A 144179-nucleotide genomic window follows, 5' to 3' on the forward strand; every position below is an offset into this window, starting at 1 on the left:
TGTTTGGCTATCCAGCCAAGAAAGAAAATGCATGCCTAAAAGCAGACAGCACAGCTTGTTAAGATTCCCAGAGACTGATTTGTGCAGCCCACCCCTAACGCCCTACCTGCTTTGCACAAGCACCAACTATCAAAAGACCATCTCCTGCCATTAGCTCCCACTGACAATCAACCATTCATCCTGGACTATTAGCCAACCATCAGCCTATCAAAGGAATGGACAGCCAGCAGGCTACCACACTAAGCTCTCTCAAGCATGCTGCTTACAGCTTAGATCCATCTCTGTAGTCCCAGTAACCTGTCCCTTTGGACCTGCATTGGGAGCCAACCCCATCTCTTCTGCATTAAAAGAACAGTTATTTATTTAGAACAGTTTAATCCCATCTTTCCCCCAAGGAGCTGAGAACAGAATAAATTATTCTTTCTCCTCCATTTTTTCTTACAACATCCCTGTGAGGCAGGTTAAGAGAAGGCGACTGGTCCAAGGGCACACTCTGAGTTTCATGGCAGAATGAAGATTTGAAAGTGGCTCTCCCAGAGTTTAGTCTGACACTCTTAACCACTACACAACACTGGCTCTTCAATTACTAATAGAGATTTTACTGCTAGCTTAACTAGCTAAGAATAGTAGCAATATGCTATCTCCCTGCTTTTAGCAGAATTGAGCTAACCACCTGTGCCCACCTGATAACATGGTAGCTAGCACTACAACACCTAGAGAGAATCAAACCACTAAAGTTACACCTGTATTCTAATTAAATAAATAATGGTTTTAAGGGAATATAGTTGTGCTTCCCCAGCTACCTAATATTATACAGATGTACTTTAAAATTTTTACTATCTCTTAGTTTCATTTACAAACCTATGCTGTAACATCAAGGGGAAAAAATCATGCTGACCACAGAAGGCACAAATTGCTAGAATGAACTAGTTTCACATTTTGCATATATATGTTATATGGGGCTTATTACCAAGTATTTAGAAGACAATAGCAGGTTAGAATGCTGGGCTAGAATACTGGAGACTTAGGTTCAAATCTCCACTTTGCCCTGGAAGCTTGCTGGAAGTCCTTGGGTGATTCTCTTTCAGCCACACCTCTCTCACAGGGTAGTTGTTACAATAAACAAAGAAGAACTGTTTTGTGTCTTCAGTGTGGAAAAAAATGGGCATACATAAATAAAATAAAATGCACAGAACACAATTCTATAATCTTGTGTTTGGAGTGGAGAGTGGCCTCAAGTTATAGCGGACGTATGGCAACCCCTGGTGGGGTTTTCATGGCAAGGGACTAACAGAAATGGTTTGCCCTTGCCTGCTTCTGCAACCCTGGTCTTCATTGGAGATCTCCCATCCGATTACTGACCAAGGCTAACCCTGCTTAGTTTCTGAGATCTGAGGCTCACCTGGGCTATCCAGGGCAGGGCAATATAGTATTTAGACAATTGCATAATAAAATACATAAATGCAATGTATGTGTTTTGTGTTCTATCAAGTTGCTTCCTGACTTATAGTGCCCCTATGAATTAAAGGCCTCAAAACATCTTATCATTAACAGCCTTGCTCACATCTTGCAAACTAAAGGCAATCATGGCTTCCAATATTGAATTAATCCCGCTCATGTTGGGTCTTCCTCTTTTTCTACAACTTTTGCTAGCAGTATTGTCTTTTCCAGTGAATTTTGTCATGATGAGACCAAAGTACAATAGCCTCAATTCTGTCATTTTAGCTTCTACAGGCTTGATTTGATGTAGAACCCACTTGTTTGTCTTCTTGGCATTCACAGTATCTGTAAAACTCTCATCCAACAGCACATTTCAAATGACTCAATTTTCTTCCTCTCATGCATTTGACTAATAATAATGTAAACATGATTTGCATACAGAAGATTGCCAGCTTAATCAAAACCATTTCTAGTTTTTAAACAAGGAAGAGCAGAGGCTGGAAAACCTGAGATCTTGCAGAACCATTGCCAACTGGAATACACAGTAACAGGTTGGATGGATTAATGCCAGGTTCTAAAGCAGCTTCATGCGATTTCCCCCACTAACCGGTTAAGCAAAACAAAGGAGATTGCGTTATCCCTAATTTCTGCTATTGCAAAAGCAGTTTTGGTGACTACATTCAGTGTTACACAATTATATCTCAATGTGCATTTCATGTTTTTTTTAAATCTTTTTTTCCTTGGTAACCTCATTATTTTTAAGGTACCACAATACTTCCGCGTATCTTTGCTGCAGTATATTTCTCTGTTGTTTTTTGTTGTTTTAAAAGTATTGCCAAATCCACAGCAATCTTTCCAATGGTACACTAGCTACTGAGCCATTTGGAAACCACTGCTCAAGCGCAGTACTCATGGATGCAACCACAAACTATCTCTTAGTACCTGAAGAATGTTTTCACTGTCAATTCCTGAATAACTTTCCTTCCCCCTTAGATTCTCTCACCTGGAGAGCCCCAGCAAGTCAGATCTCACCAGATCTCGGAAACTAAGCAGGTCGGTTAGTTAATTGCATGGGACCCCTCCAAGGAAGGCCAGGGTTGCAGAGGTAGGCAAACCTCCTTTATCAGTCTCTTGCCATGAAAACCCCACCAGGGGTTGCCAGAAGTCAGCTATGACTTGAGGGCACTCTCCTTCATCCCACCCCCATCCCAGATTAAAAGGGTTTCAGGGTCTCCAAGCTCGACCTCTTTTCTCAGAACTGTATTTCTGGCTCCCGCTCCCGGAGAGGTAGCAAAGCGCGCCGGACTACAATCACCCTTCTCTCGGGCCCTCACAAACTCCCTCGCTCTGCCTCTTGAGGGAGAATGGAGGGATAATTACGCGGGGTGGGAAAAAAGGAAGGACGGAGTTAGGATTCGCTAGAAAAACTAATTGACGGGAAGGATTGGATGAACGCCGAGTTTCTATTGGTCGTAGATTAGCCAGCTGCGAAGAGCGGCCGTAGCCCTGGGAGACAGAGGAGGGAGAAGCCGGAAGCGATCGCAAAATGCTGCGGGCGGGGCCGGGCGAGCTTCAGTCGGGCGGCCTGAGGCGCTGAAGGAAGCGGGCCAGTGTTGTGCAGCGGCGATCGGCGAAGGGCCATGGGCTGCTTCTTCTCCAAGAAGAGGAAACAGGCCAAGGAGCCGCAGCCGGGCGCCGAGAGCGGAGACCGGAATGCTGCTGGCGACGCGGGGCCCGAGAAGCAGCCCCAGTACAGCTGGGACCAACGAGCCAAGGTACAACCGCCATTCTGCGCTCCTCCTCTTCTGTGCTGACCTTTGCCGGGAGGGAGGTGGGACCTCCCGGCGCGATCCGCCTGGAGCTCCTGGGTGGGGGGGATGCGGGGCCTCCGTGGTCCTCTTTCAGTACTCAGGGGAGCGCGTGGGTTTAGCTTTGGGGGTAGCTGCCCCTCAGCACCCTGCAGTCTCCCTGCTGTGTTCCTTCACAAGGCGAGGTGGGGGAATCAGCGGCTGAGCCGCCCTTTATTCCCTACGAGTATCTGTCAGTGAAGGGTCCCCCCTCAGCCAGTTTTCTCTAGTGATTAGGATTGTGAAACGGAGATTTAGGACACGTTGAGTACGTCATGTGGTATAAACGGCAGTGTGGTATGAGGCATTGAGTCTTACTAAACCGTTGATGGATTTACTTTCCAGTTCTTCGAAGGGCCCCTCTGAGTCTAGTGAGATTGATCTATTTGTTTTGTGCACGACTTTCACCTCCCCTATTCCTCGTGTTCAGCGTATCTTCAGCGCTTTCCCGTACTTATTTAAAAGCGGTGAAATTTCGGTTCCCACCTCCACCTGGTATCCATGCCCCAGTTCTTTCAATGTGTAGAGGAGTGGAGCTCTTAATCCGTTAGAATAGCCTTCTGGCACTTTAGATACTAAGAGAATGTTAGTCTTATAAGACTCTTCCAATAGACTAGAGCAGCTGTCCTTTTCTGAAGATACTGGTGTTTCTGAGCTCCTAGGGTGGTGGTTGTGAGGATAAAAGGTGGGAGAATGATATAAGCCACTTTGGGAGAAAGGGGGGGGGAGAGCTTAAATAATATGCATGTATTTGTATATTGCTTTTATCACAATGGTTCTAAGAGTATAAAATAGTGTTTTCCTGTGTTTTCGGTGTAGGTCACAACAGTATGTTATTTCCCTTTTCTTTTTCCCTAGTCATCTCTTTCCCCTAGTCTAGGGGGATAAGGCTGCTATGTCTGCTGTGGTAAAGGTTGCTGTCATTCCCATAGGAGTTGTTGTTTATTGGTAACTAACTGTACTTTTTCCACAACTCTGTGCAAGCCTGTATTAAAGATTGTATATACTTCTCTGTTCTTGATTTTTGTTTTAGCTGTCACTTGGGCTGAACACTTGAGGAAATGTGTCAGAATGGTAAACTTGAATCATGTCAAGGTCTTGCTTTGCTGACTGCAACTTTTAAAACTTCCATACAGTCTTGAACTAATTTCCTTTTGTGATGATGAAAACTTCTTTCATTTTATAAGCATTTTGTATATTAGCTGTTTATGTCTCTAAAGTTAAAGTCAGTAGTACTGTGTAGTTTGAGAAATTGCATGTGATAGGCTATAAGATCTTGTTGGTAAGACACAAATGAACACATTCCAGTACCAGAAACTATAGGGTGATAGTACCTAGGGAGAAATAGAACTAGGACTGCAGTTGTAGGGTTGAGTGGCAGAGAAATATCCTAAATAAATAATGAGTGAGTCCGCACACATTGGATAATGCAGTTCCAATCCTCTTTATAGATCATTTGGAATGGATTTTTTTGTGTGTGGAACAAAAAATCCACCTCAAACGATTGATAAAGTGCATTGAAAGTGCATTATCCAACGTGTGCGGAATCAGCCAATATTAGGCAATTAAAGAATTGATAGATTAAAGCTGAGGCTAAGATCAGATGCTAATAGATGCTTGCTCTCTCACAGTGTTGGATAGTATTGTTTGTTCTGGGGTGTCATGGATTCTTTAAATTAATGAGTACTTAAACAATGGAAATGAAGGGAAATGATGGTTTACCTATAAGCAAGAGCAATTGGACTTGGAAGAGTGGCTAACATCATTTAATTTTTTTATGCAAAAGAATTCTTAAGAAACTTTTCAAGAACATAAAACTTCTAGCCCATTCATGAATGACTTAATTTTTTAAATAAATATATACAGAAAGCAATTCTTTTATTGAATAACACATGTCTAATGTACATAATACAAATTCAATGTAAATTCAGCAAGTAAAAGGACTATAAATAAAAATATTTTAATTTATAATTCAGTGAAATAAGCAGAATACGAATAAATCACTGCTTAATTATTACAGTATCGGTTGACCATTTTCAATTACATACAAAATGGAAAAACACATATTAGCATACATTGTGCAACAGAGATATCACCTTCCTACTGCTGTTTAATGGGTAAACAATTATTTATAACAGTACAGAATCTACGGTCAGTTATAATATAGATACAACTTAATTAAAATAAATATTTTTCCCTCTACAAGATTGAGGCTCTGTATGTGGGGCTTCCCATTTTATTTGTGTAACTGTCCTCAGAGGTTGGGTTAAAAGATAATGGCTCACCTGAGACTGCTAAGTGGAAGTTAGAATCTATTTCTGTCTTGTCCATGATTGAATCCACTGTATAGACTTTCAGCCAAAGCTTTAAGGACTGAGAACCTTTTAAAAAGCTATTAATAGCCTACTTTTCTATCTCAGTGCAGACCCAAGCAGCTTACAGTATCATCCTCACAACAACAATCTTGGGAGGTAGATTAGGTTGAGAGAGATTGACCCAACAATGTCACTCAGCAAGCTTTCATGGCACATGTGGGTAACCTGTATCTCCCATATGCTAATCTATGTTACTCACCACAATGGCTTCCTTGAGGTACTGGAGCCACTAGCTGATTGTTATAAACTATCTCTCTAGTGTGTAAAGAAATTGCCTGAAATACTTTGCTGGCAGCCACACTCTTTTACCACTTATTGTACTGGAAAAATGTTCAGCTATGTTAAGGTTTAGACTCACCTGAACACCTCCAGAATTTTAAGTCAAAGTATAAAGTTAATTTTGAATTAAAGTTCTGCTGGTTGTTAGAAGCATGTTTTGAATGCCAACGCTCAGCGCTAGGAAAAAATAGATGCAGTATGATTGTTTGGTTTTAGAACTGATTTTTTGAATGAAAGAAGCAGTGAAAAATGAAAAGGAAAAACTAGTCTAATTCAGTTCTGTAAATTAGGTGGCTGCAAATCACGTTCTTTCACTTTCTACAGTTAATCATGTCCAGCATCTAAAGTGGATGCATCAAGTGGATTACATCGAACCATTCTAAATTGATAGCTCAGGGTACGGGAGTATTGGCATTAAAATTAAGAAAGCTGCTTGTCAAGAGATGGGCGCACCCGAGACTCCCACATGAGTTCTGTAGCATTTTAAATACTAAAATGTATTGTGACATAAGCTTTTGTTGTAGATGCCCTCTCTTCCATCATAGATTCCTCCATGGAACATGTGTTTCAAGATTTGTTTTGAATGAGAAAAAATAACCAAGTTAGCTATACCCATACATTAAAGCCACCAATGCAAAATTTAATATGGTTTCTAAGCGCTTGATGTGAAAGAAACAGGCATACGTCAAGAGAAATGTTGCTAGTGTGGTGTTCTGCAATATGTTATACTTAAAACAGTTATTTTGCATACAACAGATGTTGCAGTCTTCTGTTCTTGAAATCAGAATCGATTATTATATTGATCTTTATGTTTTCCATATGCCTTTAGCCTGTTTTTCCACTGTACCTCAATAATATTCTGAATGGCCCTTTTAGGCAGCAATTTTTGCTTTTTCTGTAGATTAGATGTACATGCATGACAATAACTATCATATGTATAGTTTCTTTCTTTGTAGTTCTTAGTCCCACTTGAATTTAGCTCCATATGGAGAAATTCATAAATGTTTCATGTTATTTTTGTTTTGAATGTTTTACAGCATATGTACTTTCTTCAAGGAGCAAGTAAAGAAATTTGCAAAGTTATCTGGTTCTGTTCATTCACAGTCTGAGTAGTATTTTAAACTGTGCATTTAGATTTCAGCATACAAAAGTTGTATATTCAACATAGATTAATAGGAATGGTCCTTTTGAAACCAGCAAGCTATGAACTCATAGTTGTATTACTTCAGTGGGATTTAGGAACAGAAATTTTATCTGGATTATACCCATATAAAAATAGATGAGAAATTTAAAAGACTCAGCCTTAAACAGGCACACTGCATATTATCTCTTTCCAGGTGTTACTGCATCCAGTTAACATGGGGATGGGAAAGAATACGTCAGCTCACACACAGGAGACTTCCAGTCACAAGCCATAGGCTAGCAATGGGCTGTCTTGGCAGTCAAAACAAGCTATTACAGAGAATTCCATGGAGAATGCACAGCTAGTTGTACAGAACTTAAAGAAACCTCCACCTGTAGGAAAATACAATGAAATTGTGCTAGGATGGATAAGCAAGAACCGGGTTCGTTGCTCAAGTTGTGTAATTTTTTTCTGTGCACAAAACAGGTGTTGAAAACAAATTTTACAATAATTTTTGGTACAGGTTTGGAAGAAGGTTCTTTGTTTCTGGAGGAAATTGGTAGTTTATTGTATTACAGGAAGTTAAGCAAGATTTCGGTTGAGTTTCAACTGCAATGTTGAAATTGCCAGATCTAAAAGGAAAGGGGCAAAGGGATACCAAGAAGCTAGCTGTTTGACATAAACCCACAGGAAACTGCCTTATACTGGATCAGATCATCATTCCATCAAGGCCAGTATTTTCTTCTCAGACTGGCAGCAGCTCCCAGGGTCTCAGGCAGAGGTCTTTCACATCACCTACTGTGTGGTCCCTTTAACTGGCGATGCCAGGGATTGGACCTCTCTGTTATCTTAGTTTGTAACAGCCTGAACCTCTTACAAAGCACCATTGCTGCCTCCAATATCTAACATAAAATTTCCTGAATAGAATTTCACTCCATAACAACAGAACACTCCATAACAACAGAATTTCACCCTAATCCTTCTACCCATCCCATTTTACAGTTAATTCAGTTGCTTGATGTTTATAAACTATAAACCTTAAGTACAAAAGTACTATTTTGTTATAGTCTGATAATGTTCTTGTTCATAATTGAATAGGGACTACTGAAAGTCTCCACGTCTTTTTGTTTTTACTTAAAAAAAACCTAATATAACTGAATGTTTTGTTCAAACACTTGTGTAAGCTGCCAACAGGAATTGGTCTTGTTATAAGCTGCTGGTACATTTTGTATTTCTTATCCTTGGAGATGAGTAGAACAACCACTTATATCTTGACAATATTTGCATAATCCAGAAATAGGGATGATAGTAGAGGACTTGACCGGTCAAGAAAAATGGATTTGTAGTGTTCATTTATTCAGACACATGGGGGATGTGGGGGAGGGGGGAGAAGGATGTTTCAGTCATTAGCAGGTTTGATACCTTAAGTTTATTTCACAAAATAGTTAATAGCGTATAGTCTGAATTCCTATTGGGTGCGGTTAAAAATATTTCTTACAATTTTACAGGGTAAACTATTCACTCCAGCATGATCATGCTGAATAGTAGTGTGACTATTCTAATTTTGTCTGTTGGGTATAAAATATAGTCTTGGTACATGATATTGTCTCTCTTTTCCAGATTGATCCAAAAGACTATATGTTTTCTGGACTCAAGAATGAAACTGTAGGACGTTTACCTGGGAAAGTTGCAGGTCAACAGTTTGTTATTCAGGACTGTGAGAACTGCAATATCTACATTTTTGATCACTCAGCTACAATCACTATTGATGATTGCACAGGTTGCCGAATCTTTTTAGGACCTGTGAAAGGCAGTGTATTTTTCCGTGACTGCAAGGACTGTAAATGTATAGTGGCCTGCCAACAGTTTCGTACGAGGGACTGCAGGAAGATGGCAGTGTTTTTGTGCTGTGCCACCCAACCCATTATTGAATCCTCTACAGGTATGAAGTTTGGATGTTTCCAGTACTACTACCCAGAGTTGGCTTTGCAGTTGAAAGATGCTGGCCTGAGCATCTTCAACAATACATGGAGCAATATCCATGACTTCACGCCAGTCTCAGGAGAGAACAACTGGAGTCTTCTATCAGAGGATGCTGTAGCTCAGGATGCAGTACCACTTCCAACAACTGAAGAACTGAACACTGTCAGAATTTCAACTGATGCCAACAGGAGCATAATCCCAATAACAAGGGGCCGACGTCCAAAGCACAGTGAGGAGTCTTGTCTGGCAGTGTTCTTTGCTGGGGATTATACAACTGCAAATGCTAGGAAATTGATTGATGAGGTAAGAAGCACATTGCTGTGTCAAGATCTGACTTTTCAGTTGTATGACTGGAAATTTTAGAAACTTCCTAGAGACAATTAAAATAGTGAAGTTTATTATCTTACAGATCACTGCCGAATAATCACACTTCAAATGACCAAGCTATTCAATGCCACCATATGCTATTTTGGTCCTATAACCTATTTTCCATATAGTATATTTCCATTCTACAGGGTAGAGGTTTATAAAGTGATGTAAGAAGCTCCCTTTGTAGGCATTTGAGAGTATATTATGGCCTCTTTATTTAGTTCTTTGTTGTAGTTGGGGAAAAGATAGCTTGCTATAAGGAGAACAGAGAGGGAGTTGTAGAACACGATGGGAAAGTAGTTGCTGCAACCTTTGACCGCCAATGCTTAACTCAGTCATCTTCATCAAAATTGATAATCAGTTTTACTTTAAGGACTTGCAATCTGTTTAATGCAACCTAAATTTCTCTAGATTGCAAATGCTTTAGTACAGCTATGCCGTTCTGGATAATCTGACAATTTCAAATGACCAGGAATAGGTTCCTCATTACCTTTATTTACTACAGTATTGGATAACTGGGCTGCCAGCTTTTAATAGTAAGAATAGTTTAAATATGTTTAGTATGCATTACATTAAGTGTTGCTTGCATTGAGAGTGCTTTATAAAAATCCAGGTAGACCAGATTGTTTCTGCAACTAGGTGAAGATTGATGTTTAAATCAATAACTAAAATTGCCTTGTGTAAACCTATCAGGTATTATTATTGAGGAAAAAATTAAGGGGGTTACATTACTGAGTATAACACAGACCACTCTGTTAACAGCCAGTCTTTTCCACTGACTGAAACACTTTTCTGTCTCCCCTATATAGGGATTGGGTGTCTCAATCACATCAAGGCATGAAGTCCTTGTTCTTGCTTCATGCATGCCCATTTTCAACTGTGGTTTATCTCTTGGAGTATGTTATGTGAATAAGAGGTCACACGACTGAGGTGCTAATTCTAGTGGGAAGAAGCTATACCGCAGGGGTGGCCAAACTTGCTTAATGTAAGAGCCACACAGAATAAATATCAGATGTTTGAGAGCTGCAAGACATGATGCATTGAAGTGACTTCAGATGAAGAGGTGGGTTTGGGGGAGCATCCTGAAAGTGACATTACATGGAAGGAAGGAAGGAAGGAAGGAAGGAAAAGGGAAAGACATGGAAGGAGGGAGGGAAAGGAGGAAAGGGAAGGAAGAGAAGGAAATAAACTGAACTAAAATAAAATGTATGGCCATGGCAACACTCAAACCTCTGGGAGCCGCACAATATGTCTAGCCACATGTGGCTCCCGAGCCACAGTTTGGTCACCCCTGCTATAGCATAAAAAGTCAAATAAGCTGACTTCAGTATTAGAAACAGGATTATTTGCCTGTCATCTTGGGCTGTTACATATAAGAGTGTAAAAAGTATAAGTTAAATAATATTTAGTGATTTATAAGCAATACTAATTCTGGTTGAAATTCAACAGATGACTGGAAAAGGCTTCTGGTTGGTACAGACTAAAGAAGTTCCAATGAAAGCTGATGATGCACAAAGAGTATTCCAGCAAAAAGCATCTGACTTAATTCCTTTACTTGACAAAGGTATGACTGTTCTAGGTATTCATACAGAAACTCCTCTTTACCTAAAATCTACTTAGAGGCATGTGTAACGTGAAGAGTAATGTAAAATTAGCGGAATATCATACTGCACTTGAGCTCCTATAAAACCCAGATTTGGGCCATTGTACGTAAAAAATCTCAACAAGTTTTGGAGCAGCTTGGATTCTAAGGTAATGTTTTGTCACCTCGGTAGTAGTTCTCCCATGGCTCCTCTGCCTATAGAGGAGGAAATGACTTTTTATCATTTTCTCCTGCTGCAGGCGCCGTTTGCTCCCCTGCTGTAACTTTGGGTCCCTTGACCTATAGGCGGACAGTTGGGAGGGTACAGTGAGAGGGAGGAGGGGACATGTCTCTCTGTAGCAACTGAGTTGATGCTGCTTAGGATCTAAGCCATAGGCTTGGTTCCAAAGAACCAAACATAAAGGCTTGCATTTTTAAAGTGTTTGCTAATTAGTCCTTCTTACTGCAACCCCTTGTGTTTGTTTCCCTTCTCCTTGTCCTTCCTCCTGACAGTATCTCAGAAATAAAACAAGGTCCTTTGAGAGACGAAGAGCTGTACTGTCAATAGGGAACTGGTGGCAGTCACTTCTATCCTCTTTTGAGCTCTTGGGTGAAAAACGGAAATCCAAGGAGGAAATGCCAAAGAACCATTTTGTAGATTCTTTTCTGACAGTTCTGATTCAAGCACAAATGTATTATGGGCAGGTTTCTCAAACATGCCAGAAACTGTTGGTACATGTTTAAGAGTCACTAGAGCTCTAGCTCTAGCTTATGAAAATATACTGAAATATCCCACAGGAATCTAGAAAATAGCATTCTACAGATTGTGACGTTCAAACAAAGTCTAAACGTTCATCTTGAGATGTTCCCAACTGAATGGTAGATTGAGGCTATTACTAGAAAACAGAGTACAAATGGGTGGAAACGGGTTATTTGTTATATTTGAGACAAAAATTGCATAGTGGTAGTAAACAGAACATTATGGATGCTCAGAATTTGATCCTTGCAGAAATCACTGCACAAGAATATGAAAAAATCCAATTGACCTCCGCCCTGGTTTGTGTTTGTTTTTGTGTTTATATGTACATTTAAAATGTTTTAATATTTGCCACCTTGGGAACCCTATTTTTGGTGGAAAGGTGTCATATAAATGTTTTAAATAAATTTGTCATGGGATACCATCTAGAGCAGCAGTGGGGTGTAATGGTTAGAGTATCACACTGTGATGTGGGATACCTATGTTCAAATCATTCTACCATGAAACTTGCTAGGTGACCTTGGACCAGTCTCTCTCTTTCTCACACTCTCATAACAAAATGAATATATAAAAAAGTAAAGACAAATAGTTGAACAGATCTCCTATTAACCATACTGAAATTCATCCTTAGGTTCTGTTATTGCTCTGGAGTTCAATGGAGATGGTTCCATAGCAGCCTGTCAAGACATCGCTGCTAAGGTTTTCAGTAGTACTAAGGTGAGTGATAGAGTAGATTCATTGTATTCCTATTGAACAGAGATTGCCGTAGGAATTTCACAGTTCCCCACTGAATTATGGTAGCTCCCAAAAATTTTGAGTTCTGAAATGGTCTGAATTTTGCAATAGTATACAAAATAGGTGCTTCAATTAAATAGGGTTAAGTTTTTGTGCCCTGTTCTCCAACATGGATTCTCGTGATTAAAAATAAGAAGACCCAAGGTTATCAGATGAATGAAAATAGTGATTTTTTCCCCAATATGTGTATTTATAATGTAACACTAAGCACTTTAAAATCACACTCAGTACTTTGACAGTAGTAATTGAATTCATTTGAAAAATTAATTTGCACTATCATTTTGAGGTAACAGTAGATATTCCAGAAGTAAGCTCAGAAGTACAGTGCTTCAGTTGCACTAGTGGGGGAATAAGCTCCTTCAGTTTAGTTACACTTCTTCATATACCAGGCTGAAGTACGTACTGCCACAAAATTATTGGATGAGTGAACTATTGCTGTTCAAAATATACCCAGAGTACTTGTGCTTCTTTGATACTAATAAGGTACAGGGAATTATGCTGTCTTTCTGTAGATAGCTTATATCGCTTTTCTTTTTATTCTAAACCATAGGTTTTTGTATCAGAAGACAAGGCATCTGCTTCCAGAGAGGTAGACAGCTTCTATAACTTTGCTGATATGCAGATGGGAATGTGAAAAGTCGCCTAGAAATGTTACACATGATTACATTGATTGACGTATAAATTAGGTTTGTATAGCTGTCTGCATTGATAGTCAAATGTCTCCATAATAAACTAGTTGCCTTTACAAAAACAGTAAAATCAAATGCATTCCACAAACACCACCTAATATTTTAAATACCTTTTTAATAAGGTGATATCAAGTATAACTTCAGCACTCATCTCTGTAATATATATGTGATGGCAACCAACATTTTCCTGCTAATTTTTCAGACATTGGAAAGGTGGTACATATGAACATTTGTCCTGGTGAACGTTCAGATGGATTTAACTGACTTGCAACTTTTGGAATGGCAAAAACAAACCATTGTTGGTAACACATTTTCATCCAATATGAGTACAGTCTTGCCAAAGTTAAATGCTTCCTGATTGCAGTGGGAAAGATTTAAGCAAGCCTCCCAACCCACTGATTTCAGTGCGACTTGGCTTGATCATGTTTTTGAGCAGTGGAGCTGATGAAAGCTAGTTGCTTGAATGTTTTTCTCTGAAGTAATAGTTTGTAGCACTACTCAGCATCTAGCAACTTTGGGGGTTCATATACCCTGGCAATATAGGCAGCTCATATGTGGGGTGCAGAAACATGGTACAAGCAAAAAGTGGAGACTTGTGACTCTCTGCTGCAACTATTAAGTTCCGCTCTAAATGTTACTCTTCATTGAGGATAGATTGGGATATCTAGAAGCAGGACTTGCAGAAGAAAATTTCACTTCTAATTCCTCATGATATAAAATCTGTAGTGGAAGACCACAAATATTGACCTGAACATCTGTATCTTCCTGAGAATTCTGGGGTTTGTGTGTGTACTGATTTTTTTCCTTTTTTGCCCCCTATAGCAGTAAAAGTTCAAAGAGAAGGAACATTTGCAGGAATTTAAGGGATGTCAACACTGAGATTACTGTAAATATCTTAATTAAGTTGCTAACAGTTGTCTTTCATATTTTGGGCGCAATATTAATGTTTAACACAATCATAAGAAATACAAGCCAATGTGGAGTTAGATCCTGAAGTTCTGTGAAGAGAGCAAGTTCATGAAAGAATTTTATCACTGTTCACCACCACCCCATACAGGTCACAGAAAAAGCTCATGTAACAGGTGAAAAGGATTTGATCAACTTCCTATTCTAGTTGCTGTCCCTTACATCTTGTCCTCTAAAAACTCAGGAGTTGCATTCTGAGGGCATAGGGGGCTGCAGTGTGAAGGGTTATGTGGAAAAACCCTTCTGAAAGCAAATTCTTTTAACATCTGCCCCATGCTGAACCTGTGCCTTGGAAAGAAAGCTATCTTTGTGTAAATTAAGTGATGTTTAGCAAAGCTAGTCTGATTATACTAAGGTGTAAGTTGTTTTCTTTTTGTTTTTTACACAAATTGATGTCATTGTGTCACTTTTATTCTATAACCACTGTCAGGATGTGCTATATGTAAATACAGTTGTTTTTCTTATATTAGCACTTCATGCTGGCTAAGGACTAACAGAGGATTTTTTTATCTGAGTCTTTAGCATGAATATAACTTCAAACACTCTAAAATCTCCTACCCCATGCAGGGAGAGATCATTGTAAATCAAAATATACTGTCAAATTGGTCTAGATTTTTTCACATTTTCTTTCTACTGTCAAAATTGAAGGATTCTATATAGTTTTTAAATATTTTTTGAATTCAACATTGCAGTTCAAAAATATTGTTATTCTTTACAATGTAAAATGCATCAGTTAATTCATTAATATCCATTATATTGTGCTTTATCAAAGTTTTGTATGTTATGGCTTTTATACACAGTTGTCTAGCTCCTGTGAAATGTGATTTGTAATAAATAAGTGAAAATGCCTTTTAGTTTTTTTTAATGTGGAAGAATGGTCAAAACCAACCTGTTCAGTGTCATATGCAAGGAAATTAATTTTTCAGTTCAGTTTAGAGTTCAATACAGCTTGTAACAGATGGGCAACAATGCAGGCTGCAAAAAAGAAGGGAACACTTACCTTTTTAAAATTTCTCCTTTTACTGGTACTCTGTAACACTTCTCCTGTGAATGATTTTCTTACGATGTTTCTGAAAATCCTTAGTTCTGAGAATCTGTAACACATACACTTTAACACCTAATTTGAACAGTGCAATTTTAAAGTGGAGGATGTGATCTATTAGACTTTTTTCTCACATACTTTGTAATACAGTTCCAGTGTGTGTAAAAAATAGAAGTCAGGATTGTGGCAGAATTGCTCAGATGAGTACAGCCAGTCTGTTCTACAATGCACTACATAATGTAGTTTGGCCAGGCTTCTATGTATTGTCCTTCTGTAGACAGAGTACAACTATAAAATTTGTGGGATCTTTTGAGGGTTTTCATAAGGGATACCATTATTTTGTCTAAAAACATTTTGGCCTTGTGAGTGAACTTCTGAACAAAAGTCAGTTAGGGAACTGCTGTTGTGATCTTCGGGGAGAACTTGAACTGCTGAGTCAAGTAAGTTTCCAAAATGCTAACTAGAAACTTTCATCAACAGTTTCTCTCCTAAGTGTGGTAGCAGATGCCCTTAGGGCAGTTCTTCAGAAACTGTGGACCCACTCCAAAGCAAATTAATTTGGATATTTCAAGCAATGTAAGGATTTAAGTATGCTTTGTTCTGTAAGTGTATAGTGAATTACACTTGTAATGTAGTCTGCGTTTTCATTGTGCCCTGCCTCCAGCAAGTACCAGCATTCTCATGAGCTCAAGCATTGCTGAACCCAGTGCTCAAAGAAGCACGTAATCGTATGACTGTAACTTAGTTCTATATTTGAACAAGCCTTACTTTGCCTTCTTTCGTCTCCTTGCACCATGAGGCTTTCCTGCTGTGGTTTCCCTTTTCACTACTTGAGTAAGGGTGGGAGGGAGCAATGATTTCTATTCTCCCCCCCCCCACTCCCCATCGTAACAGAACATCCTCTTTTCCATGATTGCACGAGCCACCTTTTAAACATTTCTACTGCTTTAGAATCGTTTTTACCGGCAAGGGGGATGGGGGTGGGGAGAGAATGCTGCTTTCCACGGGGACAAAGACACAGCTCAAGCGCGAAGCCTGTACCGTACATGAACCTGTGCCAAGAATGGGGATGAACGAACAGTGGGTCTTTTTCAGGGTCCTCTGCTACGGGAGGGGGAGGAGAAGAGACTAAAAAAGAGTCGCAATGAGCCGAATGCCCTGGACGTTAGGCTCTTAAAGCTGCAGCGCTTAAGAGCGACGCCTGGCCCAGATATTGGGGGCGGCTGAATTGCTTCCAAGTCTGGACGCAGCGGGCAGGCTAAGAAGAGCAAGGCCGCAGCGCTCTGCCCGGGAAGGAAGCCCCTCTCCAGCGCACAGGTGGCGGGGACCGGCAGCCCTCTCCGGGCAGGGGAGAGGCCCTAGCAGAGCTGCTACTGGCGGGGTGGGCGAGGGAAGGGAAGGGGAAGAGGCGGAGCCTGGGAGGCGGCGGCAGCAGCGGCAGTGTCAATAATACAATAGGGCTCTTGTGCCGCCGCCTGGCTTGCCAGGAGGGAGACGGCAAGGGCAACGGCCTACTCGCCCTGCGAGCGCGGAAAGGGGGGGCGAAGAGGGGCGCCGAGATGAGGAAGGGGTCGGTGGGAAGAGGAGGCGCCCAAGAGGAAATGAGCGGCACCAAGTAGCAGCAGCAGCTTCGGGCCCCGGCGCAAGCCCACGCCGCTGCCGCCCGCTCCAGAGCCACAAGGTGAGCCGTGGAGCCGCCTGATGCGCGAGAAAGAGCGCAGGAGCGCCGCCTTGGGCGGAGGGGGCTTTGTGAGGCGGAGAGGGAGAGCGGCGCCTTGGCCTTCCATCGGGCGAAGGCCGGGGGTCCCCCTGGCAAGTTGCTGGCGTGTGGGGTGGGACGCAGCCCGCCCGGCCTGTGGAAGAGCAAGGAGTCCGGCCAGCCCTAGGCCCTGCTTCGGAACCGCGTTTCGCCCGTCTCGGAGCTGCCACCCGTCGCTCGGCCCCCTCCGGCGCGCAGGCGGTGTTTGGCGCCAAGGCCCGGGGCGGGAGTCACGCCGGCAGGGCGGGAAGGGGCAGGGCGGCCATGAGGTGAGCGGGGAGGAGCGGCCGCGCTGGCGCCGCCTCAGGTGCGCGTGTGTGTGTTTGCGTCGGTGGGACACGTGGTTGTGTGTGCCGAGTCCGCAAGTGCCTTCCCCAGCCCCTCGACTCAGGAATGTATTGAGCGAGTTAGGGTTGGTCTGTCTACACGTGACGGAGCGGGCGGAGTTCGTCTTCAGGTAGAGCGAGCTCAGTGATCCCGTCATCTGAACGGAAACCTCCCATTCCACTGCGTGTTTGGTTCTGATAGGAGCACACTTCTCTCTTTATTTTCTCCTCATGTTAACGGTATGGCTAGTTGAATAGCTCTGCGAGGGGATGCTCGTTTTTATTTCGGCCCGAAATTACGCTGGATAAGCAGGAAAGCAGCTTAGATTCGTTGGCCCACACTGGCAGCGGTGCCACTATTTGCAGTGCTGAGTGTTGCGGACTGTGTGTTTCCCCTGGGAGAGTATTTCGCTGGCTCTGAGGGGATGTTCTGCAGGTCCGCGTCAGAGTAGCCTTGTAGCCTATGATGGCAATCATGTGGGTGTTTCTCTGAGAGTAAGCCCCCTGAAAGTCGGTGGGCTGATTTCTGAATAAACAGAACCTCGGTGGTATAATGTTTGCAGATCTAGGTCCTACTCCTGACTGGGTTCTGATTGCAGTAATGGAATTGGCTTACTGTGGTTTTGTTTGATACTGTACAACTGTTTTAGTCAAGTTCTTCCAGTAGAATGTTAATTTTTTTTAAAAAGGAAGCGGAGGAAACTATTAAACTTTGGCTGTGTGTGGTGCTTTTCCCCAAGTGAATGGTGCTTTTCCCCAAGTGAAAAATTATTAGTTGATCTATCTTCTAACTAGTTTTAATTTTTTAATGTTATGCCAGTAATTGTTCAAGCAAATAATACACAATTCACTTAGTATTACAGTTCCAAAACAGTCTTTAAAAGGTGAATGTATGCCTGTGTTATCAGAGTTTACTGATTAAAATTGGTTCTATTGAGTGACTAAAACTTCAGTTCAACAATCAGTTTAAACCAATTTCAGCTGGGGTACATATAACATGTTAAGAAGCTATTCTCAGAGGAGGTTTAAGGACTGATTTCTATTCTTGTTAGGAGTAATCATGAGTCTCATGCTTAATGTATGTTGAATTAGTTGGTTGTCCTGTTTTAATGTTGAGTATTTTAAAATGTGTTTTCAGGTCCTGATAAAACTTGTGGGGGCGGAGGAGTGAATGGTTCTGGGAACAACAGATATTGCAGTATTACTTGAAAATGTAGATGTCAGGGAGTGTAGTTATAACAACATACTTACATTCGATTTATATACCACCCTTCAGGACAACTTAATGCCCACTCATAGTGGTTTACGAAGTATGTTGTTATTATCCCCACAACAATCATCCTGTGAGGTGGGTGGGGCTGAGAGAGCTAGAAGCTGTGACTGACCAAAGGTCACCCAACGGCTTCAGGTGGAGGAGAATCAAACCCAGTTCTCCAGATTAGAGTCTCACACTCTTAACTACTATACCATCTGTAATTTGGATGGGAGAGAAGACTTATGGAAGACTACAATATATATGTGTGTGTGTGTGGGGAGATGTTGTTATTTTTAAATGCCATTTGACTTCATGTTTTGAACTGTGAACTGCTATGAGAGAGATACTAGTACTAGCTGCTGGGGCAGGGCAAGAGAACTGGCCCTGAACTACTTCACTTGTAGTCCACCATTCTTATTGATACTGAGAGTAACTTAATGTTTGTACTGAATGTTGCCAAATACCCAGAAGTGGCTTCTATTGTAAACAGTGTTGAACTGCGCTGTACCAAACACCAGTGCAACAAAATGGAAGCCTAATCAGTTTTGTTGTCATTTCCTGGCTTGTGATCAAATAGCTTTTACTTGCTGTGCCCTCAATGTGAGTGTAAGCAGTATAAAAACACGTGCACATAATTGCTGATGTCTACAGGCTGGAATAGAGTGCTTTGGTAATTAGGAGTACTTGAAAGGTATGCATGGTATTGTAGAACCAGTGGGTCAGTTCCCTCATTGACAAGCAGCCTCAGCTTCTCAGCCATATGGGTCCTTGTGATCCTCTGAGGAAATGTTTGTCGTTAATTGTATTGTAGACAAGTATTAGTATTAATGCAGGTTTTTTTCACAGTTTGCAGTAGCTGGCAAAAGTGCAGTTGTTGTTGGCTGTTTCTACATAATGCCTAGTTTGTGTTAATCTTTCTACATACATTTGAGAGGCCATAGCTGTTCATATAGGGAATTTGAATGTGTGGACTGGGTCATAGATTTTGTGCAGGTATGAAAATTACTATGCTTCAATGAAGAGTTAGGACATTTTAAATACATGGAAATGAAGTTTTATCTGGTAATGTTGCAAAACTTTTTTGTAACTGAGTGCTTGTTTTTGCATTGCTGCTTCCCTAGGATAAGCTCTTTGCCAGTTTCAACTACATTGACTTCTTTTTGCTAAATGTATTTAAAAATCTAGTTGGTAAACAAAGAGAGAAAAATCTGCAGCACCACTTAAATTAGTTCCTCTAGGTTTTGCACTTGTATATGTGGAAAGTAAACTAATTTTACTTTATTTTCTGTTGCAGCTGTTAACGCTTCTTTATACTGCTGTGATACTTTAAGCAGGTTCTCATGCATGTGTATGGGAAAGAAAGTTTAATTGAGGCTGAATAGGACTAACTCCCAAATAAATATTTAACTAGAATTGCAGCTTTAATTATTTTCCGGTTTTATAGTTCTTTGTCTAATTTGCCTTTGGTGTTATTGACTGGTGCATACAATCCTATAGATCATTGAGGATTAATCTGAATAGAAAACACTTTGCTGATAAAATTTCTCGCATCCACTCCAACTTGACCTCTATTTTAGCAGTAACAGGATCAGATGGTCCTAGGGTTCTGATTTGTTGAGTTGTGTGGAGTGTCTTTCAGGTTGTTCTGTCTGAGGATGTGAACAAGATTCTTGAAAGTTTGAGACCTACTACCTGCCTGTATGGCCCTTTCCCCTCCTGGCTGCTTAAATCTGCGGGGGCAGGGGGAGGCTGGGGGCTGACAGACTGGGTCTGGGATACAGAAAATGTGAGAGGGGTGGTTGCCGTGCCTTGAAGTAGACAGTGGTATGTACACTCCTAAAGAAACCGTCTCTGGACCCAGTAGAGTTGAATAACTACTATCCAGTCTTAAATATACCATTCTTGAGCAAGGTGATAAAGAAATGGTGGCTGGCCAACTTTGGGGATTCCTGAATAAAGCAGATTGTTTGGATACGTTACTGTCTGGTTTCAGGCCTGGTCAGAGGACTGATACAGCCTTTGTCACCCTTGTGGATGACCTGTGCTGGGAGATGAATGAGAGGAGTTAATTCTCCTAGACCTTTCAGCAGGTTTTGATACCACTGATCATGGTAGCCTTCTGGACTACCTTTTGGGTTTGTGACTAGGAGGCACTATTTTGTGGTTTGGTCCGACCTACATGTCTGCACCTCACCCCCTAAATCCAAGTGATCCAGTGCCAGGAATACCAAAAACAAAACACCATTATCCCTGAAATCGGATTCTCTGATCCAGGTTAGAGAACCTTGGATTTATCTAGCCATTATTCTCTAGGGGGGGGGAATATACGGGGTGCTGGAGGAGCATTTTTTAAGAAAATACCACCAAATTCCTGACTGTGCATTAAAGACCCTCAGATTTCAGAAGGATTGGACCTTGGAGTCCAATTCTATAGACCTCTGAACAAGCTGTCACCAGCTCCTCTCATTGTTTCACTATTCCAACGACTTTGATTCCGAGAGGGTCAGTTCCACAACACTGGTTTCATCACATTTCACGGGAATTCTCCGGTTCAGAGGATGAAGATGTAGCTTCGCAGTCTAATATCACTTCAGATATAGCCTCAGACCCTTCTCCAGAAGAGATGTTGGGGGAAACTGGCTCAACATCACCTAATGATTACCGTCTTTTCACAGAACAGATGATCCGGATGGCCACAGCCTTGGAGCTTGCTATATCCACTTCTACATCTAAGCCCAAACAAGGTCTTGCAGGCAATATACTCAGGCTCTCCTGCAACAGTGGCTTTTCCACCTGTTGAAGATTTACTTGACATGGCCCAAGTAATATTGCAGACTCCTTCTGCACGAGCAACCTCTCGTAAAATCAAGAAGTATTATAAACTAAAGCAGCAAGATTTCCCATCTCTTTCCAACCATCCTCACCCATCCTCTCTGGTAGCCAAAGAGGTTCAGGCACAATTCCATCACAGTTCTCTCAGCTCCTGCTGATCATGAGGGCAGAAGTTCGGAAAGCATACTCTTCAGCTTCCTTGAACTTTAGGATTTCATATTTCTAAACCATTATGGGGTCTTACAACCTTTTTCTTGGTTGTCAACTTACATACAGGATCTTCCAGAGGAGAGACGTGCCCTCCTTAAGGCCCTGCAAGGTGAAGCCACTAAGTTGACGAAGCAGCAAATGACAGCTGGAAAGAATGCCACTGATTGTTCTGCTCATTCCATGGCATCTGCTGTTGTTATGAGGTGTCATGTGTGGCTTCGATCCACTGTGCTGCCACTGTATCAGAAAAGTAAGATCGAGGACTTTTCATTCGAGGTGTCTTTGCTCTTTTTGGAGAAGATGGACGAATCGTTAACATAGATGAAAAAGAACCTCTAGACTGCGAAGTCTCTTGGTGTCATCGCTCCTCAACAAGCGTTCAACCCCAGGCATCGGTTTCAGAGGTCACAGCCTTACCAACAAACTTTTCAGCAATATTATCAGCTGCAGCAAGATAGATATCCGTATCACCAGCCATATAGTCAACACCCATACTCCACCTCTCAGCGCCACTGCTCTAAGAGGTCCTCAAAGTTGAGAGGGAAGCAGGGTCAGCTGCAGTCACCCAAGTCATCCACTCAAGGACAGAAATCCTTGTTCTGACTAGGATGTGAGGAGACCTCCAGTCCTGCCCCCTTCTTGGACAGATTGTGTCCTCACTCTGCTATATGGGAATCTCTTACCAATGATTCTTGGGTTCTCTCAGTTGTTGCTGTTGGTTATACGTTGTTGTTTACTGAGAAACCCCCTATCTCCATACCTCTCACGTCTTCAGTGGGCTGTTTTCTTGAGCTCCAAGTAAATGTTTCTGAATTACTGAAAAAGGGTGCTCTTTGTAAGGTTGATTTGCATAGGTCTCCTTATGGATTTTATTCCAGGTACTTCCTAGTTAAAAAGAAGGATAGGGGATCTAGACCCATCCTTGATCTGAGAGGTCTCAAGAGGTTCATAAAAGTACAGAAGTTTAGAATGCTTACCCTGGCTAATGTCATTTAGCTTCTAGAGGCAAATGTGTGGTTTGCTATAATCGACTTGAAGGATGCATATTTTCATATTGCAATCAACCCAGATTATAGGAAGTACATCTGCTTCATGTGAGGGGATGAGGCTTTCAAGTACATGGTCTTAACTTTTGGTCTAGCCTCAGCACCCCGTATATTCACAAAGTGAGTGGCCGTTGCTGTGGCTTTCCTTTGCTCCAGAGGTTGTGATTTGTATTTAGGTGATTGGTTCCTGGTAGGGACCACATCAAAGGCCCTTTGTGAACACATACAACTCACCCTTACCACAGTCTCTCAGTTGGCGTTATTGGTTAATTGGGACAAATCTATTCTGACCCCTTGCAAAACCATTAAGCTTATTGGGGCTCAGCTCGACTCTTTACAGGGCAGGGCATTTTTGCCTGCAGATAGGATGCAACGGTTGCAAAGTTTGGCCCAGTTTTCCCTTACTAACAGATATCAAACAGCCCTACTGATCCATACACTTCTTGGCCTTATGGCTTCCACCACTGCCATAGTGCTTTTTTCCTGTTTTAGGATGAGACCTTTACAGAACTGGTTTGTATGAAAATATAATCCCAGAACCACCAGGCAACAGATGAAGTTATCCACCCCCAGAGCGATACTAAAATCCCTACTCTGGTGGACTAACCGTAACAATTTATCACAGGGATTCAGTTACGGTACCATCTGTGCAAACATCTCCGTCTCCGCCTCGTCATTGGGTTGGGGTAGTCAATGTGGCACACTTTCTGATGGTCTTCAGCTGAGTCTAATTTACATATTAATGTTCTTGAGCTTCGAGCTATCCATTATTCCCTTGCTTCTTTTGCAAGTACTCTGCACAACAAGAGGATTTAAATCCACACAGACAATACAAGGGCATTATATTATCTGAACAAGTAAGGGGGAATGGCATCCCTCAAGTTCTATGCAGAAGCCACAATCCTTTGGGAATGGTCCATATTGAACAATGTCCACCCTCAGGCTATTTATATATCGAGAAATGCAAAACCAGAGCAGATACTCTCTGTAGAGTGTTTCTAGAGCAGCACGAATGGTCCCTGCAGGAGAAGTACCTTCGACCCATTTTCCATCAATGGGGGCTTCCCTCAATAGATCTGTTTGCCACACTGTCCAGCACAAAGGCCAACAGTTTCTGTTCCCGGGCGTGAGCAGATTCTGAATTGCTGGGAGATGCATTCCAAATCCCACGGTCTCACTGCCTGTTCTACGCTTTCCCTTCGTTCCCATTGATAACCGAGGTCCTTTGCAGGATTCAAGCATTTCTCACTTACTGCATCCGAATCACTCCTTTCTGGCCCCAACAGGAGTGGTTTTTAACTCTTATGGCCCAAGGTCGTTTCTCTCAATTACCACTTGTTTCAGACCTGTTTCACAGGGGGAAGTTTGGCACCACAGTGTTGCTACCCTGAGGTTAATAGCTTGGCTACTCAACCCTCCAACTTAGAGTTTTCTAATGAGGTGATCCAAGTCATTTTAAATGCACAGAAGCTCTCCACCAGAGTTTCTTAAAACCAGAAATTGAACCGTTTTTCTCTCTGGCTACAGCCCAGTAGTATCTCCCCTTTCCCCTATTCATTGCCATGCATTCTGGATTATCTGCTAGCTTTACACAAGACTAGGCTGTCAGTCACCTGTATAAAGGTGCATATGGCTGCTACATCAGCCTTTCATGAAAGGGTAGATGGTAAGACAGTGTTTCCCCATCATATCTCCAAGCTGTTTCTTAAGGGATTATTCAGGACCTTTCCTCCTAGGGTCCCTCCAGTCCCACAGTGAAGTTTACCTTTGGTACTCTCCGTTGATGTTACCTCCCTTTGAGCCCCTGGCATCTTGTCATATATCATTGTTGACGATGAAAGTGGTGTTTCTCATTGCCATTACTTCAACTAGATGTGTGGGTGAAATTACTGCCTTTTGAGTTGATCCCCTGTTCCTGCAGTTTTTCCGTGAAAAGGTTGTGTTACACACCAGCATTGAGTTCTTACCCAAGGTGTCCAAATTTCGTTTACAACAAAGGGTCATTTTGCCATTGTTTTTTCCTAACCTAAAGGGCTCTTTGCTCCATCCCAAACTTTATCGTGATGGATTGTTTCAACCATTAAACTTTGTTACTGCAAAGCTGAAGTGACTTGCCCATTAGTTGTTAAAGCACATTCCACATGTGCTCAAGCTACTTCTGCTGCATTCATTCGTGGAGTTCCATTGCAAGATGTGTGTCAAGCTGCAATGTGGTCTTCACCTAAAACCTTCATCAGCCACTACTCTGTTGATACAGACGCAAGACGTGATTTAGCTGTGGGAATGGCTGTGCTTCAGTCGCTTTTGGTTGATCACTCACACCCTTCTCCATTGTAAGTAGCTTGCTATACTCCCAATGTGGGACTGCACAGAAGGATTACAATGGCAAAAACAGTGTTGCACTTACCTGTAACTGTTGTTCATTGAGTATCTTCTGTGCAGGCACACATTCCCTCCCTCTTGCCCTGCTGTGTTATTTAATGTATTCTCAAACTGTTTCTTCTTCCGCGGGCACAGTCCCAGTGTGTGCCTGCACAGAAGATACTTAACGAACAACAGTTACAGGTAAGTGCAACACTGTTTTCCATGTTAAAACTCCCATGCAAACGTAACCAACAAAGCCTAGCAGAAGCAATTGAAGCAAGGGAACCAGCGTAAAACCTGAGAGTCCTAATGTTGAACTAGAGAATCCTAAGCAAGGGGGAGGCTTATCAAGCTACAGAATTTAATAGGTGGCTAGTGGATGCAGTTTGAAAGGGCTCTTTTGGAACTTGGACAGGGATGGAATGGGATGCCTCCTTCCCTGCCTACTGCCTCTTTCCTTGCCCCCCAGTCCCGCAACCCTGTGAGGTAGGTTAGACTGAGAATGTATGACTGGCCCAAGGTCACCCATCAAGTTTCCATGGCAGAGCAGGGAATCAAACCTGGAGTCTCCCAGATCCCAGATCGTTGTCTATCACTCTAGCAACTATTCTACGCTGGCTCTTAAGCTGTTCACAAACTGAGCTATCAGAGGTTCCCCAAAGGTATGTATAATAAGAAGGAGCACAAGTTTAAACTATGAAACATCTTGCTACCTAAATTAATTTGCCAGAAGCTGTTGGTGGTAAAGAAATGTGTATACAGATCCATAAAGATCTGCAGTGGTTACCCATCCTTTTCCAGATGCAATTCACAGTTCTGGTTCCTACCTTTAAGACTGTAAATGGCTTGGGGCCAGCATACCTGAAGGACTATCTCCTCCTATATTGTTCAGCCCACCAGTTAAGATCTGCCTCTCAAGCTGTGCTCTCTGCACCCCTCCCTTCAGAGGTTAGCCAGGTGGTGACAAGAGATGGCATTTTTAGTGGTGGCATCTCACCTCTGGAATACACATCCCTTTGAGGCTCGCCTGGTGCTTACTTTACTCTGTTTTAGGTATCAGGCCAAAACATATCTTTTTACTCAGGCTTTTAATTAGGTGTGTTATCTTGCCAGCTTTTTAATGGTCTGCCTCTGTTTTATGCATATTTCTTATGCTGTCCAGTGGTTTGTTTTGAATGTGACAATTACATTTTAATTGTAAGGCACCTTGAGCAGGACTCTGAAGAAGTGGAATAGAAATATCTTAAATAGTATATGGGTCAATGGCATGAATATGAAACTGTTGCCAGATTCTGGAATGTGTGTTGTGTTTGTGAGAGTAGATGAGGAATATGTGGTATGTTTTGTTTGCATCTTTTTGTTTGGATAGCCTTAAAATAAAGATGTATAGAAAGCTGCAACATACTATGCTACAATGCTAAAACAGTGTCTGCAAAGGGTATATGCAGTTGCTGTTTCAGAGGACCAGATCCCATTGGCCCTGTTAACAATCCCAAATGTGGTTTTCTTTTTGAGAGAAAAATACGTAGCAGCGAGAGAGAAAAAATCAGCTTCAGAGCTAAAAGTCTGCAATTATCCATTAATTGACTGCGAAGACATCCCATTGAAGCTTGTGGATTTTACTTGTAAGACAGTACTTTAGAGTACAGCCTAAGAACTAAAGAGAGATTAATATATGAAGTTAAAGCATCTTAATGCTGTGGGAAATCTAAATGTTGTAGCATCATTTAAATTCAGTGACATTGTACCTGCTTTTACAAATAATCCTTTAACACTCCAGAGTCTTTTTGTTTTTCTGCTCTTAAGAGATCATCATGTGTAATAGCATTCATGTCTATATATGCTGCATTTCGCACGTGACTTTATAGGTTTGTGTATGTGTTTGATGATGTGGGAGAATGAAGTGTTTCCCAAAAAATAGAAGACTTAATGCAGAGACTGTGTACTGTTTTAGCTTTGAGCTTCTGAAAAATAAATGTCTTTGATCTGCTGAAAATCTACATTTATTCTCATATGTAAATCTACTTAAAGTGTGTTATACCAAGGAAATAAAAACCTTTCCAGACAAATTGGCTTGAAATACATTTTCAGAGTACTAGAGAGAAAATTCATATACAGAAATTTATCAAAGTGTGCGAATGGACTCCTCATCTTCAGTAAGATTGGATCCAGTAACTTTAAAGAAGGGTGGGGAGAAATTTCCTATTGTAATAATAACCCAAGAACATCTTCACAAATGTTACTTCAGATGTAGCGTATACGTGAAGATGCATATAACTGGCTAAATTAATCAATAATAGTAATAGTAGCATACATATTACGCCAATATCTGGTTGATACTTAGGTCTCCAGTGGAAACCTATATCTGCTTAGCAAGGCCGATCAATAATAAAATGTGACCTCTGCTTATTGTTGATTGTGTTTTGGATGATGATGATAATGATAATGTGAAGAACTGGAGTGCACCTGGGCCAGATGAATTGCATGGGTTTTGAACAGAAAGGCAGTTCTAAAAAGTCAAGAGGCACTAAAGATCAACTGCTAATAGACAAAATGGTATTGAAAAATTCAAGAAGACAGACAAATTTGACTATGGCATGGATTGACTACAAAAAAAGCATTCGATTCACTGCCACACGGTTGGATTAATACTTGCCTGGAAATTTTTGGAATTAGTGAAAACATCAAGCTGTTCCTTAAGGAAAATATGCAAAAATGGAAAACCATGTTAATGGCCTATGGTGAAGAAATTGGGGAAGTTTGTATTAAAAGAGGTATATTTCAAGGGGGACTCCTTGTCGCCTTTGTTATTCAACATCTCATTAATCCCTTTGACAATGGTCCTAGAGAAAACAAAAATGGGTTATTATATTTCTGATCAGGTTGGGGAAATAAACCATCTCTTGTACATGGAGGATTTGAAATTGTATGCAAAGAGTCACACTGAACTTGAATCATTGCTTAATACAGTGAAAATGTACAGTTATGATATTCAAATGAAATTTGGCTTAGACAAATGTGCAGTACTCTCCATGAAGCGGGGGAAAGTAAAAAATATTGATGGAATAGAACTTGGAAATGGCGATATTATGAAATCATGATCAAACAATGAAAATTATAAATATCTTGGAATATTAGAATTAGATAACATCCTGCATGTGAAAGTAAAAGAAATGACTCAGAAAGAATATATCAAGAGAGTACGAAAAATTCTGAAGTAAAAATTAAATGGTGGAAATACAATCAAGGCCATAAATACATGGGCAATTCCAGTGATCAGATATCCAGCTGGAATAATAGATTGGACACAAAGTGATTTAGAACAATTGGATCCAAAAACGCGAAAACTATTGAACATGCATCACTGTTTACACCCAAAAAGTGATGTTGACAGGCTATATTTACCATGAAAAATTGGTGGAAGAGGACTGTTACAAGTACATCAGGTAGTGGAAGAAAAAAGAGAGGCCTGAATGACTACATCAGTAGAAGTACAGAAAAATTACTTCAGGCTGTGAAAACAGAGAACATATTAAAAAACATCCGAAACAAAGGCTGAATACAAGAAGAAATAGTTTGAGAATAAATTAAATGGCTGGAAGAACAAACCCTTACATGGGCAACATCTAAAAAATATTGAAGAAAAAAGTGAAAACAGCCTAACTTGGGCATGATTGAAGATGGGTAAAATCAAGGAAGAAGCTGACAGTCTGATTTTCGCAGCACAAGAAGAAGCATTGCAAACGAATGTTACGAAAGCCAAAATTCAGAAAATCAGTGAAAATCCAAAATGTCAACTTTGTCAGGAAAAAGATGAAATTGTGTCCCACCTTATCTCTGAATGCAGCAAAATTGCACAGACGGACTACAAAATTAGACATGACAGGGTTGCAAAGCTGATTCATTGGTCATTTTGTAAAAAGTATAACTTGCCAGTATTAAAGAATTCATGGGAACATCAGGTGGAAAAGGTGCTAGAAAATGAACAAGTAAAGATCTTGTGGGATTTCAGAATTCAAACTGATCAGCACCTTGAATGTAATACACCAGATGTAACAATCGTGGAAAATTGAAAAGTCTGGATAATCGACATTGCAATCCCTGAGGATGCCAGAGTCGAAGAACAAGAAAATGATTAAATATAGAGATCTGGCAATAGAAACCACCCGACTACGGAAGAAGAATGCAACAGTAGTCCTCATGGTCATTGGGGCACTTGGAACCATCTTGAAAAACTTTGCAATTCATATGGAAAAACTGCAGCTTTCTGACATAACACCCACAGAACTGCAAAATATGGCACTACTTGGAACAGCGTACATATTACACTGATATCTGGTTGATACTTAGGTCTCCAGTGGAAACTTGTATCAGCTTAGCAAGGCCAATCAATAATAACATGTGATCTCAGCTTATTGTTGATTGTGTTTTGGATAATTTGAATCAGAGATGGGCACGAACTGGGGAAAAAATGAACTATGTGGTTCATTGCGTCTCACGAACCAAACAAATCATGAACTTTCACGAACCTGCCCTGGTTCGTGAACCAGTTCATTTGGTTCATGAAACTGTCACTTTCAGGTCAGCAGAAGGTCACTTCCTTCAGCAGAAGGTCTGCAGAAAGCCCATCCCCCATTGCCTAGGAAACTGGTTGATTGGTGCCAGGCTGTCTGCCGTAATGAACTGAAAAATGAACCAAATGAACCGGTCTAAAGTTCGTGATGGTTCATCAGAAATGGGCTCTGACAAACCACCAGTTCAGGAAACCATGGATTGGCTGGTTCGTGATGAATTTTGGTTCGTATTTTGGTTCATGCCCATCTCTAATTCGGAGGAGGAGGAGGAGGATATACCGCCCTTCAGGATGACTTAACACCCACTAAGAGCGGTTTACAAAATATGCTGTTATTATCCTCACAACAATCACCCTGTGAGGTGGGTGGGGCCGAGAGAGCTCCTAGAAGCTGTGACTGACCCAAGATCACCCAGCTGGCTTCAAGTGGAGGAGTGGGGAATCAATACAATACAATACAATACCTTCTTCACAAGACGTAAGTATTCACAGCAAAAACATTTTTATTGTAAATTCAAATTGATAACATTCTTTTCTCTGTAGTCAAAATCAAGTTGTAAACATGGCACACATTGCAAAAAGAATCTTTTAAATTTGTCTTCATAGCTGCAAGAGACATCAAAAAATAGACATATATTAAATGTGAAAGAAAAGGGGTTTGGGAGAGAGTGTCTTGATTGTTATCCCTTACTCATATAAGTGGATGGGATTTCAGAGTTGATGTGTGTTCTAAAGCTCTTCAGAAATTCTTTGGGAAGCAAGGTCAGGAGTGTTAGCTTTAGTACAGTTTGCTTTTCACCATCTCAAAGTAAGGCAATAAATCAGACAATCCAAAGCCATCTTCTAACAGCAGAGGAACACTTCTGCTTGTGCAAGAGGTATATTTTTTTAACAATTTCCTCTTCCCATTGTAGACTCATACTATGTCCCTTACACTGTTCCCAAGTGTCCACCAGTCCCCAGGAATTACATTTCAAGGGAACACAGCAGGCAGCAGAGGTGAAGGGGAATATAGACATTTGGGAAAATTGTAGAGGGGCATTGGTGAAGAATAGGTGTGCTTTGTAAATTTTGTATTGAGAACAGAATTCATATGGATTAGTAGTAATAAAAAAGTCTTCATTGTTGCTTTAAAATATTGTCCTGCTTTTTATTGAAATATAAAATTGTTTCAATTACAAGATAACATGTGCAAGAGAGCTCAGAAATAAAATGTCCCCACGGTCATCAGGGCACTTGGAACCATCTCGTTCCAAGTGCCAGTTGTTAATTTTTTTGGAAAAGAAGTCAAATTTCTGTCCCTGCCCCATGTACATGTATAATTGCCAACCAAGTCATTTCTTCTCATTGCCCTCTTTTTTCTTTCTCTCTTCCCTTTCCCACCCTTCCTTTGGGGAAAGTAAAGCTCCAATGGATCTAATTTCAGTGTGTAAGAGGCTGCTGAAATGGGATTGAAGTGGCACTGGCATACAAGATCTCAGACATGTTAAAAATACCTGTATGTGTACAATTCAGGTTGTATTTTGATCTAGGAAAAGTGGGGGGAAATGCTTCATGGATAGGGCTGTGCAAGTAGAGCAGAAGTAGAGGTGTAAAGTTTTTTGCTGTGAATGAAGGTAGGGTGTGTTTGCACAGTTTGACCTTAAATTCAAATTCTGCAGACCTCTGTTGTTTAAGTCAGCGTTTTTCAACCACTGTGCCGCGGCACACTAGTGTGCCGTGAGACATTGTCTGGTGTGCCATGGGAAAAATTCCAATTTCATCCGTAACATGCGGCTTCGGCTCACAAATAGACCAATCATTAGATTCAAATAGACAGGAGGAGACATCGCAGTAGATCGCCGATGCGCAGAAGAGTGCCGATGGATCTGGATTCTGGAGGATTATCGCGGACGCAGCACAGAAGAGCGCTGAGTGATGGATCTGGAGGAGACATGAGCAGAAGAGCGCTGACTGATGGATCTGGAGGAGACATGAGCAGAAGAGCGCTGAGTGTGACGGACAGCGGCTATCTGGAGGAGACAAGCGCAGTAAGTACTGAGTGACAGTGAGACAGGAGCAGATACTGCAGTGATGGACAAGTTTTTGAAAAGGAAAGAACTGGACTCTGAACAAAATTCAGAGCAAGATGAGAGCCCAAGTATGAGTGGGGATCAAAAGAAAGCAAAGATGGTTAGCTCAAGCAAATTCTCTGGCACAAGGCAATATAGCGAAAGCTATATTTCATTTGGATTTACTTTCACCGGAGATGCAAAGAAACCAACTCCACGGTGCGTGGTGTGTGGTGAAAAGCTATCTAACAGTGCTATGGTCCCAAGTAAACTTAAACGCCATCTCCAAACGAAACACCCTTCGCTTCAAAACAAGAATGCGGACTTTTTTGTTCGCCTGCGTGAAAACACGGAGAAACAGGCAACTTTCATGAGAAAAACCACAAAGGTAAATGAAAGAGCTCTTAAAGCTAGCTATCAAGTTGCTGAACTTATAGCCAAGTCAAAAAAGTCGCACACTGTGGCAGAGAAATTAATACTTCCCGCCTGCAAAGCTATTGTAGAGGAGATGCTCGGACCTGAAGCAGCTAAGGAAATAGCCAAAGTCCCTCTCTCAGACAACACAATTTCCAGACGTATTAATGACATGTCTGCAGACATCGAAAGTGTGGTTTTGGAAAAGATCCGTATCAGTGAGAAATTTGCATTGCAACTTGACGAGTCTACTGATATCAGTGGACATGCTCAACTCTTGGCCAATGTGCGTTTTGTGGATGGTGATGCAATTAGAGAAAACTTCTTTTTTTGCAAGGCATTGCCAGAAAAAACAACAGGAGAAGAAATTTTTCGGGTCACATCAGAATACCTTGAACAAGGAGGACTTAAGTGGGAAAACTGCACAAGTGTCTGCACCGATCGAGCTGCAGCCATGGTTGGGCGCACCAAAGGCTTTGTGAGCAGAGTGAAGGAAAGAAATCCAGATGTGATTGTTACGCATTGTTTTTTACACCGTGAGGCCCTCGTAGCCGAGACTTTACCAGCAGACCTAGTTCCTGTGTTGGATGATGTTGTGCGCATGGTAAACTTTGTAAAGTCATGACCCGTGAAAAGTCGCATGTTTGCAGCTTTGTGTGAGGAGATGGGAGCGAAGCATAAAACCTTGCTGTTTCATACGGAGGTCCGGTGGTTGTCGCGTGGCAAGGTCTTGGTTCGTGTGTATGAGCTGCGGGAGGAAGTTAAAGTGTTTCTGACAAATGAGAGGTCAGATTACGCAAAGCTGCTTGCAAGTGATGAGTGGTGTGCAAGGCTGGCATACCTGGCAGATATTTTTCATCATCTGAATGAACTGAACACACGAATGCAAGGCCGAAATGAAAACCTGCTTACAAGTACAGATAAAATAAATGGATTCCGTTCAAAGGTGCAACTCTGGCATCAACACGTGGAAAGTGGCAATCTTGAAATGTTCACACTCACCAAGCAATGGCAAGGTGTTCACACTGCTGCACTGTGTGAGATAATAGTTAAACATTTAAAAACTCTCGAGGAGAAGTCATTTTATTTCTCTTCAGTCTCCACTGAATGCCTTGACTGGGTTAGGGACCCCTATAGCTCAGCATCAGTTGGTGGAAAGGACATGACTTTACAGGAGCAGGAGGAACTAACTGAACTGAGACAAAATCGTGGTTTCAAGCTAAGATTTGCTGATCTACCTTTGGACAGTTTTTGGTTGGATACTGCCAAGGAGTTCCCTGTTCTGGCAAACAAAGCTATTTTGACATTGCTCCCATTTTCCACTACATATCTGTGTGAGATGAGCTTTTCAAGCCTGATTGCTATGAAAACTAAAGACAGAGAGAGACTGAGAGCTGTTGACGAAGAGCTACGTGTGTGTCTTTCTTCGATTTCTGCCAGAATATCATCTTTGTGTTCAGCCAAACAGGCCCAGGTTTCGCACTGAATAAGTAATCAGAAAATTTCTTTGTGTTTATTTGATTTCTTTTGTGTTCATTTTGATAATAAGTAAACAGAAATATGAACAATTATAAAATAAAGTATTATTTCATAATAAAGTAATTATAAAATAATTTCTTTGTGTTTATTTGATTCCTATTCAAGAGAATTACTTTATATATAGTCAGTATAGGCACAGAGTTAAATCTTTTTAACATTTTCTAATGGTGGTGTGCCTCGTGATTTTTTACATGAAAAAAGTGTGCCTTTGCACAAAAAAGGTTGAAAAACACTGGTTTAAGTACACCTTTTAAGTTTAGAGACATGCTTTTCTCTGTAGTCAAAATCAAGTTGTAAACATTGCACACATTGCAAAAAGAATCTTTTAAATTTGTCTTCATAGCTGCAAGAGACATAAAAAAATAGACATATATTAAACGTGAAATTCCATTGCATTCTCTTTATTTCAAGGTAAGGGTGATGTGCAAATATATACACAAGACCACAACCAGAGTAGCTGAAGCAGTAGCTGAAAACTCTTTAGAGATTTTTGCTTTAATGACTTGTTTTATTTCTAATATTTGAGTTATTACATTTTATTAAATAGTTTCTGTAGAATGATTTTAGATGTTACTTCTACTTGTTATGGCCCTAAGAATTTTTTTCTGTTTGCCAACAGTGTTTTTCATTCCAAATATTTCTAAAAATTTCTAAAAATGTGAAATTGGAGAATTCATGAGATAAAAAATTGTATTACTATATTTGCTTTTAATCAAAATGTGATATTTTGATAACTTAAATAGCAGGTTTATGTAAATAGAATTGAAATCAACATGGTGTTTGTTCCTATCAGCAACCAATGTTTCCCTGTGTATAACTAAATAAATCTGTGCATATACTGTTATACAAACAGGAGCAGTAGTGTTTAGTTTTTTAAAAATAGAATAATTACAATTAAAAGATGTGTACACTTTTGGAGAATTTTAGCATCAATGAATTGTTATTTAGTTATCTTAAATTGTTAATTATCTTAAATTGTTGTTTAATCATTGAAAGAAGGTATTTGAAAGTTGTAATCATAAGGATATTTTCCTGCTAATAAGCCCCAAAGGATAACATAGGAGTAGATCTGTTTAGGATTGCTAAGCTGATGGGGAAACTTTTTGAAAGAAAAGCAGTTTCTCTTATGCCTCCCCCTTCAAAAACTGTTGTCAAATGCAAAAACGGTATGTTATGCCCTTGGAGTTCAAACAAAATAGGGAACATAGGTGTTTTTAAAAAATCTTATTTTAAATGTATTTTGAAAGTCAGTCTATGGTAGCAATTCTGTATTGTCTGCTATGTAAAGCACAATCATGCAAAGTGGTTCTAAAACAATTTAACATTTTCCATGCATGTTGTAGTTGTAACTTAAGGTTTCCATTCCACAGTATTTTTATTTGCAAGTGAAAAGCAAACATGGGATACTGTAATTCTGCAGACTGTGGTGAAAACTGACAAGGATTAGGTGAAATCATTTTGCTGCTGTTGGCTGTTCCTCACAGCTTTCCCATAGGCAGGCACAGGGCTGCTATTCACTGAGGGGGTGGTTTGAATGCAGCATGGGAGTAAAGACCAGCAGTGTTGTTTGCTGTAGCCCGGAAGGAAGCAAATACAGAAGTGTTTCTTTCTTGTTAGTGACTGAATGGAAGGGTGGCAGTGAAAAGAGAATTCTTCTAAACTGTCAGCGTTTAAGTGACAAAGGGAGATGATTTGTGGCTATCTAAAGAATATGTGGTAGTAAGATGCTAATTTGGATTCTTCAGGTGCAGCTACAGCAACCTTCCTGACACACAGAAGGAAAGACCACAACATTAGGTCTATCCTGCAAAGTTACAATACTGGCATTTTGATTATCATTTCAGTAGCAAACTGTAGTGACTGTGGTGCTGCATAGGATAAGACTGTTGTTACTGCCTGTCCTCAGCACACAAGTGGTTTTTTTCCTTCCCCATCTCACTCCAGTTGCATAGGTTACTTACTATTTATTAAACATCAAAATATAATAGTATGAGCATTATAACTTAGGATAATTTTCTTGTTGTGTTTGCTTTATACTAAAAAAACAGTGATACTGTAAAGAAACTGGGTGCTTCTGCTGTTCATTATAGTATGCAGAGTTAATTGTGATACTACTGTTCCTAGATTAGAATTTTCTGTTCCTCAGGAGCATTTTCTGTGGGTGTTCTGCATTATACTCCTGAAAGTGAAAAGTCAAATTGTTGACTAGGTTTAGCAAAACTGAAATTTGAGTGGGATGGCACAGATGTAACTTAAGAAAGTGGTGCCATATGAGTTCATTAAAGTTTTCAAAGTGCTTTGTCCTGCATAGTTATGTATTCACGATACTTGCTGTGTGTAAAGAAAGGTGGTATGTAAGTATTTTAATAACTACATTCTGCAGATTTGTGTTTTGCTGAAGGAGAACTATGTATGGGTTGAATCAACCAAAAATATATATAACTACTAGTTTTAGCTATAAGACTTTGTATTTGGGCCGGTTTGATATATGAAAAAACACTTTACATAAATGACAGTGTGTGCTAACATAGCCAGTCTCTGTGTGCACATTTAATTAGGATATATACCCAGAACAGTGATTGATTTATAATAATTATGTACTTTCTCTTTCTTTGGAGGGCTGACAGCAGATTACAGAAATACATCCAGTAAGTCCATAATGTTAAAAACAGGATCACAAGTGTTGTCATAAACACCACAGGCCAGTAATCTACTGTAGTACATTTTGCCCTCACCAAAGGCCCGCCTAAAAAACTCTGCTTTATGGGACCTCTGAAGTCCAACAAAGATGGACTTCAGTACATGATGGTACTGTTAATAGGAGCTGCTGGGAGGAGTGGTGTCATGAGTTGGTATAGGGAGCTACAGTCCTTCCAAGAACTTTGCTTCTGACCATGAAGAACTTTAAAGGTAAGATCCAGCAGTTTAAATTGAATTTGAGGAGTGGGGACTAGAGAGCCAGCTTTAATGTTACAGAACAAGTATGTTATTTATTATTTCATGTATGATCTGCCTTTCTTGCTGAGACTCAAGGTGAATTTGCTAGATCTGCTAATCAAATTTGTTAGCATCAGTCAAAAGTCAAGTTGCTGCATTTTGCACAAATTGCAGTATCTGGGCTGTTTTAAACAACTTTGCTTAAAGCACATTGTAGTTCTCACGTGTAAAGTTTCCTCCAATAACTCAATACCATGGATTAGCTCGGTGCAGGGGAGAAGATTGTCTTTGTCTAATGTAGTTGAAAAACATTCCTCGCCACCATTGCAAACTTTTTTCTCCAGAGAGAAGCAATCTCAAACTCTTAACAAAATCAGCAAGATAGATTTCATTATCAACTTTGCCAAACAGCAGGAGCTGTGTTCTCAGTGTGCTGATCGCACATAACTCCAGAGCATCCAATGATCTCATTTAGTGGCTTTTAAATAGATATTTAAAAGCACTGGGGATAACATGAATCTTTGTGGGATACGCAAAATAAGTCTCAAACTGCAGATTTTTTCATCACTTAGAAATCACATTTAGAAAAGATCAGAACAATTTGAGTACTGTTCTCTGAACACCTGTCCTGATTTCTGAGTATCTTAACAAGGTTGGATATCCAGTGTATCAAAAAGCAAACAAAAACAAGATCAAGCTATCCAGAGGAATGCATTTTCCTACTTTATTTATAAGTTGAAATCATCTACCAGAACAACTAAAAGCGGCCTTTGTTCCATAACCAAGCTCTTAAGTCAGATTGAAATGGATGAAGAGCAGATGTGTCGTCCGGAAGCTCTATAGTTGCTCCCTCACCATCTGTTCAGTTACTTTGCAAGCAGGGATAGATCAAATATCTCTAATATATAAAAGGTAAGCCATCTTGCTGACGACTCACCTTTTATCCAGGCCTGTGAGGGGCCACGGAGGAGGCAGGGAGGCCCGGCATGGTGGCACAGCCTTCACAAGGCCCTGCAGTGGCTATGGAAGCGGTGGAGAGGCCCTGCCTGGCGTGCAGCCCTCAGCAGGCCCCATGTTGGCCACGGGGCGACCGTTGTTATTATCCCCGCAACAATCACCCTGTGAGGTGGGTGGGGCTGAGAGAGCTCCTAGAAGCTGTGACTGACCCAAGGTCACCAAGGCTTCAAGTGGAGGAGTGGGGAATCAAACCTGGTTCTCCAGATTAGAGTCCCATTACTCTTAACCACTACACCAAACTAGCTCCCATAATTCTATGGGAGGTCCCATCAAGATGTCTTCCACTTCAGAGGGAGAACAGACTATGGGATACTCACCGTGAGAGGTCCTTCTCCTATGAGGAAAGGAGGACATCTTGTCCCTCCCAAAGACATCGCCTATCTTCCACCTTCTGCCATATTCTTAGATTCATTTCCTGTCCTGTTGTTATTCTTACCTTGATACCGCTTACCTTTCTCTTGTTATCACCTGTTAGAGTGTTGTGTGTTATAGTTTACGGAATGTGAACTGCTTGGGGAGTCGCCAGAACTGAGAAACTGTGTGACACCCACCAGGAAGACAAGAAGTATGAAGATTTGTTCCTGTCTCCCTGAACAGAGGGTGAGAATTACCCATCAAGATGTCTTCCTTTCCTCCAAGGAGAAGGACCCCTCACAGTGAGTATCCAATGGTCCATTTTCAGTATAAACATTGAATTTGTGCAAAATGATGAGGACTGGCATCTTTTACATCAAATCTACCTCTCCCAGCTCAGCTTGAAAGCCTGCTGGTAAGTTAGATGGTTCAGGGAGCAACTCACTCAGGGAGCTTGGCCCTGGAGTTAAGTTCAATCAAAAGTGTCCTCAGAAGGAAAACTCTTTATGGATCTTCACTAACCGCAAGCTTTTGGAGGGTGCATTGTTGGTGGAAGTACTGATCCTGGCCCAGTAAAAGAGTGGTAATATGACTTACTAAAGGAAATTCACTGATCAATTTAAATAATGTATTTTAAAATATAGGACTTCAGAGTGGCTTTGTTTTTTACAGGAATGTCTGAGGCATTTTTGAAGGAGGTTTTGGAACAATTCTTGTTTTTAAGAGGTTTCATAGGGACTGGTTGAAATTTATCTTCCGAACTGAATGGAAAAGTAGGAAAAATGAATCTATTGTCGTCTGGTGGTAACTGCTACAAATTCAAGAAGTTCTGTGCTTTTTTCATCTTTAAATTAGACTTTGAAATTATCATTTTTGTAGTTCTGAGCACTGAGACTGGATTTTTGGATATCACCATTATATGGGATTAGCATAGTATATCAGTGTGAAAAAGATCCTGTGTGACTTGATAATGAAAAGTCTTTATTGAGCCGAAGGGGAAAGAGAGGAGAAGAGAGCACATGAGCTTGAGGATCCCTCAGGCTTTTTCATGTAACCGTTATCTGTGAAATGTAGCATTTTCTTAACTTGGATTTTCCATACGCTTTTAATAGTAGTAGTATGAAGTGTTTGTCCTTGAATCCAGATTTCTTGATGCTTTCTATCCAATGTTTTTGAAAGCAGTGTATATTTAGCCTTGTTAGTTTTTGTACTGCAGATGGTCCTGTAATAGATTTGTTGATGTCAATATGAAATTTCGTAGCCAAGGAAGCTGGGGAGCGCAAACTCACTTGGGGTTGTAAGTTTAGCTAGTTGAGAAGGAAGCAGATACTACCTTTTTCTGTGTCTGGCAATGTTCATTACAGTAACTTATTTGCCCTTAGCACAATGTGATGAGGGACAAGTTAATTTTGTACCACAAGAACGAAAAGTAATGCTTTGTGCAGAATCTAAAGTGAATGCTGCACCTACAACTTTGTGTTCAGGAATTTTAAAAATCTGTTTTTCAAATTACACATTAATCTGACTTTTTTGTTGGCAATTTGGAGAATCTATATTTAATATTAAGGAAAGTGTGGCTTGTTCTATTAAATTGTATCAACATTCCTTGTTGGACAAATAACATCTTATAGCTTCCTACCAGATTTCCTATGCTTCATATGTGCAAATAATATTAAGAGCTAAACCAGTTAATCCAGTGATTTTTCAATATGTATTCACTATGAATTCCAAAACAGTGATGGCAAAATAGTTTTTATAAAATGCATTTTTGCGTTTAATAGTAGTCTTTTTCTATACAGCGTCTGACAAATGATAAAAGGGTCAATGAAAAACAGTTCAATTGTTAACACGTTTATTTTCAGACTGTGCTGCTGTATGCCTCTCAGTCTGTTATGTATAGGAAGTGTGTGATTTTCACTCACCGACCTTGTGACAACCTGTAATTACAGGTGCAAAATCAATATAAATGTTAAGGAAAGAAACAGAATAGGTTTAGCCAAAGAGTATTTTTATGACCTTGAATGAATCAAAGAACAGCTAATCAAGAAACTTCAACTAAAGATCCATAGCAATCTCAAGAAGAAATGCCAGTCATTTCGGAGAAATCTTTAGAATCCCTTTGAAGCTTTGGCACATTAGACATTGGAAAACCAATTGAGTTTTCAAAGGACACAGTTAAAGTCTGTAATTTGAATTCTTGAGAGGTTAAAAATAATAAATTAAATGGTAAATTTTAATCTTTTTTTTAGAATGTACATTCCTGCTCTCTTAATTTGTACAGGTCATGCTGAGCAAGCCTGATTTATTAGCTGGGTTACTGAGTAATGGGGAAACTGTCGATATGATCATCTTTCTCATGCTTCAGGTGACTGGGGGATTTCTAGAACATGTACATTATTATCAGGGCTTTTTTCTAGGAAAAGAGGTGGTGGAACTCTATTACCACATGTGCGTATGCAAAGTGCGCACGTGCTCCCGGAAATGCGTGATGATGTCACTTCTGGAAGTGACACTGCTTCCCAGAACCGAGCACAATGCATTATGATGAGAGAAATGTTAGTAAGCTTGGACAATGAGATTATTATTATGAGAAAAGGTGTTTTTCCTTTCTGTATCCTCTACAAAAAGTGAACTTTTCCATTCCCTTTCCCAAACATTTCATTTCTTTGGAATCATATTTTAAAATATGCAAGGGGGAGGGGGCCTCTAAAAATCCAAAACCCATCTCAGAAATCTAAATCCTAACAGATTCCCTCTGCCAGCGTAGATAAAAAAAATTCCAAAGTTCTTTCTCATAATTCCACAGAATCTGAAATTCCTAATCTAATAAATATTGAATTTTCAGATTTTCAGTGTGGGTTTGGCTTTACTGGAGCAATTCAAAAGAAGATACTCAACTTTAGCTGCATTAGATTTATATTTAGTTTAAAATGGCTTTTTTTGTTTCCTGCCAACTCTTCCTTACCAATGGCTAAGCTGTTGTGACATTGTGAAATGTTCGTAAATATTCCAATGTCCCAGACAAACAATATTCATAAAAACTTCCTTAACACTCATATGTCCACTGCAATTTCAGTGATGTCAATCAGCTGAGGGTGGGGAGAACCATTTGAGTTACAGCTATTAAGACTGAAGAACACCTATATGCTGATGGATATATTGATGAAAGCCTTCTGTGACTTGGACACAGCTATCCATTCCTAGCATAAAACTGGAATAACTATAACTGATATATTTAACTAACACAGAACCAATCTGCATTCAAAAACTGTGGGAACCATAACAATGTCAAGTTCAGTCAACAAAAGAGTGAAAGCAATAACACATAACATGCACAACCCCACCCCATGAAAAGAAAGCAGAATGAACTCAAAGCAGCGCGCACGCACACACAGCCCCCACACCCCCATGAAAAGAAAGAAGAATGAACTCAAAGCAGCACACCACAGCCACAGCCACCCACTCCCCCAATGAAAATAAAACAGAATAAAGCAGCACACACGCATACAGAAACCCCTGAATGAAATAAAAGCAGAATGAACCCAAAGCAGCGCACGCGCACACACACACAGCCCCACTCCCCTGAAAAGAAAGCAGAATGTACTCAAAGCAGCACACATACACACACAGCCCCACCCACCCACTCCCCCAATGAAAATAAAACAGAATGAACTCAAAGCAGCACACACATACACAGAAACCCCTGAATGAAATGTAAGCAGAATGAACTCAAAGCAGCTTACCCTCCTTTGGTGATCCAGCCCTAGCAGCCTAGCAGCTCTACTCACTCACTCACTCACTCACTCAGGAATGAAAAGAAAGCAGAATGAACAAAAAAAGCAGCTTAGCCTCCTTTTCAGAGCCCACGGGCCCGAAGGAGGAAGGAATCACATGGGCAGATTCCAGAGCTGCAGGAATGCATTTTGAGGGCATTCTCCCATTCTCCCTCAAAAAAAAGCCCTGATTATTATCAATACGAAATTGAAGGATCTAATTACTTTTTAATTTTGACTGATGTAAATTAAAGCTAAAGAGTTAAATCTGAAAGCTGGAATTGGAGACTGAAAAAAAAATAACAATTTCTGTTATTTCCACATCCAGAACTTTAATTCTATGAAAAAATCACTTTTAACTTAAGATGTGTTTTTTTAATTACAAATCTTAAAAACAGCTTAGTTCATTTCCCCCCTTATATACCCCCTCAAAAAAAAAGCCCTGATTATTATCAATACGAAATTGAAGGATCTAATTACTTTTTAATTTTGACTGATGTAAATTAAAGCTAAAGAGTTAAATCTGAAAGCTGGAATTGGAGACTGAAAAAAAAACAATTTCTGTTATTTCCACATCCAGAACTTTAATTCTATGAAAAAATCACTTTTAACTTAAGATGTGTGTTTTTTAATTACAAATCTTAAAAACAGCTTAGTTCATTTTCCCCCTTATATACTTCATAAGCTGCTTTTAACTGATTTTGAAAATGGAAAAGAACAAAAATTGATGAAGATCAATACACTAAAAGGGTAGTCCAGTTTCCAACTGTGATGTTACTATGTAATTAAATTTATAAAGTACAGCACTCACAAATATTTAAAGAATTGCTTCTCGCTTCTGCATGTAGAGTTAAGGTGCATGTTGAACATATATGTATGTGATCTTGTGTAAGTGCTGTCATATTCTTCAGGAAGGTGTTTTTTAAAAAATCTACAAATATACTACCTTCTTAACATTTCTCTGTGTTTTGAAAATATAAAATGCATTGGAATAACTCAGTTAAATTATAAAATTACTCCCTGATAAGTCTGGGAGCAGAGACTAGTTGGACCTGTGATAAATCATTGGGGAGCACTATGCCAATTATCAAAAGCTGGCTGAATGGAAATATAATCTCTAAAGGGAACACAACAGCATTATGGACTTTTAAGTAATGGTCTTGGAAGTACATAGTTCATAACAATCCCCAAGTTTAGGGGATTAAATGTCTCCAGGGTATAGAACATGTAGAACAACAATAAAGAACTGCCAGCTGAGTGCATGTTTTTTTAAAATAAAACCATCTGTCAAATAAAAGAAATTTAGCAATGGTTACTGAAATGAGAAATCTGTTGTGTAGGAAATGGCATTTCTTCCCTGTTTATTTTTTGTTACTGCATTGGTTTATACAAAGCACAATGTATCTGTACAAAGTAGTATGCATATGTATACAGTATAAATTGTAAAGACAGCATGGGGTGGTTAGTGTCATGCTAGGGTCTGAGTAATTTCCCACTCTGCCATGGAAGCTTGATGGGTGATTTTGGGCTAGTCATACACTCTTATATACTCTCAGGCTAACCTACCTCACAGGGTTGTTGTGAGGGTAAAATGGAGAATGTTGCAAGCTGCTTTGAGTCCCTGTTGGGGAGAAAACAGAGGTAAAAATGAAGCAAATAAAAAAAGACTAACTGCTAACCAGGTTTTAATGTTAGAGCAATGCAGTGGGAAGTGAGAACCATCCATTAGTACATCATTTGCTTAATTGACAGCAAGGAGTGTAATTATAATAGAGATGTTGTCCCTTAGCTTGCCTTCTGCTCTGTGTGTCTGCAAAATACAATTCCACCTTTTATTTCCTTTTGTTAGGAATCCAGTCCTACTTCTTTCTAATTTATGAGCATCTCATTCTCCGTAAACTGTACATTTCACTAATGACAGATCATCTTAAGCGTTGTTAGCTCAGCAATGTCTTTGACAGCATAAGAAAAAAATCTGTTATTTTTGCCAGGTGACAAAGTACTGTGCTAATCTCTCACACCACTATAATATGGAAGGAATGCTATGGATCTTGCATTTGTTCAGATCCATGAAGTGGAAGGTGCTGGAAAAAGATACTGAAGGGAAAACAGTCACAGCATGAATGGCAAGGATAGGATTTCTTCTTGAGCCAAATGGGTCATGATGCAAGAACATCTTTTTCTAGGAGAGGTAAGGACTAGTCGCATATTAGGAACTAAAGGCAGTAGGAACAGCCTCTTGGCAGAGGTACAGCCTCTTCTGAAAATTAAAATATCATAGAATTGGTGATAGGGCTGAAATGTTGGTGGATTAGAATATGAAAAATTGAGGACGAATGTTAAAATGGTAACATGGCTAGGATCACATTGAAAGCTATATGAAGGCAGACAAAAAGCAAAAGACTTAAGAAGAATAGTTGCAGCAGGTATATATAGGTGGGTAGATCTCCCACCTCACACGCACATACAAGCCTTTCACACTCCTACCACCCAGGCAGGTAAAGGCCAGGAGTCCCCCGCCACATGCCACCTGTCTAGCCTCCACTACAGCAGGCAAAGAGCCCTAACCCAAATCCTCACAAGGTCCCATCTCTCCTCTTGCAGAGGCTCCACCAGACAGGCAGCCGGTTTCCTATATTTACCTCAGCTACATCCCAGCACTATTGGGGAAAAGGGAACTCAGAGGTTTCTTTTCGTCAAAATACGCTGCCACCATTTAACGTACTAGGCCCTTTCCACGTGTGTGTATAGGTGTCTTGTTTCCCCCTTAGCTAACTCCGGGCCAGCTAGAGTTAAACCAAACAAAAATAAACTTTATAAGAAAGAACATAGGAGTGAACGGATTTTAAACTAAAGCACATACTGAAGGTTAAACATGAAAGGTTTCAAAATAAAAGAATAGCCAGCTAACTTTCTACTGCCTCTCTGAACAGTGTCTCTGTTATGACCCTTACTTCCTCTAGGGTAGATTTTGCCTTTAATCTTTCCCTTACACCCTCTGGGTAGATTGCTGCCACCAGGAATATTATATTCCAAGGTATTTTATTTAAGTTTTCCCTTTAGTAACGTGCCTAAGCGTCAGGCTCCTTCGTGGTTCTGTTTGTCCCTGAGGATAGGAACGGGATATAGCAATGACAGCTACTATGGAATATAACAAAACCAAAATAAACTTTTATATTTTCAAGAAGTGTATTGGTTTCATAAAAGTAGTTCTTGGTTCTTAAAGTTACTTCATTTAAACTCATTCACACAGATCTCTTCTAAGGCTGCACACACAGTTAGCCTCTTTCTCTAACTCAATATTTGTCTCACAGGCGTGCTTAAAGTTACTCAGGCTGCACACAGCTTGCCTGATTTCTTCTGACTCCAACTTTGCTCTCCACTCTGTCTCAAACTACATTCACGCCACCCACACACTCAGTCATCAGCCAATCATATCACTCGCTCATCCCTCTCCTTCATCCCCACTCTTCACCTATCTCACACCAAACATGCACACATTTACTTGAAATCATTCATCTCAAACCCTCATTTTCTTCATTCTCTCTTAAAGCTCTTTTTTCTCTCCAGTAGACTCTGATTGGCCCAGCATTCCACATGCTTGCATGGGCAGTTCCTTGGGAGAGCCAGAGCTGGAACCAGTCCAGCACGACCCAGCACGACAGTGTCAAAGGCTGAGGCCTGTTTTTAGGCCTCTGCTGGTGACAGTGAGGGCTGTTGTTTCCTTCTCTCTCTCGCTCGCTCGCTCGCTCGCACAGGTATCTTTCCATCCCATTTGGTTCTGTGTTGTCATTTCCTTTGTCGAGTTTGGCCCCTTCTCTGAGGAACAAACTATAATGTAGATGGACCTCTCTTTTCATGCTGCTCAGGAAGATTTAATGTGGATTTGGCCCAGATCTCTCTAGCATGTCCTTTAATTGTGCCAGAGAACACTCCATAGTTACCTTGCAGTCCTCTTTGTCATCTGGCAGTAGCACTGCAATATCTTCAATAGGCCCTGTCTTATTTCTTCCATATAAGGATGCATTTGTTTTAGAACATTTATCCTTTTTTCCTTCTTCTGGCACCATTGGCTCTCAGTTAGCGACTTGACCATTCTGAAATACTTTATTATTGAGTTTTAGTTGTTTTACAGGTGCTCTGATGCTAAGAATTAAAGGGCAATCATTTTGAGGTTTACTGTGTGATGTCATACTAAACTCTTTTTAGTGTTAGTCTTGCTGTCTTCTGTCTTATTTTTGGCCAATAGAAAGTTTGAGCCCACTTGCTATAAATTCTGCACACACCCAGGTGACTAGCAAATGGACGTGCATGTGTCACCTTTAACAAGTCTTATTGCTAAAGACTTATTCTTTCTCTTCACCACTAATTGTTTATGTGGTTTAAAGTTAACTAGTTTCCTTCTCTTAAGCAACTCTCGGTACCGTTTGCCTATAGACCTCATTGGTTGTTCAAGTGACATATGGGTAGGATTTGTGTTTGGTGCATCTCTAAAGGATTCTAATATGTTACCTTGTTGGTTTTCTAATATAAACTCAATGGATTCTTGTGTTCTTTTTTGAATCTGTGTTCTCCTTCAAACAATCCTGTTCTTCAACTCCCGCCTCAAAGTTTTCTTTATTTTGTGAGATTTTCTGGGTGCCCACCTCTTTTTCTTGTGGAGATGCACCTTGCTGCATTTTTATTTATAGGTAACTGTTTACATTTGCCTTTTCTACATACTTGGCCAAGTCATTACCCACAATCATGGGAATGGGGATCTCATCCAGCATACCTGCTTCCCAAAGTTCTTGCCAGTCTTTGTATTGTATGTTCACTTTTGCAGCAGGCACTGGGAAAGCAGGATCTCCCAATCCTTTAATTATCATGGTTTTCTCCTCCACTAGGCTCTCTGACTTCACCAAGTGGGGTTTAATAACACACACTTCAGAACCTGAATCCTCTCCCATTACAGTTTGGATCCATCCACTACCACAGGTTCACTGTAATCAGGATCCATACCTCTCTCTGGAGTTAATATCACATGCTTCACCCCCTCCTTCTTTCTCTGCAGCTGGCTTAAATTTCTTAGGTGGCATTTTGGTGACAACTCCTTACATGTTACCCTTTTTGATTTTACTTCAGGAATGTTAAATCTTTTTGAAACACCTGTTCTGTTTCTTTGAAAAGTTCTGGCGTTCTTACTACAGCTTCTTCTGACGTTATCTGAAAACGTTTACCTCAGGAGGGCAAATCTTCTTTTACCAAACCTGTCTATTCTGTTAAACTGTTTTGGGTTTCTGTTAAAGCTCCTACTTTTTTACCTCAAGAAGGGACTCCTTTTTACCAAACCTGTCTGTACTTTTAAACTGCTTGGGATTTCTGTTACAGCTCCTCCTTATTTTTTACCACCTCTTTTTTATCAGATCACTCCCTTTCACAATTCACTCTGTGACCCTCTCCACAGCACCTTCTTATAATTACCTTTAAATTTTAGCTCAGAAGAGCTTTTTTGTCACACTCAGTTTCTATACACACACACACCCAAGGTGTTCTCTACTTTTACGCAGGCGTTTACCTAAAAAATACCTTTGCTTTGGGATTTTAATCCCTCCACTGATCCAGCACTTTATGGAAGGTATACACAAGTGGGCAGGCCCCCTTCACCTCACAACCATATACAAGCGTTTCACACTCCTGCCACCCAGGCTGATAAAGGCCAGGAGTCCCTCGCCACATGCCACTTGTCTAGCCTCGACTACAGCAGGCAGAGAGCACTGACCCAAATTCTCACAGAGTCCCATCTCTCCTTTTCCAGAGGCTTCACCAGGCAGGTAGCCAGTTCTTTGTGTTTGCCTTCTCCCACCCAGGTACAGCCCAGCGCTATTGGGGAAAAGGGAACTCAGCAGTTACCTTTCTTCAATAGATGCTGCCACCATTTAATGCACTAAGTTCTTTCCACTAGGTCTCTTCCTCCTCAGCTAACAACTTCTGGCCAGCCAGGGGTTAAATCAAAAACCCAACAACTTTTTAAATAAGAAGGAACATAGGAGTGAACAAATTTTAAACTAAAACACATACTGGGAGTTAAAAAGGAAAGGTTTCAAAATAAATGAACAGATTGACAGCCAGCTAACTTTTTGCTGCCTCTGAGCAGCATCTAAAACCCTTCTTTTCCTCAGTCTCTCTAAAGCTCTTCCCCCCCCTCTAATGGACTCTTAACTCACTTGGCCCAGCATTCCTTCTGCTCCTATTGATTGTCCCTTAGGAGAGGCGGAGCTGGAGCCAGTCTTGTCCTATTGTTACAAGATGTCCACCAGGATTTGCAACCACATTGTTCTCTAAGAACTTTCTGGGAACCATTTTGCTGTATTCTTAGGAAGGATAGGATCTAGAGATCCAATGTGACTCATAGTATCGAAAAGAATTTCCAAGAAACAAATCTTCACCCTGACCTGGATAGCTCAGGCAAGCCTGATCTCGTCAGATCTCAGAAACTCAACAGGGTCAGCCTTGGTTAGTAATTAGATGTGTGACCTCCAGCAAAGACAAGAGTTTCAGAGGCAGGCAATGCAAATCACCTCTGTTGGAGTCTCTTGCCTTGAAAACCCCAGCAAGTGTTGCCTCATAAGTCTGCTATGACTTGAGGTCATTTTCCACCACCAGACAAAGCTTCACTCCATCTTGCATTACATAATATGTATGCCCACTTTCAGCAGAAATCCTGTCGACTGCATGGGCTGTCAGTGTACAGTCCTCAGTGGAACTATACCTGAAACAGTACTTCAAAAGCCTTGTAACTTTAGATGTAATTTTTGATGGGGCCTTATTTAATGCTTGGTTTTACTGTGCTGTTGTTCACCTAATAGGCAGAGAGTAACTGAGAGCCAGTTTGGTGTAGTAGTTAAGAGCATGGGACTCTAATCTGGAGAACCGGGTTTGATTCCCCACTCCTCCACTTGAAGCCAGCTGGGTCACTTTGGGTCAGTCACAGCTTCTAGGAGCTCTCTCAGCCCCATCCACCTCACAGGGTGATATTGTTGTGGAGATAATAGTGACATACTTTGTAAACCACTCTGAGTGGACGTTAAGTTGTCCTGAAGGGCGGTATATAAATCGAATGTTATTATAACTTAGAACAGTGAAATGTGCACAATTTATAATTGGTTTACCATCTTCCCTGGAACCTTAGAACTGTAGATTTGCAAGGCAGCTGGACTCTTTAGCACAAAGTTAGATTCCTTGGAGGAAGTTATGTTAATTAAACTTGCTTGAGTTTGTGATGTACATGTCTTCATGTCCCTTTTAGGACACTGTTCAAATTGGAATCTCCAATAATGTATGTTCTTGGAGTCTGTCCTTTTACTTTGGGATCTTTATGCCATTTATTTGTACAAAACCCGGCTTTTATACTTGGAATCCTTAACTAAAAGTCTACCTTAAGATAAGATTGTTACAGTTAGGGCAAACATTTTCCTTTTCCTCACTTCAGAGGGGAACATGTCTGACTCTAGTTGTCAGACACTTTCACACACTCAACTGAATAAAAAAGAAAGAAACTCTTTGTCAGCATCAGCTGTCATCCTGAGGGCTGGTTCTGACTGGCCAATCAGGGACAGGAGGGAGCAGCCTGTCAATCAAGCTCTCATTCCAGGCAGTTGTTAACTTCTTCCCTTTCATCTCTTTGAGTGCTGCACTAAGGAAACTTTCTTTAAAGTGAATTCACAGCTCTCCTTACAGCAGTTCCCAAGAAGTTCTTCCTGATGACTGAAGAAACATCCCGAATTCAGTGAATTTGAGATAAGGGTTTTTTACTGCCTTCCTTATCCCACTGTAGGTCTCTGTGCTTACCAAAAAGCCACTATTTAAGAGTCAGAGGGACCCCATATCTGAAATGATATGGAATGTATCATAGGGGACTGAAATTTCAAGATAAAATCAACAGAAAATGTCTCAGCTCCAGTGAGTCTGCTTGATTGCTTTTTATAATTGCAGATCTCTGGGTCAAAACCCACATGGTTTCACTGATAGTCTGGAATGGCTTTAGGGGAGGTAGGGGCTGCAATGGGAAAGAGAAGGCAGCAAATAAATCTTGGCAGATGTACTGTGCTGCAGATTTACTCCATTGATGCTTTAGAAGCAAGCCTTAGTTTCTCAGTTATAATAACAACAACATTTGATTTATATACCGCCCTTCAGGATGACTTAACACACACTCAGAGTGGTTTACAAAGTATGTTATCATTATCCCCACAACAAAACACCCTGTGAGGTGGGTGGGGCTGAGAGAGCTCCAGAGAACTATGACTAGCCCAAGGTCACTGGAATGATTTCAAGTAAATGTGTGCATGTATCTTTAAATACTTGATGATATAGGTGAAGAGTGGGGGTGAAAGAGAGGGATGACTGAGCGATATGATTGGTTGATGACTGAGAGTGTGGGTGGAGTGAAGGCAGTTTGAGACTGACAGGGCAAGAGAGAAAAGTTTCAGTAGGAAGGAAGCAGGCTAGCTGTGTGCTGCCTGAGTATATTGAAGTATTTATGAGAGAAATATAACCTGTGTGGAACCTGAACTGAGCATGTTTGTGAAAGAACACTCAGTCAGGGAAAGAGAGGCCAGCTGTGTGCTGCCTGAGCAGGTTTAATATTTCTGTGAATAGGAGTTAGAAAAAGAGGCTAGCTGTGTGCTGCCTGAGGAGTTTTAAGCATTTCTGTGAGAAAAATATTGAGTTAGAGAAAGAGGCTAACTGTATGTGAAGCCTTAGAAGAGATCTGTGTGAATGAGTTTATAGGAAGTAACTTTAAGAACTGAGAACTATGTTTATGAAACTGGTACACTTCTTGACTAAATAAAAGTTCATTTTGTTTTGTTATATCCCAGAGTATCTGTCATTGCTAAATCCCATTCCTATCCTCAGGGCCACATAGAACCACGAAGGAGCCTGACGCTTAGGAACGTTACCAAAGGGAAAACTTAAATAAAATATATTGGAATATAATATTCCTGGTGGCAGAAAACTACCCAGAGGGTGTTAAGGGAAAGATTAAAAGAAAAATCTACTCAAAGAAAGTAAAGGTCATAACAGTCACCCAGCTGGCTTCAAGTGGAGGAGTGGGGAATCAAACTTGACTCTCCAGATTAGAGTCCCATGCTCTTAACCACTACACCAAACTGGTTATGCTGAACCTAGGCATTGGCAAAGAAGGCTGACTCTGAGTAGTAATAGGCAGCAATAACTGTCTAGTTATACTAAGGTACAATTTGTGATCTTTTTAAAAATTACTGATTTGTCATTATATTCCTTTAGATCCTAATGGTATATATCATAAATTTTAAAAGGAAAAAAAATCTCCATACGTCATAAGGAGATCACCCCCTCCCCAAGTTCTGACTGTTGTTATGTGCGTGTTAGAGAGAGTGTGAGTTAAAGAGAATTCACCTATTTAAGACCCTGAAAGTCATGTGTTTTAGAGAAGGCGATCCAGGGAAGCTTGCTCATCGTTTATCCCACTCCAGTTGTCAGAGGTTGGTACCAAGTGAATCTAATCCCCCTGCTTCCAAAATAATATTAGTAGACACTAGAGGTCCTGGTGGAGACTCTTCGGTGGGTCACAGAGGCCCTGCAGGGAGATGGCGTTGCAGCGGAGGCAAATGGATGCTTAAAGCTGAGCTCCGTCTCAACCCAAACCCTGCAAACATCTATTAACGTTATAAAATGAATGTTATGAACAAACAACAGAGAAAAAGAGAGCAAACATCACATTATTATTTATTATATTTATATCCCTCAAGTGGGCTCAGGGCGGGTTACAACAGAAGATAAAAGATACAAGATAAAATCACAATAAATTAACATAGCTTTCTGATAAAACACCTCACCATATAAAAACCATATAACATCTGTCGGAGATGGAGGTGCGGCTTAACCATGTGTGGTCACTCATATATGGGGGGTAGATGGTCAGTACCCCCTACAGACATAGAAGAGACCGGGAAAAGCAGCCAAAGCAGCCCAAAAGCTCCAAGATTTTTCCTCGATCCCTCAATCTTCAGTGGCACAAATCGGAGCCGAAAACGACACGCTTTAAATGACGCTGGAGGAAAATCGGGTAAGCGACCCTCTGACTGATTTCAATTTACCAGCTATGCTTCAATCTATGGAGGCTAATATTTTCCAAACGATTACTTATTCGACATAACATATTGCAGAGATTAAAATGGATATTCACAAAGCTGTGCAGAAACTGCAATGAATCTCAGTATCACTTTGCAAAGGGACATTCAAGATCTGCAAAGAGACAACAAGCAGATGCAAAATAGGATTCAGACTCTTGAAATTGCACTTCACCAGCAAAATTTAAAATTCAGAGGAATTGAGGAGTCTGAGTCAATAAATAAAGATTTAATCTCCTGTCTAGCTGACTAGCAAAATGTCTCCAATTAGAAGAGGGCATTACCCCTCTAATTTCCAAAGCATATCGACCAGGTTTTCCCAATCATCCTAAAAGGAGACGTCTTAGGGATGTATTGGCAACATTCTCAGACTGGAGAACAAGGAAGAAAATCTTGGATACTCCAAAAACACAAACGGTTTTTGTATATAATGGAGTCCCTATTTTAATTTTAACAGATCTACCTAAAGATATCCTCGATAAAAGAAAGGAACTCAAATTGATCACAGAGGTTTTGAGGAAAGCAAAACTAAATTACAGATGGGTAAATTTTACTAAACTCCAAGTAAAAGAAGGAGAAACCTGTATTTCTGAAGACCAAGAGACTGGACAAACTGTTACAGAATATTAACTTGGAACTGCCTATGGATTTTGACAGGAAGAGATCATATCCATCAACTCCCCAAAAGGGAAGCAAGATGCCTATTAGACTCAATTAATGGCTTGTATTTCATTTCTGAAGCGATGATAATTTAACAATAACTGTAATAACTGTCATTCATAGCATCAAAACATGATAAAGGGTTCGGATGAGGGAAAGAGATATTGTGCATACCACTAGCTCCCAAAGTTAGAAATAACCTGGCTATTCTGGAATTTTCCAGTAATCCAGGAGAGAGAAGTTAATCTTTTGGAGTAGAGTGGGTTATATAGGATAAGTTTTAGTTATGTATTTTGTATAAGTTATTTTTGAGTCTTTTCATTCATATCCAAGTTGAATAGATTATTGATATCAAAGAATTGTCTTACTGTTCTTGTTCTCATATTATAGAGTGTTGCTGTTTTTATACATTAACGTACATAGATAATAAATAGTTACAAGTTAAACCTTCTGATACATAGGATAAGTATACTTATATATAGCGTATATGTTATTCTTGTAGTTATCTATCTATACTCAAATTGAATAGAACTGTTTTATTGTCCCTGTTTTTATATTATAGAGTGTTGTTCTTATCTGTATGTCATATATACAGATAATAAATAGTTACAAGTTAAATTTTCAGATATATAAAACAATTCATAGTATAGTTTAAATAAGAGTGGTGAATTATGTGTTCTAAATTAAAAGTAATTTCATATAATGTTCAAGGTTTGGGGAATCCAATTAAGAGAAAACGTATACTTATAACTTTAGCCGAACTTATACCTGATATTACTCTACTTAAAGAAACACATTTCCAAATTGGTAATAGATCAGAACTAAAAGATAGATGGATTCAGTCGCAGTATCACGCAAATGGTACTTCTAAAGCACGTGGTATAGCAATTACAATATCTAAAAATATTTTCTTCACACACTAAGCTACAAAAACAGATCCTCTTGGTAGATACATATTTATTAAAGGTCAAATAGATAATCAACTTTTCACTGGCAGCTATCAATGCATCAAATCAGAGACAATTATCCTTTATAGAAGAAACATTGCAAGAGCTAGCAAAATTCCAGGAAGGTGAATTAATTGTGGGGGGTGATCAGAATTAAACAATTGGAATAAAAAACAACTAACATGGTATGATAGATACCACCTAATTAAATCATTTTTTCTTCACAAATTAATTTTTCTTTTCCATACAATTCCTATATCAATTCCACCAAAACTTCTTAAAAATGGCAAATGCTTTTTAATACATTTTTCTGGTAGGATAAACATCCAAGACTTGCATTTATGACATTAAGGTTAAAACATACACAAGGTGGTTTAAATTTTCTGGATATTGACTTATACCAAAAAGTAATTTGTCTAAAAAATGCAATTTCAATAATACAAACTGGAGAACAAGCAGATTGGATTAACTTTATACAAGATACACAACAAAATGAATCTATTCAGGATTTACTACGGAATAAGCAGTACTTTCACTCCGTAAAGATTAAACAAAATATTTTCTTCAGTGTGGGATGCTTATAGGAACAGAATTAGTCCAGAACATTCCAGATTTTCTTTGCTTTTTCAGAACTGGTTTCCCTCAGGCCTTTTCGCCTACATTTAGCAAACAATGGAAAGAACATAACATTACACGATTAACTGACATTGCCTCACGAAAAGGAGTACTTGACAAATTAGAGTTAGAACAAAAACTCCATGGAAGTATACCATGGTTTACTTACTTAAAACTAAAGAATCTAGCTACTCATATAAATTTAAAGGAGATCATGAAAAAACCAAAGAGTGCATTTGAACAACTGATACAAAGGAAAGGATCTTCAAATAAAGGAGTAATCTCTAAAATTTAAAACATATTGCTACAAACTATTAAATCCAAAATTTTAAATTGTCAATCGAAATGGCATCAAGATTGTGGCAAAACATCAATAGAACAATGGGAGAAAGTATGGTTATCCAAATTATTAAACTCATCAACGGTCAACGTTAAGCTGCAATCATATAAGATTTTGGCAGGATGGTACTTAACTCCTAAAAAACTGGCTGCTGTTTATTCTCATAACTCACCTTTATGTTGGAAAGAATGTGGTGAACCAGGATCGTATATACGCTGTTGGTGGAAATGTCATTATATAGAAGAATTTTGGGAGGGAAATTCTAAACCAAATTTTTTTGATGACAGGCTATAAAATTCCAATGAAACCTGAACTGATATTCTTGATTCAGTGGGATGATATAGATATCCCTCCAATTAGACATGATCTCATTAATAGGGGTGTGCACTTTAGGTTTCCAATTTGGGTAAAATACACAACTCGGACCCGATCTGTAAAGATTCAGGATTCCTGAATTGGAGCCAGCATGCTGGCCTTGATTCGGTAATCCCGAATCAAAGCTTCCTGAAGCATTCGGGTTGCTTCAGGAAACTTTGGGCTGAGTTTAAAGGGCTCTTTCCCTGCCTCTTACAAGCAGCAGGGCCCTTTAAACATCCCAAACCAGCCCCTCAACCCCCCCACTTACCTTGGCCCTGCCACTGCAGTGAAGGTGGTGGCGTCATCTCTGGCCTTCCCCACCACCCTGCGGGGCCACATGCTGCCGGATCTGGCCTTCCCAGCCGCCCTACGGGCCACTGCAGCCCTAGAGGCAGCGGCACAATGACAGCGGCTCCAGCCCTCTCCACCGCCCTGCGGGGGCCGCGGTGCAGGAGGTGGCCATTTGAGGGGCAGGAAGGCCCAGAGGAGGCAGCTCCAGCCTTCCCCGCTGCCCTGCAAGCCACTGTGGGCCCAAAGGAGGTGGCGCGGCAGCAGCTTAGGCCCTCTCTGCCACCCTGCAGGGCCGCACAACTGCAAAGGAGGCAGAAAAGGCCCTTCCTGCTCCTCAAATGGCTGCCGTGATGACCATTTGAGGGGCAAGAAGGGCCGGAGGAGGTGGCTCTGGCCCTCCCCGCCACCCAGCTCGCGGCTGCAGTGGCAGAAGAGGCAATGTGGGCCCTGCTGGAGCTGGCTCTGCCCTTCCCCACCACCCAGCTAATCAGCCTCCCCTCTCTCTGCCAGCCAGATAAGTGGGTTGGGTGGGTTGCTCCCCGTCACTTCAGTATGCTCCGAATCTTTATGGAGCATGCCGAAGCGAGCTAAATACCAGAATCCCAAAGAGGCGCAGCAATTCTGGTAATTCTAATTGCTGGGTAAAACGGAATTTTGGGAGGGTGCATACCCCTGCTTATTAATATTTTTCTAATGGCAGCAAAAAATGCAATGGCATTAAAATGGAAAGCACATACTACACCCAAAATTCCAAGTTGGTATTCTAAAATTTGGAAGCTTTTTTAATTTAAAAAGATCAATGACGGAATCTATCAAGCTGAAAATTTCCCCGTATATTAGTATGGAAAATATACAATCACCAAATAAAATTTACCGAACAATTTTAAATATGGCTGTTGTGGGTTTTCCGGGCTGTATTGCCGTGGTCTTGGCATTGTAGTTCCTGACGTTTCGCCAGCAGCTGTGGCTGGCATCTTCAGAGGTGTAGCATCAAAAGACAGAGATCTCTCAGTGTCACAGTGTGGAAAAGATGTAGGTCATTTGTATCTACTCAGGAGGGGTGGGGTTGAGCTGAGTCATCCTGTAAGAGTTTCCCAGGGTGTGGAATGCTAATGGAGGGAGGCTTCACTGTATCCTGAGGAGGTTCTTTTGCATATGGATTGGTACTTGATGTGCTAATCTTCTCTGCAGGGCTATTGTCGGGGATAGAATGTTTTGTTAGCCTGGTGTTTTTCAGAACTGGAAACCATGCTCTGTTCATTCTTAAGGTTTCTTCTTTCCTGTTGAAGTTTTGCTTATGCTTGTGAATTTCAATGGCTTCCCTGTGCAGTCTGACAAAGTAGTTGGAAGTGTTGTCCAGTATTTTGGTGTCCTGGAATAAGATACTGTGCCCTGTTTGAGTTAGGCTATGTTCAGCCACTGCTGATTTTTCAGGTTGTCCAAGTCTGCAGTGTCTTTCATGTTCTTTTATTCTTGTCTGGATGCTACGCTTTGTGGTCCCGATGTAAACTTGTCCACAGCTGCAGGGTATACGGTATACTCCTGCAGAGGTGAGGGGGTCTCTACTGTCTTTTGCTGATCGTAGCATCTGTTGTATTTTTCGGGTGGGTCTGAATACTGCTTGAAGGTTATGCTTTTTCATAAGCTTTCCCATCTGATCAGTAATTCCTTTGATATATGGCAAAAACACTTTTCCTGTAGGAGACTGTTTTTCCTTGGTTGTTTGATTCATCCTGGGTTTGATTGCTCTTCAGATTTCATTTCTGGAGTAGCCATTTGCCTGAAGTGCGTGGTTTAGATGATTAATTTCCTCATTGAGAAAGTGCGGCTCACATATCCGTCTTGCACGATCCACTAATGTTTTCATTATGCCTCTTTTCTGTCGGGGGTGGTGATTGGAGTTTTTGTGTAAGTACCGATCAGTGTGAGTTGGTTTCCTGTAGACCCTGTGACCTAACTGAAAGTTTGCTTTGCGGATGACCAAGGTATCCAGGAATGGGAGTTTTCCCTCGATTTCTTTCTCCATTGTGAATTGTATGTTCAGGTGGATGTTGTTGAGATGATTCAAAAACTCCCATCAATTCTTCCTTATACATGATAAATGTATCATCCACAAACCGGAACCATACACTAGGTTTGTGGGGTGCTGATTCTAGAGCTGTTTTTTCAAAATGTTCCATGTAGAAGTTTGCTATAACTGGGCTGAGTGGGCTCCCCATGGCCACCCCATCCATCTGTTCATAGAATTCGTTGTCCCATTGGAAGTAACTGGTTGTCAGACAATGGTGGAATAAGGCTGTTACATCCTCTGGGAAAATCTGATTAATAAGTGCACTCACCAGAAGAAACCTCCATCTTGGCAAAGGGAGGAAACTTTGCAGTCACCCCCACCAGAATTCCTGTGGAAGACATCATTGCAAATATAGAAGCTGCCATTCGTCATCTACCTGAAGAGGAAGCTGAGGAAATAAGAGGAGAGACAGCCAGGATTCTACGAAAGGCAAAGCTTCCCACCAGCAATATAACACGCAAGGAGAGAAATGCCATCAAGACCCTCAATGCAGATCCAGACATCATCATTCTACCAGCTGATAAAGGCAATGCTACAGTGATCATGAAAACAGAGGAATACAAAAAGAAGATTAAGGAACTCCTGGACCCCTCCACCTACAAAAAACTAAAACGAGATCCCACTTGCAAAATCACCAGGCTAACAAATGCGCTGATCAAGAATTCCTCACTACATCCCGACACGCACAGAAAACTATGCAAGACTGAAGCACAGCCACCTAGACTATATGGACTCCCCAAAATACATAAGGATTCAGTCCCACTCCGACCCATTGTGAGTGCCATTGGTTCACTGACATATGAATTAGCTAGACATCTGGCCGATCTCCTGCAGGACCACATCGGGAAAACCTCGTCTTACATCAAAGATTCAGAAGATTTCATCAACAAAATCAGTTCTCTGAAACTCAATCCACAAGACATACTTGTCAGTTTTGATGTTGTATCCCTGTTTACCAAGGTTCCAGTAAAAGACACTATTGCACTTATTAATCAGATTAATCAGATTGTTGGTGCGAAGTTTCGGGCTTGGGTGTCATCAATATGCAGATGACACCCAGCTGTATCTGATGATGGATAGCCAGCCCGGCTCAGCCCCAGACGTCCTGGAACATACGTTTGCAGCCGTGACTGATTGGTTGAAACAGAGTCGACTGAAACTGAACCCAACAATGACGGAGGTCCTGTACTTGAGCCACGGAGGACTGGATTCAGGACTCCGGCTCCTGGCCCTTGATGGGGCACAGCTTGTGCCAGTTCCAAGGGTTAAGAGCCTGGGGGTGATCCTAGATGCCTCCCTGAAAATGGAGGCACAGGTCACAGCGGTTGTCAGGTCTTCTTTTTTCCACCTGTGGCAGACCAGGCAACTTGTCCCTTACCTGTCTACCTGTGACTTAACTACAGTGACCCAGGTAACCATCATCTCTAGGTTAGATTACTGTAACTCGCTCTACACAGGCCTACCCTTGAGCCTGACCAGAAGATTACAGCTGGTGTAAAATGCAGCAGTGCACATTATTATGAAAGCACCAAATAGGGCGCATATTCTACCAATACTACGTGAGCTGCATTGGTTGCCAGTGGAGTATCGGATCAAGTTCAAGGTCTTGGTATTGACCTATAAGGCCCTGTGTGGACTGGGGCCAGCGTACCTGAGGGACCGTCTCTCCCCATATATTCCCCAGAGGACCCTCCAATCGAGAGAAAAGAAATTGTTATCAGTCCCTGGCTCCAAGGAGACCCGCCTGGCCTCGACTAGAGCCAGAGCTTTCTCAGTCCTGGCTCCTACCTGGTGGAACGCTCTGTCTACCAAGACCAGGGCCCAGCAGGATCTACTATCTTTCTGCCGGGCCTGTAAGACAGAGTTGTTCCACCAGGCTTATGGCTGAGGCTGGGCCTCCACTGGCTGGAGGATACAACATCTACCCCCCTCCCTATGAGAGCTGCCCAGTACTGTTCTTAAGCTGCTGCTATGTTCAACTGTACTGTTGCACTATTTGTTATTAACTGTATTGCCGCCATCAAGAAAGAGTGTTTCTATTTTTATATTTTTGTATGATGCTTTTAAATGTTTTATATGGAATGTTTTAAATGTTCTTAATGCTGTTATCCGCACTGAGTCTGCTCACAGGGAGGGCGGAATAGAAATACGATTAAATAAATAAATAAATCTTACATATCAAAAATAATTAATATAAATATAATATAATATATAAAACATTCAGTAATAAATAAAATGTCACTTTATCTAAGTCCTAATCTGTTCACTATATTTTAGGAGAGCATAATTCTGTAGCAGATAGTAAGAAAATTTCTCTCTTTTTTGGCCAAACTCTCAATAGCTAGATATACAAAATATTTTAAAACTTTATATTGAGGAGTGGCTAAAATCAATATGGTATTCAGTTGTCATGATCATATTAATGTACTCCATTGAACTTTGTGACTGGATCATGTAGAACATGAGGAGGAGGAATCCCTATTCCTCCCTTTTTAACCTTATCTCTTCCAGTTACCATCTTCGCTGTCCAATATAGCTTTTGTTCATTCAAGTTCCACATTCCCTGGTATAGGTTTTTTTTAGGAGTAAGGAGCCCCCTTCTCTTCCTTGAACCAGTGCAAGAGTTGAGAGAGTTACAATGTGAATGAACCCATTAATTCAGTTTTGCTATAGGAATTGTATTGTGAATTCTGCTGTCAAAAATATTCTTTCTGTACTAGGTATTATTAATGTGGTGATGCAAGATTGTTAATCTAAATCTTTTAGATTATTAAACTAAATCACTTATGTGAATGTATAGTTATGAAAATTTAAGACATTAATCTGCTTGTTTCGTGCCCTTTTTCACCTCTGCTATTTTAGGCTGCTGGTTGCTTAGTCTGTATTTGGGATTTCTGTATTGTTTGTTATCATCTTCGTGTGTGTTCATTTTTTGTTGTGGCTTCTTCCCAACATGCTGAGGGTGTAACTTGATACCAACTAGCCCCGAACTCTGTGTCAGTCAAAATCAACAAAGCAACCTACAAAAGATGCTAAGGGAAAGTTGTCATAGCCGTGCCCTAAAGATTCCCTCCCTTTTTCCTTTTTAACTTCTCACTTGATGAAGTGTTCTAGAGAGCTTGTGTTATTTTGGTTGATCTTAAGAAAAGATATTATATAGCTTCTGCTTTTTTTAATTTTCCTGTGGAGACAGCTACTTGCGGTTGCTTTTTTTAATATACCAAACATAGTTTTGGATTAAGATTTTGTTTGATAAGTAATGCCATTACAGGATTTTATAACTTTCTCCTTTCTGATGTAAAAATGTCTTGATGTCATTGACTAGTTCCCAGAAATTTTACCATGTTTAGTTATTTTTATAATTCCCCAGTCTTTTATAGTATAGAATTAGTGGTATAGTTGCTTTACTTTTCCAGGTATTCTGTTCTTCATAATGAGCTTGTAGAACTATCTCTAATTTCTTTTTTCTAATGAGGAGGAAAGAAGTTTTTAATGATGTGTCTGAACTTGCTAATATGATAAATTCTGTGATTGTCACTAGACATGGGCATGAACCCCCCAAAAAACTAATCACGAGGTTCATGGCTCGTTCATTTTCACAGGACATGAAACACAAACTTTAATGGAATTCGGCTGGTTCCTAAACCAGTTTGCAGTTTGTGGGGGCCCAGGATGAACCCTTCATGGTCAGAGAGCCCATACTTGCAGGGAGTTTTCAGCAGGCTCTCCTCCAGCCACCCTCCAAGTTTGGACAAGGTTCCAATATGGATCTCCGAGTTATAGACCCCCAAAGCTGGTGCCCCCAGGAAAGCCCCATTCAATACAATTGGAGCCATCCATGCCAATTGACTATGGGACCCCCCAAACGTGGGCAGTGTCAGGAAGGCAGCCAGCCAGCTGCCTCCCTTCTAGGGGATGGAGGGTTGGCCGCCACCTGGCGGCACCTCCCATGTGCCCACCTGCATTGCACCTACATGCGGCCACCGCTGAAGGACGACGATTTTTGTTGGTGGCCGCCCTCTCTGTGTGGGCTTGCTGCCAACTTGCGACACCCCCCTGCCCGCCCACCTCTATGGCCGGCCACCACCAAAGGACAATGGGTTTTGTCGGTGGCCACCCTCTCTATGCAGGCTCGCTGTCAACTGACGGCACCACCCACTCGCCTCTACAAGTGGCCACCACCGAAGGACGACAGGTTTTGTTGGTGGCGTCCCTCTCCGTACGGGCATGGGAAGAGGGGCTGCTGACGGACCCCTGGCCATGCTGCACAGGGTAACAAATTAAGGCCCTTTTCCAGCCCCTTGGGGAGAGGGGCTGCAAATGCACCCCTGAACACGGAGGACAGGGTCACAAAATAAGGCCCCTCGGGCTCTTGGAGGACGCAGCCACAGACAAAACCCACTATCCTGCCGCGATGGACAGCAGGAAGCGAGGAGGAAGCCCCTTCTCCACGACGAAGTATGAAGGAAGGCATACAGGATTGCGCAATGCATCCTCTCTCCACCCTGATGGGGAGAGGGGCTGACACACCCTGGGCAAGGAACAACAGGGTCACAAAATATGGTCCCTTGGGCCCTTGGAGGACGCGGCCACAGACAAAACCCACTGTCCGGCCATGGTGGGTGGCAGGAGTAACTGGGACAACACAGAACATGCTCAGAACAGCATCAGACCCCCCCCCCCACTGCACAAGAAGACGTGGCTGCCGATAAAACTCACTGTCCGTCCGTGGCGGGCAGATGGCAACAACACAGACCTCCTCCAGCCCAGCGGGGAGAGGGTCCGACAAACTGCAGACAAGGCACAGGCTGACAAAATAAGGCCTCTGCACTGAGACCAACAGGATCCTACAGAATCCAACTTCCGGAAGTGGCAGGCAGATCAACCCAAAAAGGCCACCGCAGGGAGAGCAAGGAGCAACACAGCCGAACAAGCCCCTCCCCCCCACAAATGAGACCGACGGGGGAGAGGCTTGTTCGACAGCCAAAACCTGTCATCCATCGACGGGAGGGACAGATGGACAGATATACTGATGCCTACCCCATGACCCACCTGCTGGCCATGGCAGCAAGGACTGAACTGTTTCCCCCCTGACACAGAGGAGACCGCAGGTCCCATGGATCAGTGTCCCTCCCACCATATTCTACAATTTCTTTTGCAGGGCTGTCCCTCTTGTTGAGGAGGAGTGGCAGCAATGGACATCACCCACCTGCCAGCCATGGCAGCAACGAATGCCTTCTCCCCTAGGTATGGGGGAGGGTTACACCAGGTACCACGACACGAGAGGGGTCCCTTCCACCATCCTGCACAATTACATGTTCAACAGTGTCCCTTGTACCAAGCATCAACTACATCACCCACCTGCCGGCCATGGTGGAAAGGACAGAACGCCTTCCCACCTAGGTGGGGAGAGGAATACACCAGGTGCCATGAGAGGGGACCTTTCCACCGTCCTGCAGAACAGCATGTGCCGCAGACCAAGCATCAGTGACGTGACCCACCTGACGGCTGTGGCAGTGAGGACAGAACCCCTTCCCCCTGTTGAGGGTGAGAGACAAAGTCCCAGGGATAGGGGTAAGTTGCTCCCCGAAGGGACGGAGACAGAAATCCCTGTTGCATAGAAGCCCTATCCTGCCACACACACCTAACCTGAGCTGACAGGGGAGTTGGACAAAATAAGGGACAGTAGCTTCTACGCATCAGGCCACCGCTGGAACGGCACCGTGTCACACAGATGTCGTTTGGAAAGCTCTGGAAGTACTGCCAGAGTGGGAGACTGGAAAAGGGGAACAGTAGCTATAGGGAGATCTGAGGATTACTGGCCGTGCTGTGAAATTGGGGCTGGAAGATGGAGAGAGTACTTGACTACAGGCAGGGTTAGGCACAGGAGGAGGAGATGTTGGGGGGGGGCAGGTTGCACCAAACCCATGTAATTCCTCCTAAGATTCCTAGAGCGCCACCAGACCACACGCAGAGAGACCTGACCTGATCAACCAGAACAGGTGTACAAAGTCAAAAAGAGCTGAATAATAGACTTAAAAAGGAAAGAATAAGGTGACCCCCTCAGCTGAGATGACCACTGAGCTTGGCCCCAGAGCCTGGCAGTGACCCAGAGACTAGGGGGTTAGAGCCCTACCACCCCACAGAGAGAGACCTGACCTGACTTTTGCGGGCAGGGCAGGTACACACACACACACAAATATATAAATTAAGATAGTAATCAAATAAAAAAACAAGGTGAGCCCTCAGCCAAGGTGCCCACTGAGCTTGGCCCCAGAGCCTTGGCAGTGGCCCTGAGACCAGGGGGGTAGAGCCCTACCACCCCACACAGACACCACCTGACCTGATCTCCCAGAAAAAAAGGGTAGACCTCAGTCAGGCTAGGCCCCAGGCAGAGGCAAGGGGCCCAGGCTCTGGCTGAGGGACTGGGTAGGGTGGAAGAAAAGGGGCACCCTTCCCAGAAATGCCAAGAGTGGAACTGGAGAGGCTTTTCAGTCTCTCTTCTCCACAAACAGGCCAGCAGCAGCCAAGCTTCCACTCTTCCTCTTTCTCCCTCCAATGCCAGCAGCAACAGTCCTCCAATTCTCCCAAAGCAGAAGGCAGAGAGCAGTGCCTTATATAACAAATGCTGTGATAGAGCAGAACAGGAGCTCTCTGGTTGACAGTCAGAGCTGTCCAACAGGCTTTGGAGGGATGAGATTGGAGTTCCGGTGGCTACAAAGCTCTCCCCCCCCCCCGGTTCTTGGCTCCCATGTAACAGACTGGGAACTCCATGGCTGGAAGGGAGACCTGCCTATCAAGGTAAGATGGGCTAAGATTGGGGTTTCCATGGCAACTAAAGGCCTGCAGACATTCCAGGACTCCGTTGCCTAGGAAATCAATTGAGAGGCACCAGGGCTCACGAACCGCTCACAGAACGCACGAAACTGGCCTAAAAAGTCGTGGGTGTTCGTTAACAGGCAGTCCCACGGAACACGTGCTAACGAACCACGAATCGGCCAGTTCTGTGCATTTTTTGTTCCATAATTCAATTCGTGCCCACCTCTAATGATCACTCTTTTACCTTTATTGCAATATATAACGTGTTTGTTTGAAGGCAACGTATTTCTTCTCTCAGTGGAATAATCTTTCAGCATTAGATCATGCATTAAATCTTTTAATATGTACTGGAAACTGAACTACTTCAGAATTCAAGATAAATAAACTCCACAGTTGGCAGATTAAAGGCCTCTTGGGTTTCTGATTTCTTTTTTGCTAATGTCAAGTTACACAAAGTGTTATGGTGGAGGAGGAGCAATTCCAGTCAACACCTGGCTAGAGATAGCAAAAGGATATAGCTAGAAGACCTGAGATTACGGCATGTGTGAATGATCTTGTTCTGAGGTGATTTAAGATGACAGTGCTATGTTTGAACCTTATTCAACCATGGTGAGTTGCAAAGGGCTTTGCCACCATAGGCAAGTTTTGGAGTGTTTTAGAATAATGAAACGGTTCCATATGAAATATTAATATTGCTCTGATGCTTGAAGAAGATTGCGAGAAACAAACTAGATCAGAAAAAGGCTACCTTGGAGGCTCAGGCTTTTCAGTGCTCTTTGGTTCTATGGACTGAGACTGTTACTGTTAATGATTTGTAAAATACACAATGAATTGTTAAGTAAATTGCAAGCTTTCAGTGCTTTGTAGTCCTATGGACTATTGATGTTAATGTATTTGAAATGCACTATGAATTGTTAAGCATTCTTTAAGTGTGGTTCTATGATTTGAGACATAATTTGTGAATGAATTGCTTTACAACTCTTCAGTGCCTTATGGTTTGATAGATTGAGACACATTTCGTTGTGAATAACTTTGAAAGTACTAGGAAGTATTAATTGATATATATACCTGTAAAGAAGAGATTGTACCATTCCAATTACTTGTTTCATGTGGAATAATTAATATATGAGTTCAAAGTAAAATAAGATGTAGTGTTTGATAACACACTTTATTAGTTTGAGTGCTTAAAAATAACTGATTGGAACGTGAGCCCGTATACACAGCATTTTTTCCTCTTTAGTAACTTTACACCATAGTCCCTTGTGTCTGTAAGTGCTGTGTTTTATTCATTTATTTGGTATAGCTGTAAGTCATAGCAAAATACAGCACAAAGCAGGTGGCTAACCTATTTGCTATCTCCATCTTGCTTGATTTCTATTGTTAGAAAGTATTTTTTAGGTTTCTTCTTAGAAACCTAACAGCATTCAAATGCTGTTCTAGGTGGCACTCCACCCTTACGTTCTCACAGCTGCTCAGCAGTGACTATTTCCACAAGACTACATTAAACAGCCCTCTTTGCACCCAGATGGACTGAGGCACCTGTAAATTCAAAGGCAGGAGTTAGCTAACATGAACCTATGCACACTTTTCTTATTGAAACTGGTATTTTCTATTATATTAAATACAGTTGAGTTAGCCGTGTTAGGGATCATGCATCTGACGAAGAGAACTTGATTCTCGAAAGCTTATGCTACAATAAAATTGGTTAATCTTAAAGGTGCTACTGGACTCTTTTTGATTAAATACAGTGTGTTTTGAGCAGCTAAATAAGTTTAGTGTAGTGGTTAGGAGCGTGGGACTCTAATCTGGAGAACTGGGTTTGATTCCCCACTCCTCCACTTGAAGCCAGCTGGGTGACCTTGGATCAGTCACAGCTTGTAGGAGCTCTCTCAGCCCCACCAACCTAACAGGGTGTTTGTAGTGGGGATAATAATAACATACTTTGTAAACTGCTCTGAGTGGGTGTTAAGTTGTCCTGAAGAGCAGTATATAAGTCAAATGTTATTATAATAATATTATTAAAGTTCTGTGACTTAGCCAGTGTATGAAGAAAGCAAAGAGAAAATTATGAAGTGAAAGCAAGAAGTCTTATTAGGAGAACAACATATAATTTCAAGTATATTGCAAGAAAGCAGCAATATTACTTAACTAGACCGCTGGTTCTTCCAGAATGTTGATGGGAAACTGGATTTTCTTCAAGGTTACAAAAATCATAGTTACCTATGTCATTCTTGGAGAGCAAAAGGCTGTTGTGCTTCATTTGGCCGAAACTGTCGCCATGGCATAAAAGTATCTGTCACGCATTTCATGAACAATGACAGCTTCACCCTTGGTCAAGTTGGACTGCTCTCTTGGCAAGGGAAGAATTCCCTTTGAGCATGAAATGGCACAGCAGTCCTTTATGGGTGAGTGAGCTGTGGATTCTTTTGAAATCCTCACCAACAGTGAAGGGCTGCTTCCACATGGAAGTTTTTCTCAATCTTGACTTCCACACTAAAGTGCTTTTGTAGTTGGGGGGAGCTTCCATACCACATTGTCATGCTGTAATCATCCTCTGCAGATTTTCTGCATGCTCAATATATTCTTTCCTGTACCTGCTTTACTCCAGTCGCTTTAAAAAGGATACAGTTCAAGCATGTCAGCCTGCCATCTGGAAGGAATGGAGCACATTTTCCTACACTGTAGAGGCCCAGTACAAAATAGTTCTATTTTCTTCTTGACTGGTATGATTTTCTTATCAGGTTTCCTACTATGCCAATCGAGGGTGTTTTGAGGGTTTTTTAAATTGATTATTGCTGTACCACAGTCTTTGCTCTAATGGCTCCCAAATTGCTTCTGGGCCCAGTTCAGGGTTCTGGTATTGATCTTTAAAGACCTATATGACTTGGGACCAGCATATCTTAAGGACTGCCTTCTCTCACATGAACCTACTTGTCGACTCAGATCATATTTGGAGGCCTAGATGGGTGGCTGTCCAAGAAAGAGTGCTGAAATTTTGGAATTCTCTAAGGAGATTTGTCTGTCACTGTCTGTTGTCCTCTGCTAGTGGGTGAAGACTTTTGTTTTGTTTACATACCCCCAGTAAACCCTTATTGGCCCTCCTCCCTGATTGTGTATATGTTTATATGCCTATGATTTTATTGTATTTATATATACATTTTAATGTTATGTTAATGTTTTAAATGTTTTAATATCTGTTGTTCACCAATCAGGGACCCTATTTGTATGGAAAGGTGGCATATTAAACGTTTTAAATAAAATAAAATAATGCTATAACCGCTCAAAGCTGTTGTAATAGATCATTATAACACTATAGGCAACTGTTGCTGTTATGGCCTTACTAAAAATTTGGGATGAATGGCAATATATTATTACAGCACTTTAATTACTTATCATTATTTATAATTAATTCTAGTTAGTGCTATAGTGCATATGTGAAGAAAAAGACAAAGAAACAGATGGTACATCATCACAGAAGCCATGAAAACCATCATGTAGAGTCACTGCAGAGCATAAGTGGAAGGGATATGTGGAGGGGAAAGACAGGGAAATGTGTAAAAAAAACTTCCACATGTGCAAGTTCCATCGCCAACGCCCGTGCACTTGCGAAATGATGAACCCTCACCATGTGGAAGCATCCAACATTTACAAAACACTTAAACGTGAACCTTGACAATAAGAATTTTAGGCCTTGGTTTACAGGATCTACTCATTTTAAATGTAAACAAGCAGGGGACCTGCTATGACTTGCATCTCATTTCCCCCTGTATCACCTCCCCCAGTATTTCTTTTCCTGCTTCCTTCTCTATTTCTCACCCACCAATCTACCTTGATCTCCCCCTCTCTTCAGCTTTCCCTCCTTTCCTTCTCTTAGCAGCCTCTCCCCAGAAAAAGTGTGGCTGAGCTGCAAAGTGGTTGTTGGGCCTCTCCTTGGTGAGTCCTCCTTCAGGGGGAAGGGGACAAGGCCTTCTTCAAGGCTGTTTTGGTCTCCAAGTCCACCCATTTCCCCCCCCCAATAGCTTTGTTTTACAAAAAACAAAGCTTGGAAGGCACCACAAAATTGTTGTGATTGCCTAGCAGCCTCCAAAATGGGCACTGAGAGGTCAGTCGGCATTCTTTCCTTAAAGTTTACAGGCATTTTTATATTATTTTGGGGAGTTTTAATTCCACCCATGTGTTTTTGTTTAGATTTCAGATTTTTTTGCAAACTTTTTCCTTTCGAATTGCAGAGAAATCTGTACTTAGTTCATTTTACAAATTTGTTGATCCTCATTTTATGACCCAGTTTGGAATTAGATATATGTTGTAATGACAAGTTCCATTACATTGTATTTGTACATTATAGGTTTATTTTTAGATGCTTGTTTATATTTCTCAGTTCCTCTGTTCATTCAAACTACAGTGAACAAGACCAGTTATATACACAATATCAGCTGTTAGTCCTCTAAACCCTGAGTCTCAATAAGAAAGGTGGACAACAAATAAGCGTGCATTTATCATGTGCACTGGTCCCATTCACATTTAATGGTAGTGTGCACCAATCATTACACACAATGGGTTAGTGCATTAAATGCATTTCAATATGAGTGAGTGCATGTTCAGCTGATAGGGTTCAGCTGCCTCAGTTAAGAGCCTTGGGGTTATTCTAAACCTGACATTTCTGCTGGAGAAGCAAGTTTAATGCAGCTGCCAAAAGAAATGCTTTCTTCCAACCTCATCTACTCCAGAAGATGGCTAGAATCAGCTGGTTTGGCCACCTGGATCCATATCATGGTAGCATCAAGTCTGGACTATTGTAATGCTCTCTACGTGGCTCTGCCCTTGCAGTGGGCTCAGAGACTTCAGTTAGTACAGACTGCTGCAGCTCAGTTATTATCAGTAGTGAGGTGGAGCACTTATATTACACCCGTTCTGCAGTTACTTCATTGGCTGCTCATCAGTTTCTGGGCTTAGTTTGAGGTCGTCGCTGTCACATAAAAAACCATACTTTGCCTCGACCCTCATATCTGAAGGACTGTCTTCCCTCCACCATGAAAATAGGGGTATGCGCTGGAAAAAATTCAGTTGATTCACTTTGGTGATACTGAACTGGAGAAAAATTCTGTGCTCCCAGAATACCAAATTCATTCTCCAGTTCAGTTTGGTAATGCAAAGCAAGTTTGGTGAAATTTGACCATTGTTTCCTATGGGAAACTCAATTTCCAAGGGGAGCATTTTTGGACTGAATTTCACCAAATTTGCAGGGGATCTACTCCTACCTCTCCTCTAATGACTCCCCAAGTTTCATGAAGATTGGACCGGGGGGGGGCATTTTATGGTTCACCAAAGAAGGTGCCTCCGGCCACCGAAAACTATGGGCCCTATCCAGGAGGCTGGGAGTGGCATTTTGCAATTCAAATCCATTGAATTAGGAGGGGATGTACTCCTAACTGTCCTCTAACTACTCCCCACGTTTCAGGGAGAATGGCCACTTTATGCCCCCCACAAAATTCGATAATTTTTACTGAATACCGAACCCAAATTGCACATCTCTACATGAAAGCTCTGTTTATCTGTTCATAGCCTTCTGCTGGTGCTACAAGATCAACAACTGCCTGTACGTGTGCTTTCTCTGTTGTGGCCCCCAGCTTGTGGAATGGCCTGCCTGAAGGCTCCCATGCTTCTGTCATTTTACAAATTATATAGAACAGAATTGTTCAGGAGAAAATTTTGTATAAAAATAATAGGGCTATACTATAACAGAATAGTTCAGGAAGGGGGCTGTATAGGATGAGTTTATCTTATCCTTCTGTCACTGCATTATTTCCTGCATTATTTTCTACAGATATAGTTGCATTTTTTTCATTGTATCTGCATTCTTTATCATGTCTAACATTCTGTGCTTGTTTCAGATTTCTGTAATCCCATTCCTAGTACATTGGTTATTAGTCATTTTGTCATAGTGATTGTATCAATTTACACTGCATTATCAGCCTTGAGTCTCAGTGGCAGAGATGGACTATACCTATAAGTAAAAACATCAAAAGGTTGTCAGAGTAGTTGTGAGAACAAATGGTTGGAGAATGTGTGAAATACTTTGTACATGTAAAAGTGCTGGAGAAATGAGAAACTTTTTTCATTTAGCAGTCGCTACCATAGCAACTCTCCTGTTGCAGATGGAATGTTCTGCCACCCCCTCCCTCTTCTTAATATTATGAAGCCTTCTCCTTGCTAATGTAATGGCAGGTTGACTGTGCTTTTAAATTTTAAAGTGAGTTTATACTGAAATAAAGGAGATTAATATGAAGGCACTGAATTATAGCATTGCAGTTCTCTTTGGTTGATTGCTTGCTACAATTTGTTTAATTTGTGATCTGCCAATATATGCTTCAAAACCGTCCTCAAAAAAAGCACCCCTGTGTGCGCGAGAGAATATTCTGCTACTGGGAAGCAACATTCACTGTGTATGTTTGTTTGCCTCAAAGGATGGGTTTCACCAACCATTTCTTTTTCCTTTCCTCCTTTCTAGGATGCGTCAGGATGAAACGCCACAGGCATCTAAGCAGCAGTGACAGTTCAGACAATGAAAGTAAGTGGTATGATCTTGTCTTCCTTTGATCTGTCACCGCCTCTTGTGGCTTCCTCCTCTGGTCTGAGGGCAAACCGTTTTACCTCTTTTTATGGTTTTGCAAAAACACTTTGCTTTCCTTTCTTCTTTCACATTGTGGTGTTTAGTATTATCAGAAACCGTCCCCTCCCTCTTGCAAACCCCCCCCCCCAAAGTAAAATGACCTAATGTAAGAAAGAAAAATGTGGCTGTTCTTTGAATTTAAAGCTACAAAAAACTGTTGGTAGAACTCATATGAGAGAAGTTCAAACAAATATTTGTGTGGTCTTTGTTTACAAGCTGATGCTGGCTATGTTTGCAGTAGACCCTCACCATTTGTGCTTTTATGACTTGTGATTTCACTGATTACAGTCTGTGGCCTGACTATGTGATATAACATGATGCTTCCATCTCTCCTCCCCCAGTTGTGGTGGTGAAAAGAAAAACAAGCGAAACAGAAGGGGAAGAGATGAGCAGGAATAAAACACTAGTTAGGACTTTATTGGTATTGCTGTACTATCTTCCAGTCTGTTTTCTCTCATCATGTTATAATAGTTACATCATTTCATTTTGCAGAAAGTGTGGTGGTTTTGTGTTTGCAGATCACCATTTACAAGGAATGGATCTCCTGCAAATGGCAAGGATCCACTGTACTTTTATCATTGTGGTTTGCAGCTTTTGCAGGATGGTTACATAGCATGAATACTAAATAAAATACTATGTCAATTAAAGATAGGTATGCAGTACAGAAGAATGGCACCCATTTGCACTGTGACTGACATTTTCATGACTGTTTAAGTTGCTTCTGTGAATAGGAAATCATATGAATTAGGTACCAATGTGTTTTAAAGCCTCTGGATGTCTATAGAAGGCATCAGTTCTGTCACTATAGGTACCTACAGCAGAAGAGCTCTCATTCAGTGTCTTTCCCCCACATTCCTGGCAATGAGAGAACTGCTGCTGCTCCGTTGCTCTCCTAGTAGCATCTCACTTCCATAGCTAGACAGCCAGTTGAGACCAGGGGAAAGCAACAAAGAGAGGAAAAACAAACTAATCAAAACAACTTGGTAGAATACATTTTTTTTCTTTCTCTCTGGTAGCCAGAGTAAAAGTTAAATTGCTAACTTGTATGCAAGGTGCTATTTGGAGGGCAAGACAGTTGTATTTTTATGGTTGCTAAAAATTTGGAGATTGTTCTGAAGAGTTTCTCAACAGCTACTGAAAGCAGTCATGAATAAATAGAGACCTATAAAAGGCACACAGACATTCCGGAATGCATTGTGCTGTGTTTATATGATAGTGTGTGACTTAGGCCTTAATTTGTAGTGCTTGAGTTGATGAAGATTGTATTGCAAAAATATTACTTTAAAAAAGTACCAATCAGTTTCCTAGGCTACGGGGGATGGGCTTTCTGCAGACCTTCTGCTGACCCAGAAGTGCCATTTTCATGAACCAGGGCAGGCTCGTGAAAGCTCATGGCTCATTTGGTTCGTTTCCCATTTCTAACGAACCGTCACAAACTTTAGACCGGTTTGTTTGGTTCATTTTTCAGTTCGTCACTGCAGACAGCCTGGCACCAATCGATCAGTTTCCTAGGCAATGGGGATGGGCTTTCTGCAGACCTTCTGCTGACCTGGAAGTGCCATTTTGCTGACTTGGAAGTGACATTTTCACGAACTGAATGAACCGGCTCACAAACCAGGGCCGGTTTGTGAAAGTTCATGGTTTGTTTGGTTCATGAGACGCGACGAACTGCATGGTTCTTTTCCCCCCCGGTTCATTCCCATCTCTACTAACCAACTTTACTGTAGCATAAGCTTTCGAGAACCACAGTTCTCTTCGTCAGATGCATGATACACAGTTCTCTTCATCAGGTGCATGAAGTGTCAGAATAGAAGTTTTTCTTTGAATCTGTGCGCTATGCCGTTAGGTATTCTAGAAGTATTTGTATGGTAGATAAGCCATGCCTTCTCCTGGACTCTCACATGTTAGTCACAGGCGTTCAGGAAGCCAAAACTTGGACCTTTCAGAAACAACGAGTAACCTTGCTTTTGTTTGTGTAGTCAACTTTTCCTGATATAAAAAAAGGAGCAAGACCCATTTAATTTGCAAGAGGTGGTTGCCTCTTGCTTCTCTGAAGCTGTTTAAACCTTAAATGTGTATAAACAAATTGGAGGCTGACTTAGTTGTCATTCCAGTGCAACCCATAATTGAATTTTCTTATGCCTACCAAATTGTAGCTAACCTACAGGCCATATCTTTAGGTTGCACTGAGAATAAATGAAAGGGAGCAATCTAGTACTTGGCTTCCTATAATTTTAGGAAGTTTAGGATTGCAGTATGTTGCAGCAGGCTTTTGATTCTCTCTTTTTCTGTTGCTGTATGTATAGGTCCCTCCACTTCTTTTTCTTCTTGTTCCAAGTACAGGAGCAAATCAAAAACTCCAGCAAATGAGCAAAAGAAACCTGCTGAGGTAAGTAATGTTGTGCATTTGCCCAACAATGTGAGTTTTCCAGAAAAACCAGAATTGTAAAATTTTCTGGAAAATTATCCAATAATCTGCTTTAGTGTGTTTATTTGGACTTGTAATTAGTGAACAAATTTTTAAATCTACCTCATGTTAATTTTATGTTCCAATAGCAACAGGTACTAGAACTGAAATACTTGATTACGAGAAAACCTCATCAAGTAGAATAGTTTCCCCTGGTTTTGTTGAACTATGCCAAGAAAATCTTCTTAAGTGGATTTAAGGTTCTGGGTCATTAGTTTTCATTGTTGAGACTGCAAACAAAACACACTGTTAATTTTAAGGTTCTTTGGACAAATATCAAAAACATATTTGTGTAGCCCTCTTTAATTTCAGCTAATGTGCTGTAGCAGTTAGTATTGACCTAGGACTGAGTGACTTGGGTTCACATCCTTACTCTGTTTTGAAATTCACTGATGGTAAAATGAGGGAAGACTGCATATTTATTCACTTATCCCCCATTTTTCTCCCCCGTGGGACCCAGAGTAGATTACAACATTCTCCCCCACATCATTCTGTCCTCATAACAACCCTGTAGGGTAATTTAGGCTGTGTGTGTGTGTGGCTGGCCAAGGTCACCCAGCAAGCTTCCATGGCAGAGTAGGGATCTGAGCCCAGATTCTAGTTTGACACGTTAACCATTGTGAAATATTGCCACCTGAGCTCCTTGAAGGAAAGGCAGCTTTTAAAAAACCTGGGAAGTCTAGAAAATGAATGTTCATTCATTGACTAGCTACGTCTGAAATAAAGAAAAATAGATTTCCTCCTTGAGCATTGCTCCTCTCCCCTGAGATTGCAGTGAGATTGGGAATAGGTCTTTCGTTTGTGTGCTTTCTTCTTGTACCTTCCCTAGTGGCATGCATAGAAGAAATGGCTGAATAGCAGTTATTTGAACTCTGAAACACTCAAACCCTAGAAACTCAGACAATCTTCTCTCATATTTCGTTATTCCTAAGTTAGAAGAGATCCTGTGTTCAGATAATTTTGAGACTAGTAGTTCATGCCTTTTCTTTCCAGGCATAGTGAGAAGAGCAAACATGTTAGCCTACTTGTATGATAGAGCATTAGCAGTTCTTTAACCTGAATGTCTGGAACACATTCCTTCAGAGTTTTTATGAAAAAGCCATGTACTAAACAAGAATGGTGTGTTCCCACACTTTTAGCCTTGTAGTTTAGCAAAGACTAAATGAATAAACAACAGTCTGAAGTGCATCCTTGGAATTTTATTATTAAAGAAGAAAAATAATTATGGTTTAATTTTTTTGTTTGTTTTATTTAAGTATACCTGAGTAACATGGCTATCTTTCCCTCTCCTTTCACAGGTGTTTAGAAAAGACCTCATTAGTGCCATGAAACTTCCAGATTCTCATCATATTAATCCAGATGAATATTACCTCTTTGCTGACACGTGGAAACAAGAATGGGAAAAGGGTGTGCAGGTCCCAGCCAGTCCAGATACCATTCCACAACCTTCTCTTAGGTAATTTGTATTGAACAGATATATGAATTGGATTATGCAGAAACTTAATTTACATGTTTCCATCCCAATCTAACATCACAATTTAGATACGGTTTTTGTTCATATTAATTGCGGGCTTTCATAAGCCTCTGACTTATTGAATAATAGTACATTATCCTGCTTTCCAGCCCTAAATGGGATTCTAAAGCAGTTAGAGGCACAAAATCGAATACAAATATCAATTAAAATGCAGTGCAAAAATGCTGAGCATAGTCTGGGTCCAGGCACAGTTAAAGGCTGCCTTGCTGTTGCCTCCTCTCCCTCTGACCATGACAGTGGTAGTTGGTAATTTGGACGGAGGTGAGCTGAACCCAAATAAATGGGGAATGCCATACTGTTGCCTCTTTCCCCTCTGATGGCCTCATATACTGCTTCAGTTATTGGTGAGAAAATGTGGGATGCCAGAAATAAGATGTGAAACATAGGATATGCTGGGCAGAGTCAGTTGTGGCCTCCATTACAGTTTATAATCTTGCTTTTCCTTGTTCAGTTTGTAGTGGTTGACATTAGTCAAGGGCATAATGGCATAATTATTTGAGTCAGAATAATACTGCAGGTAAAAGAATGAGCTGTGATTTAGAATGTTCCTGGTTCAAATAATACAATACTCACTAGGTGTCTTTGGGCAAGCCACTCATTGCTCCCCCCTCATTGGTAGTAATAACATTGGCCTACCTTATAGGGCTGTTTTAATGGCAAATGCAGTTCTGTCATCTCAGCAGAGCGCTAAATTTGCCAGTGGTAGAAATGCTTATTGCAGTGCTACCATTCCTATTGTATAACACAAAATGTGCAGATTACAGCCATCCAAAATGTCATGATGGTCTTTTATGGCTACAGCCAAGTTTTAAAGTCTGTTTTAGTATTCATATTTTTAGTAACTGATATATTTGTAACTAATGTATTGTATTCAGGAGACATAGATTTAGACTTGGTGGCAAAATGAAAGTACATTCAGAGTTGTTGTATATGCATGTTGATTTGATTTAATGTTGTATAACTGTTGTGATTAATGATATTCTTGCAAGGAAGCAAACTTCTAGATGATAAAGTACAGTAGAAACCTAATTTTCTGTATAATCACATAATTTGTTAGATTGTACATAAAACTTGTTTAAGGGATTTTAGCCTACCTTTCTACCCAGGCTTTCATAACCTATGGGGACCAAAAAAGGCTTACAACAGTTAAGTGAGGATTCACACCTGGAACTCCTCAAATCCTAATCTAAGACTTTAACTTCTGCATCATGCAGGCGCTTTATGTGCTTTATTTCTTGCCTTACAGATACAAGCAAGGCCCATCTTGTCAATTTTGCTTGAGCTTGCATTGTACTGTTATCCAAATGATTGGTATAAATTAGAGCCATAGAATATCCAGTTTTCCAATTTATAGAAGTATTCCTTGACCAAAGGGCTGGCTGCTGACTTTACTATTAATCTCATTTAGAGTGGTAGCAGAAAAGGTGAAGGAAGTACTGTACACACGGCCCAGGAAGTACATCCGTTGTTCAAGTCAAGAGCCTTCCGAGCCTGGTTACATCAATATTCTGGAACTGGCAGAATCAATGTGTCGTTACGACTTGGATGACATGGATATTTTCTGGCTTCAGGAAGTAAATGAAGAACTTGCTGAAATGGGTGAGAATATTGAGAATTGCAGTAAAAATGATTCAGTGTTTAAGTTGACTCTTCACTTGACGGATAGTGGAAAAAGGAGTCTTAGCTGAATGTAGATGGTGTTCATCACGTCTTATACAGTAGTTAGCTGCGCACATTTGACGGCAGCTAACTGTCCTTGAAGCCGGTACTGACATTTTGAATTCTGGATTTTTGACATTTTTAGTTGTTGCTCTATTTCTGAGACTGTATTTTTATATATTCTTCTAATGATACATTTTTCACATTTATCAAATGATGGGATATACATTTTTAAAATAAAGGTTCAAGTCTTTAAGACAGGAGTGTATGTTGATACAGACTTGCAGCTTAATTATTTGCAAATGCATTTTGCTTCATTTTATACTGGGACTTTGGGAATAAGAACAGCAGTACATACAGAGAAACATCAGTCACTTAGGAGTTGGTATGTGCTTCTACTTGCACAATTGAATCTGCTAATATTCTTAATGGCCTGGCCATATGGGCATTTAGCAGGATTGCACTTTGCTGGTTCAGAAGAGAGGTAATACAGAAGGGAGCGTTCTTTAATTATGACACAACTTTATTATGATTTTACAAATGCCTATGAAGACAATCTTGATCCCCAAAAGCCTAACCAATTGAGGTTCAAAAATTAGACAAGAGATTATTGTCTTGATGTGGCATGTCCTTTTCAATTGTATATTTATAGACTTAAGTTGCTAATTTGAACGGGGACAGGATTGCTTGTGGTGTTCTCTGAGATTTTGATTGAAGGTAGTGTGGCCATTATGTTAAGAGGCAGTCTCCTTAAAACAAACTGCTAGACTAGAATCAAATTGATACAAGTAGGGGACCCACAAGAACTTATGGAGGGCATCTCATTTTCCTCCCCCCAGCCATGTCCTCTTTCTCTAACCTGGCCCCCATCACCTCTCCCGTTTCCTGCTTCCTTCTTCCCACCCACCTTTGTCAGCCCCCTTGTCTTCTTTCCCCCTTCCCCAGACAGCCACCCCCCCATGGCCCAGTTGCATGATGCCAGCTGAACGGGGCCCAATTACATGGAGAGAAACCTGCAAGGACTTCTGGAGGAGGACTTCACTTTGCCTTGAATCCCATTCCCCACGCTATTTCCTTTTTCCATCCTGGCAGCCTCCATACGCACACCTTTCCCTAGGTCCTTTTCTCCTTCATACTCACTGAACAACTTGCCTTTTATTTGTCACTCATTTTCATCTATATTTACTAATTTACTTCATATATATACTGCCTTTCTCCACAACAAGGACCCAAAGCAGCTTATACCATTTTCCTTGCCTCCATATTATCCTTATAACAACCCTGAGGGGTAGATTAGGCTGAGAGTATGTGATGGAATCAAAGTCACCCAGTGAGCTTCCACCACAGAGTGGGGACTTGAACCCAGGTCTCCCAGATCCTACTAAAAAAAAAATCTAACCACTACATTACAGTGGTTTGGGGAGGGGGGTGGCTGCTGTTGAACAGTAAGTAGCAAGCAGCCTGGCCTGGGTGAGTCATGCAAGTCATGTGGCAGTTGTTTCTGAGCCTGGTCCCAATTCGTCTTCCCTCAAAGGGCAAAAGAGCCCCAGAAAGGACCCTGCCGCTTCCCCTGCCTTTTCCTGGAGTACTGGAAAGCAAACCTGGAATACTGACCTGTTACTTGGTTGCCTAGCAACAGCCACTGAGAGCAACTGGTTATAAAGCTACAGGAGCGCCTTCATTCATACTGAATTTTTTAAACCCCCAATGTTTTTTTTTTTAAAGATTTCAGATTTTTCTGCAAACTTGGGGTATTTTTCAGGTGTGTAGGAAGATTTAAGTATCCTCAGGTCAGGTCCACTTCACTATTAGTATGTAAGATACTGTCAAATTCTTTGAATAAATGTTTTTACAATCTACATGAAGTAAAATATTATGGGAGGGATGAATGTAAAATCCATGGGATCCCCTCCCTGATAAGCAGTACTTTTTTCTTTCTTCTTCTTTTTTTTAAAAGGTGCCAATACGCATGATGATCTCCCCTCTCCGCCCAAGTCCCAAATGCCCAAGAGGTACAGTACTCTGTAAAGACATGCTGGTACTCTGTACTGGTGCATGCCCTCTGAAAAACAGACATGCTGATAGGATATTGGCTTGGAGCTGGAAAAGGTGTGTTTAACCCTTTTCCCTGCACCTTTCTTCAAAAGGAACTGCCCCTTCCTCCTACTGCTTTAATCCATAGTAAAGGCCAGTTTGGTGTAGTGGTTAAGAGCGACAAGACTCTAATCTGGAGAACCGGGTTTGATTTCCCACTCCTCCACTTGTAGTCAGCTGGGTGACCTTGAGTCAGTCACAGCTCTCCAGAGTTCTCAGCCTCACTCACCTTATAGGATGATTGTTGTGTGGATAATAACAACATAATTTGTAAACCGCTCTGAGTGGGTGTTGTCCTGAAGGCTAGTACATAAATCGAATGTTATTAGTATAAAAGACAAGTACACCTGTTATGCCTATCATTTTTCCCCTACAAAGCCTAAAAGCAGCCTATAAATGTATAGCACTTTTGATCAGAGAAGTAATGAGAGGAAGATGAGTTCAAACTTGCATACCCCAGTGTGATGATCTTGATTCACATTCAGAAGGAAATGTTTAGGGACAAAAATGCATTTTGGTTCATCTCAGAATTGTAATGTCTTGCGTAGTTAGGCGCTTACATACTTGTAATTATTATTCCAAATACTGTAATTGATTAATATTGCAGTTAACTAGAACCTAGTTCTCAGAAATTTGGTCTAATGATATGTAAATTAGATATGAAATGCTGAAATTCTGCTTTTTGTGCAGCATCCCATATTGTGAGTGAGAGATGTGAAACTGTAGAAAGTGATGCAGAATTCAAAATAGCATTAAAAATACGAAATCCTTGAAATGGAGAGTGAAATTTCATTAAGCCTAATACAAGTGAATTGAGGCAGGGCAGGAAAACAAAGCACAATATTTTCTCTTTGAAATTAGCATTTGGGGTAACAGTTTGAGCTCGGTTTCCATGAAAAACTAACATACTTCCATGATTTCCTTGAATGTATTAAGTAAAATATTACTTTAATTTTCTTGCAGGATGTGGACAGCTTGATGAGAACACGATGGAGAAGATGGTGGAAGTCCTAGAACGTCATTGCCATGAGAACATGAACCATGCTATTGAGACAGAAGAAGGGCTGGGTATAGAATATGATGAAGATGTAATCTGTGATGTTTGCCGATCTCCTGACAGTGAAGATGGAAATGACATGGTGTTTTGTGACAAATGCAACATCTGTGTGCATCAGGTTAGCACTAACAGTTTTGTAGTCTTTGGAATTGACCTTTGCCGGAATTGTGGTGCTAAAAAAAAAAAGCTTGAGAATCCAAAACCTACCTCACCAAGAGTCATGGTTTTCTTCTCTCCCTGCCTAAAATCAGTGGTTCAAACAAATTGCCAAGATTGCTTTCTCCATATGAAACTAGACTTTTCCCACCATGCTTTTTTTTTTTTTTAAATTGAACTTTTTTCATATGGCAAAAATTAGTGCGTGCAACCTTACTTTTTTGTATAGCTATTATTTATTCAAAAGGAAAGTTACAGTGACCAAAATAAAGGTGATCTTGAGAAACTCAAAAAAAAAAAAAAAAGGTTAGCACTAACAGAGCTTTTAAAAATACTGATTATATGGGTAATTAGAACGCTGTTCTAAGTAGGTATTTGGTTTTTTTTAAATAAAAGAATGGTTTTAAAAAGAGTTTGATGACATCTGAAATGGTTAAATATTTTATCCTTTGTGATGTATAATGCTAAGATTTCAGTTCAGCTCACACAAAGTCTTTTCTATACTGTTCCTTTGCCCTGCAAAATAGATGTTGGAGCAGTCTGGAAAACATTCTTGGAGGGCAGGAAAGACTGTATAGATTTTCTTTAAAAATACAGATGTTATGGACAGATCTGTTTCTGTCATTGGCTAGCTGTTTATAAACTGACATGTTGAAACTTGCTTTGCTAAAGGTAGACACCTTTCTCTTTTAAGAAATCTGAATTGTAATACCAGCAAAGCTTGTTTGCTGAAACTAACTTTATTGTGGAAGTATGAAACCCTGTTCCTTAAAATGTGATAAAATGAACATGTTGCTCCAGTTTTTAACACATTGAATATGTACACAAATGTATTTAAATTTGCCCATATTAGAACTGTTAAAAGCAGGGTTTTTTCTGGGAAAAGAGGTGGTGGAACTCAGTGTCACCATCTGTGTGCATGTGCTCTGCGCGCACGTGCACGCTTCCGGGAATGTGTGATGCCATCACTTCCGGGAAGTGACATCACTTCCAGGAAGTGATGCCACTCCTGGAAGTACCACCACTCCTGGAAGTGACGTCATTGCAGAGGGCGCAGCCACCCCCAGGAGTGCTGCTGCGATTCGGGCCTGCTTGCCTCCCTGCCCCTTACCTAGCAGCAATGTCCCCTCTAAGCAATGCAGTGTTGTGAGCCAGAAATCTAATTTGTCAGCACTCTTAGGCTGCAATCCAAAAAATGCTTTCATGGGAATAAGCCTCACTGAATAAAATGGGACGTACTTCTGAGTAGAGCTGCTAAGGCTTGCTTCCTCAGGATGTAATCTCAAACATTACTTAGTTGTGAAGTGCCACTGAATAGCTTGAGTAAACAAGCATAGAAATGGGTATTTTGCTTTTAATTTACCACTATTTCTAAGTGTGACATTAGCCTGTTTTCATACTAAGCTTTCCAGTGGCAAAGAGTTCATCCAACATAGCATGTGGGACTTTGAACAGGAAAGCCTGTCTTTAAATCTTTGCTCTGTAATTAAACTCACTGGGTGGCTTTGGCTAGGCTTGCCAACCTCCAGATGGGGACTGGAGATGTCCCAGAATTACAACTGATCTCTAGGTTATGGAGATCAGTTCCCCTGGAGAAAATGGCTGCTTTGAAGGGTGGACTGCTAAGGCCCCTCCTCTCCCCAAACCCTGCCTTCCCCAGACTTCACCCCCAAATCTACAGGAATTTCCCAAATTCGATTTGGCAACCCTGCTTTGGGGATGAAAATAAACCGAAGGAGGAGAGGCACATTGCGACCTCCAGGGAAAGAAGAAAATGGCGCTGTGTAGTTCAGACAGCATGGAATATTATCACAGGAGCCCTTAGATTATCAGGCAGTTCAGGCAGCTATGGTGGAAAGAAATAGGCATTATGTAGCTCCTGCCAAGAGAGGGGGTTAAAAGATATAACAATACCTTAGCATTCCTAGGACATACAAAAAATAACAGAAAACTATAAAAAAGGAAGAAAGGAAGTTAGAAAAGGTATGCTCATGGGAAGCGACAATGGATTCTTAAATGAACTTGGAGAACAAAAAAGCCTTTAAGAACTTGTAAAATCCAAGGAGGGAATGAGAAGGATGACTCTCTGGAGGAAGGTAGCTTCCTGCTGTGGGACTCACAAAAGCAAGGGGACAGCTATGCCCTGACAAACAGTGCCTGCCAACATTTTTTCCACTGAACACAAAATAGGCTCCCCTGGTAAATTAGAACAGGAAACAAAAAACTGATTGGTCAAGCCACAACCAGGAGGAAAAAATTACACTCTCTTAAATCGATCTCTCTGAAGTCATCTTTATGGACTAGTAAATCTGATAAAGTGACTAAGTGCTATAATTTACATTCCACTGAGTTCTCCCCTCCCCAAACTCTACTCTCCCCAGGCATCGCCTCCAAATCTCCAGGAATTTCTCAAGCCAGAGTTAGCAATCCTAGCTGGAGCCAACTATATTTAGGATTGCATGGTGTGGTTGGGGAGGGAATTCCACTGCTTTATTCACAGGACTGTCATCCAAGATGCATCACTCAACTCCCCCTCCCCCATACAGAAAGACAGCTTGAGGAAAACAAACATACAGGCATCAGCAGGGACTCTGTTTTGCCAAGGAAATGCACTCTGCATACGCTCACGGGCATTCTCGACTATTCTTGCAATGCTGCAGGATTTAGAATACAGATTTATTTAATTTAATTATTTCAAATTTGTATTCCGCCCTCCCCGCGAGCGGGCTCAGAGCAGATAACATATTAAAAATACAATTAAAATACAATTAAAAATTCATGTTCATTAAAAACAACACATTTAAAACAGAATGGTGGACAGCCTTCACAGGGAGGGTTTTATACACCCCCTTTTTCCAGGCCAGTGGAGGCCCAGCCTCAGCCATATGCCTGGCAGAACAATTCTGTCTTGCGGGCCCTGCGAAAAGATAGTAGGTCCTGCCGGGCAGGGTTGCCTCCCCCAACCCATTCCGCACTAATCCACAGTAATCAATAGTGTGTGTGGGAGGAGGGGGATGACCAAATGCAGTTTCTGCTCAATGTCCCTGCAAAGCAATTCCCCCCCCCCCGCCACCCCCTTCAGCGATCCCTGTGGGAAATCTCTGGTGAGTGAAATTTCTCATATTCCCCTTCAGGAGCTGCAGTCGCCTCCATAGCCCCCCCCCCCAAGGAAACTCCTCAATGCCTTCTTCAACCTCCTGAGGTGCAAGCCATCGATAGCCCCCCCCAGCCCCCACTCACTCCCCAGGACGCTGCAGGATTGCAAACAATAACTAGAGAGGGAATTTCTTCCACCACCACCACCCTTTCTCTTTGCATTACAGAAATGCATTTCGTGCCTCTATTGCATACATACAATTCGTCCCCTCCCCACACCCAGTGCTTGCTGCTTGGGGCTTGCCAAACTGCAGCTGAAAAATCCAATCTCCCCCTCCCCATAAAAAAGGCTTTCATTGGGGGGACACACACAAACACCGCCAGTGGCAGAGCCCGGGGTCTGGACCTTGCATTTTGAAGCACCAGCTCGACTGTTTGCAGGAGCACATGTGCCGAGCCCGAGGAAGAAAATCAACCAAAACAGAGAGGCTCCTCCCAAAAAGAACATAGGGGAAAAAAGAGAGCGGGGCACCGTAATTGGAGGCCAAAAGCAAGATAATGAAGAGAAATATAAAGGCATTTAATACATAGATAATAAATGTGCTCCTTGTGATTTACAAAGTAGTTTTGCAAAGCGGTATACACAAATACAGAACCAGATGGGCTGCCCAGTCTCAGAGTCGATAAATAAAATCACAATAGGTGCAAAGGAATCAAGTAGGTACAGTAACCACATTTAGGACTAGAGTGAAACAAACAAAGGGGAGGGATGAAGGTGAGCTTCGTTTCTTTGCATGGCGGCGCAAGTTTTGCAACTTGCCCAAACCCATGCAAACAAAAAGCCTTGCCCCCACTGGGAAGCGAAGCAAGGGGGATTCCTGGGCTTCCCATGCTTGCAGCGGCGCCGCAAATGCTAACAGAAGCAACTTTGCAAAAGTGTGTGTGTTGGGGGGGTAGTTTCCCATCCGCTCCTCTGCTTCCAATTCCCTCCTGCCCCATCCCTGCAAGCAAACAAAATATGACGGTGTGCAAAATCGAGCAACGCACCCTTCAGGGAGTGGGGGAGATCAGCTCCAGAGCTCTGCTGCTGCCTTTCTGCATATCCTTTGGCCTGGGAGAGAAGCGGAGCAGCCCACCGTGGAGCCCGCTAAACAGCTGAGAGGCAGCTCAACAGGGCAGCAAGAAAGAAAAAGAAAGGAACGAAGGAAGAACAGATGTGGAAAGAGGGAGGCTGGGAAAGAAAGAAGGAAACTAGAGAAGAAAAGATAGAGAGGGAGGGAGGGAAAGGCAGGGGAAGAGGCTGGAGAAGCAGGCACCCGGAGTAACCCTGCAGCAGCAGCGGCTGCAGAGCTGAGCCCGCCAAACAGCTGAGAGGTGGCAGCGGGGGGGGGGGGGAGCAAGAAAGAAAGAAAGGAATGAAGGAGGGAGACATGGAAAGAGGGAGGCAGGGGAACAAAGAAGGAAGCAAGGAGAGAAAAAAAGATAGGGAGGGAGGGAAAGGCAGGGGAAGAGGCTGGAGAAGCAGGTGCCCAGAGTAACCCTGCAGCAGCAGCGGCTGCAGAGCTGAGCCCGCCAAACAGCTGAGAGGCAGCAGCGGGGAGGGGGGAGCAAGAAAGGAAGGAAGGAAGGAAAGAGACATGGAAAGAGGGAGGCAGGGAAAGGAAGAAGGAAGCAAGGAGAGAAGAAAAGATAAAGGGATGGAGAGAGGAAGGAAGGGGAAAGGCAAGGGAAGAGGCTGGAGAAGCAGCTGGCCTGGGCGAAGCCCCGCTGCTGCTGCCCTGAGCCTGCCAAACAGCTGAGCTGTGGCAGACTGGCGCTTTCCCCAATCATGCAGGAGGCAGTCATGCCAAGCCCAGGCTACACTCAGGGCAGAAGTTCCACCCGGAGACAGTGGAGGGGTCTTTGGACACTGGGGGTGGGGTCACGAGTCACGTGGCTGCTTGCCAGAGGTGATGGAACAGTGTTCTGGTGCGTTCCCCCTCAAAAAAAGCCCTGGTTAAAAGTATTTTGCTGTTGATCCCAGTAGCTTAACACCCAAGAGGTATTTTTCTTAATAACTAAGGCAATTAAATTATGGTTAAAACATGCCAAAGATTTTTTTTTAAGCCTAATAAGTGGGGTCTACAAAAAAATGGCTGTTATTTGTTTACATTTCCTATAATAGGAAGAAATGGAGCAGAGAGGAATTAGCTTTTTAAAAATTAATAAATGGTTCTAGTAAATGATAGTGAATGGGGTCAGGAATAAAGGGTGCGTGTGAATCCTGATTTGCTAAAGTTGTTAACACAGGCAATAGTGCACTCTGCTGGATTAATATGGAACTTTTTAGAAATGTTCTTCTGGAGTGTTCCTGTAAGACTAGAAGAGTACTTTTGTAGGTCAGACTGTCTGTCTGTACTAGTACCAAATGTCACAAAGTAAACTCATGTACAACTTTCCTAATTCTACTAATATGTAAACAGGAAACTAACAACTTATCATTTTCTTATACCAGTCATTACTACTAGTGGTTAGAGAGTCAAACTAGGATCTGGGGGAGACAGGTTCAAATCCCCACTCTGCCATGAAAGTTTGCTGGGTGACCTTCGGTCAGTCACACACTCTCAGCATAGTCTACCTCACAGTATTGTTGTGATGATAAAATGGAGGATAGGAGAATGAAGCAAGCTACTTTGGGTCATCTGTCTTATGGAGATGAGAGCTCAATCTCAGAGCAAGTTCATAGATTTTTTATTAGAGGTCTAACCATTTTTATTGCTCTTCTTCCACATAAGGGAAGTGTACATGGTTCTACCAGTCTCCATTTTATGCTCTTAACCAATAGGTTCAGGTGACAAACAGCATCGGGCCAAGATCACTCAGTGTTTTTCAAGGCTAAATGGGATTTGAACGTGGGTCATCCTGTTCGGACATTCTAACTAGTATAGCTCACTGATTCTAAACCTCTTGTATTGAACTATCAAAGAGAATTTTCTAGTCCGTTCAAGTTTCAATAGCCTAGAAATGCATTTAATGTTTAAAGTAGTCCGTTTTGATATAGGCAATGAATTCTTGCTTACAGATTCATGAAACACCACTTTGTTTTTGTTGTCAGGCATGTTATGGAATTATAAAAGTTCCTGAAGGAAGCTGGCTGTGCCGTACTTGTGTCCTTGGAATACACCCTCAGTGTCTTTTGTGTCCAAAGAGAGGTGGGGCCATGAAAGCCACCAGAACAGGCACCAAGTGGGCACATGTAAGCTGTGCTCTCTGGATTCCAGAGGTATGGCTAACTTTTAATTCCATAGTATTTCCTGTGTTTCTGTTTTATTACTTATAATAGACAATATAAAGGTGGCCTGCCTGAAGGGCCAGGTTTGGCTGTGAAGCTCTGAGTTTCCGTACCAAACTTTCACTAAAATTAATCCCCTCGGAGAAAAAAGATGTGACTTGATTACAGAACTTGCTCATTCATGAGGAGGTCAGATAGTTCTACTCACTCTCCAGATTCTATTGCATCTGGGAAATAGTGACTATTACAGCCCATATAATCAGTTAAAGGGATCGGTATAATTATTGCCACATACAAGTCTTTTGACGTATATGTGATGGTTAAAAAATGAATAGTTAATTCCTTTGAATACATTAATGAATCTTGACAATTTGTGTGTGTGTTGAGCATTTATTCTTGTGTTAACCTGTACATAAGTAGCTTATGTGAAGCAAACAAATGCCTCACTCTAGGACCACCAAGAGGGCAATTCACAGTAAATGAAATTTTCCATTGTCATCTCTCTTTGCCAGCTTTATGAAATGCAGAATTTAGAGGATTCTGTAATTCTTTCTGGCAATGTCAGTACTAGTAATTCATACCATATTTTGCTTGCAGGTTAGCATTGCTTGCCCAGAAAGGATGGAACCAATTACAAAAGTGTCTCACATTCCACCAAGTAGATGGGCTTTAGTCTGCAGCTTATGCAAATTGAAAACTGGTGCTTGTATTCAGGTATGTACCAGCTCTGTGCTGTGATCTTGTAAGGCCATAGAGTAGAAAATGCATGCTAGCATAAATTATTTTTATTTACATTATTTATAGTGTTTTTTTCTTACTGAGACTCAAGGCGGATTACACAGTGTGGGTCAGTACAGTCAATTTCAAAGCCATTTCAATAAATAATGTGATTGGATATATAAATGCAAATTTGCAAAGCTTTAAAACTAGCGTGAATCTAATTTAGAGTGGAAGAAATGCTGAACAGAGCATAAACAATTCTAAGACTCACGTATTAAACAAGATAGAAACTATCCAATAGAATCATACTTACAGCAACAGACAATACATAGCAGACAGAACCCAGAGTACATAGCAATAAAGTCTACAGTCTTCCCACTTAACAGTACAACCCTCCTATCGGAGTGAAAAGCCTGCTTGAATAATTCACCTTTGCATTGTTTGCGGAAAGTCCAGAGAGTGGAAGCTTTCCAAACCTCTTCAGGAAGGCCTTCCATACGGTGGGAGCCACCATAGAGAATGCATGTGTATTGGGTAGTTGTTGATTTTGCCCATGTACAAGGTGGCACCTGCAGAAGGCCCTGTTCAGATGAGCGAAACTGTCGTAGCAGAACATAGGGAGATAGACGTTCCTATAGATATGCTGAACCAAGGGCACGAAGAGCTTTGTATGTCATAGCCAGTACCTTGACTTGGGTATCTTCCACATATTGATTGCATCCAATGACAGCTTTAGTCTTGTAGTGTACTGATAGGAAATCAATGATAGTAGATTCTGTACTAGTAACTTGTCAGTGAGCAATCCTTAACAGTAGAAACTTTAACTAAAAATGGCTGTATTCTTCATGGAAGGCTCTAGGTGTCAACAGTCAGCCTTCTAAGCAGTAGTATACAAACATGAGAAGAGGCTAAAAACCAGCATGTTATGAAAAACTAATGTTGGCTCAAGTGTCTCCGTTCTTACTTCAAAGAAATATGATTCAAAATGAATCTGTTTCGTTTAAAGATACACTGACACCATGGAGAACATTTTCATCTCCAGTAATATACTTTCAGACCTTATCTAAATGTCTGTATAGCATTCCCAAGCTGTTCTGGCCTTCAGCTCTGAAAATCATTGCAATATATTTTATTTATTTATTTAAAATATTTTTCTGCCACCTTTTCACCCAAATAGAGTCTCTGTGGCAATGAACTTCAAAACATTTAAATTAAAATACATTTAAAAATTCAGTAAACATATGCACACATAACACCAAAACTAGGGAGGATGTCCAATAACAGTTATTGGGGGTGTTATGCAAAACAAAAGTGTTCACTGACTAGTGGAATACAATGATAGATGGTGACAGAGGAAACTCCTTGGAGAGGGAATTCCAAAGTTTTGGCACAACAACCAAGAAGCCTCTTCCTTAGGTAGCCACCCACCCAGCCTCAGATGACAGGGGCCCCTGAAAAAGGGCCTCCAAAGATGACTTAGTAGATCGGTGAGTTCATATGAGAGAAGACAGTCCTTAAGATATGCTGGCCCCAAGCCATATACGGCTTTAAGGCTCAATAGCAATCATTTAAATGGGTCCCAAAAGCAAACTGGGAACCAGTGTAGATGGAACAAGACTGGAGTGTTATGGTTCCAGCTACCCACTCTAGTCAACATTCTAGTCACAGCATTTTGTACCAACTGTAGCTTCTAGACAGCCTTCAAGGGTAGCCCTGTTCTGCTCCTGGTGGATGGTGTAGAAATGTAATTATATCAAATTGCAAAGGTTGATTGATGTTTATTCATTAACCTAGCAGCTTTGTTTGTTGGAGTAACTTGCATGGTAGGCCTGGGCTTCGTATTGAAGCATACTTTTTTTTCTTTTTTAGTAATGTGTGTGTAATCTAGGAGCTACTAGCAGTGCCTTCCTCTCTTCAGTAGCTACAAGACTTACAATATTTGGATAAAATGCTATACCTTGATTATCAGACGGTACCTTCTAAGAAGTTTTAATGAAGCATAACTGTTTGATTTTTGCCTGACGATTTCCATTCAGACTTTCAGCTTCTCAGCTACTATCTTTAAGTTGAAGCAGCATTTTTTTGAACATCCCCTGTTAAAAAAATTATATTTATTTAATAATGAAAAATCCATGTCTGGTTTTCTGATTGACGGCTTCCTTCTCTCCACAGTGCTCTGTGAAGAGCTGCATCACTGCCTTTCATGTCACATGTGCCTTTGAGCATAGCCTAGAGATGAAAACCATCCTTGACGATGGTGATGAGGTCAAGTTCAAGTCATACTGTCTAAAGCATAGCAAAACCAAGCAGAGCTTATTGCCTGAGTCAGATGACCACCCCAAGAGCACAGTGGACCAGAAGCAAACAGAGAGCGAGAAAACTAGTCTGCGTGCTCAGAAACTTCGAGAGCTGGAGGAGGAGTTCTACTCACTAGTGAGACTAGAAGATGTTGCAGCAGAGCTAGGCCTTCCAAAATTCACTGTGGACTTGATCTATAACTATTGGAAATTAAAACGAAAAAGTAACTTTAATAAACCATTATTTCCTCCCAAGGAGGATGAAGAAAATGGCTTGGTTCAGCCAAAAGAAGATAGTATTCATACTCGAATGAGGATGTTCATGCACTTGAGACAGGATCTGGAAAGGGTAAAATCTGCATGCTAAATTGCTCTTTTCTGCTTATAATACCTCCAACTAAAAATAAATGGGGAGGAAAAAAGTGTAGAGCAGGGATTCAGAAGGAAAAAGGTAAATATGCTGGAGGCTGATGGGAAAAAGTAAGATAATTGCAAACAAGCTAAGTAGAAGACAGTTAACTGAAAGTGCTCTGTGAAGTTTTGTCTTGGTCTTGCCCTAAATGCCATTACTAATAGAAGGATTGAATATGCCTTCTGAGGGTGATGTTTCTGCAGCATATCCAATAATAGACTTCACTTGGGAAGATGTGAGCAGATGAGATTTGCACATGCTTGTCATGCTTCCCTGTGTGGGCTGAAGCTTAGCAGCAGGGGATAGCCCTGTTGCTTCCCTTGTTGATCACCAGAGCAGCCACCAACCATGTTCCTCAGGTGTCACCACTGTCTATATCCATGTCTGTGATACCACTAATGAGCCATTGCATTTCCAAGTGCTACAGTTATCAGTGAATTGGTTCCTTGACATACTCAGGAATTAGGACACTGCCACAAGATCTTAAGGGAGAGATAATAGTGTGGGGTCTAGTAAGATTCCTCCAGTCATTTACCCTAACTGTGTATTTGCAGCTTTAGAAATCTGCTGCTATCTAAATAGAGCCAGTTTGGTGTAGTGGTTAGGAGCGTGGGACTCTAATCTGGAGAGCCGGGTTTGATTCCCCACTCCTCTACTTGAAGCCAGCTGGGTGACCTTGGGCTAGTCACAGTTCTCTGGAGCTCTCTCAGCCCCCCCCCCCCACCTCACAGGGTGTTTGTTGTGGGGATAATAATGACGTGCTTTGTAAACTGCTCTGAGTGGGCATTAAGTTGTCCTTCAGGGCGGTATATAAATCGAATGTTGTTGTTGTTGTTGTTGTTGTTATTATTAGAGATGGAAACTGATGTAGCCCTAAAAATAATCATCACATAATTTAAACCGAATAATGATTTCATCCAGAATTTTTCAAGACATGGGAGAATGCTCTGAAGGTGAATAGTAGAGATGGAATTAGCAACACAGATTGGAAGGTGACAATAGATATAAATCTTTTAGACAATCCTTGCTGATGCAAGTTGTCTTAAACTGTAGCTGTGGGGGTGGGGTGGGGGAATCTGCAGGCTTTAAATGTGCAGAGATTTTTCATTTTTCTTTTTCTTTCGATAGGTACGGAATCTTTGCTACATGGTAAGCAGAAGAGAGAAGTTAAAACTATCTCACAGCAAAGCACATGAACAAGTTTTCAATTTGCAAGTTCAGCTTATTAATCAAGAAATTGCTGCAGGTAATAATGCATTAAGAGACAGTAATGGTTACGTTGTGTGATCTAGGATATTTTAAGCCATTTATATTAGGAATGTTTATTTTATTTCTTCCTTTTTAGTTCCACATGCAATGGCTGGATCCGTTGCAACCTACCTGTGAGGACTTCTGCTTGCAGAAAGTGACTCTCTCAACTCTTCCCTCTTGTGGCAGCCAGAAATGTTCCCTGAAATCCTGTTTCTGGGGTTGCCTCCTCCCTCAGAAGCAGGATTTCCACGATGCACTTCCAGGACTTCCAGGGCTACTGCAGGAAGGTGAAGCTGAGGAAGTTGCAGTGCACTTATTGAAGTCCTTTCACACACAGGAACGCTACACTGGATCCAGCCCAGTGCTTAGAACTTGCGATAGAGGTGATTTATATGGTGACTGGACCTTTTGTCAAGCTGTAAGTGTACAGCCTACACTGGAATCAGTCTGTAAAAGCTTTGCTATAGGTACCAGGCCCTAGAATATGCATATATTACAAATGCTTTCCTGTTAATATGTCATAATCTTGTATTCATTGGCTTCTGAGGAATATAGCTCTTTAATGTGCTAAGACTTTCCACTAACAGATTAAAAAAAGTTTTCAACTTTATTGAATATAGTTTAGGGAAACATAGAAAGGCCTTGATGAATTTTATGATAAAGAAGGTTGCTGTAGCAAGTTCCATAATAAAATTTGTTGTATAATGAGCTCCGTCTCTTAAATACATTATTTTCTTCCCACCTCTCTTGTATCCTTTCTCAGGCCATTCTCTGACAAGTGCAGTGGAGAACACACTGTTTTATCCACCTCCTAGAATCACATTAAAACTGAAGATGCCAAAATCAGCACTGGGAGACTGCAAAAATAATTTGAAGCCCAGTAACAAGCCCCTTTCTCCTGATAACAATACTATGATTTACTGCAAGAAGGGCATTCCATTTCCCAAGGAACCTTTTCTTTCAAATATTAAATCCTACTCACGGTTTCAGCATGAAAATAGAAGTAATGGTTTATTTGGAGGGGTTGTCAAGTCTAGGAATGAAGCAAAGGAGTCTGGCCTGGCACACTCCTCAGATTTCCATCGCGGACAGTCATCTGGCAAACCTTTAGCACTTCAAGCTGCATTGCACGGACAGTCTTCCATGGGGAATGGGAAAATGCAGCAGAACTCTAAACTAGCAAAATCTAATGGCTTAATGAGCAGAATTGGTGATATGTCTCAGCGAGACAGCTCCAGCCAAACAACATATGAGCAGCAGTCTGTACTCTCTGCACACTTGGCCAGCCAGAGCAGCTTCAGAAAATCCACAATAGAACACTTTAGCAGATCCTTCAAAGAAGCAACCAACAGTTTGGTGAGGACCACAGAAGATCTCAGATGCTGTGAAAAGCCTACAAGAAGGATTTCAATGCGAGAGCGTTCATGGGGCAAGCAGACACTTGAATATCCAATGGGCAGTGCTCCTTATCAGGACAATGATGGATATTGTCCTGATTTAGAGCTCAGTGACTCTGAAGCTGAAAGTGATGAGAATAAAGGACAAATCAAATTGAGGAAGAGCAGCTCAGAGAGAGAGAGCCCAAGTAAAGACTTCAGTAGAGATTGTCACAGCAGAAACAAAAGAAGTTTGATTTCTCACAGTTCAGTACAAAGATGATTAGAAACTCCTGATCACAAAAATGGCTAAGCCCTTGTATCCAAAAATACTGGAATAAACCATGAGATCTTCAGGTTAAAGAATGCAGTGCTGGGCCATGAGCAAACATAACAGTGAATCAGCTCGCTATTTAGAGAAGTTGTTAATTGGGTTTTACAAGGTCAATGTGCTATAAGTAAAGGTTACTTGCATATTTATAAAGGTGATTTTATATGTCGGCTTTCCTGTGTGGCATTGAATATGCTGGGCTTTGTAGTGGTGCACAGGTATTCAAAAAGCCCTTCTATCATTCTGTTATAATTTGGGACAATATCTGACAGTTCTTGTTGCAGCTGCAATGTCTCAATTTATGGGAAAACCTAAGTAGTCACTTAACTTTTAAGGGAAACTTGTCAGCCACAAGAACTCAATAAAGTTGAGTCAGGTGCTTAAATTTTTTTTTTCTGGGATGTTCATGACTACTAGACAGAAATCATGTTCTTAATTAGTTTTCAAACAAAGCATGTAACCCTAGATATTTACTTGAAAGTAAGGCCCATTGAGTTAGAATAGGGCTTACTCTCAAGTAAACCTGCATAGGATCAGGGTTTATGTAATATTTTCTCCTAATCTGAAGATTTACAGACACTACAGTCAATGCTGCCAAACACACTGACCTCTAGATTTTTCCCTGCATAGTTTGCTCTTGCGGAAAATTGTTTCCCTGTGCTATAGAAACTTGCTGTATTCTGTAAATACTCTTCTAGTATTTTTTTAAATTGTTTTTTAATCCTTGTATATATAAATATATAAATATATATATAGCTTGTTGTGGGTTGCACTTGTAAAATATTTTACCCAGCCATGCCAATACAGGTGGCTGATATGTGGATAGTGTTTAATACTAGTACTTAAGAATCTCTTGACATATTCAGGCAATCACCGGTGATGCCAGATTCTTTTTTGTCAACTTAGAAAGCTTTTTTACATGATCCACCTCATACACACTTTTTTGTTCCTCAGCTAGCAAATACTTGGTCGGGTTTCTGAGCCTAAAATCTGTGCGTGTGCAAAGGAGTTTGTTAGTTTCCAAGATAAGTAGGCAGCCATGGTAATCAAAAGTGGAAAATACTGATTCTGCTGTACTATTTAATTTGATTTTTAAGAAAATGCTGTTTGCAATTGCCCACCTTTGATTTTCAAGTGGAATAAATTGATTTTAGTGTGCAAATATTGCTTCATTAAAAGAGTAATCAAAATTGTTTGAAATAGTGCCATCTGAAGTGCAAGTACTTTGGGTTGAATTTGAAATCATTATTAAGATATAGCAGGTACAAACTAGTGCCAAATTTTCTTTGAAAGCCATAACTCTGATGCATTTAGTTGGGAAGGGTAAGTTCTTGATAGGAATCAGGAAATAAAATGAACCTGACTGTTCTGCATGTTTCACTTCCTGCATTCTTAAAGTTTGCTTTGTTTACTTTTTATATTCTTATGTAACTTTTATCTTTTCCCAAAGTGATTTATTTTAAGGTATTTCCATTGATGTAAATATGCAGTAGGTTCTTTTAAAGTGTTATTCTTTTTTGGGAAATGCTTGGCCTTTTAAGTTGTGAGCCATTCAGAATGGTGCTGAAAATGTTCACTCCCTTGTATATCAGTTCTAGCTCTCTTTTTAAAAAATATATTTATTATTAATACTTTTTACTGGTCATGTGAGTGTAAGAAGGAACTTGGGAACAATTACTTGGGCTAGGAGGAAGAAACACAATCATGTTTCATGCTAAGTGGCATGAGTAAAACACAAAGGCTGGTAAATGGTGCTTCAACAAGATTGCAGAGTTTTGCAAACATAAGAATGATGACTAATATACTATCTTCCTTGGCAATAGTGTTTTTATTTTTTTTACATGATTTTAATAGATACATGAAGGCGCCTTTGGCTGTATAGCTCTCAAATGTGTGTCTCCAAAATGTATTTGCTAGTTTTTCAATGTGTTCAGTGGCTAACTCTTTGAAGTATTACTTCTTAATCTTTGTTTTGCTTTATATAAATATATATATATATATACAATTTTTTCAAAAATGGACTGTCTTTTTCAGACGTCCCCTTTTTACAATGCTTTTTCATTAAATTATGAAACTGCTAACCATACTTCCTTTGTTGTAATCTTTTAAAAGCTTTAATATTTGTGAGGTTGTAAAACAAATGTTTTGTTTGATAGTCACTTGAGCATTTTAGATAACCTCAAAAGGACTTTTTAGAGGTCATAAAATTACTATGTAGAAAGCATGTGATCCTACCAGTGCATTTTGCTGTGAATATGTGCAATATACATCATCACATGTGACAATCTATAAAAACTCATTAATTCCTACAAGAGGATGTGTCCCATGTAAGGTATGACGTATCCCTGGCATATACTTTTGTGATTGGCTTTTCTATAATAGAATCACAGGGTTGAAATGGATCTGGTCTCATGCATTCAGGTTATGTTCTCTGTATCTAATTGCATCCATCTGATTTGATTTTTAACTGCATGTAGATTCATGTTCAGTTCATATGGTGTTAAAAATATGGATCTTACTGAATATGATGAGGCTAGAGAGGAAATAGAAAGTCCAGAGGGTGAAAAGATGACACATACATCATGCTAAAAGATAAAATAAATGGAGGATGAGATGTCTTAATATCTCTAAGGCAAGGAAGGACTGATGGAGTGTCATGAAATACAGTGCCAGAATATAACAAAAAAATTATTGTATAAAAATAGCAGTATTTTCAATTTTCCACTGTAAGACATGATGTGCCGTCCTCCTCCAAAGGTTAATTGTTAAACTAATAAAGCTTTTGAGAAGCTGGACCCTGGATCTGCATCCTGCGGAATGGATGCCAGTCTGTCAGCTATTTTGGCATGTGTCTTATTCATGCATTCCAAGTAAGTATTCCATTTAAACAACCAAGCACTATAGAATATATTCATGTATCCTTTATTATCACTACATATTGTCAAGTCAGCAAGCTCCTTTGTGGAGACTGACCTTCACTCTGCTCCCACAGAAAATGCTTTGAGCTGGTCCTGTCTTTTATCCATGAATGCTTTTCTTAAGTTTGAGAGATGCTTATGTTGAATTGCAGATAATTCGCCTGCATAAGGAATTCTGGTGTCCCAAGCAAAGGAAAATTGTATTTTTGAAGAAGAGACCTCCAAATGATTCTTACAACAAAATAGAATAGCACAATTTATTTACTCTCTTGATACCCTGCATTTCTCCCTGAGGGAGATCCAAAGCTTCTTATATTGTTCTTCTTGCCTTCATTTTATTCTCATAACAAACCATTTATAGATTAGGCTAAGAGTTTGTGTGACTGGCCCAGTGTTGCCCAGCAAGCTTCCATGGGATTCATATATAATGGCAAAACATGGAGATCTCACCAACCATCTGTAGACTTCACAAAGCAGGATTTTCCCACTTCTCCCTCCTGCTGAAGCCCTTTTAAATTTTGTTCCTGGGAAGGGGGGAGGAGTCAGATTCTTAGGAACACCATAGGGAGCAAGTGAGGTCAGCTGTGGGAGGGGATGAAATCCCATTTCTGCAAACAGCAATACCATTCTATTGGCAAAAATGTGTAGTTGGCTACATGCCATGATTGTCTGCTATAAGTCTAGGCGATCCTCTGTATGTAACATTATTATTTTTCTCTCTCATGAAAATAATTAGCAGGTTGTGCCAGAGGGGAAGAGGTTCGCACTGCAAGTTACAGTTTGCCATTAAATCTGAAATACGTAATGCTGCCTTGGTGAAATACAAATTAAATAGGGTGTTTTCCCCTCTTTCAGGTTGCTTACGTGGATTTTCATGCTATGGCAGTAGTTTAGTTCTGCAATTTTTATTTATTTTATTTCAAATTTCTATTCCACCCTCCCCGCAAGCAGGCTCAGGGCGGATAACATATTAAAATACAATAAAAATTCATCTGCATTAAAACAGCAGTGCATTAATACACATTTAAAACAGGATGGTGGACAGCCTTCACAGGGAGGGTTTAGATTTTATTCTATTCCACCCTCCCCGCAAGCAGGCTCAGGGCGGATAACAACATATTAAAATACAATAAAAATTCATCTGCATTAAAACAGCTGTGTATTAATACACATTTAAAACAGGATGGTGGACAGCCTTCACGGAGGGTTTAGATTTTATGCACCCCCTTTTTCAGGCCGGTGGAGGCCCAGCCTCAGCCATATGCCTGGCAGAACAACTCTGTCTTGCAGGCCCGACAGAAGGATAGTAAGCCCTGCCGGGCCCTGATCTCAGCAGACAGAGCATTCCACTAGGTGGGTGCTAGGACCGAAAAGCCCTGGCTCTAGTCAAGGCTTGGCGGGCCTCCTTGGAGCTAGGGACCACTGACAGCTGTTTGTCCCCTGATCGGTGTGACCACTGGAGAATATATGAGAGACAGTCCCGTAGATACGCTGGTCCCAGTCTGCACAGGGTCTTACAGGTCAGTACCAGAACCTTGAATCTGATCCGGTACTCCACTGGCAACCAATGTAGCTCGCATAAGATCGGTGTTATATGTGCCTTATTTGGCACTTTTGTAATAACATGTGCTGCTGCATTTTGTGCCAGCTGTAATCTCCGGGTCAGGTTCAAGAGCAGCCCCACACAGAGCAAGTTACAGTAATTAGCCTAGAGATGACCGTTGCTTGGATCACTATAGTTAAGTCACAGGTTGACAGGTAAGGGACAAGTTGCCTGGTCTGCTGCAGATGGAAAAAAGAGGACCTGACAACCGCTGTGTCCTATGCCTCCATTTTCAGGGAGGTATCCAAGATCACCCCCAGGCTCTTAACCCTCGGAACTGGCACTAACAATGCCCCATCGAGGGCCGGGAGCCGGAGTCCCGAACCTAATCCCCCATGGCTCAAGTACAGGACTTTCATCTTCATCAGGTTCAGGTTCAGCCAACTCTGCTTCAACCAATCAGTCATGGCTGCAAATGCATGTTCCAGGACATCTGGGGCTGAGTCGGGCCAGCCGTCCATCATCAGATACAACTGGGTGTCATCTGCATATTGATGACACCCCAGTCCGAAACTTCATACCAACTGGGCAAGGGGGCGCATGTAGATGTTAAACAATCCCGGTGGGACCCCACACACCAAAGGGTGGTGGGATGACAATTTCTCCCCAAGTGCCACCCTCTGTCCCCGACTGTGGAAAAAAGAGACAAGCCACTGTAAAGCAGTCCCTCATATCCCCACATCGGCGGGGCGGTGAGTCAGAAGATCATAATCGACTGTATCGAGCGCTGCCGACAGATCCATTAATATCAGCAGCGCTGAGCTGCCTTGATCCAGATGTCTACGAAGATCATCTGTGAGGGTGACCAGCAACGTCTTCGTCCCATGTCTCGGACAGAACCCAGACTAGGGCTGAGACCTCCTTCAGGAAGCCCTGCAGCTGTTCCATCACTGCCTGCTCAGTCACCTTTCCCAGAAACGGGAGGTTTGAAACCGGGCAGTAATTGACCAGGTCGGTGGGGTCCAGCGATAGTTTCTTTAAAAGTGGCCTCACCACAGCTTCCTTTAATGGCCCAGGAAAACCCCTGGAGCCTAAGGATAGGTTAACAATGGCCTCCAGTGAGGACTGCAGCCCCTCGGCACTAGCCTTTACCAGCCACGATGGGTGTGGGTCCAAGGGACATGTGGTGGGCCTAACTGATCGCAGGGTCCTGTCAATCTCCTCCCCAAAGAGTGGGCTGAAATGATTAAATGGTAAAACAGTAAAATTCTTATCTGAGAATTTACTGCACTGTGATAATAAATTGTAGAATCAGAAGGGAAATATACTAGTCTATGCATAGCTCTCCTTGCTCTGGCCATTATGGCCTATTTTGGCCACTTAGAAAAGAACCTTACACTATTCAAAGAGCAAGGCACTCAGCAGCAGCAATGGGCAGCTGCCTTCCCCAAAAGAGGAAGGATGATGTGTCTTGGAGGCCGAGAACTGACAGTGGGTGGGTGGGTGCTTAATAAGATCCCACATAACTGCTTTTTTTAAAAAAATCCAGTAGTCGTGAAAGGCAAAATACCCTCATGGTAGTCTTTCCTCAGTGCAGAGGATTTTGGCTGCTCTTCTTTGGAAACCAGAAAAGGCAGCACCTATGGCTAATCTTCATCTTTCCCTATAAATTTAAGGCGAAGCAAGAATTGATCTGCAAGAATGATTTCACTGTGAGTCCCCTTGCACATGTTCTGCTGTAAATGATTCCTTGTGGTAATTACATTGCTTTGAGGGGTAGTTCTTGCAGAATTGAACATGAAGGAAAAGCACCTAACAAGACAAGCCCCAGTAATAGGTGATAAACACACAAACCGTACATAGTTTACCAATGAGGCCATCCCCTATAGGGGACCTATGTTGCAGGGGCAAAAAGCATTAAACTATATAACAATGGATTATACTGGTGAGTACAGAGTTCAAAAGTCCAGGGATTTGGCCAGTGGGGAAAACAGCATTAGTGTTCTGGTTCAGTGGAGCATAAAGCTGTTGTTAGCAGTGACATACCCTTTGCACTTTTCTGGGCAACAGAATAGATTTTTCTTTTGCTGAACGTTCTCATTTTTCACTGTACACAGCTATAATCTTTTGTTATTTCCCCCCCAATTGTTACAGCCCTTGTTTGCTACTTCTCTAGAGTCCTCTAAATTCTCAGTCCTTCCATTTCTCAGATGTTGCAACCAACACAGAGAGGCAAAGAAAACCAGGCAGGCGAAACAACCCCCTCTCATCTCCACAAAGATTAAAACATTATTTAACCTAGCCCCTAAAGCTAACTAAGCTAAGCAAGGTATAGCAGGAGGAGGGAGTTCCATAACAGAGGTCACTACAGAGATGGTGTTTTTCTAGTGGTCATTCAGCTCATCTTCAAAGGTGGGGGACACACCGCAGGGCTTATTAACTGGGACAATGAGAGAAATCTTAACTGAGCTCAAGATCATAAAGGAGCAAGCAGACTTTAAAAAGGTAACACAGGCACTTTGCATTGGGCTGGAAGCAGGCTATTCCCAGTGTGATCCCTAAGCATATTTACTTTGGGGAGATCTGGGTTCCTATTTCCAGTCATCTGTCTTGTTAGTTCAGCGTGTAGTCTTTGTGCTGTCATTGTCCCTTAGGATGAATTTATTTTACAAAGTTGTGAGCATGTAAAGAGAAAACCTCCAGCCCCAGATTTCTTGGGGAAAAGGTGGGGCATGTGCACATTAGACTTCTTGGCTATATAATCATTCTTCAACCATTCTTCCAAGGAGCCTTCCTCTCACTTAAGTTGCTTCCTAAAAATTCAGAATTCCTAAATTAGACAAACTGTTCTGTCTGTATGTCTGTGTAGTGATGCTATTATCTGTTTATTTTATCCCTAATATACATGGTAGGTACACCAAGACGTCCTTGCTTCAAGGAGCTTCCAGTCTACGTTTTGACATGGGATGGGTCAACAATAAACGAAGGGGAAGAAAGGGAGAGGCAATGTTAAAGCAATAGAGGGTGTTCCTGTGTTGTTATGAGCATCTTTAAGTCTGAATAACAACAACAACAACATTCCATTTATATACCACCCTTCAGGACAACTTAATGCCCACTCAGAGCGGTTTACAAAGTATGCCATTATTATCCCCACAACAACAATCACCCTGTGAGGTGGGTGGGGCTGAGAGAGCTCCAGAGAACTGTGACTAACCCAAGGTCGCCCAGCTGGCTTCAAGTGGAGGAGTGGGGAATCAAACCCAGCTCTCCAGATTAGAGTCCCACGCTCTTAACCACTACACCAAACTGGTGTAGCGTCATTTGGTAATGGCTTTAATGTCAATTGCTGCAATGCATGCTATGGGCTGTCCCAGGCTGGACCTATTCAAACAGTAGTATTTATTTTATTCTGAAATATTTATGCTTGCCTTTTCTTCCCAGTGAGGACCCAGAGTAGCTTCCAACATCATTCCCCCCTCCCTGCATTTTGTCCTCATAACAGCCCTGTAAGGTGGTTAGGCAGAGTGTGTGTGACTGGCCCAAGGCCACTTAGCAAGCTTACAAGGCAGGGTGGGAATTCCAACCTTGGTCTCCTGGATCCAATGCTCTTAACTACTATACTATATTATAGTATCTCACTACACTACACTGCCATGTGTTGGGAATATTCTTTGGATTTCCTCCACTGAAAAGTCTAGAGGTCCCTGAAATTAAAAGAGCATATTCTACAGGGCAAACAGAGCTTTAATCTACACAACAGTTGCATCACTCGTGTTCAGGATCTAGGCTCTTCTGCCACAGTGTTTTACTGTGCAACCTGTGTTGAGATGGGGACTTTCTAGCCTTTAGGATGAGAAATACAGGGTGAAGGAAAATCAAAAAGAGTCCAGTAGCACCTTTAAGACTAACCAACTTTATTGTAGCATAAGCTTATGCTACACTAAAGTTGGTTAGTCTTAAAGGTGCTACTGGCCTCTTTTTGATTTTGCTACTACAGACTAAAGCGGCTAACTCCTCTGCATCTATGAGGGTGAAGGAACTAACTTATTTTCCAACCTAGAAACTCTAGCAGAGCTGTGCTGTGCAGATATGTTGCAAGAGAGTGGGTGTTGCAAGCTGTGGCTGAAGCATTCTCAGGAGAGAGAGGCATGGCAGGGACATGAGATGTTTATGCTGAACATCTAGCAACAGATGATGTGCTTCTAAGCATGGAGGGATACTGGGGTAGATTCGACCGTTCTTCCAAGGAGCCTTCCTCTCACTTAAGTTGCTTATCCTCCAGTGGATGAGGAAAACTAAACTGGAGGAAACCTCCATCAGCTGGAACACTATTTCCATCTTTACTCAATGGAGTAGTGGGACAGGGTTAGTTGTATACTAGCAGTGATCTATGAAAAGACAGCACTTGCTCCTTAGCACCCTTCCATTATCTGTTTTATTGTTATCTTATGCCACTACATTATAGAGACTATCTTCAGCAAGTGGTAGTCTAAAGCTCAGGTTCAAAACACCCAGTTCCTTATGATTGGTATATTGGCAAGGAAAGTATGTAATTGGCCTAGTAGAGCAAAATGCACTTCAAGTTGAAAAAAATTATGCAGGAGGAAAGAATCAGAGGTCCACATGCTGCAAGATAAAAATGCTTGGCAGCCCTCATCATAGCACCTTTAATGTCATATCTGTTTGCACTATAATGTAAACTTTGCCATCCATAAACCCTGGCAACAATTGGGGCATCGCCAAGTAGTAACTTCCGAAACAATGGGCTCCTGAAATGTCTCCTAATTTTAGGGTGAGAAGTGTTGACAATCTGCAGAGGAAAAGACCTGGAGCTCCCCAAATGTATGCATGCAAGTTTTGGATAGTGCTGAGAAGGAAGGTGGGATTTGTAGGTCTTCCAAGCCATCCAGGGACAATGAGACAAGAGCACTTTCTTGCAGCGAAGGGCATTCTCACAGCTCTTGTAGCTTTCCTCTTCCATCTCTACCTTGTCCTTTCCCGTTCTGGCACTCCCATGTACCTGCTGAAGTGACTTCCCACCCATCCCTTCCTTGGTTGGAATTTGCGGTGTTTACTGTGCATCTGCCATTTAATTTGGGAGCTGCTAAAAATTACAGTGACGGCCTATTCTTACCATGTAAAGAAAGGCTTTTGCTGGTTTGTGGAGTGAAAGAAGAAGGAATACAACTCTGACCTCTAATGTGGTTCTACGGAAGATAATTTAAGGCTCTGACACTGAGTCACTGGATGCAAAAAGAAATTACTTAGAGGCTATTATATACTAATAGTTAAGTGGCAAAGATCTGTGGTTACTTAAATCTGGAGAATGGAGCCATGAGCAGACAAGACAGATCTTCCGACACATCTGAAAAATGCCCCAGGTTTGCAGAAAAATCTGAAATCTAAACTATATGGAATTTTTTAAAAACCCAAATGATAAAAGGAGTGCCTGTAGCTTTAACCAGATGTCATCAATGAGCATTCCTAGGCAACCACAACAGCCTTCAGGCCTTGGTTTCTGTTAGGGTCAGTTTCTGTTAGGCAGGAGCAGGGCTTTTTCCAGGGCTGTTTGGGCCTTTGAGGGGGGAATCATTGGGGCCCAGTAGCAACCACCAGACAACTTTATACCACCTGACTCACCCAAGCCTGGCTGCTTGCTATTGCTCAACAGCAGCCCCTCCTAAAGCCAATGTAGTGGTTAGAGTTTTAGAGTAAAATGTGGGAGACCCAGGTTCGAATCCCCACTTTACTGCAGAAGCTCACTGGGTGACTTTGATAAAGTCACATATTCGCATCCTTACCTACCTATCATGTTTGTTGTGAGGCTAATATGGAGGCAAAGAGAATGAGGTAAACTCCTTTGTCCCCATTGTGGAGAAAGGCAGTATATAAATGAAGTAATTAAATACAGGTAAAATGCAGGTAAATGCAGGTAAAAGATAAGCTTTTTAGAGGGTTTTTAGAGGGTTTGAAGGAGAGCAGGACATAGGGGAAAGTAAGTATATGAGAAGAAAAAAAGGAAATATTGTGGGGAAGGGAAACCAGGGGAAAGTGAATTAACCCTCTAAAGTCTGTGTTGTCCCCATCTTGTGACTGGGCCCGGCTCAGCTGTCACCATGCAACAGGGCCATAGGAGAATGGCTTCCAGGAAGGGGGGGGGAGAAAGAGGGGAGGGGCAGGAAAGAGAGAGGACATGGTAGCGGAGAGGAAAATGAGATCCCCCCCCCGCCACACACACACAAGTCCTTGCGGCCGGATCCTATATTATTGCTTCACACTCCAAGTCTGAACCATGCAGGTGCTCGAACTACCCGTTTCTCAAAATCTTAAGGGATCCCGCGCTTCCCAGTCTGTTTTTCCTGATAGTCCTCCTCAACGGGCTCCAGGCGCAGCGAAGATCCTCCTCGTTGGCTGGAAATTCCTGGAAGGAAAGAGTTGCAAACATGCCTCCTACGCGGTGCCTCAAGCTTTGTGGGCCGGGCTTAGAAAACCGGGAATGGAGGCGCCGCCGCATCTGTAGTCTCCAGAGTGGGTGAGTAAAACTGGGCGTTTGTCCGAGTACGCCAGAACCATCGGAACTAGCGACTTTCGGAACTAGTGATTTCGCAGGACAAAACCAGTCTTGCCTTCCCCTGATCTGGCTTTAACAGGCCCAACCAACTCTCAACTCTTGCACGCTGGGGAAAGGGCTGTAGAGAAAGTCTCCCTCTCTCATTAGACCGGCAGATATTCGCTGTAAAGATAGTTAAAGAGAGTCCGGGGTCTGGATTCTGCCCTTCTCCCTTTCCGAGATTTCCCTTCAGAGCCCAGCCTCCCTTTGTAAATTAAGATTCTCTGCCGCTGCCGTCTTTGCCCCCCCCCCCCTCACCCATGCTCTGAAAAGTCAACATGTGTCTTCATTTAATCCAAAACCAGGTCAGAGAGATTCGCTTTTTAAAAATAATAATTCTTACTTGGTTAGCAATCCTAAGGAGGTCTACTCAGCTCAAGTGCAATCAGTTTCAAGTGCCCAGAAACTTAATTTGGCATAAAAGTCTGCGTCGACTTTTGAGAGCACATAGAACGGCCGGTTCATGTTGCTGCTTATGTCGAATGTCTTGTTTTTACTATTGTGATGATTTTAATGGTAAGTCGCCTTGAGCAGGACTCTGAAGAGACAGCATAGAAATATCCAAAATAAATAAATCGACTTTCATGAGCCAGACCAGACCCACATGCAGATACGTGCATTTGTGTGTTTCTCGTTAGAAAATTAGGGTAAGTCTGAATGGTGTACACAAATTGTAAAAGATGAAGATGGGAAGCTGTGTTAGTCTGTAGCAGTAGAAAAGAGCAAGAGTCTAGTAGCACCTATAGGACTAACAAAATTTGTGGTAGGGTATGAGCTTGAAAGCTCATACCCTACCACATGAAAGTTCATACTCTGCCATAAATTTTGTTAGTCTTATAGGTGCTACTGGACTCTTGCTCTTTCCTACTGTAAAAGATGATGCCCTTATGTTATGAACCAACCAATCCCTACTGAGTCCAAGTGTGATAGAATCAAATAGGTTGTTTTAAAGTTTCCATGCCAACAAGTTCTCCATAAGGAAAGGTATTGGTATAACTTTAGTTTTAGTTATGTAATACGGTAACGTGTCTTATTTATAACACTGTATTTCAATTTGACTTTGTTTAATTTTTGTTACATGTTACAAAACCTTTGCACAGAAGAACTAACACCACAGTACCCTCCCCCCCCCCGCTCCCACCCCGCTCCCATTCATGGGTAGAATGCTAAATAAGGACTTTGAAGTTTGCCCTACTTACTAGGCCACAAAAAAGATTGTATTCAGCAAGAATGTGGCAATGTTTGACTGTGAAGATAATACATGGCATTACAAATTAGCAGTGTTAGCTGCTTTAAAGTTGCTGAAATTTCAAAAGCATAATTAAATTGGCCAGTAGTGCTTGGAAGACTAGTCAAGAAATTTCAAAGACACATTCTGCATGAGCTTTCAAGAGCTCTGGTCTGGAAATCTTACCTATTCTACTGAGTCTCTCCACCTAGAACTTGTGATCTGTTTATTCAACTGGTACTGGATTCAGTAAGAAATTTTTACCTACTGTTCATCTTTTAGTTGCCAGTTCGTGCAAATATATATAGTTACCGAACCATATGTGAAATAAAACCTCAGGATGCATTCTGCCAAAGTTGCATTTTTACTGCTGATTTATTGTTGTTTCATGGGTATGTTTTTAAATTGGTTTTATGGTTTGTTTTGGGCCTAATTTGTTTTAATGGACTGTTATTTTAGTATTTATGCTTAACTGTTTTGTGAACTGCCTTGGGTGTTCTTTGGAATGGAAAGGTGGGGTACACATTTCTAAAATAAATGCAAGAGATTTAAGCTTTGCACTCTGTGGGTTTTTTTAAGTGCATTGATATGGGCCGGATTATATCCTTAGAAAAGACATATACATAATTTATTTTGCTGTACTGTAAAATGTGTTGTAGCTTGCACTGAACAGTATATGCAAGCACATTATGAGTTGCCCTTGGCAGCACGTTTGCGTAACATCACTGGCCAGGGCAAACACTGCTCATGAGCTTCTCAGATGCTTAACAAACTCTCTTGATTTTTGAGATCTCGACAAGCTGCAGCAACAGAACTGGCTCTGGTGATAATGAGTTTGATTTGAGCGATCACAAATTGTACAGGTGTAAGGACTGAACCCTTTAGGAAATGTTGCATAACTTTATTTTTTCTGTTTCAGAATTCAAGTTTAAAATACGTATTGGCTGGAATGTACAATTAATTAAAACAGACTCTCTCCAGAATGAGAGAGGCTTAAAGTTGCTTTCAGGGCAAGGTGTAAAATTGACAGTTTGGTCTTGATTCCCAGCAAAGGGCTAGGGCAGAGAGTTTGTTTTTGGGCTTAGGCTCCTTGCATGAGTATGGCACATTTCCGTTGCATCATTTGTAGGTGTGCTGTAGAAACACTTGTATTGGTAACCTGCCCCAAGTCTTCCTAGCTTCTGTTTATTAAGTTACTTACATCCCTTATGTCCTGTATTCTCTCCACCACCACCATGAGGGGTCAAGGTGGAAGACCTCCCTTCTTAGAGAGTGGCTATTAAGAGAACATGGAAGTGACACCAGAGCTGAAAAATATTTTGATATACCAGCATCAAATTTGTGCAAGCATCAAGCATTTTGGAACCAGCTTTGCACAGAGTGAAAAGGAATATTTCAGACCCTGAGGTCACAGTAACAAATGCTTAGACGAGCATGTACCATTCAGGGATGTTGCTGGTGGTGGGGGGAATCAATGTGTATATATTTATCAAACAGCAGGTGAGAAAGTGATGATGAAACAACTGTAGCCTTGCTCCTGACAGTTGGGTGTAACTTGGAAACTTGCATACTTTCATAACATAAATGAAGAATGTAAGAATTACTGTAATGATGTAAAGTTTTAAGTGTGTGTTTATTGAAATTCTTGGTTGCAGAAGAACAAGGGAGGGTGAAAGGGGGGGATGAGTGAGTGAGGTGATTGGTTGGTGACTGAGAGTCTCACCACACAGTGATGCCTGGCACCGTGCTCTTTAGGTGTCGGGTTTCACAATTTTACCTGGGAAGTGTAGTTTTAAAAGAGCTGATAGATAATGATTCACTCTTTTTGTAAAACAAAGAGTTTTTTTGTGGTGGGGGGTGTTGAAAAAGAAAAGAAGCATTTGGCTACTGCCCTTAACCCCTTAGTTGCTGAACTATACAGTCTCCCCCACCCTCTTTATTTTAAGATCTGGCAGATTCCACCCAGAGGGGTTGCTGAACTACGCAGTCTCTCCCCACTCCCTCTGGGCGGAATCTGCCAGCGGGGTGGGGGTGGGGGGTGGGTAGTTCAGCAACTAAGGAGTTAAGAGAGCTAGCCAAAAGCTTCTTTTCTTTTCCATCCCTCCTTCCCAACTCTTAGTTTTACAAAAAGAGTGAATCCTTCTCTCTCTACAGTGATCCGATCCAGCGGCTCTTGTAAAACTACAGCTCCCAGGTAAAATTGTGAGACCCAACACTTAAACAGCACGTGCCAAGTGTCACTGTGTGGTGAGACCCTGATAGTGTATAGGAGAAGTTCAGAGGTTTGTGAGGAGAGCAAGTCCTCAGTTAACAGTAAGGGAGTCTGCAGTCCACAGAGCCTGGAAAAGCAGTCTTCTGATTAGAATCCCACATACTGCTGTGAAAAGCATTGAGATTTTAAGAATGAAGCAGAATACTTATAGGGGACATATTAAGGACTAGAGGGAGTCAAATCCTAATCTTGTCAGAGTATTATAAGAGTGTGAGAAGAAGCTGACAGAAACCTGAGTTGAAAAGGAGAGCTTAACTGAGCAAAATAAAATAAAGATTGAACAAAGTACATTCTGAAGAGAGAGGAGGATTTGAGAGGAGGATTGTGAAATTAAAGATTGTGACACCTCAGTCTGAAGTTATTGGCATACACTGTTTTATTTACTGAAGAAAAGTTGCTGAACATCCTGAAACCAATACGCTTCTTGTACAAATAAAGTTTTATTTTGTTCATCGTTGAACCTAGAGTTATATATATGCTGTTACCATACAACAGTCTCATCCTTAGGACCACATAGTCCAAAGAAGAAGTTTTAGAGCTTGGGTACTATGAGAAAGGTTTATTAATTGGGTTGGAATTAAATTCCTGGTGGCAGTGTAACATACCCAGAGAGAGAGAGAGAGAGAGAGAGAAATAACAAGAAAATTAAAGACACACCATATCCAACCACACGATTATAAGAAAGTAGTTGTGACAATTACCTTACTGCATCAGACAAAAGAACTATCTAGTAAAGTGTTCTGCATCAACAGTGGACATTAGAAAAATGCTTCTGGAAAGTTCTCAGATAAGGGACTCACTGTATGTCAGATTTATTTATTTGCTCTAGTTATACCCCATCTTTCTGTCCAATGGGGACACAAAGCAGCTGACATAATTTTATTCACCCAACAACCCTGTGAGGTAGGTTAGGTTAAGAGAGAGTTACTGGGCCAAGGTCACCCAGCAAGCTTCCATGGCAGAGTGGGGATTCAAACCTGGGTTTCCCAAATCCTTATCTGACACTCTGACACTGTACCACACTGGCTTTCAAGATACACTTCTAAAATTGTCACTGACTGAAATCCACAATTTTCTGGTCCATGTTTGGTTGGAAATGTTTTCCACTGAAATTCTCAAGACTGACTTCTAAATAATATGAACCTGTTGATACTCTGTTTCAAATATACTGAATTTTTCAGCTTTCTTTACTTGCCTTCCTTGATTGCTGTTGTTTTTTTCCAAAGGCGATGTCATCTGTAAAAATTGAGGTTGTTGTGAAAGAGCATTGCAAGCTTGGAGAGTCACCTTTATGGGAGGAAAAGAAAAATTCACTCCTCTTTGTGGATATAACCGGCAAAAAAGTATTACGATGGAATTCTCTTACTAAGGAAGTACAAGCTGTTAACGTGGGTAAGACAGAGCTTTCAAAAAGCTCCAATGATTTTACATTTACTCATAGTAAAATGTTTGTTTTTGAAGATCATAAAAATTAGGTGATCAAAAGTGGCATCACATGCCTTTATAGAATCTTTGGGAGGAAGATACGACAGAATCTGTGGTAGCTTCTGAACTTTTCCCTGTGCATGCAGTTCTTAAGGCTGTTCCCTGAAATAAAAGCACCTCATATCTAGAAAGTGTGGAAATTGTATCAGAGATTAGAATCTGTAAACAGACACATCTGCCACATAGTCAGGAAGAAAGTTTTTGAAGTGGCTTACACAGAATCATTAATAACAACATTAAAAAAATTTAAATGAATGTTGCCACTTCAGCAGTAATAAAATACAGTATCTCCCCACCTTGTGGAACGGCCTGCCTGATGACATCAAGAGAGCTCCCACACTTCTGTCATTCCACAAACTTGAGTTGTTCAGGAGGGCTTTTCTATAAACGATATAGGGCTATACTATAACAGAATGGTTCGGGAAGGTGATTTATAAAGGGACACAGCACACTTATACCCCTGGGAGTTGGATGTATTACCTGTTTGCTGCACGCGTTATTCCTGTTACTGCATTATTTTCTAGTGTTTCTGCAGTGTATCTGCTCTCTGTATCATGTCTAATGTGTCACATTTTTTCAGATTTCTGTAATCCTAGTACACTGCTTATTAGATGACTGACTCATGGATTGTATCAATGGATTGTATCAAGTGTAATTCACTTTAAGTCTGTGAGAAAGGTGGACTGTAAATATAGTAAATAAATAACCATATCAGATTTAGTACCAAGATAATGAATAGCAGTAATAGGTAAAAAATTGAAATATCATCTCAAAACCACAGCTAAGACATTTGATAACACAGGAAAAAGCAAAAAATGAAAATTATTTAGAATAGGAGCAGCAATCTAAAAATTGAAAACCACAGTCATTCTGTTTTCAGCAACTCTTTTTTCAAGTTGAGCGCTGCTCAGACACTTTGTCCAGGATAGAGTGCAAGTGCACTTCTTTTTCTGGGTCATACCTGCAGATACCTGCTGATTCATATACATCCTTGGAGCATATACTTAAGAATATATAGGCATATCCGTATAATTGGTAAGAATACACTTTAAAGAAAAAGCAACAAAGTGTCTTCTGACACCTTGAATACTAACAACTTGATGGTGATTGATAGTGTTCCAAAAGTGGATTTGTTGCAGGGTTGCCAGGTCGCCCCTGGCAACTGGTGGGCAGCGGAGGAGATTCATTTGCTCACGTCAGAACATCCCCGCCTCCTGGTGACATGATGTTACTTCCAGTAGTGATGTCATCATGCCAGAACTACTCTGGTATTTGGGCAAATACTCTATGGTTTCATCTAGCAACATGATGACATCACTTCCAGGGGTACAGTGGCAACCTTAATCTGTTGTATGGTTTGGCCCAGGTTCAGATGGATAATTGGAGAAGAAGTTGTTGAAGTCCTGATGAATTTTCTTAAGGGCCTCCTCCCTATGAGTTCAGCTGATGAGCATATCATCAGTGTATCTTGAGTAGAAGCATGGTGCTGGGGATAGAAGCGGTGGAACCATTGCTCTGAATTAGCCAAAGATACATTGTCTTACTTTGAAACTATGGAGTATTGTTGATCTGAAGATACAAACTTTCAAGCTGGTAACTTGTCTTTCATTAATAAATCAAGATTCCTGAAGGGAACATGAAAGAGATTTTAAAGTCAGATATGTATATGAACTTTGGTCACAGAAACTCAATTATCATCTGGAGGACAAAACAGAATTAATCGTCAGAACTAGGCAGGTTATTAGATATCAAAAACTCAGCCCAATCACACAAATGATGCACCATAATTCCCAGTTAGGGACTCGTGGGATACTCTATTAAACATTTGAATGCAAACACAAGACTCAGATCACATGAGCTGTAATCCTGTACATAATTTAAAACACGTTGAAGTCAGTGGGGTTAAGCAGTTTAATTATGATCAGAAATGCACTTATCTTTCATGTGCATTACCCATTCAGAACTCATCTCCTCACTTTTAATTTCTCTATTTAAAAGTGAAATAAAAGTTTATCTTTTATTACTCCTTCAGTGTATTCTGCAGAAGTATCCTTTCCAGCTTTGAGGTTACTATGTGTTCAGCTGTGAGAACCACACCATGGATTAATTAATTAGATCATACCAGTATTTTATTTACTTAAAAATTTTATACCATTTTTCTGATCAAAGCCCACTACATTGTATGCATATTTCAAAAACCCATCCTTAAAATCCCCATATTCACCATACATTTATAGAGGGAGGAAAAGCCAGAATACATTTTTCAGAAACTATTTTTATTTATTTATTTATTTATTTATTTATTTATTTATTTATTTATTTATTTATTTATTTATTTATTTCGAATTTGTATTCCACCCTCCCTGCGAGCAGGCTCAGGGCAGATAACAACATATTAAAAATACAATTAAAAATTCTATTTGCCAAGCTCTTATGAAATGGGAACATTTTTAAAAGCAGCCTAAAACAATTGACTGCTGGTGTCTTCTGAGCTTCCACAGAAGGAACTCCACAGCTTTGACACCACAAATGAGTATTCACTTTGGGGTGTTCATAAAATCTCCTTTGGATGGAGAACCCTCAGCTGATACAAGAGAGGCTCATGTGGAAAGAAGAGTTTCCTAAATTGTGCAATGTTCAAACTGTGTAGGTCTGTAAAATTATAATTGGCACTTTGAACTGAATCTGGCAGATAGCCAGAACATGTCCAAAATGAGATCAGTGCATCATTAACAGGTGGCTGCATTTGATCTACTTTAATTTGCAAACTGTTGTAAAGGGAATTTCAACATAGAACATATTTTGAAAGGCAGTATTGGCATTGTAGAGAGAATACTAGACCTGCTCCTGGTAAAACTGCAACAGCATATTAGTTAAAACTGTAAGTAAGTCTTAGGACATTATAAAGACCAGCAGATACATTTTGGCACATGCTTTTATGAGCCAAAATATGCATGCATATTTAAGGACAAATAAGGGGAGGTAGATTTTTATTACAAAGTGAGTCCAGAAGGCCCAGAGAAAAGTGTGTGATGTTACCATGTTAGAACTCAAATGAAAACAAGACCCAGGAAAAAGAGTAAAGATCCCAGCAGAGTAGATTTGTCCAAGCTGGTGCAGAATGTGTAAATTACAAAATTCAAGCCATTTGCCAAATGCTTTATATAGTCACATACAAGCACTGTATCTTATAATTTATTTATTTCAGTATTTTATTGTTTATATCCCACTGTGCTTCTTTTTCAGAACTCTAGGTAGCTTATGTAAAATTCCCAAGAGGTCTTCCATCCATGTCTGTATGTGTGTGTAAAGTGCCATCAAGTTGCAGCCAACTTTAAGGAGAACCCATAGGGTTTTCAAGGCAACAGATGAACACAGGTGTGGTTTGCCACTGCCTACCTCCATGTAGTGTCCCTGGACTTCCTTGGTGGTCTCTCATCCAAGTACTAACCAGGGCTGACTTTGCTTAGCTTTCTAGATTTGATGAGTTAGCTTGGACCATCCAGGTCAGGGTGTGCTGACCAGACCCAGACCTAAAGATATACCACATTTCAACAAATGGTTCTGAAATCAGTGTGCAAGCACTTATTCTACTGCTTTTTTTAATACAACTTCTCGTCCTCCAACATGGTTTCCAGATGATGTGGTAAGCTTGGTGGCTCTTCACAATTCTGGTGATTATATTATTACCCAAGGACCCCGGTTTGCTGCTCTGAATTGGAAAAACAAGTCTGTAACCACCATTAATCATGTGGACAGGGATAAAGCCAATAATCGATTCAATGATGGAAAGGTGGATCCTGCAGGAAGACTGTTTGCAGGTGGGTTGATCGTGATTCACATTCTTAAAATTAAAGAAAGGTTGAGAAACAGTTTCTGTAATACAGTATGGAGATCTGCTACACAAAGGGTGGGGGGGAGAACCTACCAGAGGCCCATGTACCTCTTGAGATCCTGGCCTTCATAAATAAAACAAGGAGCTTATTAGCCCAGTCCGCACATGCTTGCAGTGGGCATGGTCACTGCATAGGCAAATCTTTGTGGTGTGTAATCCAAACAGATGTCTGACTGCGTTGCTCAACTCTCAAGGGGGAAGACCTAGAGTCATTACACATATGATTAGTGGTATCAGACTTGACTACGTTGATCATCTGTAAGCAGTTATGCTTTGATCCTGCTTCAACAAGCAGCCCCACATGTTCAGAGAGCAATCCTAAGCAGGTCTATTCAGCGTATATCCTAAATGTATTATGATTGTGCTGGCAGTTCCGGATGAGATTGTTTGGGGACTTTTTAACTCTTCCACCCCCTTTCTATACATGCTTGTTAACTTTGGTTAAAGTAATTATTACCAGGCTTCTAATAATCAACTGTGATAGTATTTTAATTTTAAAGTTAATTACTGGTTAACTCTTTTAAAACATTATCTATTTCCCAGGTTCCTGTTTCTGAGAGGACTTGAAATTTCTCTGAAAATAAGATTTGTCATAGTCTGTTGCAGGGCTTTTTTTCTGGGAAAAGAGGTGGCGGAACTCAGTGGGTTGCCCTCAGAGAAAATGGCCACATGGCTGTTGGCCCCGCCCCCTTATCTCTTTTTTTGCTGGCATTGACAGGTTTGCTTAATAGTGGCATAGTATTTCTGTCATGCTATGTACTGCTTCGTTTTCATGAACAAACGTTACTGAAACTTGAGAGCTTGGGGAGGTGTTCTGATGACCCTGTTGTATGGCATTTTTTGGCATTGGGGTATTGTTGGAATACAAATGCCTTTCTTGGACCCTGAAAATTCTGTGTTTCAAGTTTGCATCTTGATATTCCAACTCTGTGAAGATAAAGGCTTGGATCTACCTGAGCACAACTTTCTCATTTCCCCTTCCCACTGCAGCTCAAAATGCTGGCAATCTTTAGCTGCAGTGGAAGAGGGGAAGCAAAGAAGTCATGCACCATGGGTGGAAATCATCTTGCCCACACAAAAGCTTCAGATTGTCCAAGCCTGATTATTTAATACTTTCCTACTGAATCTAGGGGGAAGTCATATTGGAACTTGTCCTTTGTTAAAGAGGCCAACCTTGTGATGATTTTTCTTTTGCTCTGCGCTTACTATCAGCCTAAAATCTGTGCTTCTTCTAGGCACAATGGGTAACGAAACTGCGCCAGCAGTGCTAGAACGGAAACAAGGTTCTCTCTTCACCCTATTCCCTGACCACTCTGTAGTGAAACACTTTAACAGCGTGGACGTCTCCAATGGTTTGGACTGGTCACTGGATTGCAGAACATTCTTTTACATCGATAGCCTGTCGTACCGAGTGGATGCTTTTGACTATGACCTGCAGACAGGACAGATCAGTATGATTGCTTTCCTTGTTTTGAGAGCCATAAAGTGTGCAACTGCTTTCCTATCAAGCACCATACCTGCTTTTATTATTATTTGCAGCATTATAACACTGGCAAATGAAAAAACAGTTATTGAAATAATTAGGCTGCTTTTAAAATGTTCCCTTTGAATATTAAAGACATTTGTATGTTCAAAGAAGTCATATTAATATTTGAAACATGCTTCTCTTTTATCACAGAGAAAGGCATTTAAATCTAGAAAAGACTAGTGTATATACTTTAGTTAAAGAGGAGCATTTGCTTCTGACTGGTAATTAGACATTTATTCAGCCTTTCCTCCTTGGTACCCAGAGCCATGTACATAGGATTCCCTGGTGGTTTCACATCCACGCATCAGATCCAGATCTGCCTACGTACAGCAAGGTTGTTGCAGCCCGCTTCTTTTACTACAGAAAGGATGAGCTGAGCTTATTACATGTGTATCCGGCCCTCCCCACGCGCAGGCTCAGGGCGGCTCACAAAAACAATTAAATACAGAATTTAAATATACATTTGAAACCACAGCAAGACACATAAAGCCAATCAATGCAAAGATATCAATGCTCATATGAAAGGCTGCATCAGAACTATAAAGTGCAGATAGTACAGATGGAGCAGTCATTTTCAGAGTCGTGTGTTGAGGGCCCAGATGTGGGGGGACACCATCACACCTCAGCCATAGGCTCGGCAGAACATCTCCATGTTACCGGTCCTGCGCAATTTCAGTAAGTCCCACAGTGCCCAGATCTCCACTGGGATAGCATTCTACCAGGATGGGGCTGGGGCCCCTGGCCCTAATTGAGACCAGACAAATGTCCCTCGGGCCGGGGACCACCAACAGCTGCTTGTTGGCAGGGAGTAATTTTTACTGCTGTTGCTTCCAGAGTAGTATGTGGTTTGTGGCAAATGATAGGCAAATGCAGCAGAGGAGAACTGTAGAATCCATTTATATGCTTGCACTGAACTTGATCACATAGGGGGAAAGGGTGGTACGCACTGCATCAGAAACCCCATATTCAAGTATGTGGCACAGTTATCGTGAATAACTTTGGACTGATCTAAAGATATGTTTCTGGCTTTGCCAATGGAAAGACTTCACATTTCAGATCCTGGAAGATACATGTTCTGGAGAATAATTTATTATTGAAAAAGCTGTGATTGTAAAGCAGCTAAAAGCTATTGGTTTGTTGTATATGGACAACAGATATATTTGTGTTAGCGGGAAGCAGGATAAATCTGTTTCCTTATCTTTTGTGTGCTATCTTCAGATACAATCACTTAATAGCTACAGATGGCCTTGCTGACTTTGGAGATGTTCAATACCACTGTCCTATGAAGTCATCTTATTTTGATAACAAAGGACTATGTTTATCATCTGTGTTTGGTCTTTCAACTAGCTAGTCTAGTTTGTCTTACTAGTCTTGTGCAAACACCTATTATACTTTTGCTGACTTAACATGTAGTCTTTGGAAGCTTGGATTTGCAATTGATGGTATGGCTAGTAATTACTCCTGCTATCCTTTTCTGCTGTAATAAGTAAAATCATGGCTCTTTAAGACTTGTGTTTTGCAGGTTAGAATCTATGTTTGCCTAAACCCAGGAAGACAGGGTGCCCTCTCCTGAGATGAAGTGGTGCTGGTTCTGACATGCACTGCTGTACATATTTCTTTTTGTATCCTGTGAACGAGTTCTACTGGGTCTCTCTCCCATGAAGCATTGTTCTTCGTGTGCTAGCACTTGTACAAAGGCTCAGTGAAAGGCATTGATCTTGCACAAATGAATGTGCCAGCACAAGAAAATATGAGCTCTGCTGTTGAAGAGGATTATCTGTCCTGCGGGGAGAGCATTATTTTTAACATAGACTTTTATTTAAAATCAGTCTTGAAATAGTCATATATACAGCAATCACAAATATGCAAGAATCATTCCTTATGTCAATGATAACGGAAGCAGATAAGCATATGTGCCATAATCCCTTATCCTATATACCTTAATCTAGGCTATAAAATACCATATTAAGAATCTTATCAAAGCACTTTCTGAAAGATTAGATAGTCTCATGCAACTCAAGTCTGAGAGATTCAGGGATCTTTCTGAGTGTGATTACCTAATATAGGCTCAGTGATGTGAAACCCATATGACCATATGTTATGATCTGGCTGTGCCAGGAAGGTCTAGCAAGGCTTCAGAAGCCTGTTAACAGTGGGAGTAGGCCTGCCTACGGTTCCCAGGAGCCCCTGGGCCGTTTTGGCACCCTTTTGGACCAATCAGAACATAGGGGCTAGTGCTATAAAAGTCTGGGAGGAAAAAAAGCCTGGGTTCTTTCTCCCAGGGAGCAGGCTTGAGGAGGTTTCTGCTAGAGGGAGAGGCCCTCATCCAGGTAGGGTGAGAAGACAGGCCTGGCAGACAGAGGGATAGTGAGTTCAGTCACGCTAGGGCCTTTTGTTTATTTTACTTTCACCCATCTATTGTTGCTAAGGCACCTTGTTTGTTGTTTGATTAACTGACCTCCTTGTAAATAAACTATTTTGTTTGTTGTTACTTTGCTGGGTCCTCACGCCTGTTTATTGGCCAAGCTATGGAGGTCAGAAGGGTTGGGAGGGTACTCTGGGCCTTCCCAAGGGACCCTAAATCCCAGAGTGGTGGCAGCGTAAGATGGCTTACCCCACCTGAGGCATGACACATACCAAATCCTCTGATTCATCACATCCAGTCATATGACATGGGTTATTTTCTGCACTTAAAACTTTTTCTCATGCTAGTAAATGTATTGAATCAGTTTACTTTCTAGACCAAGTTGTTCTGACTCTGGGCATCTGTTCAACCTTTTTTTTAAAAAAGTATCTCTTCAATGATGGGACAGCAAGAACTTGTGCACATTTTGCAGATATGTAAAGCAAATTCCAGGCCCACTTCTTTTGTTTAATCAATACCTCATAGTCAGACAAGTGTCTGCCACACCAGAGACTAGCACGCATGAAACTTGGTTATAGTATCCAAGCCCAAGTGTTCAGATGTAAAGCACCTACTCCTAAACGCCAAGCATGTCAAACAACTAATTTAATGCTGATACAGTTAAAGCAATTAATTACATGTAAATAAACTGAAAATGAATAGGATAAAATTCTGTAATAAGTATTTACGAAATACGATCCATACATACAAAATGCTATTAACAAACATTCAGTCTAAGAGGGCCAAATTTCTCAGTACTGTATTGTGCTGAGAAAGTAATTCATGACCTAGTTGTCCAATTTGGTAATAAGAGTTCCTTGCATGATATAATTAAAGAGTCATGCCCACTATGCCATAGTTGGCGAGAATGCCAGTTTCATATTGTGCTTCCACAATATTCCAACGCCTTGCGTTGAGTAAATTTTCTTGGAAGACTTCAGTCTGGGTGCAGTCCCCTTCCCTTTGCCCAGCATCAGAAGAACTCTATGGTTCTTCTTAACTTTTTCCAAGTGGTTGATCCAGGAAACTGTTGACTTATGAAGAAATTAAGGTGTGATTTAGTGCATAAAGTGTGTCATTTTCTTTCTACAGCCAACCGCAGAAGTGTGTATACAATGGAACAAGAAGACCACATTCCAGATGGAATGAGTATTGATACAGAAGGAAAACTCTGGGTAGCCTGTTACAATGGAGGACGAGTGATCCGTATAGATCCTGAGACAGGTAAGCAGTTGCAAAAGGGAAAAAATAGCAAGGAAAATCTTCCAATATAAGATTTTCACTGAGAGATCTCTGTCTTTTGGTGCTACACCTCTGAAGATGCCAGCCACAGCTGCTGGCGAAACGTCAGGAACTACAATGCCAAGACCACGGCAATACAGCCCGGAAAACCCACAACAACCATCTTCCAATATAAAATTTGAGAGACAATTTTCTCTGGTTCTCTTTCAGAATTTTTAAGGTTCTTCTCTATCACATGCTCTATTTAATAGCCCAATGCTAATTGCATTGGGTACAGTCTAAAATGTTCAATTCATGGTAAGCATTTCTGTTGACAAATCTGTACACTACTGGCAAATATTCTGTTGCAATTACTTCTGTAGGTTGATTATATGCATTCTGACAAAAATGTGGTATGTTCTCATTGTCTAAGTTCATTAAGGTGTTTGACACAGCCGCTGGATTCTCTCCATGGGCCAAACTACATGTTGTGATTTCATGTGTAGTTTTTAGGTTCTCCCAACTTGAATTTAATTCATACAGTCCCATGTCAGATGCAAAAGAACTAACTTCTAAAATGTGTAGGGCCCTGGTTTGGATTGGACAGCAAGAGAAGGGACTTCAGATGTACACATGCTCTGCCCTCACACACTGTAGGGGAAAATAAGTTTCCCCAGGGCCATCCTGGCTTGGACAAACATTGCAAGAAGAAAAGAGAAGAAGGCCCTGCCTCTCCCCCATAGTCCTGATCTGAAGCAGGGCCCTGCACACTTGAGAAATGAGTTCCTTCATACTGGAAGTGCAAGTCATAGATTGGGGTGAACCCAGCATAATGTGAAAAGTCTTAACATTTTGCTGGTGAACGGCAGCCACAGAGACAGGCATAAGGGCAGATGGCATAGATGGAGCTTGGTTAGCTTTAGCCAGTTTTATGTAAGGGAAGAGAAGAGCAAAAATCAGCCTCTGCTGGCCCATTTATGTATGCTGCAGCATCACAAAATCACGCACTATTTGCCTGTTAAAATTACTTATATGAACTTGCAAGAAACAGTCAATTCAGAGAATATTAATTAGTAAATAACATTGATTGAATAGTGTACTCTTAAACAAAAAATATCTCATGTTGGCCAAATAATCTTGCAGTTAAAATGCAGTTCAAAAGTTGAGAGAAGCATTTTTTCATAACAGTCCTAATTAATACTATAACAACTGCTGACTTATTCGAAAGTCTTTCATCAGTGAATAATGGTGAAAAATAATTAAACAACAAATAACCAAACTAAAAACAACCAAAATGACAACATGAAACATAAAGTGGTAGATTAAAATAATTTTAAATATTGCTGCACAAAAACAATGCTTGATGCAGCAAATGAAGTCCTCAGCTCATGCAATCAGTTATGTAGTTACAGTATATGAACTAGGACCAAATTCCTGCTGTGCCGTTACCTTCATTGGGTAATTTTGGGCTGGTCACACTCTCAGTCTAGCTCACTAGGTGGTTGTACGGATAAAATGGGAGGGGACAGCTATGCATATTGTCAGGTGTACTACCTTGTGCTCTTTGGGGCAAGGGCAGTAATTAGTATTGAGGCTGAAAGGCAACTGTGGTGGTTCAACAATCAACCATTTATTGAACAATAACTAGTAACAGAGAACAATAACTACAGCCATATCTCTCTGGCTATAACTAATTCTTAACTGACTCTCTCAACTCTTAAGAAGGACTGGTGACTCTGCCTCCAAAACAACTGTGGCTCCAACAGTCCAAATACATAACAAGCTGAATAAAATTCAAATAATCACAAGGTCATAGTTAAAAGAAAAACCAATGAACAACCCTGAAAACAAATGAAAGTGAAAGATCTTTGGCTAGTGTCTAAAGCCCCCAGATGACCATCCCAGGAAGAGAGTTTATAAATGAGTGTTACCACTGATTCCCAGGTATGACTCATCTCCCCTTGATGAGGGCAGGGTACCAGAGAACAGCCCCTGAGGAAGACTTCACAGAAATTTAAGCATTCTGTATGCCTTTAGAAAGTAAGGCTGGAAACTTCTGGCTTTAGGTCAGGAGGTCATAGGCCTTTAATGTCAAATATAATATGTGGCAAAGGGATAGAAATCCAGCTCCACGCTCCAGACATTTTCTTTAGGCTTCAGCACTCACCTCTATTATTAGGCAGTCAATGAAATTTACATGTATTGTATGGGGAAAACATATTGAAACCATACTCACAACAGGTGGAATTTCTTTATGGTAAAACTGTATGGAGTGTGCTTGTGTGATTACCTGAGAATATATGCTTTAAGAAAGTGGTATTATGTGTTGCCTTTAGTATTATGTGTTGCCTAAAACACCCTGCCTGTGCTATTTTGAGATCTTTTTCCAAGTTTCAGTTCAATATTGTTTTTCTAACAACTTAAGCAGCCAGATGCTCCCCTGGTGTGTCACTTAAATACAGGTGTGCCCATCATGTAATCCTTTAACCTTTCATTCAGGCTTACCACTGTTCACTGTGATGAACAGTGGTAAGCCTACCACTCCTCTGCCTTGCCCTTGAAGTTCACATTTGGCTGTATTCAAACCTCGCCTTGAAAAATCTATGAAATCTATGTTCCCCTTGTTAGTTTAGTTCCTTCTTTTGAAAAAGAATAAATGGTTATGGTCTTGCATTCAAGGCCCATTGCAGCAAGACTTCTTCTAGTTCTATTGGGATGGGAAGGATCATACAGAACACAGCTAGTGTTGAATCAGAGTTTTTGTGGGACTGTTGTTGCAGATTCTAAACTGGGCACACTTCAACTGATTATTTGGTTTCAATAGGAAAACGGATTCAGATCGTGAAGTTGCCTGCAAATCAAACGACTTCCTGCTGTTTTGGTGGGCCTGATTATTCGGAATTGTATGTCACTTCTGCTTCTCAAGGAATGGATGAGGCTGCATGGTCACGGGAGCCTCAGGCTGGCAACGTTTTCAAGGTGGTTAGATAGCTTTAGTGTATTTGAAAGGATGGGAGAAGTTATCTGGGGCCAAGTATGTGAGAAGCTTTTAAAAAAAAACTTTTGTGAAATATATTCGGTTTTCATTTTACAATGTATGACTTGGATCCTATATTGCACAAAGTGATGGGCGCTCACAGGAAACTTTCCAACTTCCTGCTGCAGCCTGCCATGACCCCCCAAACCCTGCTCTTGAGGGTTGGTGGACTCCCAGAAACAGCATGAAGGGACAAGTATGGGGATCTGCAGTAGAAGGGAGTGGTGAAGGGGAACTGCTGAAGATTGCTCCAGCTTCTTCCATTGCTGGGAATGTCCTCCATGAGGGGTAGGCTTTAAATCCATGTTAATGTAAGATTCATTCCAACTGACTGATTTGTTAGCTAAAATCTTGCTCCATAACATTTGTTTTAACAATAAGCACTCATTTAAAAAATGCTATTACTTTAGCCAGGCCAGATTTCCTAGTGAAGTTTTGCTGCTGCAGTCTGTGAGGAACAGAACAAAATATATCAGATGAAATGTAGCAAACACATTTGGGCTTGAACAAATAATTCTAGTTAATTAGCAGATACGTGGATGACTGTGTGTTATCCTTCTTGCTCTTTTAAAAACAGGTAACTGGACTTGGAGTGAAAGGAATCCCACCATGCTCCTATGCAGGTTAATTTTTAAAGTAACAACAGAGGACCAGCATCAAGAACAGCAAAGAAAGGAAATGTCAGAGATCTGGAAGTCTGTATCTCTCAGGAAGCCTTAAAGTGTGACAGACACAGAGGAAGTAAAGCTAAATATCACACAGAGATTTTAATTTGCCAACATAACAGATTGTTTTTTCTCTTATTGAAAAAATTAATTTCCTAATAAAGTTTGAAATATGTTACCACGAGTGTTGGAATGGCTTGCAGAACTGTGTTTTCACACATTGATTTTTTCACCCCAAACACTTGAAATCAGAGCCATAGCAATTCACCGGTAAATAGTTAAATTTTGTTCACTTAGCTTGGTTCATATAGCGTTTCTTAAATCTATCACGTATATGTTTTGACAATGCAAGATCATATTTTTCCTAAGGCGTAGGTTTAGCAGTTACCTCCAGCACAATGTGTTGGAATCAGTGGAGCATTTCTTTGGACAAGGAGTGCAACCTTCTCATTTCCCCCTCCTGCTCAAACCGAAAATGATCCCAGAAATGTTGATCTTGATAGTTCCCCGTCTCCCCCACTATTGACTCCTCTTTTTTGTGCCTTTATTCTTTCTATGCTACTGATTTTGTAAGAAGTAAGACACTTTATACAAAGCTCTCCTGTGAAAGCTTGCTAGAGGCACACCCATACTCCAACTCGCAGTTTGGTTAGCTGACTACTTTTAATAGAGAACAGGTTATTTAGATAAGCTTTCTATGTTTTCTTCTGCTATTACAAGAATGAAATTTAATGCAAATCATCTTCAATAAAAGTAAGTTTTATTTCTTGCAATATACTTGCTTGGACAGTGTTTCACCACATGGGATTCCAAGCTTTCGTGACTGTGCAACTGTGCATTAACTAATATACTCAGTAATACCATTCACATGAAAACACAACTCTGTTCATGAGCATTGATTGACTATATAAAATGGAAGGAAGCACCCCAGAGGAGATAATAGAAAAACAGAGCTGAAAATGACCCCAAAGGTCATCTAGTCCAACCTCCTGCATGATGCAGGAAATTCACAGCTATCTCCTCCCATCACCTCCTCTAGTGATCCCTGCCTGCTCTATGCCCAGAAGAAGGCAAAAAACTATCAATCTGGCCTGGAAGAAAATTCCTTCCTGACCTCTCAAGTGGTGATCATCATTATCCTGAGCATGTAAGAAAGGGCCACGAGAGCCTAGCACAGTACTCCCTTCTCTCAATCTACCTACATTCATATTGAGTCACAGAATCATCATTGCTGACCAGGTGGCCATCTAACCTCTTAAATATCTCCAAGGAAGGAGAGCCTAGCACTTCCTGAGAAAGCCTGTTCCACTGAGGATCTGCTCCAGTTGTCAGAAAATTCTTCCTAATGTTTATTCAAAAACTCATTAGCTTAAACTTTAACCTATTGGTTCTGGTTCGACCCACTGGAGCAACAGAAAACAACTCTGCCCCATTCTCTATTTGACAGTCCGTCAAATACTTAGAGGGCTCTCATATCACCTTTCAGTTCCCTCCTCTCTATGCCAAACATACCCAGACCCTTCAACCTTTTCTCATAGGTCTTGGTTCCAAGACCCCTCACCAGGGCTTTTTTTGAGCTGGAACGCCCCAGAACAGAGTTCCAGAAGCTCTTTAAAATACCCACCTGCCTGGTGTCACGTGGGTATTTTAAAAATGGCCTATTTTGACCATTTTGGACCTGGATAGGGCTGCTGCCAGGCAGGGGAGGGTACCAACCTGATCTTGGCCGTTTCAGCCCCGATCCGGGCCATTTAGGGCCCAAAGAGGCCCATATTGGGCTAAAAATGGGCAGGATCGGGCCGGTGCCAGGGCAGGGAGGGTTCCAACCGCACAGTAGCGACCTGATCCAGGCCATTTTAGCCCCAATCTGGGCCATTTGGGCCCATTTAGGGCCCAAATCAGCCCAGACTGGGGCCGAAGCGGCCAGAATCAGGCCAGTGCCGGGCCAGGGATGTCAGGATCTGTCATGTTTTTGGTTCTTAACCTGAGTTAGGCCATATTAAATGGGTAGTTGTTAGTCTTTCTCTCCCACCAGGTCCAGGTGTTATTTTGACCACGCTTTCCATGGGAGAGAATACTCTTGTCTGTTTCCACAGCCAGAGACCTTGACGAGACGAGCCTTCCCACAGCAAAGTTCTCCTCGCCCTGGAAGATGGGGGGAGGCTGGGAATGAAGGGTTTGATGTATCACTTGTTGTGCTTTCTTTTCCCATTCTCGACAATGACTGTGTTCAGCTAAGGTCCATCCTGGGCCTTGGAATATGGATACTTGTATCAGAGCCTAGTCTTTCAAAAAAACCTTTTGAAATCAAGAAATTGTGCTTCTTGCAGAAGGGGGAGACGAACTCTAGATAACAGGGATTCCATAGTCTGACAAGGGAGAGTTCCCTCACCTGGCAGTGACCCTATCCAGGCTGTTTTGGCACCATTTTAGCAACTTTGGGCCCATTTAGGGCCCAAAACAGCTAGGCTTAGGCCTAAAACGGTCTGGATCGGGGCCAAAATGGCCAGGATCGGGCCAGTGCTAGGTGGAGGAGGGTTCCTCTGCCCAGCAGTGGCCTGTTCTAGGCCGTTTCGGTCCCAGTCTGGCCTTTCAGGGCCATCCTGGCCATTTTGGCCCATCTAGTGACCAAAATGGCCCGGATCTGTGCTGAAATGGCCAGGATAGGGCCACTTCTGGGTGTGGGAACACTCCCCCACCTGGCAGCGGCCTGATCCTGGCCATTTTGGGCTCCTTTCAGATATTTTGGGCCCAATTTGGGCCCAAAATGGCCAGGATTGGGCCTCTGCAGGGTAAAGGAACACCCCTGCTCAGCAGCTGCCCAATCCTGGCCATTTTGGCCCCCTTTTGGCCATTTTGGGCTCAATTCAGGCCCAAAATGGCCAGGATTGGGCCCAAAATGGCCAGGATTGGGCTGCTACCCGGTGAGCAAGTGCTCTCCTGTGTGGCAGCAGCCCAATCTGGGCTGGTTTTGGCTCAATTTGGGCCCTAAATGGCCCAGATCCGGCCACTTCCAGGCGGGGGAGTGCTCCCTTGTAGTGGAGTGACCCATTCTAAACCAAATTGGACCCCCCCCCACGCAGCACAGTGTCAGACTGTGGCATTCCAGTTGGCTAGCTACTGCCCTCTTCCCTTCTGCAAGACAGAGTCTCTTGATTTCAAAAAGTTTATTAGAACGACAGCATACAGGCTCTGGGTCCACATTCCAGAACTTAGACAATCCAAGCTGATCACAGGCTAAGCTAGGAATGAGGTACCTGATGAAAGCAATTTCACTTCAACCCCTTGGTTCCCATCCTCCTCCCCCCCAGAGTTCTCAGTGCTGAGCGTTCAGAGATGAGGAAGCGGGAGTCTCAGGGTCGGAGCTGCAGACATAACATAAACTTGTATTCTCTCCCACGGAAGGAGCCGTCTGGCCTTCAACCTGGAAGAAAGGAAAGGCTAACAACTAATACATTAACATGGCATAACTATTGTTCGGTATCTAGATATGGTAAAGGAAATAGACTAGACAGGTATACAGTTTAACATAGCAAACTCCAGGCTTGATGCGTAAGAAAGAAATCATATTGTTCAGGTGGGGAACTCTGAAGATGAGATCCTGACACACAGGAGCGCTCCCAGGGCTCCTATGCCTGTGTGATGACATCACTTCCTGGAAGTGACATCATCATGCAGTCCCAGGAGCGTTCGTGTGCGCATGCATGTACTGAGAGACACACCACCTCCTCCCAGGAGCTACCCCAGGTGAGAGTTCCTCACCTCTTTCCCCAGAAAAAAATCCTGCCCCTCACCATCTTTGTTGCCCTCTTTTGGACACATTCCAGCTTGTCAACATCCCTCTTAAACTAACAGGTCTAATAGGTGCAAGGGAAATAACACTTGTCCAGGAAAGAAATTCCTTTTGCCATTTCACATGAAGCCACTTGTGTCCCATTTGTAAGGTGGGATTGAGCCAGAGTTTTTTTGAAGGCCCCTTTCTCCAGTTCTTGAGTGTTCTGTGTACTTCTAATACGTTGCAGTTCAGTGTTTGAAATATCTGTGGCTCTTCTTCAACCACTGCCTCCCATTTTCAATGTATTCTTCCCACCTCTTTTTTTTAATAGTTATTTTCGCTATAGTGCTATAGTAGTTAAAAGAGTCATAATATTACTGTGTTTATATATCGCTCTTCTAGACAGTTTAGTGCCCCACTCAGAGCAATGAACAATACAGCTAGGGTGCTAGAGCTGAGAGAAAGTGGATTACCCAAGGCCACGTGCTAAACTCATATCAGTAGTTGGATCAAACCAGCAGAATTGATATTTCACATATACTATGATATCACCATATTAGCACATTGATACTATAGCACTATAGCGCTGAAGTCTGAACCATTAAAAAAAACAGTAACTGTGGCACCACTAGAAAAAGCAGCACAGTTTGAAATGGCCACAGCTAATCACATGAAATTCATAAACAGATGTAAGTGCTGTTTGAAATCTCCGTTCCCATGTCACTTTACGTGGAGTTGTGGCACCAATGAATAACAACTTGGTTAAAAAGGAAATGCGAAAGGGCCCATAGTGCTTGTGATTCTTCATGAAATAGGGTCCTTGAAAATGGAGATTAGTTCTTAGCTACAGTTGTAATTTGTCTTTTTGTCTTTTAACAGAATTATTTAAACCTTTAATATCTGAAATCATCTTTATTTTATTCCACAACAAATCATATATAAAAACAAAAACTCTCACAATAAAAAAAAAATCTTAACCATACAGTTTAGATGGATTTTATTCCCTCTTCTCAGATGTTTGCCTTCTAGTGATTTTATACTATACCCAACTTACACATGTGTAGTAAGGGAGGATTTCTTATTAATGTTTCTAGGCACTACAGTTTCTGTGCGTCTCTTAAGGACAAGGCTGGACAGGAATTTCCTCAACAGTCACTTTGTACTTTCAGTACTGTAGAAGGAACGTGGTAACATTTTATCAGATGAGTATGGCGCCATGGAAATCTTGCATTTCCTTGCCTTGCAAACTGAACCCATGGTCCTACTGGTCTGCTACTTGCAGTCCTAGGTACAGTACATGTGGGCTAGACTATGAATGCAGACAGCTCCCATGCAGGTGTCCAAAGAATAGTTTGATCCAACTAGTGAACTTACAATGTTCATTTGGGGATTTTCAAATTCAGACACAAGGGAAAGAAGGATTGGGTCTTGCTAGTATGGAAGGCCACTAATACACTTTGGTGCTATTACTATGAACTGGGAGAATTATAATTTACTAATGTAGCCATAAATCTGGTGTGTGCCACATACACAATCCTAGAAAACTTTAAACCTTTGAAAATGAGTCTTCCTACTGGCAGTTGTCCTTACACATTGGGAAGAAAATGCCTTAGATCAATATACACCATATAACCTGCAGCCCCAAATTTCATGCAGAGATCATTGCAAAATAGATTTATAGCGCTGGAAGGGAACTATTGAGTTATCTAATGTCTTGACATCTAATGGTTCATTTCAGCTCTTCATTTGGTTCAGAATGGCTCACAAAGCAGTCTTAATATGTTTAATCTCGTTACTTGTCAAGGCACATTAATTGCCACTCCTAGCAATTTCAAGTCCTTAAAACAGACGTTTCTTCCTTTAGTAATTTCCATTCTGCCCATGGTTGGGTTAGAAAGTAACCGCCACCCATCCCTGAGCCTTCCCAAGACAATTAGCAGGCGTTCTTAATCGTTTTTTGTTTCTCATGGTTTGAATAGCATTAAGCAAGAACTCCACAATAGGAAAAGCCACACCAAGAGGAGAAGCTGCTACGCCTGACAGGTATTTGTTTTTTTGTTTTGAGATGTGACTGTAGAATCACAGGTGAATATATTAGTTCATGAACAACCTGAAATCACTCAAGTTGTTCTCAGCAGGAGAAGTAGCTCTTCTAAGTACTATAAGGTAAGATACATATTTTATCATTTAAGAGGTTAAGAAAGGAAATGTAAGAGCACAAAGCCAAATCAGCAGAATGTTTCCCTTGGCAGTAGATGAAGGGCACCAGATAGGATATCACAGAGGACATTTTTGAAGTTTGGTAAAGTGAAGGAAGGAAATGATGGCAATTGCATAGATGTGAGGATCCTAAGGACAAAATAACTTAGCAAAAGAGATTCTTAGAATATCACTTTGAAAAATACCACAGAAAATGACACCCTGGAAGAGAGCAAAGGCTAGTGTGGTGTGGTAGCTAGAGTGATGGACTAATTTTTTTAAAGTTAGTAAATAGTTCTAGTAAATGACAGTACAATACTGGAGAGTGAATGGGGTGGAGAATGAAGAATTTCCAAAAGTTGTTAACATCTGCAAGAGTGTATTCTGCTGGATTAATATGGAATTTTTCAGAAATAATTTTCGGGAGTGTTCCTGTAAGAGTAAATAATACTTTTCTAGGTGATACTGTCAGTCTATACTAGTACCAGATGACACAAAATAAACTAAGGCACAACTATCCTAATACTACTAATATGTCAACAGGAAACTAACAACTCATCATTTTCTTATGCCATTTGTTATTACTAGTGGTTAGAGAGTTGAACTAGGATCTGAATGACCCAGGTTCAATTCCACAGCAATTCTGCAATGGAAGGTTGCTGGGAGACCTTAGGGCAGTTACACATTCTCAGCCTAACCTATCTCACAGGGTTTGTTGTGAGGTAAAAAAAGGAAGAAAGGAGATGGTGTGTGCCATTTCGAGTGCACCCTTTTCATTAATCTTGGAAGGGTAATCAGTCCCTTCCAACTAGGCCATTTTTTTCCTCGTGACACTGTGAGGAGTGTGGCTACACTCTTAGTGCTTACATTTTCCATTCTCCGACATTGATGTCGTGGAATGCCAGGTCCATTAATAATAATATCAGAACTCTGTATGAGTTTTTTTGCAGTGAAAAATATGGACCTGTTATGTGTGACTGAGACCTGGGGGAGAGAAGGTGCGACAGTTGCCTTGAAAGAATTTGAAATCTTGTAGGTCTCTAAGATGCTACTGAACTCGAATCCTGCAGTTTCTCAAAGCCTGTTAGCAACTCCTAATGGATGAATGAGGAGAAACACAGGTAGGGTGTCCATTGGTAAACATAGATGGGAGTTTCCCATTGAAACCAATGTAAATGTCATCCAGACACAATAATGACCCCAAATATGTGACATAACAATATTAGAGAACTCAGTTTTTTAAAAAGTTGCGCAGATGTGACGGACTGCACTTGAAAGCAGGTTTCCTACGTGCAGCAATCAGAGAGCTGGGAGGGAAAGAGTTAACTCTTACTTGGGCTAGACAGCTTGAGTGACAGGCTGCTCCCTCCTCTCTGATTGGTCAGTTAGAACCTGGCTGAAGGGCTGACAATTTCTGTCAGGATTGTTCAGAGAGAGTTTGTGAGTGAGTCTGACAGGGAACGTCAGACAGGTTCTCCTCTGGAGTGATGGAAGAGGAAATTTTTTGTAAACTGTAACATCACTGTCCTGAAAAAGAATTCTATTTAAGAATTCTTAGTATAAGTGTCAGCAGATGCTGAAGCCAGCTTGATATAGACACCAAAGAACTGGGAGTGCGTTTTGACAAGAGTGATTGGGTAGTAGGTTAGACTTCCTTTGAAGCCAAGAGGAGAAGGGTTGTATCTTCTTAGGAGAAGATTAATTCCTGCCGAGTTTCTAAAGGGGGTTTGGCTTTGAGGAGGACCGCTGGGTCTGTTGTGAACAGAAAACAGTTTTAATCTAATTTCAGGAAACCTGGGCTGTCATAGGAAACTCTGTGAAGAAACGTTGTTGCAACTAAAATACTAAGTAAAATGCCTCTTATCATTAAGAACCAAGAATATATGGAACTAAGGTTCAAGAATACTATCTTGTCTATTACTCAAAGTGAATTCTGTACTACCAACCAAATTTTACCTCAGTACTTCCATCTCCTGACTACCCCGATATCCCTGTCTATTAAATAAAGTTATTTCTTTTTGAACATTATACAGTTTCTAGTGTCATATCCAGTAAAAAAGAAGAGGGCTCCTGCTTTTCCCCATCAAGTTTCTGGACTGGGCTAAGAAGCTAAAATTATATTTGCCTATCAGGGTGGGGACAAATAGTCTTCCAAAACCACAAATATTAACACACTACTTGGGGCTGCTTAGTCAAACCAGGCAAACTGAATTTTGGTGGGAAAATCTGCCTCACAGTGGGAGGGTGAAGGTAGGGGGTCTGTCATAGTTAGGGTTTCCAGTCCCCCACTCCCACTCCCACCCTCTGCCCCTGCCCCCGCTTACCTGGCCGGCAGGGGGAACATGCTTCCCAACGTGCACTCCTGGGTACTCCTGTGCTCCCCAGCGGCCCGATCCAGGCCAAATCAGCCCAAATTGGCCCAAATCAGGCCCAAATCAGCACAGATTGGGCCTGAATCAGCATGGATCATGCTGCTGCAGACTGCAGCAGTGCTCCCATGCTCCGCAGCAGTCCAATCCGGGCCTGATTTGGCCTGGATCTAGCCTGAATCAGCCCAAATTTGGGTCCCTGCGGAGCGCAGGAGCACTCCCAGGGTGGTCCCCGGCCCACACAATGATGTCACTTCCTGTAAAAGACATCATAGCGCAGGCTGGGAGTGCACATGCATGCATGCATGACCAACCACTGAAGAGAAGGTAAATGCCAGGCCTCTCACCTCCCACCTGAGGGGGGGATAGGGGGACCTCGCAACTCTAGTTGTAATAGTCATCAATACAGGGATGTTGGCTTTTGTGTAGAAATTGCTGAAGACCACAACTACTGCTGTAATTCATTCTGCAAATACAATCCATGCAATTAAGCCTGGCATCTACAACATTAGAAGATTATATGTAATTAAAACCAATTGTGTCATGTGTCAGTATTGCACTGGTTAAGAAACAAGAGGTAAACAGATTGGATACTGTGTAACAGCTCTTAATTATAAATGGTTTAAGAAAATTTTGTCCTTTACAAAAGCAGGAGAGCAAGGAGGGTGTGAACAAGGGAGGGTCAATGTGATAATGATTCAAACGTGCTTATTAGATGTGGGTGGGAGGGGGAGAAACAGAGATCAAGGTTTTTCCAGGTAAAGTTTGAAGTGTGGAAAAAAATGATCAGTAGTCTTACAGTAATTGTGCCTTTCTGGTACTCTTCTCTGTTACCTCTCTCTTCTTTGGTATGCACTGCACAGCAAGTGAGGAAAAAGGGCTGTTGAGAGAACAAAAGAGAAATGTCTTCCCTTGCACAGCTCTCTGTGCAAGGGAATGGTGTACATGTTACCTTGCACAAATAGCAGCTGAGAAGAGGTATTGAAATAAAACTGAAATGGCACTTATGTTATTTATTTACTTCATTTATACACTGCTTTTCTCCTCAATGGGGACCCAAAGCAACTTACATCATTATTTTCTTCTCCCTTTTATCCTCACAACATTCCTGTGAGGTAGGTTAGGGTACCTGGTTCAAGGTTATCCAGTAAGCTTTCATAACAGAGTGAAGATATGGACCTCTCTCTTCCAGATCCTAGTCTGACACTCTTAACTAATAGTATCATACTGGCATGCAGGGAAAGGGTTAAGCACCCCTTCTCCAGTACTGCTTTTCTAACCTAGTCCCTGCCCTCGCTAATAGCAGTTTTGAACTAAAAAATAAAATAGTTCTGGATTACAAAATTCCTAATATTAGATTAGATTAGATTAGATTAGATTAGATTAGATTAGATTAGATTAGATTAGATTAGATTAGATTAGATTAGATTAGATTAGATTAGATTATATCCTGCCCTCCCCACAAGCATTGGGAAAGCATTCCACTAGGCTAGTGCCAGAGCTGAAAAAGCTCTGGCCCTGGTCAAGGCTAGGTGAATGTCCCTTGAGCTGGGAGCCACAGAGTTAAAGGCGCTCTAGGGGACATATTGGGAGAGGGGGGTCCCGCAGGTTCTTTGGTCCTAGTCCGTTAAGAACTTTAAATATCAAAACCAGTACCTTGAATTGGAACCAGTACAGCTGACTTAGCACCAGATGGATATGTACCTTAAGTAGTATTCTAAGGAGATGAGCTGCCACATTCTGGACCAGCTGTAATTTAAAGGTGCATGCTCTGGTTTGAAAAGGTTCAACTCTTGGCACTTGGCATACTGAAGAGTCGCAGCCAGGATTGGTTGGCCTAAGATGCACTGCTTTCTGTGTGTATACATCCTAAATTGTTGTTTGAAGAACTGGTTAAAAACCAAAACAAGCTACTGTTAACTGGAAATTGCACTCGGTACTCAAAATGGCAACTAAGAGAGGTCACTGTATGATGTGGCTGCTGTTACAGGACATCCTATTGAGAAGAACTTGAGTTTATCAATTGAAATAAAAATTTGATTATAAAAAAGAGAAGAACTTGACAGAAAGTAATATAACATGCTTGATTCACATGACTGCTAACTAGATACAAATTGTAGTCTGCGCATGTCAAATTGCAGGTAATATCAGCCAATTAGCTCTGAATATGAAGGCTATTCGGCTAACCTTTTAAAAATAAAACACCTAACAGTATAGTGCTTTGTAAGTATCAATGACAAAAGATATACAATAAGTCAGTGTTGTCCACTGCACTGATTTAAATAATAATCTTTATACAATTAGCCAAAAGAGCTTCCATTATTAATACATCTAATTCTCAACATGGTCCCATCTGTGGATACTTAAATCCAGAGATTGGAGTCATGGACACACTGCCAGTGTAACTTCTCTTTTCATGGGTTCTGTGGGGCTTAGAAAGCAACTTTCACAAAATTATAAGAAATAACTTTTTTTTCTTTTAATTTTTTTAACAATTAATAAAATACAACTTTAACAAAAATTAACTCTTAAGTGCAACCATACAAAAAAAACTCCAAATCAACAATGCCCTTGAAAAGGCAAACAGTTCAACATCCAAGAAGTGATGAGTCCTCTCTCATCCATTTGAAGCAGCTGTAGCCCAGGCTTCAGGCTTCTGGTTGGGAATTATAGCCCTGCAAAAATAATGCAATCCCAGTAACACCAACTACACACAATACACAAACACCACTTTAAATCATATTTTACATACAACATTTGATTACCTTATTCAAGGTGATAAGAGCCTCCTCCTCAGCAGCCTGCCTCTAGCTTCTGACTCCACCCCACTGGGCTAAACCAATTAACCTCACAGGAGTTACACCGGCGCCAGGGTCTCTGGCGCCTGTGGCAACCCCCCCCCCCCCCGCGCGTGCATGTTCCCCGCATTCCCCACACAATCCCGAGTGCCGGTCACATTACCTCATTAAACAGACGCATTTCATTCGCATTTCTCCCAAATATGTGGTCACAGGTTTTCAATGGGAGTTTCACGGTGGCCATGAACGGGCCAATGCGCAATTTACGCGTTTTTTTTTTTAAACCGCCCCCCTTCCTGTCTCTCCGGCCGTTCCGAGAGTTCCTATTGGCTGATTCAACTTGCAAGTGCTCCGTAGTCTGCAAAAGACTGTTTTTGACTTCATAGCATTGGATTTATTGATTATGCTGTTTCTGAATCAAATCTGGTAGTTTGAAAAATCATTTTGGGGTGAATCCATCCTCAGAATGGACTCGCGAAACTTCCTTTTTAACTGTTTTTTATTTTTTTAATTTTATATTACTGTAATATCGAAATTACGAAATATCGAAATAATGACACTCCAAGGAAGTGAAACTTCAGTAAAATTCAGGCACTGAACTGTCCTGCATAGGAAATGCCCACGAAAGCTTCCCACATGCTTCCAAATTTCCAAAAAAGAAACGGGAGAGAGCCATCAGTGCTGCCAGTGGGGGAAAGAGAGGCATCATTATCTTCAATGATGTTTCTTTATAAGGCAAGATCGAAATAACGGAAAAGTGCGCTCAAAAAAATTTTAAAAAATGGGCGGGAAAAAAAGGTCCTGCCCAAAAAAGCGGTTTTTGAGCAGCCGTGTGACCGGAGGGACGCGCGAGAAAGACGGATTGGAAGCAAGAATGTGAACGAAGAGGAAAAAATCGCGGATTGGAGGCAAACGGAAGATATCCGATAAACATGTGGGTAATGGGTGAATGTGGATTTGACCATTGTTACAGAATGTTTTTGCTAGCAATTTCTCTCCTCCTTAGCCCACTCTCTCTTCTTAATTCTGTTTTAGATGCAGTGGGGATTTTTTTGCTATTGTTTGTTTCCAGGGTAGGTAGACTTTGTTTTCCCTTGAGCAACAAGCTTTATATTTCCTTGTTTCTGGACTTTTTTTGTTAAGTTTCCAAGCTCCTAGTTTTTATAACTGTTCCAAGCATTATTTATTTAATTAATTTCTATGCTGCTTCCCCAAAGAATCTATTTATTTTCTTAATTTATTTACTTTTTTACACACACACCCCGCCTTTCTCCCCAGTGGGGACCCAAAGAGACTTAAACTGTTTCCCTCTCATCCATTGTATCCTCACACAACATCACTGTAAGGGGGGTTAGGCTGCAAGTGTATGACTGGTCCAAGGTCTCCCAATTCATGGCAAAGTGGGGATTTGAATCTGGGTCTTCAAGTTCTATTCTTACACTCTTAACCACTACACTACGTTAGCTTTCAAGTCAGTTCACTAGTAAAAACAATACCCTGCAATCATTAAAATGACAACATAAATTATCAGTATTAAAAACAACCCTGGCATTAAAAAAATAATGTCAGGCTATAGGTTATATACTCTCAGGCTAAAGGTTATATACTCTATGTTGAAAAGATTCTATCATTTATTTTTGTTTACTTTTTCATTTAACAGCAATAACCTACTGAGAGCATTCAGTCTGTCTGTCCCCCTGCTCGCCCTGTTGCCCAATCCAGTTGCCAGTGCCACCATGTTACTGGGTTGATGAACCAGGTACCTGCTCCTATGCCTGCCTCTATAAACTGGTTAGCTAGATGGGGGTGAGTTTAAAATAATATGTGAGTACAGTTTGTGTCTTGGAATAACAGGCATACCTTTGTTTTGGATTCAGTTTGCTGTATATCTGTAGGGTTTTCTTTTTAAAAAAAAGCTTGATTAGGACTGTTCCATTTTGCACATTTGCTTGGCTTTTGTGTTTGGAGGAAGCAATCTAAATATTTATTGTGTATATAGTTGAATTCTCCTCCTATTGGTACTCGTCTCCTTTAAAGGAATTTATATTTTTTTGAAATTTGGATTCTAGAAAGGGAATCTGATGTTAATTTGGAGCAGGTGGAAGTTGTTATATAGAGCAGGGATAGGCAACCTTCTTGACTTGGTGCGAAAGTAAAGACTGCCTGTCTATAAAAATAATGGCCTGCCAGAAAACAAAAAGACTGTAAGAGATGCAGTTGGTACATGGCCAAGCCCTCACAGTATGTTAATATCATTAATTATTATTTATCTAATAATTATTACTCAAACAAAAATGTCCTCAAATTCAAAGTACTTATTTATTTTTTTCTTAACAGTTACCTTGGGTCTACTTCCAATTGATGTCTTTGGAAACAATAATCTGCTAGTCATAAAGTGTAAACATGATAATGAATTAATAATGATACTGCTAGTACTTTAAGGTTCACCTTGGGCCCAGTTAGCAGTTGGGAGTCAATGGTAGATATAAAGGTAAAGATATAAAGATATAAAACACACCTGTAATTTCTTCCAATGCCACAAGTAGCTGGAAGAAAGAAGACCCCTGAGGCACTGCCAGTTCCTCAGAGACTAGGGCTCCCAGGTCCCTATATCCTCCAGTAGGAGGTGGGGGACCCAGGACTCACCCTTTGAAGTTCCCTTTCATGTGCACACTCCCGGAGAGGTGTGATAACATCGCACCATGGGTGTGCTCCCATGCTTTGCTTTCTAGGGGAAAGCCGACAAGAGATAAAGTGTCTCTGGTTCAGGATGGTTCATCTCAGAGAGATGAAGGGCTAGGTATAACACTTCTACAGGGAGATAGATTAGAGTTGTCAACTGAGATGGAGACAAACAGTGCAGATGACCTAACTACGTCTCGAGGCAAAGTGTGCCGGGGAAGTTACAGGTGTTTATATACAAATGCTAGAAGTGTCCGAGGTAAAATTGGGGAGCTGGAATGTTTAGTGTTGGGCGAATCCATAGACATTGTGGGCATATCAGAAACTTGGTGGGATGAGGAAAATCACGGTGATTCCTGGATATAAATTATATCGGAAGGATAGGGAGGGAAGGGTTGGTGGTGGGGTGGCTCTATATGTCAGAGAAGGTATACATTCCAGTAAGATTGAGAAGGTAACTGAATTAGATTCGCTTCTGGAAATGCTATGGGTTGAAATTACGGGCCCAAATGGAAACTTAACTGTGGGAGTTTGTTATCGCCCTCCAGATCAGAAAATAGAGGAGGATTATAAAATGATGACAGGATTAAAGATGGCTGCTAAACAAAAAAACTGTGTTGTAATGGGTGATTTTAACTACCCACACATTGACTGGGCCAATGGGTGTTCGAATCGGGGGAGAGAAAGTGAGTTTCTAGACTGTCTCAATGACTGTGCTATGGAACAGATGGTTACAGAACCTACTAGAGGAGAGGTGATCCTGGATTTGGTCCTCAGTAATGCTGAAGACCTGGTGAGAGATGTAAATGTGATTGCACCACTTGGGAACAGTGACCATAATGTTATTGAGTACAACATATGTATAAATAGGAAATTGCCAAATAAGACCAACACAGCCATGTTTAACTTCAAAAGGGGTAACTTTTCTGAGATGATGGGGTACGTGAAGAAGAAACTGAAAGGGAAAGTAAAAAAGGTCAAAACACTTGGGGAATCTTGGAGACTATTTAAAACTACAATCCTGGAAGCTCAAATTAAATATATACCGCTGGTTAGGAAAGGCACAAATAGGTTTAGGAAAAGGCCAGCATGGTTAACAAGCAATGTAATAGAAGCTGTAAAAGGTAAAAAGGATTCTTTTAGGCAGTGGAAAACTAGTCGGAGTGAGGTTGATAAAAAGGAGCATAAGCTGTGGCAAAAAAAGTGCAAGTCTGTGATCAGACAGGCAAAAAGGGAATATGAGGAGCATATTGCAAAGAACATAAAGAAAAACAATAAACAATTCTTTAAATATATTAGAAGTAGGAAACCAGCTAGGGAGGCAGTGGGGCCCTTGGATGACCAAGGCGTAAAAGGATTACTAAAGGGTGATAGGGAAATGGCCGAGAAGCTGAATGCGTTCTTTGCTTCTGTCTTTACTGTGGAAGATAAGAAGTGCATGCCCACTCCGGAAGCACTGACTTTGGGAGGGGTTTTGAAAGACCTGAGTCACATTGAGGTGACGAGAGAGGAGGTTATGCGACTGCTAGATAATTTAAAAACTGATAAATCACCGGGCCCAGATGGCATACATCCAAGAGTTCTGAAAGAACTCAAGTGTGAACTTGTAGATCTCCTCACAAAAATATGTAATCTGTCATTAAACTCTGCATCTGTTCCTGAGGACTGGAAGGTAGCTAATGTTGTTCCCATCTTTAAAAAAGGTTCCAGGGGAGATCCGGGAAATTACAGGCCAGTCAGCCTGACGTCAATACCGGGTAAGTTGGTGGAAACTATTATCAAAAATAAAATTAGTGGGCACATTGATGACCAAAAGCTGATGAGGAAAACTCAGCATGGGTTCTGTAAGGGAAGATCTTGTCTCACCAATCTGTTAGAGTTCTTTGAGGGAGTGAACAAACAAGTGGACAAGGGAGACCCGATAGATATTGTTTATCTTGACTTCCAGAAAGCTTTTGACAAAGTTCCTCATCAAAGGCTCCTAAGTAAGCTCAGTAGCTATGGGATAAAGGGCCAAGTCCTCTTGTGGATCGAAAACTGGCTAATTAATAGGAAACAGAGAGTGAGTATAAACGGGCACTTCTCACAGTGGAGGGTGGTGAGCAGTGGGGTGCCACAGGGGTCGGTATTGGGTCCAATGCTTTTTAACTTGTTTATTAATGATTTGGAATTGGGATTAAGCAGTGAAGTGGCTAAATTTGCAGATGACACGAAATTGTTCAGGGTGGTGAAAGCCAGAGAGGATTGTGAGGCACTCCAAAGGGATCTGTCGAGGCTAGAAGAGTGGGCATCCATGTGGCAAATGAGGTTCAATGTAGCCAAGTGCAAAGTAATGCACATTGGAACCAAAAATCCAAAATATAAATACAAGTTGATGGGGTCTGAACTGGCGGAGACTGACCAAGAGAGAGATCTTGGAGTCATGATAGATAACTCACTAAAAACGTCAGCACAGTGTGCGACTGCCATAAAAAAAAGCTAATGCTATGCTAGGGGTTATTAGGAAAGGGATTGAAAACAAATCAGCCGGTATCATAATGCCTCTGTATAAATCGATGGTGAGGCCTCATTTGGAGTACTGTGTACAGTTCTGGTCGCCACACCTTAAAAAAGATATCATAGCACTGGAAAAAGTACAGAGAAGGGCAACTAAAATGATTAAAGGGTTGGAACACTTTCCCTATGAGGAAAGATTGAGGCGCTTGGGGCTCTTTAGCCTGGAGAAAAGACGACTGAGGGGAGACATGATAGAGGTTTACAAGATAATGCACGGGTTAGAGAAGGTAGAGAAAGATGTGTTTTTCTCCCTTTCTCACAATACAAGAACTCGTGGGCACTCTATGAAATTATTGAGCAGTCGGGTTAGAACAGATAGAAGAAAATACTACTTTACACAAAGGGTGATAAACACATGGAATTCGTTGCCACAGGAGGTGGTGGCAGCTACAAGCATTGCCAGCTTCAAGAGGGGACTGGACAAATATATGGAGCAGAGGTCCATCAGTGGCTATTAGCCACAGGAGATAGATGGTATTCTCTTTGTGGGGAGGTGGTGCTCTGTTGTCTTGGTGCTGGAAGGAAGGCAGTGGGAGGGCTTCTGGTGTCCTGGCCTCACTGACAGTCCTTTAGATGGCACTGGATTTCTAGCCACTGTGTGTGACGGAATGTTGGACTGGATGGGCCACTGGCCTGATCCAACATGGCTTTGCTTATGTTCTTATGTTCTTATGTTCTTATGTTCTTATGAGGCTAATTCTGGCCCATTTGGGGCCGAAATTGGCCCCAGAAAAACACGGGAGAATGCCAGTGGCCAGCACGACAACATCACTTCAGGAAGTGACATTGTTGCATCCCTCTGGGAGAGTGTCCACTGCATGCTTTCCATGGTTGCCTGCCAGTGGCAGGTGATTGCTGCAGGGGCTGCGATCAGTGAGCAAATGGGCAAACTCTCAGGAGATTGCCCGCCACCAGCAGGCAACTGGTAAGCCTACCTCAGTTGTAACAGATGTAATAGTTTATTGCTATTGTAACCATAGTCCATAACATACCAACATATACACCATGTAACAAAATGCCACATCAAAAGAGTTAAAACATAATTACTTATTTATATGGCAAGATAAAGCTTAAAATTATAAAAAGACAGAAGTGGCAAAAGGAAGCAGAAAAAGCCCATAAAATTACATAAAATTATAATTTGGCTAAAATTCTTACAGAATTAGGAAAAACTAATTTCTTCCTTACGTTTGTTGAAAGAAAGGTAAAAATAGCCACTTTAAGAGTAACCAGAGGGGGGAAAAATCATCTAATAAAAAATTTATACATTCCTCATCCAAACCAGAAAAGTTTACAAGAAATTTGTTCAGCAGTTTATTCTGGATGAACCCTTAGAAGGAGCAATGTAAGATATAGTGTACAATGTCCTCCACATGGTTATGACCACTTGGGTAGAGGCATTGTTTCACTGGTATTTTTTGAAATCTGCCCTGTAAGTACTCGGTTGGTATAGTTTGGAAACGAGCACTAGAAAAAGCCTTTCTTAATGTTACATTAGAAAGATCAGCTAAGTAGCGAGATGAACTTAATTTCTCTTAATCTGAGGGTTCCACAGGGAGAGTTTAGATTGCTCAAGTAGACCAATATCAAGGAGGGCTTCTTTTTCAAAGAGCCAGTTATATATTTTGCTTGAGTCCCAAAGCTTTACCTCATTTGCTTGGATAAAGAACAAGTCCCATATGTATAGTATGCTGCTGCTATGCATGTGCTGGCAGTTGTCAATCTCTGTTTCTAGAAGCTTTTAAGAAATACATACCTCCTATTTAGACCTGTTGTTCTGTTTACATGAAAAAATATATTGCTAGAAAGCACCCCCAATCCTCCCCTTATCTTAGAGGAGCTACATATTGGTTTGAAAACTGTTTAAATTTCAGTATTGTTGTCATGATGACCATTCTGCCTTCATTTCATGGCCCCAATTTCTGCCCCTCTTCAATCTGTGACCAATCCTGGCCTTGTCTGAGGAGTTGTTTACTGAAAGAATTAGGTGGGCCTCAGCTGAAGGTTTTTTGTGCATGAGACAAAGGAGGCCAGATTGGCTAGGAGAATAGGCAGGGTTGGATCACTTTTGCATGACCGACTGTCAATAATGAAGTATAATGACCAGCCAGTTTGGTTGTGTAGTCCTGTGGGCCGTTTCCACACTACTCACCTTCATCCAGAATGCTGCAGAATGTCGTGAAAAAACCATGAAAGATAGCATCTTCTCGGGCGAGTTTTGCGTGATGTTGCGCAAAACTCGTGCAAGAAGATGCTATCTTCCGCGGTTTTTTCGTGACGTTCCGCAGTGTTCCAGATGAAGGTGAGTAGTGTGGAAATGGCCCTGGTACAAAAGGGCAGGGCTAGCGTCAGTGAGATGCAGATGCTTCACAGAAAGGACCTCCAGACATCTCAGCCTGTAACTGAAGGAGGCTATTTCATGGGACATTCCTCCCAGACACACATCCTGCTTTGAGCCTTCCTCCTTTCCTCCTGTCTCTACCAGTCTGGAAGTTTATTTCAGGAATCTCCACCAATCTTATGAAAATATATTTTTTCATTTCTATTTTTCTCTAACCCAGAGATAATCACTTAGTGGTGACATGTGGCTTTTTGACATGCCATCTGTGTCTCTTCTGAGCATTATTTCCCAACGTGGCATTTTTCAGGAAACAGGGCAAAGCTGTTGTCAAGCAAGACTTGTGGCTGGCAGATGGATCCCATTTATCAAAGAGGATATAACCACCCCATCTTTTGTAACACTGAAGTTCAACTTGAAAGGCTGAACTCTAGGAACATTTATTTTTTAATATCCAGCCTAATGAGGAGTTCTGGAGAACCTGAAAACTTGAATACTGGTTTGTCCCATGTTTCTTATGTATATATTCCCTGCTCTTCTCCCTGATGAGGATCCAAAGCAGCTTACAATATGGCTCTCCCCTCTGCCGTTTAATCTTCACAACTATCCTGTGAGGTAGGTTAGGATGAGAGCATGTGACTGGCCCAAGGTGCTTCCATGACAGAATGAAGATCGGAGCCTGGGTCTACCAGATCCCCAGGGTCTACCAGATCCCCAGGCTGACAAATCTGACTTGCCAGTCCATCCCCTCACTTCAAATACCCAAGCACTGGCTAGGGGTAGGGAGAGTCTACATGTCCAGAGATACTGTGGTGCTTAAAAATGCTATAGCTGTACATTTTGTTACTATTTATCTTTTATTGCATATGGTGAGGTGGAGGCTCTTTTGGTTAATGGTAATTACAACTGTGGCTCTCCACATACCTGAGTGCCAGTGAGTACTACTGCTCAAACCCGTTACAAAAGCTTCCGCCTAACAAATCTTGCTTGGCTTCAATGGTATGCCCTAAGGATCTAAGTTCACTTGATTCCTTTCAGTAATATTCAATATGCTTTGCCCTCTGAACCTCTTTTGGATCTATTTCCTGAATTGCTGTTTGGATTTCTCTTTGGCAAACCTTGCCCAGTGACGCCTCCTGGTTCTCCTAACCTTCAAGTTGGTCTGAGGTCCGGTTAGATAATCAGATGCCTACCCTCCATATGATGTGAAAAAGGATACGTAATCTTTTCCTTAACTATTTCGGCTGTCCCATATTTTTTTCTCCACTCCTCAGCCCTTTATTTGTTGACATACGTGTTGCACAATGTGGATAAATACAGTGTGAGAGCTGGAACTCATTCCAGGTTTCTAAGAACACATTATTTTTGTAATGTAATATACCCTGCCTTCATGCTTTTATTTTGGTTTCCCTCAATAAACTTTATCTGATTATTCTACAAAATCCCTGCTTCCGCCTTAATTTCAAGCATGCAGTGAGTGCCCTGTCACATTGTCCAAAAGATCCTTAAACTAGAATGTGATGGCTTAATTCCAGGTTTTGGTGTATGTTCACTTGAAGCTATGTATCAAACACTAAGTTCCTCATTACAGAAGACATATGGCATGAGTTGAGTCTGTGGTCCCCCAATCTAATTTGCAGTCACACATAGGATGGGAAGACTCATCTTAAAAAGTACTGAGCCCCCCCCCCCATTCTGCTCCAGAGCACAGCATGGCAGGATGAGGGGCTTCAGCTTTCCCTTGCGCGCAGTTTTCACAAGCAAAATGAATGCAAGGAGGGCCCCATTTGTGCCACTGCTGGGGTCCATGTGTCCTGGGATCACACAACCCAACATGTGATACATAATCCTAGAACATGTGGACCCCAGCAGCAGGACAAAAGGCTCCCCCAGCCACTTTTGCTTGCCAACAGCGTGGCAGTGAAGGATGAAGATCCTCCTCCTGCCACAGCCTGGAACGCATTTGTACCCCAGAATACTTTTTAAGATGACACCCCATCATACTTGTTGTGACTTCAAGCTGGGTTCGAAGACCCCCAACCCTACCTGTGTCACATGTCTCATATAAGGAGCACCTAAGTTAGCAGCTCCTGCTAGGACAGGAATAAGAGACTGTGGAAGAGAGCTTTCATGTGACTCTTTTCTTTCTCTGCTCCCTTCCTCCTATCCAATTCAGAAAACAGCCCTTTAAGAAAGGAGAAAAAATAAAGGAATTTTACCTCACAGACTGGGCTGGTTAAGATGGGAGGATAGCCTCTCTTTCCCTTCTCATGACTGTTAATGCTTTTAATAACATGGCACCAAGTTTGTCTTGATGTTATCTCTGTTGAAGCCCAAAAAGTTATTACACAGAGTATCTTGTATTAGTCGTATTTATTTGTTTGTTTGACTCCTGCTCTCTCTACTGCCAAAGCAGTCTGAGTGCATCTATCCTCCCCTGGGAACCACCACGGTTTACCTTCCTCATTAGTCTGGGACACAAAGCTCTTTTCCAGCCTGTGCACGAGTGTCAGATCTCTCTAATGTGACTAGTGTTGTAAGTAACTGCAGCAATGTATACGAAATATGTGGGATACCGAGCACTAGAAGTGCTGAGCCTGAGCAAAGTCCAATGCCCCACAGCCAGTTTCCAGCAGCAGCGATTTACCTAGGGAACCGACCCTGTACCCTGAAGGTCAATTGTAATACCATGGGATCACCCAGTTACTACCTGGGAACCAGCTGTCTCAACATAAAGACAAGCCTAACCAGAATAAAGCCAATGGCTGCTTCTCATCAAATAATGACTCCCAATTGTTTGAAATGCCTTTCCCTTTTCAGTACTGACCCTTTAGCTACCAATTGGGAAGAATAAGAATGTGAGGATGTGAGGCAGGAGCGTTCTTCTAGCTGTTAACCCCATAGTTGCCAGTGGGTGGCTAGAACAAGCAGGGCATATACCCCAATACCAGATCTCACATAGCATGTCTCTCTGTCCATGTGAGAGCACGCACGCTCCCTCTCTCTCCCACAGTCACCCCTTTCAGGTTGCAACTTCCAAAACAGGAAGTTGCCTGGCACTACCAGGGGTGGGGGCAGGGGTGGAAAAGGGGGGGTGGCCCTTCCCCATGCAAATGGGAAGTTTACTGGCTAGCTTAGGGAGAAAGGATAGTAGCCATCCCAAGCAGCTAGGAGGTCCACCAGGAGAGAATCCACCTCCCTCCCCTTATTTATTTATGTATTTTTTTTGTAATGCATAGTCCTTTCTTATTGTGACTCAAGCTGGACTATACAAAGACTATTTCTTGGATGCATGAGGCAGGAGGAGGGACACCCTTTACATACAACGGCAGCATCCCTCCCCCCCCCCCACAATGTGATCTCTTCCCTTCCAGGCTCCCAGTGAGGAGGGGGAGAGGAGAGCTGGCGCTGGGCAACTGTAGAGCTATGATTATGCTTTGGATGCCAGAATGCGGTGCTGCTGCTCCTCCTCATCGCACCTTCCCCCACCCGTCCATCAAGCCGCAAACACTGAGGGGAAGCTGGGTTGAACAGGGCTCAGAGGCCGCGACAGTGCGAGGGGCCGGGGCCGGGGCTGGAGCGCACACCAGACCCACCCCCCAGGGAGGTCCCCTTCCCCCCGCCAGGCTGCACAGGGCTCTCCACCTGAGAGGGATGAAATGTGATAGCGGCGTGATTGAGCGCACGCCACCCCCAACTCCGGGAAGTTACCTCCAGCTGGCCCGTGCCTGAAGGAACAGAAGCAGGGAGCCCGCCTTACCTAGCATCCGCTCCCTTCCTTACCACCAGGGGCCAGGCACATGTAAAGCGCCTGGCCCCGCTTCCCTGCTCCGGCATGATGGCTGTCTGGTCCTCTTCCCATCGGTATTGCTGGTGCCGCCTAAACGGCTTTGTGCGGCCCGCATACTCCTGCTGCCGCCGCCTCGCACAGCCCGCTCGTGGCCGCCTCGCCTCGCGGCCTGTTCGCAGCCTTCTTGCCTTGCAGCCGCCTCGTCCTTTCTCGCCTCGTGGTCTCCTCATCTCGCATCCGCTTGCCGCCACCGTCGCCTCGCGCAGCCTCCTTTCCCTTGGCGCCGAGACCTCGTGGCATTTGCGCGGCACTGGCAAGCAGGCCCCTGGCACATCCTACCTCCCTGCCACCATGGGCCAAGTGCTGAAGGGCGGGGGCCAGCTTCCCAGGCCTGGGGCTGCACCGGATGAACCTGGGCATGACCCCTGGCCCCTGGTCTTTCCCCGCCCCTCCACAACATGGCGGCCACCATGCCCTCTCCCCACTTGCCTCCCCCGCAACGCCCGCAATCCAGTCCCCCA

The 144179-nt window shown here is 41.5% G+C and overlaps 6 protein-coding genes across 11 annotated transcripts in view; all 6 read left to right on the forward strand.

The window, feature by feature from the left end:
* Positions 1–3007: 3007 nt before the first annotated feature.
* RP2 (RP2 activator of ARL3 GTPase) lies at positions 3008–15053 on the forward strand. Its single transcript, XM_054975106.1, has 5 exons — positions 3008–3215; positions 8685–9350; positions 10866–10980; positions 12387–12472; positions 13101–15053. Exons 1-5 carry the CDS (start codon positions 3081–3083, stop codon positions 13182–13184), a joined length of 1086 nt encoding a protein of 361 aa, XP_054831081.1. The 5' UTR covers positions 3008–3080; the 3' UTR covers positions 13185–15053.
* A 1664-nt stretch (positions 15054–16717) lies between these two features.
* JADE3 (jade family PHD finger 3) lies at positions 16718–94383 on the forward strand. Of its 2 annotated transcripts, none has more exons than XM_054974135.1 (11): positions 16718–16928; positions 70460–70519; positions 72928–73010; positions 74387–74544; positions 76031–76221; positions 79339–79550; positions 85779–85946; positions 86553–86669; positions 88848–89321; positions 90513–90630; positions 91399–94383. In XM_054974135.1, exons 2-11 carry the CDS (start codon positions 70471–70473, stop codon positions 92292–92294), a joined length of 2466 nt encoding a protein of 821 aa, XP_054830110.1. In that variant the 5' UTR covers positions 16718–16928; positions 70460–70470; the 3' UTR covers positions 92295–94383. The 2 variants fall into 2 exon arrangements, with proteins under 2 accessions (XP_054830110.1, XP_054830109.1); XM_054974134.1 differs by lacking the exon at positions 16718–16928 and adding an exon at positions 38020–38226.
* Positions 31686–32702, forward strand: LOC129326211 (zinc finger BED domain-containing protein 5-like). The gene has a single exon (XM_054974374.1). The coding sequence runs from the start codon at positions 31686–31688 to the stop codon at positions 32700–32702; it is 1017 nt and encodes a 338-aa protein (XP_054830349.1).
* LOC129326212 (zinc finger BED domain-containing protein 5-like) lies at positions 32714–33563 on the forward strand. Its single transcript, XM_054974375.1, has one exon. It carries the CDS (start codon positions 32718–32720, stop codon positions 33561–33563), a length of 846 nt encoding a protein of 281 aa, XP_054830350.1. The 5' UTR covers positions 32714–32717.
* Positions 94384–103231: 8848 nt separating the features above from the next.
* On the forward strand, positions 103232–121329 carry LOC129325734 (regucalcin-like). 5 transcript variants are annotated; one of them, XM_054973592.1, is made up of 7 exons: positions 103232–103338; positions 108143–108308; positions 112040–112222; positions 113532–113747; positions 117321–117452; positions 120274–120428; positions 121064–121329. In XM_054973592.1, exons 2-7 carry the CDS (start codon positions 108146–108148, stop codon positions 121112–121114), a joined length of 900 nt encoding a protein of 299 aa, XP_054829567.1. In that variant the 5' UTR covers positions 103232–103338; positions 108143–108145; the 3' UTR covers positions 121115–121329. The 5 variants fall into 5 exon arrangements, with proteins under 5 accessions (XP_054829567.1, XP_054829566.1, XP_054829568.1 ...); XM_054973591.1 differs by lacking the exon at positions 103232–103338 and adding an exon at positions 104663–104893; XM_054973593.1 differs by lacking the exon at positions 103232–103338 and adding an exon at positions 104663–104881.
* A 5617-nt stretch (positions 121330–126946) lies between these two features.
* LOC129325939 (regucalcin-like) overlaps positions 126947–144179 on the forward strand; it is a 39644-nt gene continuing 22411 nt past the window's right edge. Inside the window, exon 1 of the mRNA XM_054973951.1 lies at positions 126947–126969. The gene's annotated coding sequence lies outside the window, so the exon portion shown is untranslated. The remainder of the gene's footprint in view (positions 126970–144179) is intronic.

This window comes from Eublepharis macularius, chromosome 3 (assembly GCF_028583425.1).
Source record: "Eublepharis macularius isolate TG4126 chromosome 3, MPM_Emac_v1.0, whole genome shotgun sequence".
In the NCBI taxonomy this organism is placed as follows: domain Eukaryota; kingdom Metazoa; phylum Chordata; class Lepidosauria; order Squamata; family Eublepharidae; genus Eublepharis; species Eublepharis macularius.

What these genes read in the sequence shown, in the direction of transcription:
- LOC129326211 (XM_054974374.1), top strand. Translation starts at nt 31,686, where the DNA reads ATGGACAAGTTTTTGAAAAGGAAAGAACTGGACTCTGAACAAAATTCA.
- LOC129325734 (XM_054973592.1), top strand. Translation starts at nt 108,146, where the DNA reads ATGTCATCTGTAAAAATTGAGGTTGTTGTGAAAGAGCATTGCAAGCTT. An exon ending in CCTGCAGACAGGACAGATCA is followed by an intron (nt 113,748 to 117,320) that starts GTATGATTGCTT and finishes TTCTTTCTACAG; the next exon opens with CCAACCGCAGAAGTGTGTAT. An exon ending in AGGCTGGCAACGTTTTCAAG is followed by an intron (nt 120,429 to 121,063) that starts GTGGTTAGATAG and finishes TTTTAAAAACAG; the next exon opens with GTAACTGGACTTGGAGTGAA.
- LOC129326212 (XM_054974375.1), top strand. Translation starts at nt 32,718, where the DNA reads ATGTTTGCAGCTTTGTGTGAGGAGATGGGAGCGAAGCATAAAACCTTG.
- RP2 (XM_054975106.1), top strand. Translation starts at nt 3,081, where the DNA reads ATGGGCTGCTTCTTCTCCAAGAAGAGGAAACAGGCCAAGGAGCCGCAG. An exon ending in AATTCCTTTACTTGACAAAG is followed by an intron (nt 10,981 to 12,386) that starts GTATGACTGTTC and finishes ATTCATCCTTAG; the next exon opens with GTTCTGTTATTGCTCTGGAG. An exon ending in AGGTTTTCAGTAGTACTAAG is followed by an intron (nt 12,473 to 13,100) that starts GTGAGTGATAGA and finishes TCTAAACCATAG; the next exon opens with GTTTTTGTATCAGAAGACAA.
- JADE3 (XM_054974134.1), top strand. Translation starts at nt 38,190, where the DNA reads ATGTCTTCCTTTCCTCCAAGGAGAAGGACCCCTCACA. An exon ending in AGCAAAAGAAACCTGCTGAG is followed by an intron (nt 73,011 to 74,386) that starts GTAAGTAATGTT and finishes CTCCTTTCACAG; the next exon opens with GTGTTTAGAAAAGACCTCAT. An exon ending in TGAAGAACTTGCTGAAATGG is followed by an intron (nt 76,222 to 79,338) that starts GTGAGAATATTG and finishes ATTTTCTTGCAG; the next exon opens with GATGTGGACAGCTTGATGAG.